The sequence below is a fragment of the Equus przewalskii genome, chromosome 29, assembly GCF_037783145.1.
Source record: "Equus przewalskii isolate Varuska chromosome 29, EquPr2, whole genome shotgun sequence".
Classification (NCBI taxonomy): Eukaryota; Metazoa; Chordata; class Mammalia; order Perissodactyla; family Equidae; genus Equus; species Equus przewalskii.
The window spans coordinates 18,770,411-18,882,005 of record NC_091859.1 but is presented as its reverse complement, the minus strand read 5'-3'; the positions used below and the strand labels follow the sequence as shown (position 1 = coordinate 18,882,005).

The following is a 111,595-nucleotide window of genomic DNA, read 5'->3' as shown; positions in this document are numbered from 1 at the left end:
ACTTTATGCCAATTGATTACAACTCCTCATTTCCCCCTCTCCCCAGCCCCTGGCAACCACCATTCCACTCTTTGATTGTATGAATTTGACTATTTTAGATAGCTCATATAAGTGCAATGATGCAATATTAGTCTTTCTGTGACTGGCATATTTCCCTTAGCATAATGTCCTCAAGGTTCATCCATGTTGTTGCATATTGCAGAATTTCCTTCTTTTTTTTAAGGCTGAATAGTATTCTGTTGTATGTAGATATCACATTTTCTTTATCCAGTCATCTGTTGGTGGACATTAAGATTTTTCCCACGTCTTGGCTATTGTGAATAGTGCTGCAGTGACTATAGGAGTGCTAATATTTCTTTGTATTTAGAATATTCTTATACTGTTTCACATCCTTGATGTTAATTTAGTCAATATTTCTCTCCTGTTAATGAGGTTTAAGGGAGACACTAGTTTTTTATACATATAAATATATGATTACTTTATACTTATAAATATGGCTACCGGACTCATGAGACTAAAGGTACCTTGAGAGATTGCTAGTCCTAGTCCACTGCCCTCCTCTTAGGTCAGTTTATATCTAAAAATCCCTGCAGAATGATTATTTTTTTTTTTTCCTCAAAAAATATATTTTTTGGCCAGAAATTTCTTCCTAAATCTTCTGTTGCATAAATCGGTGTTGTCTTCTCCTGGACATAATTGCTTTCATTCCCCTCCAGATCCCATCTCTAGGAATGAACTTGAAGTCTATTCTCCCCTTCTTTGCCTTTTTTCTTTTTCTCATTTATTCTTAGACATTAACAATAGTTAGTGCTCTCCAGATTTTCCTTTTATTTTCACTCACTCTTAAAAATGTCTGACATTATTATACAGAGACTTGACCCTCCATTCTAAAAGTGCCTGGCCCTTGCACAAGAGCGTATATGCTGCACTTGTCTGTCCTGCCTGGCTTGTATGGTGAAATCTGCATTTTCCTCAAAGAATTAACTGTGCACATGACCTCTGCAAGCATCGTCCTCTCTATCCCGTTCTCCAACTTAAGGAAATCAGTTAAGGTATTCTTGTCTTACAGCCCAAGTTGATAAATTTACTACTTCCATTTTGGATATTGCAAGAGGTACTGTGCCTGAAATTAAAATTTGTGGATTTCCATTTGGGAAAATATAATCTGACCATAAGAACTAGTTCCTTGAATGCAGTTACTAGTATATTCCACCGTGATAATATCATAATTCAAGCTGCCTGTCTTGAAAAATTCTAATGAAGTTTCAAGTCCTGCCAAATAAAATTAAGTGACTGTACTGCGCTAAAACACACACACACATCCCCCACTTAAAACCAGAAAGTAGTTTTATACAAACTCATTCTTCAAAAAATGAGACTTTAAGATATCTTGCTATTTCTATGAAAATCTCCCCGGTAAAAGTGTAGTTGGTGAAACTGGAACAGATATTTGCTTTTTCTTTCTTAAAATAATGGAATTTAGTCTTTGGGATTTTCTACTTCCAAGTTAGAGTATTATATAGTATACCTGAGGTAAGTAAACTGTTGGAGAATAGGAATTTAAAAACTGCTCTTAAACGGTAGACCTTATTTATTGCTTAATATATTAAAACTGCAATCAAACTTTGTATCGAAAGAATTATCACTGTGTGTGAGGTAGAACTATAAAGCAGTAAGAATGACTTATAAGCCATGTAGGAAAATTGGTTTCATTATACATATACACAAAGTAAGATGTTAGAATTCACATTGGACCCAAAGCGGGACATTGTTTTACTCCTGACATTCCATTTATATGATCATTGACCCTTTACAAATTATAATAGCACCATACTTCACCCTTCACTCACACCTCTTGCAAGCCCAAATGAAGCATTCTAAGTCTGGATATCAGTATATGCTTGCCAAGAAATTCCTCAGAGTTCAAATTTATTGTAGTCATTATTCCTCTATACTGAGGATTTTCCTAGCTCAAATTCTCAAATTCTGGAACTCCTTTAAAATGAACATTTCCTTCTAGCTCATCACTAGATAAGTGTTACAAAAGTTTGAATGAAAGAATACCTTAATTCCTAATGTCTAAAAAGGTGTGCCACTTATTTTAGGTCCCTAAATTTCAGAGGATTCTGCAGGCAATGTGAATGAAGATATTTTCTTGGTTTCCTGACTCTTGGTGAAGCAAGAGATTGCTGCTGTTATTTGTGCCATCCATATTTTCTGTTAAAAGAAAGATATATAGGGGGAGAGAGAGAGAGAGAATGTTAAACTGACAATTTCTCACATATTTGGGTTAATATTTCCCTTTGTATTTATTGACTGGCTGTTTAAAACTGAAAACTAATGAAACATTTGCATGTTTCCCATTTTCTATCTTACATCTATTTCATAAGTATCTCTAATCATATACAAAAATGCAAATGAATTAAATGAGCATGGTATGCAAGTTGGATAAACAGCCACGAGTAATCAAAGCATCAAATAATCAATGATGACTAATTAAGAAAATGAGCACCGAGATTATATATAAATAGTTTGAAAGCTGAATTTCTTGAATTTCCATTTTGTGTGGAAGTAGAAGTTCTTAACCAGTGGCATAATTTGAAAAACAGACTGAGGAAGGTGACCCAGCAAATTGAGTCCTTAGGAATAATGCAATATTGCATTTATTGTCTGGACACCTTGTAGCCATGATGAAAGCCTACCAGAGGAAAGACAAAAATGGAAACTTCTGAGATAGAGAAACCAGAGTCAGACAAGCAGCTGCTCTTCAACTCCATAGCTGCAAAAACAGCTATGTATTTTCAAAACTTGAAGAGCAGACTTGACATGGTTCATTATTGCACTATTAACTCAGTTAAGCTGGCGTCACATTATTTGTATACTGGGACTTTGGGGTTAATTGGAGCATCTGAAAAGTCAATCACGCAATGCAAAGCAGTTCTTCCCCATTTCCTGCAGAAACTGCAGAACTCAGAGGCAGCTCTAGAACTCCTGCCACGGGAGAAGGGGAGGTTGTGTCAACCCTGCGAGTGTGAGGAAACTGTCTCCTCCGAGCTTTCTGAGCATGATGTGGACTCGCTCTGCATATCCCTCCCCTCCTCCCAGCTTCTGCCCGTCCCAGAGCCCTGGGGGAAATACGGAACTTCCCATTCACTGTTACTTAAGAGGCTTGGGATGAGGTTTGTCCTCGTGTCAAGACTGAAGAAGCAAAACCTACAAAATTGAAATACATACTTTGATGTTTTCCGTTTGGGCTTGTAATAAGAATGCTGCTATACACTGTCGATATCTGTTTTCATGTTGTATAAGGAAAGCATTTCTCAGCCCAAAGACTAGAAAAAGATTACAAAGACAAAAAGCCAAATCATTTAATGTGGCATCCAACAGTTCCGCACTACAAGAACCTGGAGTTTTTGTTTGTTTTTTAACAAAGGTGGGAGTTTTATGTAGATTACAAAAAAATAATAATAATAAAAATCTGATTCCAAGACCAAGACTTCACTACTATGTCCAAATGGAGCCTACTTAAGTATGAAAACCCTTTATTCCTTAGCTATGACTTCTGGAGCTTGAGGAAATGTAATAACAGCTTAAGTAATGGAAAATGTGCTTCTCGGTTAGTAGACATTTGGTCCTGTCCGAAACGTCCATAAGATGTATTTGGTCCATGCCAAAATGTTCATCAGACATTTTGTCCATGCCAAAAGGTCCTTGATATCTGTCACCTTTGGTCATGTCCAAAACATCCATGGAGATATTTGGTCTATGCCAAAAGGTCCTTGACATTTGGTTCTGTCTAGAACATTCATCAGACATTTGGTCCAAGCCAAGAGATCTTTGATATTTGGTCCTGTCCAAAACATCCATGGACACATTGGGTCCATGCAAAGAGGTCCTTGATATTTGGTCCTGTCCAAAGCCATTTGGCCTGGAACAAATATGCTCATGGACATTTTGGACAGGACCAAATGTCAAGGACCTTTTGGCATAGACCAAATATCTAATGGACCAAATGTCTTACAGACGTCTTGGACAGAACCAAATGTCCTGTGAGGGGTCTCCTCCGTAAGGAATAAACTTAGCATATTAGGTGGATTTGGTATATGTAAAATATAGATAATAAAAATACGGAAAGAATGTAATTCTTACTTTTTTGACCCTCACCACTCCTTTTCAAAATATTTATTTTTGTATTTAAAGGGAAGTCACATCAAAACAAGAGTTATAAACAAATTAAGATGAGGCAAAAATACAAAACCACCTGAATGCTTCACAACAGGTCAAGAAAAGCCAAAAAATTGACTCAAGTAAAATCCTACATCCACCAAATTATGTGAAACATAAAACAAAAAGAAACGTTGGCATGGTTTGTGTGTTTGCAAAACAAACAATCTGTTCTGTCATTTCCTAGCTGGTCTCTGAAATCACAGGAGATACTGGGAGAGCAGATTCCTCTTTATATAGCAGGAGCTCTTAAAATGAAAGCTGCTTCCTTGAGTTATTAATACAACTCAGGGAATAAAATTCAGCAGCCCATATATTCTTTCCACAGTCGATTTATGTTTAGGAACAAATAAAAAAACCAAATCAGGGTTGTCTCCTGGTCACATCAGGTACTTCAGAGAGAAGGAGGAGAGCGCTGTCTTTTCTTGGCTGATCATTAAGCTGATGCTTGTCCACTGTTGTGATTTCTATTTGCTGAAGTTTGTGGGTTTAATTCAGACTCATCGAGGCAGGTTGGGCCTCATTTCAGAATCAAAGCGAACGCGAGACATTTATTTTCTTGACTGCAAGAACTGTTCCAGTATCACACATTAGAACAGTCTAAACCTCATATTTCCTAAATTCTATCACAACAAAGTCTAGTGAGGTCATGAAATTCTGTCCAGCTTCCCTAGGGTGAAAGAACTTAAACCTGTTAAAATGACTTTCTGGAAAAAAGATTTGGCTGTGTTTGTTTTACTCCTCGATTTTTCTCCTTCTAAATTCCCTGTAGCAAGTGAGGCTTTAAATAAAGACCAGGTGGTTGTTCTTTGGCTGGATTTTGGAATCCACTCTCCTCAAAAATTGTGAATGTAGTTCTCAGTATTTAAGGTATCCTTCATCTGTTTGGTTTGTAATGTGGGTACAAGGGGCTTTATAAGCAGAAGGACCTGGTATGGCTAGGCTTGTAAAATAAAATAAGGAAATAATAAATGGGCAGGAATAGCTATTTTTTCCACCTAATATAATAATTAAGCATAATTACTGTGTGCTGCGCACTGTGCTATGTTTTTTTCCTTTGTGTGTCATTTAAATCACACAGCAACTGTATAAGATAGGTCAGCTAATTCCTACTTACAAATGCAGAAACAGATTAAATTTTCCAAGGTCACACAGCTTGTAAATGATAGACCCAGGATTTGAAACTAGGTCTCTGTCACTGCAAAGGGCAATCTCTTTTTTCTTTGCCCCTTACACTCTCCCACTCTGCAGCTATTCTGTCTCATGCACTGTATCTGAATAGTCAAAATAACAGGCAAGAGGAATGAGAAAAATAGAAAAATAAAACAGAAACAAGAGATGGTAGTGACAAATCAGAAAATAAAAAATGGTGAAGTATAGTTTTTAAAAAGGTATTGTTTTTATTTAAAAAAAATAAAAGAAATAGAGAAGAAACAACACGCATCTCCCAAAGTAATCCAGTGATCTCAGATTGCCCTGAAGTCCAGTTCTTAAAGCTGGCAGCGCTGGGAGAGACAGCCCTCAGCCGAAGCTGCTTCCAGTCTTCCCCATGGGGCTCTGACAGCTTCCTCCCCTCAAGTCCGTTTATCGTGCCAGAATCTTCTAACTATGGCCACTGTAGTGAGAGAATACATTCCTGGCCTAGGATTCCCTCTGCTGTGACATTTTTCCCCATGAAAAAGTAAGCTAAACAAACAGACGAAAGGAAGTGATTTCTGTGTCTCACATGCTGAGTCTCTGCCTGTCTACACTGCTTTGCCATCCTGAGCAGAGAGGAGGCTCACACCCGGTGGTGTTGGGGGTGGGGGGTGCACTCACAGGCAAAGGTTTTGCTCCCCTGAGATGCCCCTTTTTAGGGTTGCTCTGGAAACGCTCTCTGGTTTATGCAGTCTTTGGCCTATATAGACCATGATTGGTCCCAGCTGAATCAGATGTAAGAGTCTTACCGCCTGCCCGGGTCACATTGCAGCGAGCCTTAGTGGAAGTAGAAAGAATAGACAAACGAGGCAGAGGCTCTGGCTCTGGAGCCTTCTGCTCTTGGGGAGAGCGTTTGCTTCCATTCACAAGTTAACATGTGTAAAACATTTAAACATACAACTTGGTTATTTAACATAACTGTGTCAGGGTTTGCTATGATCATTCGTTTGTGTATTCATTCACTCATTCACTGCTCTCTACAAGTTGGTCCTGTGCTAGTCATGGATGTTCTGGGCATGGCGGCTGGGGTGGGAATTGAGGGGAATGGATAGTGCTCCTCGCTTAGGACAGGAAGGCAGTCCCCTCCCGCCTGGCTTCAGCCGGTCTCCTCCGATCCTATACCCAAGGCAGAATGAGTGTCTGCTTCCTCCTGGACACTGCCGCCATCTACCCGGCACTCGAGACAGAAATGTCCTTCAGGTCCCTGGAGTCCCAGGGCTGTCATGACAGAGGATTTAGTGATCTTTCATTGTTCTGAGAGCTCCCCGAGAACAAAGGCTGTTTCTTGTTCATCTTTGGAACATCAGGACACCCACAGAGTGCCTAGTTCTCAAGAAACTCAGGAGATGCTTGAAAAATGAAAAAAATAATATATATTTCTGACCTATACGCATGATGTATATGTACATATATATTTATGTTTTTATTTATGGCATAATTCTTTCTATAGAGCTCTAGTAATAAAACATCTTAGGCTTGCATGGCACGTCGTGGTGTACCAGTGCTTTAACAATAGTGACAGTATTAACAATAATTATATAATAGCAATATTAATAATAGCTACATTTATTGAGTGCTTTGCGGGCATTATTTCATTTACTTCTCATGACAACCTACTGAGGTAGGTATTATTATCCCTGTTTTATCAAAAGGAATCTATGGCTTGGAAACCTTAAGTGCCTTCCTGTGGTCACCTAGCTAGCAAGCGGCAGAGCTGGGTCATCTATGCATTGGAAACTAAGTCCAACACTTTCCAGAACTAGTTCATAGAGTGAGTGATGCGTAGCCACATAGGAACTCAAATTGTCTTTTATGAAGACAAATTGGAGTCATTTCCTCTTACCAAAAATGCCAATATAAAACTCTGTGATAGCAGACAGATATGCTGAGTGAAGAAAATAGACACATACCTGACACGTGGAGTGGATCGATACTTTTGACTACCAGTCTATCTAGTGGAATGGGCTGGTCGAGCACCGTGCACGAACCACCCTCTTTTATTACTGTTTGCAGCTCAGGAGTAAGTGAAGGACACATTAGACCAGCGTCTGAGCCTCCGAGTTTCTGAAATTAAAGAGAAAAATAATGTAATAAACAGGAAACAAGTATTGGTGCACATACCTAAAGTGCATCCTTAAGCAAATTGATTTTTGGAAACAGTTGCTTGAAATCCAGCTTACTACTCTTTCTGGATCTTGAAAAGCATTTCCCTAAAGTACATAGTGATTCAAAGCATAGTGTTTCTGATCCCCAAGTTTAATTACCTGAATCAACAATGGGTGCCATCTATACTTGGGAGACATTTTAATCACCGTCATGTCAATGAGAAGCTCTTCATTTCCAGTACCTCTTTAATGAGGGATCTCTATAGTACTGAGTGAGATGAATGAGAAAGGGGAGCCTCATTTTGACTGTCTCTGTCCATCATATCCAATACTAAACTCTAAATAGTTTCCGTGCTCTATAATTTGTAAATAATTGAAATTGTTTTGAATATATGATAAATTTTTTTAAAAGGGTGTAAAAGACTGATTTGCATGAGATATATTGTGCATTAAATAGGAAAGAGGAATTTAAAACAGATTCCTTGTTTTGGAATCAAGTTGTGAAGCATGAAACCAGAATATTACCTTATAATACAGTCACTGTGGGCTGCCATTAATTCATGTGCTCAGATTTGTGCCATTTAAAGTGAAGGTAGGCTGTGCTTAGCGGCAAGGTTTTTAAAGGGGATAGAGATGTTTCAAAGCTTGACACATTCAGACATGCTAGTTTGGGTAGCTTAAAATAGGAGACCATCCTAGTTTCAAAACTGCACTCTTAATATTCTCCAACACCCATTCCCTCCCCAGCCACCCATCAACTGTTCATAGATTGATTAATGGATGTCTATTTCATTGCTTAAAGATCCTTAAATTATTTAGCCAACATGTCATCTAGAAGCTTAGGTTATTGAAAGATAGATCTACTCTCATGATCTTACATCTGCCTAAGTCTAGTCATTTGGTAAAGAAGTGAGCGGAATGAAGCAACATTAGATATCTCTGATGGCTTAAGACATATATGCAGTTCCTCCTCTCACTGCCAAGGACACGTTTCTGAGAGCCTTAGAATAGGCCCCCTTCCTGATAACTGCTGGCATAGCTGATTCAGGGAACAGACCGTGAAATGGGAGATTAGATAGAAAGCCTTTAGTGAAACTTGAGACCCATGGCTTAATGGCTAGACACAACAACAATAATTAATAACATTATAACAATAACAATAACCATAAACAATATGGGGGAAAATCCCTGTTCTTGGAAGAGATTTTGTGGCTCTAGCTCCCAGGTGACTTATTTTGTCTGCCATGCCAGCAATACGTTAGAATGAGTGGTGGTTATCACCTCGGCACATGGCAGCAGACAGTTTAGAGAGGCCCCCTGCCCCCGACAGCTGTTGTGGCGGTGGACAATTTGGACGAGGAAAGGGCTGATATGGACAAAAGTATTTTGGTCTCATTTTCTTAGGCAGGTCGGGCATAAAGTCCTCTGGCTTCTGGGACTTACCTCAAAAGTATACAGACTAAGTCATTCTAAAAATGCACACTTCCTTTGACATCCTTAAGAAATGTAACGTGCTTTTGTTACTATTTTTTAGTTCAAAGCTATACAACTAAAAAAAGCCAATATTTTGTAATGCCTCCCATTTTTAGAGGGTAGAATCCAATTTGACATATAAGAATCATTTATATTTTTAAAAACACAAGTTATTTAGAACTATTTCTCAGCTTATTAGGCAGATTTCTTTAGAAATAGCCACACTTTACCTTTTTGTTGCGCTTAGTTTTTGTAACTAAGAGGAAATCATCGAAGAGAAACAGATAAACATCTAGGAATCTTGTGCTTTCTGAGGAGAGAAAGAAGGTGAAATTGGGGCGGAAAATTGTAAACAAAGTTTTTGTTCGTTTGTTTAATCTAAGAAGCCCGTAGAAAACAAAACAGAGCAGGTAATCAGAGCACAGCCGGCTTGCAGCTCAGGACGCCCAGTCACGTGGCTCAGAAAACCGCATTCCTGTTGAACTGATTTCTCCCTAAAGCAGAAATCTGATGGGTGCCCACGCTTCCAACTTTAGAGACATTGTATTTGTGATGCATTTCATGTGTCTCTAAGATAACCCGGATGATATCTGTTATGGTTTCAACCTAACCTGGGACATGTCTATCAACAGCATTTGTGCCTCTTGTCTCATCTGGGTGGTCGTTGGCAGAGGTGTACCTTACCAGGAAAAACACATTCTGTCGTCGTTGTGGACTGAATTGTGCTCCCCGACCCCCCTGGCCCATTCATACATTGAAGCCCTAACCTGCCCGGCACCCACAGTGTGGCTGGATTCGGAATAAGGAAGTAAGTAAGATTAAATGAAGGCATAAGGGTGGAGGCCTGATCCCATAGGATTAGTGTCACCCTAAGGGGTTACACCAGAGAGCTCTTTCTCTCTCTGTCACGTGTGGACACTGAGAAGGAGGCCATCTGCCAGCCAAAAGAGAGCTCTCACCGGAAACCGAATAGGCCAGCAACTTGATCTGGGACCTCCAGCCTCCAGAACTGGGAGAAATGTCTGCTGTTTAAGCCACTCAGTAAATATTTTTTATTATTCTGTGTATTTTTATTTATATTATTCTAGAAGTTCTTTCTCATATACTTTAATCTCTGGAAATGAGATAACTAAGGTTAATATAATAGATAAAATATTTAGGATTCATTTCTATTCTCTCCCCTTTAAGTTTAGAGGAAAGATTCTATATTTACATAGAAGAGAAATTAGATATTTTATTCAATCTTGAATCATCCTTGAATATTTTTTAAGAATTGTATTCCATCACTACTAGAAACTTTCCTTTTTGCAAATCAGGCTGCAGCAAAGACTGCAGGTTGTCTCTCAAAAACCATTTACCCTTTCTTTTGTGGTAATGGAATTTCCAGGTGGTAGTGGGTACATATCCACTGTGAATAAATACTACATCTCCCAGCTTCCCTTGTAGCTAAATATGACCAGGTGACCACATTCTGACCAATGGAACATGAGCAGAAGCGTGCAAGTTCTGAGTCATATCCTTAGACAACAGGACAATGCTCTCCTGTCCCCCTGGCCCTTCCCACTGGCTGGAATATAGACACACTGGTGACTCATCTTGGGCCACACAAAAGAAAGCAGTACCCCAGGGATGGCAGAGCACAAGAACAGAAGGAACCTGGATCCCTAATCATTTTGTGGAGTAGAGCTGTCATATAGTTCAGGGTTTTACACGAGAGAGAAAGAAACTTCTGTCTTTCTAAGCAATTGTTATCTGTCTCTGTCTCCAATGGCTGAATCAATAACCTAACTAATACAGAGGACTAGGAATGGGACACTGGGGCAGCCCTAGACCTTCAAGAACTGTTAAACATTGTTTTCTTCACCCTCTGCCACTCACACGTGAATTAGGTTGATGATCATTGTCAAAATGAAATAGTTTTGTTTTCTCCCTCTAATTTCAAGCCTTAACAAACAGGTAGTGAGCATTTTCTGTGCCTAGACTTTATTCTAGGAGATGGTGATTATTTTAGCTACCGTTTATGGAGGCCCTTGTGTTCCTCCAAGCAGTCACCAAACACTGAGCGCCTGCTGTACATCGGTGATTAAGACAGAAGCTCTCCCCTCAGGGAGCTTTGATTCTAGTGAGAGCAGACACATATTAAGCACGTAAACAAGAGTTAAAATAAGATAAATTCAGGAATTGACAGTGTTTAAAAGCAGATGCAGTAATACGAAAGAGGATGACTAAGGAGGAGATTATAAGCATAAAGTCAGAGTGTTCATATTCATTATCCCAGGATTTTTAAGCTATTGCAGCCCAGTGAAAAAACTAACCAAATGATTTCATTAGACTTAACTAATGAACACCGTGAGTCTGAAATTCTGCGTAGCTAAGTGCTACACAATCAGAACTGAGACTTAGAAATGTTTGCAGTTCAGTCTCGACTGGTTGTTTGTTTTTCTCATGGAGTCTGGACTGTGGGGTTTTCGTTGCACTGTTAGAGAACGGAGCAGCATCACTGACTTATTTCAGTTCTGCAGCAGCTTGAACAATGTGTTCTTTAGGTGTTAGCTGTTGGACCAGCATATCTGTCTGCACCTTACTCGTTTTTCTATTTAGAAACACCAATGTGTGGGGAGCAATACATTTGTGAAGGGTGTGCTGGCATGAATTCCAAAGGGAAGTTGGTTATGCTCCAAAAGTTATGAAAACTTGTACCTTCTGGGAATAAGAAAATACACTTATTTGGTTACAATAGTACTGTTTTTAAAGCGGGAAGAAATTTTGGGACAATATTTTAGGTATCATCAGTCATTGTTATCATCATCATCATCATTATCACCATCAACAATATTTACAGAAGAGACTAAGGAAATTTACACAACTTTCCCAAAGCCCACAATTGGTGCTACATCCCTTGATTCTTGGTGCACTGCTTTTTCCATTCAAAATGGTGTCCTGTTTCTTCTAACGCTATTCCCAACCCCCACCACATCTCTGCCAACTCTGAGTCAAAGTCCCAGTGACTTTAAACTTGATTTGCTACTACTGTATGGTGCCTCCTCTCTGATAGAATTTGACTAATGGCATATGCCATCAAACTAGTGCCTGGTATTAGTGACATTTACATAGGTCATTCCCATTCTACCACATTTGACTCTACAAGAAACTTTTTCTGAAGAGTTGTGTCAATCTGCAGAGTCCTTCTTAGGCCAGTCTCTCTCCTATGCTTCCGTGACCAGCACCCCAATCCACGTGAAATGTGAATGTACAACTGATGTGGCTTTTCACTGAGAGTGGTTATGGTCATATTTATCCAGCTTCCATGTGGCTTCCACATGCCCACACCTGAACCCTAAAATTGGCTCCCTGAGCCCCTTCCTCCTCCACCCTCAGTGTTATCAACCAAGATTTCAGGCACATAGATGAACACTGGAAGGCATCGTCGACTCATTTCCTCTTCATCCATTTTATCAATCATAAAGTCCTCCTGTTTTTGCCTTTGAAATATCTCTCACGTTTATCCTTTTCTATTCATGTCCATTTCTGAGATTTTAGAATAGGCCAGTGCATCTCACAGTGTTGGGAAGTTGGTAGATAGAGGGAAGAGATAAATCAAAATCTCTAATAAATCTAGGTGGAGGCCAATTTGGGGGGAAAGGTGTATGTTTGAACACAGAGCTGTGTTTTGCTTTGTTACTTTCATTTGGTTTTGTCACAATAGGTAATGATTTTTGAAATTGTAAACAACATCAAAGAAAATTTAAAATTGTTGTCTTCAAATGGAATTGGGAGGTGGTTGGTCTACAGGTTAAGAATGGTTGAGAAACTCAGGCCCAAGCTCTTCTCACCTCACTCTGCTTCTCCACGAAGCTTCCAGGCTGGTCTCCCGGCTTTGGTCTCCTCCTCTACACCATTTTGTGCATTGCTTCTGATAACCTTTCAGCACCCTTTTAAGCCTATCAAGTCCCTGCCCAAGAACTCAAAGACTTCTTGTTGCCAGCAATTTTCTGGTTGGGTCCCTCTGTTTGGCTTCCAAGGCACTTGCTGTGATTCTGGAAGCCTACTAGGCTGAGGCAGCCTGGCTTGAGTCTGGACCCTGCTTGTTTACCTGCCAGGTGACCTTGAGCATGATACAGAACCTCCTTGAGGCTCACATTCCTCACCTGTAAGATGGGATTAAATGTAACTTCTCTGCATAACTCGCTGGAAGGAGAAAATGCATAAAAAAGCCCTTTGATGTAAAACGCTGGGCATGTCTATCTTCTCTAGATGGCAGTTGCCAGGTGGGGGTTATATCCCAACCTGACATCTAATACTCTACCTAAAATACAGCAGATTCTCCACAGATGTGTATTGAATAAAGAATCATTGCCCGGCACTCCCCACCGGATCTCACACTACCATAAATAGGCCACCTCACAGCCCATCAGGGCTTCGTACACAGCAGGTGTCCAATCAGGGTGTTGTGCAGAAATGAATAAATGAATGAATGCAAATCTTGTATCAGTCAGGCAGCTCTTTCTGATCATCATCATATTTATGGAGCACAGACTCTGCGCCAACCATTCTTTCAAGCGCTTGCACATCCATTACCTCATTTAATCTTCACAACAAAGGGGGGAAACTGCAGCATGGGGAGATTGCTGTGACTGGCCCAAGGTTACACAGGCAGAGGAGGCTGAGTCAGGAAGTGAGCCTGGCAGTCAGCCTACGGGGCTTGCCCTCCTAACCATGCTGTTAGAGGCTATTCTGTCAGGTGGCTTCTGCTTCGAGCCTTTTCTCCTGCTGTGCTCCTTATCTGGGATGCCCTGCCTCCTGTCCTTCCACTGACCTCCATCCTTTCTCTCCCCGCAAGCCCACCTCCCGGGCACTCCAGTTTCACAGATCCTCTTTTCTGAACTTATCCTGCAGGTCTGCTCATTTTGGCGGAGCTTCTCCATCAGAGGGAAAGGATTAAACAAAATAATTGTTTTATATCCTCCAACAGTACCTACCTACCACAATGTGTGTTACATAATAGGTTCTCAATAACACTGATAGGATAATTGCCCAGCTCACTGGAGGAGTAAAATGATGATAACAGCTGACATTGAGTGTTTACCATATTCCAGACCTTGAGCCAAGCTCTTCCTATGTGTTATTTCATTTTAACAACAATCTTTTTTTCATAGTTTTTTTTTTTTTTCTCCCCGAAGCCCCAGTACATAGTTGTGTATCCTAGTTGTAAGTCCTTCTAGTTCTTCTGTGAGGAATGCTGCCACAGCATGGCTTGACAGGTGATGTGCAGGTCTGCACCCAGGATCCGAACCTGCGAACCCCAGGCCACCAAAGCAGAGTGCACAAACTTAACCCCTACGCCACCACGCTGGCCCCATTGACAATAATCTTATGAGATAGATACACTTAGCCCATTTTATAGAGAGAAAACGGAGGGCACATAGCTAGCTACGTTGCGAAGTCGTTGATCAAGCTGGAGTCTGTGTGACTCCGCAGGATGCTCTCTCATTCACATTTTGCATCGCCTTGGCCACAGGCAAATACCGTTCCTCCCACCCTTCAATTAGCAACAGTTGGACAAGTTATCAGGTAGCAAAGATCTTAGGGTTTTGAAGGAAACAGTTATTTACCTGCAAGAGTTAATTTTCCTTCATAGAGAAGGTGTCTGTTGGTTGGTGACAAGATGTTTTCTGCCATGTGTTCTTTAAAAATGTGTCTCAGGCACTTGCAAAACAAAAGAGAAGATCAAAGAGATATTGTTAGTGATTGGAAGAGAACATGTTCAAGAAACTGGGGCAGTGAACGGGGTCTAGAAAGTTCATGACATTTGGAAATGCCAGTAGATGGACATGGGGATGGGAAAGAATGGCAAAACCTCTCAGAAGAGCCACCCCAAGAATTGCATGATGACATCAGCCTCCCACATACAATGCCACGTGGATAAAGGCTTCACTTCTTGCTCATAAAACTAGATTTAGTACTCAAATGGGCAGCTGGAGACTTTGTAAAGCTAGTGTATTTCCACCTGAATGCCAGACTTCTGGAAAGGGACATAAGTCCTAACTGATCCTTTTTTTTTTTTTTTTACCTCTGGAATGAAAAACCTTTTATCTCTATCCCAAAGTGGAGGCCACACTATAATCTCCTGGAGATGTCTACATTTTTGGAAATTGTCAAGCCACTTCACTTTTCCTTCAAGATCCCCTGGAAGACAAGACAGATCCAATGTATTTTTTAAATGCATGTGACATTACAGCATAGATTTTAACCAAGATCCACAGAAATAATGTAGAGACACTGACAGCCCCGGAGCTAAACTCTATCTTAGGTTTATTTAACATATTGCTTGCTGTTTAAATGTCTTAGAAAAACTCACTAATTTGCAGTCAGCCTCTTGAGAGAAAAATGAAGCTTAACTAATTTAATTCAGTAAGTTGGAAATGTGTTGTGTGTTTTTATTTCAATACTACTAATAAAACTCTTGGTAGCTTTCTCTTATGCTCTACACCACACAGCCTATAACTAGAGAAAGAAAAAAAATCATACAGACAAAGACAAACAAGTCTTTTTGTCCTAATCACAAAACATACATTCACTCATGATAAGGATGATTATTTCCTTTTGGTAAGAACTCATTTTCTCTTCTGAAGGTTTGTATTAATTTTCCAACATTTTCTAATTACCTTACTATGGAGGTTTTGAAATGATTTTTGGAAGCACGGAGGGCAAGTCATAGACCCAGAGAATCACAGGGTGGGTGGAATCCTTGAGAATCCATCATCTTTAAGCTCATAGACTTAGAGGAAGGCCACAGGGATCTCGTCTCTCAACAATACGGATCCATATTCTTGGGAGATTTCTCCAGAAGAGATGATATCTTCCTCACAAACTTATCAAAATGAGTATTAACCTTCAAAATTACTTTAAAAGTTTTTAAAAGTTTGTCTTTAATTGAATTTGTTCTTATTCACTTGATAAGCTGAATTCTAATTCCTTGAGTCATTTTAGAATTTGAATGAAAAAATGTAGAAAGAGAAAAATTTGAGTTATTCCCTTTTGATGCTTCCCAGGAAATCTTGGTTTATTGGCATATACCTGGACTTTTTATTTGAATTTAATTATACAGAGTTCCACAAATAAATTTAAGTCATCACAAGGCTTGCTTAGTTCCTATTCTCAAATTTCAGTTCTAAAGATTGGCCCTGGATTTCAGTGACTAATAAAATGATGAATGGTAATTGATCCTCCAGAAAGACTTCCCATGGTGTTGCCTCCCATTTGCTTTGTGTGTGAGTTCAGTACGGGTGTTAAAAACAAAATGCCTTCAATCATCTGGGAAGTGGAAATTTTCCTGCCTGAACTCACTTCTGAAAGCCTTCGAGACAGAGCATGTCCTGCGTAAACTTGGCCAGGGAGGGTTGGCCAGGATGTGACTGGAGCCCATTGTTTGGTGTGTGTTTGGTTTACAATGCAGTCAAACTCAAATCCGTGTTTCCGAAAGCCATGACCTCAAGTCAATGGAATTACCTTCTAGGATGGAAGCCTGCATGGTTCCCAGGAGCCGCAGGGCCCCCAACTCTTTGATTAAACTTACAGTGGAGCTCTGGGTCACTCATCTCAGGGACTTACGGATTGACTTTTCCACCTTTTCCTTGATGGAGTAGATCATGATTTTCTCAGTAGAGTCGGTAGTCCTTTTCCAGATATTCTTCAGCAACAGGGGGTATCGAGTCAGCCTGTGTAGTGGAGCCACTAGTAGCTCAGGCAGGTGAAGCCGTCTGCACTGTTCATTTTGCTCACACCACTGGGGAAGGCAAAAGCAGACATATCAGACTATCACTTCTATCCAGGCATTAAGAAGCCTGGACACGAGGAACTTTTAGAGATTTTACTTAGTAATGACATGATGCACCTGTGAGCTTCCTAGGGAAATTAAAAGCCATGAACTAGACTTTGATTTTGAAAAATTCTGTATTAAACTGTCTTTAGCAAGCATCTATCTACCAGTGCCAAATTCAGGGTCTGAAATTGGCTTCTTAGATGTGGTTAAGAAGTATTATTGAATATTACTGACTACATTGTTACTTTGCAATTAAAGAAATGAAAGAGTCCTTCTTCAGATGTCTTGCCTTGTCAATAAAGGTGATGAAGGCGGCAGTCATCAGCATTACCTACAACACCACCACTCAACCCTCCTGAATGGGGAAATTTATCAGGATTTGGATGTACAGGAAAAGTTCGAAATTTGTTAAACTTCTTCAAGAATGCATGTTCCATCAGTGGCAGTGATAAGATGTATTAGTATACGTGTTCCAGCCTTGTCTGTCCTTCTCACATAAGAGCTTGGTTTTGCCCACTGGCTTCTCCCTTCTCCCTGGTCCTCAGGGGAGATTCCTGGTTTCACCAGCTCTATTAATATCCTTGTTGTGATGCACAGTTAGGAGAATTGAGAATCCAAACTCGGGGGATAGAAGGGAAAAGGAAAGGTTTTTGCTTGCTGGGTCAGTTCCTTGACCCTCCTTTGTTGAAAGGAATCAGGGTAAGGAGGAGAAAATGAAAATAGAAGTTGAAGAGCTAAAGTGATCTACATGACATAGAGCAGAGAGGAAAGAGGACAGAGACAAAGACACAGGCAATTTTCAATAGGGACAGTTTGGAGAAAGAAGCAGTCACAGGGTATGCAAGTACTGGGGAAGACAGGGAGAGGAATTTTAGCAAGTGTTGCCCAAGGGTGATACATTAGATTTCCATAAATGGTATTTGAGAAACACAAGTAAACATGAGAACAGCGTCTACGTTTGTTTCGTCTGCTGGACTGTTTCTTGAATGCAACACCGTCTTGAACCTGAGAGGCCCCGCTTTTGTGCAGGTGACACATGATGCCTGGAGCCAGGTCTCTGGCTACTATGCACATAGGTACGTCAAGTAGTCTTATTAGGGAGTGTGTTCTCTTCCTCTTCTCTTCTGCTACCTACTAGCCCCACATTGGTCCTGCGTTCAGCTGTAATGGGCCCGGCCTTACACTAAATATTCTTCTCCCTGTAGGCTATCGCCTCTTTTTCCTCTTCCATGTGCAGTCCAAGCCCAGGTTAACTCCTTTGCCTCATGACCCAGACTCCTCAGGGCCAGCCTCAGGAAGGCCAAGGTACACTTCAGAAGGCTCCCTTTGCTTCCCCAAAGATAATGTCATACGTCTTTTATGCTCAGGTGTCAGCCCTTGCATTTCCGAGAGCTAGGTATGACTGGCTCAAATTCCACCAAGTTAGATATTTACAAACTCACGGAATCTCATTGAGATTTCAATGGTTTCCTCTGGCCCCTGGGCTTGCACACACACTGTTTCTTCCCTGAACAACATGGGCCAAATGCCAAACTTAGCCCTCTGGTTGGTTTCCGATGTTGGTTTCCACCGTAAACTCACTCATGCTAAATGTTTTATGAGTGCATGTATTTATTTTACTGAAGATTTTGGGTTGTGGGGAGGGGTCAAATATACAGCCCCTCCCCCATTTTGCTGGCTCCATTCTTTTCTTTGGAAAAAGAGAGTTCTTTCTCCGGCTTTTCCCTCCCTCCAACTTTCCCCTCTTTCTCTCCCTGCCTCATGCTTAGCAATTTGTGCTTATCTTTCATAGCTTGACCTCATCCCTGACAGTCTCACTCTCCCACACTAGGAACTTTGTTAAAGTACTTCTTTTAAAAACATCCAGGGCTCTTCCTCACGTGAATTCTGCTAGATACTGTCTTTTCCATTTCCCCACATACAGATGGGAGGTCATCAGAGTGAACACAGGAGTGCATGGTGGATGAAGCTTTAAGAGCCAGGCTTCAAGGCTTGCTGAGGAACCACCTTCGCTTCTCTGTACCTCAGATTCCTCTCCTGTAAAATGGTGTAAGGTACTAGATCACCTCTGAGTTCCCATCCAGCTCAAAATGTCTGTGATTCTCACTGGGGTTGGAAGGGACAGAGAAGGAAGTAGAGACTGGAGATGTGGAAACGCTGAGAGTGGTAGAGTGGAAAGAAGAGGAGTGGAAAGGCCTTAGACTGTGGCCTTACGGGCTGATTTCCACGTTGACTCATTGGCAACAGCATTCCATTTGGGTTGGCTGAGAGGTCCAGTAACTGATTTCTTAGCAGCAGCTGGGGATTTCCTCAAAACACACAGGCCTGGGCCCCTGCCCCAAATTTCCATGCCGTAGGAACAGCTCTGGCTGCCAGCATCCAGTGGTATTCAGGGCAAATGTGAAAACACTCAATCTGGCCCAGATCTCAGTCAGGCAAGAAGCATCAGTGGTAAATAGTTTAGACAAAGATCCAGGCAGGAGTATTGGAAACTTTTAGTGTTTTGGGAAGCCTCAAAAGAGAGAAAAAAAGTATTTGACGATTCTAAAAGTAGCTATAAGTTTTTCTTTCATCTCTATATTGGCTTTATTTTTCAGATCCGTTAGGGAAGAAAAGAACATCTCTGGCAAGAGAGATTGGACATAAAAGGCCTTTTCATGGATGAGTCTAGATCAATGGAGGCTGCTTTGGTTTTATAACAAATATCCAATGTGATTAGGGGAACAGTGAACGGAATTAAGGGGCCCAAATAAAAATGTTCTCCTCTTAAATCTGTCTTGGTGGGATGCAACATTGGGCTGGGGCAACCGGCATTCTTGGAATCTTGGAAAATTTATGTAAGCTCTCTAAACCTCATCTTTGAAATGCAAATAACAGGAGTAGCCACCTCATCAGGTTGGTGAGAGGTTTTAATGAGATAATCCACACAAAGTGCATAGAACAGTGCCTGGCAGGTCTCGAACTCTCAGTCCATGGTAGGTCAAGTTCCTAGCGATTGTTAATTGAACCACACTAAAATCGTTGGTACTAAGTTTGCAGTCTCTTTCTCTGCATCATTTTAACTGTCTCTGAAAGAGTGGGGAGAATTCTCCTGCTGTCAGTGTGCACCAAGATGATGTAGAGACACTCATAACGCCCAGCTCCCCATGGCGTGGAGGTCTATGAGTGCCAGCGCATTCATAGCCCAGTTCCAGGCAGCCCATAAAATCACACAGATTTAAGTTCCCCAAGAACACTGTTTATATCAGAGCATAGTAGGAGAATGAATGTCAGCTGCAGACAGGTCTGAATTCAAACCCTGCCTCCGCCCCAGAGCAACTGTATCTTTTGGCAAGTTGCCTAATTTGTTGAAGCTCCTGAAAAATGGAGATACTATAAAATCCTACAGGGTTATTGTGAAGACAAAGAGATCATAGATGACCAGCATGCAGCACAGTGCCTGGCCGTAGCAAGGCTCAAGAACCAGTCACCTTATTATTATTACTATATTATTACTTATTATATAAGTATTGTATGTTATAATAATAATCTGTGATGATGCTCTTATTCTCTCCGATGACGCTGTGGAAGGCAGATTCACCTCTCCCTGATCCTTCACCTTTGTTTCATCATGTCAACATTTCCCTGGTAAAGGAAAATAGCCCTGACGAGTTAGAAATAGTTCTGGTGTAAAGGGCATTGAATTTTTTTGCCTGAAGATCTTCATCCAGGTCCTTTTTTGCCACTTATTGGCCATGTGACCTTGCAAAAGTCACATAACCTCTCTGAGCCTCAGGGACACCTGGGGACAATGTAATCAACTTCACAGGTTTGTGGTAAAGATTAAAAGAGATGTTTGAAAGTGACTGGTAAAGCAGTATGTATTATAAAAGTATCACGTGTTATCGTTAAGACATGGCATCCTCTACTTCTTTTCCCTAAATATCTTTAGATCCTATATATATTTTATGTAGAAATGTAAACCACTCTCCTATGTCACAGTGGATACGGGATTTTCCAGCATTCTTTTAAAATGGTGGCTGAGCCTTGTTAAATTCATCTCTGTCATAGGTTGGAAGGGAGAGAAATGGACCCGGATTCTCCTCACTTTGGGGTCTTGCCTAGGAGTCTAATCCATCAGTTTCTAGGAAAAACTTTCGCAACAGGATTATTTATACATTTGAAAATCTAAGGAGCTTTCAGGTTTCAGTTCGGATTGCAAAGAAAACACTGAAACACTGAAGCTACAAAAATAAGGTCAAGTCTCTTCCCCAAGACCGTTCCTCCTTTCTCAGCCACGCCACACCCGGGCTTCCTGGCGCATCCGGGCCACAGCAAGGGTGCACTGATTCACAGCCCAGGCCTTGGGAACCGCCGCAGACTTTCCTCCCACGCCCCTGAGGGGATGCTCTGGCAGAGGCTTCTTGCAGCTTCGGGAAGAGCCGATTTTCTGGAAGGGCTTGGACTATTTTTTCTGGATCATGGAAAAGGGCTCCGGCATAATACTGAAAAGGCACAGTTCAGACTAAGGCAATGTCAAAGGAGGGGTCAAATAGAGAAAATTGTTTCCCGGTTTGCTTCTTAGCAAAGGCTAAAGGTCTCTAGCAGAAACTCCTTGTTGTAATGCTTTGGGACCACAGCGCCATGTTGTACAGCTGCAGGGGTAAGATTTCCATTGTGCTCTCCGATGTACTCTAGGGGGCGCCATTCTTAAAGAATAGGATGCAACTAGTGCTCCAAGCTTTTGTGCAAAAGGATCTTGGGGCACCAAATCCTACAAGAGCCAAACTTCCAGTCACAAAGGCTCGGTTTTTCTGCTAGTCTTTCCCTTACAATGTTCCAGTTTCTTTCACAAACAAACCAATGAACAAATTAAAAAAAATTTAAGCCCTAGCCAAAACTTCAGAAGGGATATTAGATGATATAATGTTTCCAGGTGTGCGCCATTTAAAATTTCTCAGTGTGCAGTGGACGAAGTATTTATGAGGAAAGCAAATTTCTAGTTAAAATGTTTGGTTGATAATTTTTCTTCTTTCCCATTTCATTTGGGTATAATAATTCCCATTACCTGTTACACCCAGAGTCTCAGGAAAATAGAAAAGAAAAGAAAATGGTACTTTACTTTTAAATAAATTCCGAAGTCATCTCTCTGCCTCAGGCTCTCAAGATAAAAGACAGCGGCTGAGTAATTCAGGCAGTAGGTCTGGTGGCTCTGACAGACGCTCCCTCGGAAATACTGCAAGAGGAGAGGAGCCGAAGAATTAACGGAAGCAAGGAGACGGCTGACCGCTGACAGACTTTCTCTTTCTCTTCCCATTTACGCTTAACTAGGATGCGAAAAAGCGGAGGAGCCGCTGTTATCAGCAGGAGCTGTGACCGCGTGGATGGAAACAGGCTTCCCAATGAACATTCTTTTAAGAAAATATGATACTCCCATAATGAACAGTTAACTCCTCAATAAATGGTCTCCCCTACACCCCCATACTTAAAATTCTATTTAGGATGTCTTGATTTAATTCACCCTTCACTTCCGTTAATGCTTTGTTGAAGCCCACACACCCTGCATGGTACTTAATAACAAATATTGGCTTTGATTTCAATGCCCATGTTGGTTGATGTTAAACTTGTGTTGGTAGTAAGTGATTAAAGTAACAACATTTAACTTTTCATCAAATATTCCTCAAAAATATCCATAAATTTAATTCTCCTGCTGGCTTCTAAAAATGTAGTCAACTTTGGGGCACCTTCACTGAGTATGCTATGTTTAGTAGTATGCATTTTGTATGGTAGTCTTACCCAACCTAACACTTATCTTCCCTGTTCCTCATTATTCTTATTTAGTGTCTTAAACTTGCTATCATGGCTACACATTTATAAGCCATCTCAAATTTATTTTAGCAGAAGAGAAATGGACAATTTGTATGTCTGTGTTCATATACCTAATGGTCAAGCTGAGCACACCACACAATGTGCCACCATCTCAGATAAGTGTCTCTCTTTGGAATGACAATTATTCTTTTCTCTTCACCAATGCTTCTGGCTCGTTATTGGCAGACACTCTTTCCCGAATTTCATAGTGCCTACCATGTTGCTAAGCCTATGTGCTCCTTGAATGGGTCCCTTAAGGAATTTTGAATAGTGTCATCCTGTGGTGGAAGGAGAGGAGAAAGACAGACTTGATGGCGACATGATCACTACAGCGAGCAGGGAAAGCAGGCCCAACCTAAAAAGCCACTGAAGGAAGTGATAGCAGTAAAGGCAGAGGTAATGAAAACCTAGAAAAATATTTTGTTATAGAACCTCAGAGGAGAAAATGCCATGGGGGAAATGTCAAGTTTTGGCTCCAGCAAGGGGGAATTTGAAAGACAATGATGTGAGTTTATTTTTGAGGCAGGAGGGTGTCTGGGTAGCAAAGAGGACTTAGAGCTAAGAGAAGTTCTTCTCACAGCACACTGAGATGCTCGAGAAACGCCGTTACTCGGAGACAATTGTTAAGACCATAAATGGTCAGCCTTAGAAATCCAGTTCCACAACCCATTAGCTCTGTGAACTTGGTCGAATTAGCTAACCTCTTCAAGCCTCAGTTTCCTTCTCAGTGACTTGCTCAGATGGCTTACGTGTGAATAACAAACGTCCCAGTCTTCCACTGGTGAGCTTCCTATGAGACACCGTGGTGGGCTATATTACCATACACGTCTAGTTCCCCTTCATGGGGAGGATCACGTGTCCCCACTCCACTGAGGGTAAGCTTGGCCGTGTGATTTTCCTTGGCCAATGAAATGTGAGCAGACTTGCCCTGTGTTGCGTCAGGCAGAAACTTGAAGCATCAGTGAGTGCTCTGCCCCAGTCTCTTATGTCTTTGCCATGGTGACTGGTACTGCTCCAGGTGGTGGCTGCTCCCTCAGCATGGGTCCCAGAGTGAGGACAATGACCAAGTGGAAGCAGAGCATCAGTGAGACATGAACCAAGCCACTGAGATTGGGGATTGTTACTGTGGTACAACTGAGTCTAACCTGACTGCTATAGGAGCTTTTAACTTTAGGAAAAGCTTTTATAACCCGTCTTTGCTGTTCTGTAACATAATATGAAGCATTCCTATGTGGGTATATTATAGACTTTTAGTAAAGTCCATTGAGATCCCTTGCTTCAGTAGACTATAAGTGCACTTAGGCTGTAAGTCTGAATCTCTGTGTCCCGCCTCAAATTCGTAGGTTGAATGCTCACCCACCATGTGATGGTCTTAGGAGTGGGCCCTTCTGGAGATGATCAGGTCCTGAAGCTGGAGCCCTCATGAATAAGATTAATGTCTTTGTCAGAGAGGCTCCAGAGGCCTTTCTAGCCCCTTCCACCACGTGAAGGATAAAATGAGAAGTGCAGTCCAGAAGGGGGCCCTCCCCTGACCACACTGGCACCCGGCTCTCGGACTTCCACTGTCCAGAACTGGGAGAAATAGATTTCTGTTGTTTATAAGCCACCCCGCCTGTGGTATTTTGTTACAGCAGCCTGAGCAGACTAAGACAACTTATGTGTTTTGATGAGGAGTTGATACTTCTCCAGACTGTTTACTCAAAGCTAAACCTAAAATTAAATGACTCAAAAGGAATTGAGAGATCCTGAGGTTTTAGCTAATCCCTCACACTGACATTCTTTCTCTTGTTTTTCTTATCGAAATCTGTCTTCAGAGTTCACAAAGGATCTTCCTACTTTCTACCAAATTTCCTGCTTGTTTTGCCTTGTGAAATATTCCTCCTCCTTCATATCTCCCCTCAGGCATCATTGCCCCAGGAAGAATTTCCTATCTGTAACTGCCTACCTCATCGTCTGCCCCCCAAGAAGCTTTCCTTCATCAATCATATCAATGTTCCTTTTTCCCCTAGTAGTTATCTTAATTTGATTATATAATCCTTAGTGTCATTTTTGGATTAATTTCTCCCTCACTAGACGGAAAAGTCACCAAAAGCAGGGAGTGTGCAACTTTGCACATTATTATGTACAGGCTGTCAGCCCCACACATAAGCGCTTAGTAAGTGCTCAATAAATCTCAATCTATATTTTTTAAATGGATCGTGAGAATTCACATCTTGCTAAATGAAAATAGATAAGGGACTGGATTAAAAAGCTCAAAGTTAAAAAAGGGGCTGGAGGTCCAAATATTTACGCCAGAAATAAATAGCATTTATCAAACCAGGGCTACAGATTTTCCTTTTTTCTCCTCCTTCATAGGCAGAAGTCTCATTAAGGGTGTTGGTGGATTTGAAGGGTTTTTTTGTTCCTTTCTGAGAGACTGGCACTGTTGTTAGAAGAACAACTGAACCATGTAATTAGCCTCCGCAAACTATTGCCATGAATATTGCTTTAAATTGAAGTCATTTAAAAAACAGACTTGGAAATGGCTTTTCCATGCATGCAGATTTTTGTGTTACTAAAACCCACACAGGAGATGTGACAATGGGAAAGCAGAATCTGCAAGTTATTTTTGAAAACATTGGTTGGTGGAGACAGGGATGGTTCCTTTGTAAGAAGGTGCTGGTGGAACTTTCCCAGGAACGACAACAGAAATTAAGCAGGGATAAACAGCTACCCCGGAAGGTGGGAGAATTTCGTGCATGAAGCTGAGATCTCCCAGAAGAATTTTACCTTCGTGAGCACAGAAATGAAATCCATCGATGGTGGAGTCTCAGAAGCGTCAACATAGTCCTTGAAGATGCGGAAAAGACTATTCACAAAACTAAAGCTTGTCTAGGGGTAGAGAGAAAGAAAACAAAAGTGGGCACACAGCCATGAGTAAGGAATAAATATTTGATGAACTTCAAGCATCGTTCTTACAGATGTCTTCCTTTTTAAACTTATCTCCTCACAAAACTCAAAGATTTATTTTCCTCCAATCTCCAATATATATTTTCTTATAAATAATTCTTTTTGATATCTCTCCTCTCTTCCTTTTTAGAAGAAAGATATTATTTATTTATAATGTATGTGAGAAAAGGACATTCATTTGAGAATAAACGTTTAGGAAGATGATGGAGATGTTAGGAATGTGTTTACTTTCTTAAAAAGTGAAAAATGTTACTGAAGGCTGATAGCTGCAATCTCTTGGAAAGATGTCGATGGATGTTTTGATTTCCTTCTTATCAACCTAAACTCCTGACCATAAGATAATATGGGGATGGAATATGAAATAAACCATGTTCCATATTCCAATATGCAATACAAGCCACAGGAACAGACGAAGCGTGACTTTTCATGACCCTCTAGTGAATTTTAAAACATGGCTACTGGCGTCTTCCTACTTTGGCTCACCTGGCTTAACTCCTCCAGGTTAGCAAAAAGTCTCCATAAATCCACATCCGGGAGATAGTCATGAGTTTGTAGATATCTTAGTGTATTCATGAAGATCTTCAAAAAAAATAAATGCACATTACTTTCCATTATTTCGTTTTAAAACTTGTCCTTTGCAAGAACACTAAACATAAATCTCCTGAGTATAACATTACAAAACAATTTAGAAATCAGTATTTTGAAGGTTTAAGAATTTTCCTGAGTACAAATGATGGCATTTGAGCTCCATAGACCATATGGGAAATGTGCTCTTCTGTAGGAAGTCGTTGTTGCTTGTGCGAGTCCTAACAACATTCCTGTTGAACATAATCTGCTCAAATGGGCTTTCTCTGCCTCCCAGTGCCAAAGAAATCGCAAAGGTTCTCTTCTTGCCAACAGTACTAACTTGAGACCAAAACAGCATTCATGCTGAGTTCTCATTTATTGCTTCCTCTGCAAAAGACACAAATAACCTTTACTGTCAGGGCATTAAAAATAGAGAGCTAATGAGTGAATATCTGAAAACTGGTAAGATGTTTAGATTTGGATAAGTGCATTAAATATTAGTGAAATTATTAAGAGAGTCCTTAGGTTATTATTACTTGATCTGATGCTTTCAGCTAATGGGAAAACTATTCTACAGCAAGCCAAGAAAGAGCTACAATCTTCACAGATAACTTGCCTCTCATTCTATAGACTAAAGCGAGATTAACTTCTTGAAATAGGAATGCTTTGTATAAATATAGCAAAGCCAATTATTTCAAGAATTTTAGGTGTGAAAAGACTTGTACTTTAGACTGCCAACTTTCTGAAATTCCCATTTTCGTATTACTTAATTCATGCAATGAATGGTTCTTGAAATGCATCAGAATTGCCTAGTGGCCTTGTTAAACCAGAGATTCCTGCTCCATCCCCCCCCCCCCCCCCCGCCCCCAGTTTCTGATTCAGTAGGTCTCTGATGGGGTGTGAGAACACGCATTTCTAACAAGTTTCCAAGTGATCTTGATACTGTTGGTCTAGGGACCACTGTTCGAGAACCACTGACTTAGAGCTTCCCGAAATCCATATAGTGTTGATTGTCTGGAAATCTGTCAATATCCAAGCATTTACAACATATAATTGTAAAACACAGAATAAAAGTGGGGAAATTTAGAAGAAAATTAGAAGAAAAACTTAGGCTTTTTGCTATAATAGTCTTTGCTTTACAAAACCTTTTGTCATTTTCAAAAAATATTGGATCCTCCAGTATATTTATTTTACTTTGAGTTACAAAATCCCAATTTACAAGCAACTTTGGGAAACACGTTGGTTGTGTAAAGGGAGAAACATGTGTACTGTAAATACACTAAGACACTGGAAAATAAATAAACTCAAAGTGGCCTTTTTTAAAGCAGACAATGCTAATTTGAAAAGCTTGTGCAGCTTACAGTGGGACAGAAAGTTCTGTGCTATTTGTTAGGGCAAAAGAGGTAATATAGCTCAGGGGTTAGTGCTCTGCAATGAACATCTATTGGTTGCCACCCAGCTTCAATGCTCCCCTTCCCCAACATCATTCTGGTTTTCACCTCAGTATCAACTCTTCCCCATGTGCCATGTGGCAAACTGACCTTACTCCCAGGGACGCACCTTGGTTGCCTTAAGGCAATTAGCACACTCCTTCCTTATCTGAGTAGTTGGTTCAGGAGTGGGCATGAGACTTGAGCCAGTCCAATCAGAAAGAAAATCAAGACTTCTGCTATGAATGCTGAGAAGAGAACCTGTCTCTCTCTCCTTCTCTCTCTCTCTTTCTTTTCTTTCTTTCCATCTATGGGCTCAGAGACAGCAGCCATTCTGTGACTACAATAGAAGCCAGCCACAGGATGAGGCTGATGCCGTGGAAGGCAGGGATGAGAGATGGAAAAAAATTTTGTCCTTGGTTTTGAGCCCCTTGATCAAACCAACCTGGATCTCTCACACCTCTGGATTTTACAGTCACATGGGCCAATGAAACCCTGTATTATTTAAGCTCATTCTCTGAATCCTAACTGATAAACTCTCTAAGCATCAATTTTCTCAGAGTGTCTTTGCCATTTAAATTTTGCTGGTACAGTACTTAGTGCTGTGACCAACACTTAATCAACGTTACTTACAGAAAATAATAACAGACATTTGTATGTCACTTGACTGATTTCAAAGAAAACTAATCTGATCATCACAATGATCAGATGTTATAAGATAGCCAGAGATGGTATTGTCATCCCTCTTTCGTAGCTTAGGACAGGAATTGTCAAACTACAGCCTGTGGTATAAATCAGGCCTGCTACCTATTTTCCTAAATCATGTTTTATTGTCACACAGCCATGCACATTCCTTTACAAATTATGTATGGCTTCTTTTGGACTGCAATGGAAGAGCTGAGTATTGCAATAAAGACCACATGGCCTGCAAAGCCTACAATATTTACTACCTGGACCTTTACAGAAAATGTTTGCCAACCTCTGGTTTAGGAAATGGAGGACTAGACTTTCCTAAGTCACGTGGTAAGTCAAAGGCAGATCCAGAACTTGAACACGGGTCTCCTAACACTGCTTTTTCTTGTGTAAGAGAGTAGCCAGGATTCAAAAATGCTTGTGGGCAGAGGCAACCTTGGAAGCAACGTGGCTCATCCTTCACTATGATCTTAGAAGGCAGTTGCTCCCTTCCTATCCCTTGCCCTCTGGTTCTTCTGCAAGGAAGTCTCTGCTCAGAAACACACCAGATCAGGGCTGCAGCACTGCACAACATCAGGGGCACCATTTACGTGGCAGACATCATGAATACCCCGTGTAATCCAACCCCATTGTATTCCATGTACTGGCTGCCCCAGAAATCTGTGACTATGGTCCTGCAGCTGATAGAAAGTATTTGCCTGGCACTGTTCATGAGGGAGCAAGAGTTCCGAAGGAGGGAGCTGACCAAAGATGGAATGGGCCACCTTGAGCTCCTCGGCTCAAGGGATGTATAGACACGGGGTGAGAATAAGGCAGAAGAGAGTCAGATCTCAGACGGTGAGCTGGACTAGTTTACTTAGAAAATATCATCCAATCCTGAGGGGCTATGTTTAAGAAAAGAAGGAAGAGGGGCCAGCCTGTGGCCAAGTGGTTAAGTTCATGCGCTCTGCTTCAGCAGCCCCGGGTTTTGCCAGTTCGGATGCCGGGTGCAGACATGGCACCGCTAATCAAGCCACGCTGAGGCAGCATCCCACATAGCACAACCAGAAGGACCTACAGCTAAAATATACAACTGTGTGCTGGGGGCTTTGGAGAGAAGAAGAAGAGGAAAAAAGAAGATTGGCAACTGTTGTTAGCTCAGGTGGCAATCAAAAAAAAAAAAAGAAAGAAAAAGAAAAGAAAATGAGGAAGAGACCACGAAATAGTAGATAAACAATAGATAAAAGTTTCTTGGGACCAGCCCCATGACCAAGTGGTTAAGTTCCTGTGCTCCGCTTCGGCGGCCCAGGGTTTCGCCAGTTTGGATCCTGGGCGCAGACATGGCATGACTCATCAGGCCATGCTGAGGCGGCGTCCCACACAGCACAACCAGAGGGACCTACAACTAGAATATAGAACTATGTACTGGGGGCTTTGGGGAGAAGAAGAAGAAGAACAAGAAGAGAAGAAGGCAAAAAAAAAACATCGGCAACAGATGTTAGATCAGGTGCCAATCTTTAAAAAAAAAAAGTTTCTTAAGATCCTCGAAAGAGGGGAACTCCCCACCCCCCAAACTTTCTTCTTTCAGCATGGAAGAGGAAAACAAATCCCCAAAGAATCAAATTAATATTTTCCATCTACAACAAAAATTAAGCCCAGCATTACCATCTTAAGAACTAATAAATGGTCCAAGAAATAAGTGCATTCACTTGTGAAAAGTTCCCACATGGCCTCTTGCTGCTTTCTCAAGTCTAAATGATCAGTAGGAAGTTTTTGATATGTTTCCATGACTTCATTCCAGGTCTTATCCTGTACATGGGAGAAAAGAGAGAACAAAAATTTCCATCTCGATGGGTTGACCTGTTCACTATTTGCTCTGACTTTGCAGGAACAGGCGTACTCGAAATCATGGTTTCCTGCCGCAGGGCCCCGCATCCCTCTTGGTAGTGATGCTTCAAGCTACCCAAACCACAGATTTCTTTATGGTTTTGGGATGCCACTTCCTCCCAATGCAAAGCATGGAATGTGTGACATATGTTATTTTTAATTTAAAATGAAAAGGCACTCAAATTGATGTTCTTTTGAATTATGCTTGAGAATTTCATGAGTCTTTTTCAGTTTATTGCAAAAAACACCCTTCAAAGAACCCCAAACCCAGAACTGGGAAGTCTAATCCAGGTTCCCCTGGAAACGCTTGTTGAAATTAACTACTGAAGAATCAGGAAATAAGAGTTTTAAAGTTTAAAGAGGCCTTTGGAAGTTGACTTATCAAAACCATCTTATTTTTCAAATGAGGAAATTGAGGTCCAGAGAGGTGAATAATCATAGCAACTATTAACATTTGTACAAGACCTCATGGTCTACAAAGTGCTCTCATATCCATCACTTCAGTTTAAATAAAATGACTTTCCTGGGGGTTCAGTGTGCGTTAGAGAGAGCAGACCTGGTTCCTCTCCTGAACCTTGTTGTTTTTATGAACAAGGTGATAATCTGACAACTTAAGATAATGACTAAAACAAAAAAAGAAGCCATGCCACACAACAAACAGTTTATGAGATACCTTAAGGCTGTGGAACTCATAGTGCCTGAAGTCTGTAATCTTCACAGAGGAGAGGCAGTTTTCCAGATCAGACACATGCTTGTGTTTGTCTTTGCCCTGCTTAAAGATTGTTAGAAACGGGATTTTCAAACACGACAAGATTTTGGTAGCTTCAGCATCTTTTATTCATTCATTTTCTAACATGCATGAGAACAGACTGTACATTTTCTCTATAAGCTATTTCTGAGCCATAGTCTGACTCACAGGACCACAGAATGTCAAACCTGGAGGAGAGAGGCTGGTGAGGATGTCTAGTCAACACATGTCATTTTACTAATGAAAAAAAAAAAGGACCCATCTTAGGATGGTCATATAGCACATAGACGGAGTTCAGTCTAGCATCTACCCCGTAGGGTGATATATAAAGTTCTAACTTGGCAAACACTGGGTCATAGGACTTTAGCATCAAAAGGTGCCTTGGATGTCTTAGTTCAACCTCTCATTTAGCAGATGATTCAATAAAGCCCAGAGTGTTAATGGAATTGCCCAACACAGTAATTCTCTACTAACGAATACCAGAATATGCCAGAAACTCTAGTTTCCTTGGAATGGAACTGTCCATTTATTTTTGTTAGAATTTTAGTTAAAAAAATCTGATTACAAGGCAATGTATGGTTACTGTAGAAAATTTGGGAAACAAAAACACAAAGAAAATCAAAGTCACTCATAATCTCTACCCCAGATAACCACTGAAAACCTTTTTCTGATCATATTTATAACTAACTTTTAATTGTGCCCTATTTATACATTCTTTTATTACTTGGTTTTTAAACTTAACATATTGTGACCTTTTTTTTTTTTGGATTCATTCAGTATTCTGTTGCAATATGATGAATTATCCGCTTAAAGAGTTCATTTTACCAACAAAACCGGGAAGAAGCTATCAAATAACAATGTGTAAGGCTTTCTAAAGTCGACTTGGCTGCATCTCAAGTGAATGTTTTTCACAAGTAATTTTTTAATTTGTTCTGTTGCTTCAGCGTGCATGATGCTGGCATGGATCTAAGCAGTTTGGTGGAAGTTACTCAACTTTGTGTTAATGAGCAAGGGAAGGCATGAGTTATCTGCTGCTGTGGGTGGGTGGCTCCCTGTGTATCTGAAAGGAGACTCTGCAATAGTTTCAGAATGTGCTAAAGGGCCGTGGCTGGTTTCTCTGGTAGGGTTATGGCACTGAAAGGGGAGCCTATGAGACTCATTAGCTTCCACAGCAGAAAAGGAATCTTGGAGCTGGTTGGGGACCTCCTACCACAGTTGGGACATATGCCTTTTGTTGAGGTCTGAAACCATAGTGACTGCATGTTGTGGAAATCAAAATAGCAGCAGCCAGTTGGAAAATAAAGAAGCGGAGACAATGAAAGCAGCATTGGGACTGTGGGAAAGTGGGCACCAGCCCTCTGTCTTGAAGGACACTCACTGTCACTCTCCATGGGTCTGACCAACCTCCTGACCAAAGAAGTGCTTGATGGTTATACCAGTGAGAAAGGAGGGGACAGTCTGCTCAGAGGCCACATTAACTCTTTAGAGTGACAGACCCGTTGTTGGAAGCCTTGTTGCTTCCACTATAGTGGCATTGGCTAGGTGAGACAATGAGAAGCATTTGAAGGGTATTTGAGAGGATATGGAAGATGATGAGAAGTAAGAGGCCAAGGCTACCTCTAGGGTCTCAAACCTAATAACTAAGAGGTGGATGGAATGGAAATTTGCAGTAGGCGCTGGTGACATGGAACTGGAGTGAAATGGATATATGTGAACATATCCATATTGGAGTGGTTGACAAGGAGATGGCATTGAATTGGTGAGAACAGACGAGACCTTTGAGAGCTCTGCTGAGATAAAGGAGGGAGGAGCGTCTAGCACTGGTTATGGGGCCCCACAGTTGGAGGAATAATTTAATGTTGGGGCTAAAACAGGCTCAGAGCTAGACCGCCTGGGACTGTTGGGGACAAATCCCCATTCTGCTGTTTATGAGCTGTGTGACCTCAGGTGAGTTATTCAATCTCTCTGAACCTCAGTTTCCCCCTTTGAAAAATGAGGATAATAATGTTACCTACCTTGTTGGGTTGTTGTGATAATTAATGAGTTAATATATGTCAACTACGGCGTACACAAACAGGAACACACGCAAACAGAAACAGTGTCTGATAATGTGGTAAGCATTACATATGTGTTTGCTTTTATTACTAATATTGTTATTGAGGGGTGGGAAGAAAGGAAGAAGAGAGGGAAAGAAGGTGAGAAAAGGAAAAATCTTCAATAGATTGGGAAAATACATTACAATGTAGTAGCGTGTTTGTTATATTGATGCAGATTATCACTTACATAGATATGAATTATTTGACAAATAATGCTAAAAGGATGAGGGAGTAAGTAGACATGTTGATTTTAAGGGGACCAGATATTGTGTCCTGGTGAAAGTAAACGTTCAAGAAATGAAATTTCCTTTTATTAGTGAGAACATTTGCTGAAACATTATGTCATCCCACTAATTATTCTGTCTTTGTATACCTCCACCACTGCCTACCCACCTCCGACACTGGGCAAGCCATTTAGCACATTTTGTTTTCCAATTTACATGTCAGTCTGACCTTCTCAATTGTGAGCTGCTAATGGGCATCTTGACGTCTTAGTACACTCGTCCAACGTACGTGGAACAAATTGCTTCTTCATAGGGAAAAAAATAGACTGATCACGACAACTTGTAGGAATATCCTTCCTTAGGTTAGTCTTCCCTCTTGAAAGCACATTCTGTCTCCCAGGTGGCCCTTAGAGCTTCCCTGGTCTGGAGGAGAGCTGGTGAAAGATGCCCCTTCTCCTGAGACCCCAGAAGTGGCTGGTAACAGGCCCTGCCTCCATTTAAATGAGGAAGGAGCCCAGGAAAGGCTGTACGTCTCACGTTCTGCCAGGAAAAGAGTCAAATCTTGTCCCTAAACAAGGACAAAGCGAAATGCTGAGCAACAGCCATGGTGACAACGGTGTCATCATTTTGCTAATAGTGTACAACTTGACGCTTGTAATGTTTAGACTGTGTCACTATGGATGGAATGTTTCTGTCCACCACAAATTCATCTAAAGCCCTAACCCCCCCAGTGTGATGGTATTTGGAGATAGGACCTTTGGGAAATAATTAGGTTTAGATGAGGGCTTGAGGGGGCCCCCATGATGGAATTAGTGTCCCTATAAGAAAGGGAAGAGACACCGGAGCTCTCCACTGTGTGAGGACACAGCGAGAAGGTGGCCATCTATAAGCCAGGAAGAAGGCTCTCACCAGAACCCGACATCCTGGCACCCTGATCTTGAACTTCCCAGCCCCAGAACTGTAAGAAATAAATATTGGGTGTTTAAGCTACCTAGTCTGCAGTATTTTGTTATAGCAGCCTGAGCTAAGACATTCATACAAACTGTTGACATTTGGAAAAATAATGTGAAAGTCACTGATATACTCAATTATGAGAATACTTTTTCCAAACCCTAATTACAAATAATACTACCAATAATATGGCCAATATCAGTTGTTTAAGATGTGTCCAGCTCTGGGGCCAGCTCCACATGCGTTATTTGACTTCCTTGTCACAACCACTCTATGGGGCTGGCACTATTACCATCCACCTTTTATAGGGAAGGACCTGAAGCTGAGGGAGGTTAATTCATTTGGCCAAGGTCACAGAACGGTAAGTGGAGCAGCTGGGAGTGGAACCTCAGAGGGCTTTTAATTTAGTTGTGGTACTTAAAAAATACCAGTGTGTGTGTGTCCGCAGAACGTCCAAGGTGGGTGTCAACAACTAATAACAAATTAATCAGAGAGGCCACCTGGCCAGATTTTTAACAGAATGAGGCACAGTGTAGGTATCGCAACTAGCTTTGTTGGAAGGAGAAACAGTCCGTCCTTCCCCCCTCCTCCAAAAAACAGGAGTGAGGAGTCGGGTTGTGGTCAGGAACACTTCTTCCCTCCACCCCCAGCAGGCCTGAAGGAAAGGCCGGACAGTGGTTAACCCTTGTCCTAGACAGTAAAGAATCATGGGCCACTGATTTCGATTTATAACTCTTCAATAATTGATGGAACCAAGAATGAATTTTTAAAAACCACGAGGACTCCAACCGGCTTTCCCAGAAATAGAAGTGTATTTGTGGAATCTCTTTCTGTAATATTTCATTAATTTTTCAGTGTTCCCAATATGCACACCACTGACGGCAAACTGGGGCATATGCTTGTGCAAGTTCACTTCATCAAGTAAGCAGTTTCCTAAGCTGTATCAAGTCATAAATGTGGAGTTGTAAAGCATCACAATATTAGGATTGCTTTGTGTTTTGCAGAGCTCATTAACCACTGGCAATTAACACTGTTTTGCTGCACAAAATGGCATCATTTGGCATGTTCTGTAGCCATTACTATGGATGTGATGATATAATTTAAATTTCGTGTGCTGTCTGCCATTATGCACAGAAAAAGTGAGATGAAGAGGCTCTTCAGTCCTTTCTTACTTTCTTAGCTACAGGAGGCTTAATTAAAACCCAACTGACAACACACAACACTTACCACTCCTCTCTTGGAGAAAGGCCATCTTGGCTTTTTGGATTCTGGTGGGTGAAATTAAAGAAGATAGATTAGTACTTTGAGTAACTAGTGACAGATCATTGCAGAGCTTTACAAAATCTGCTTTTTCAAATGAGCCAAGCAGAATTCATCCTGCTTTAATTCTCCTTCTCTTGAGCATGCACACAGAATAAATATTTATATGTATGCAGATGAGTGAATGAAGCAATGTTGCAACCTGAAGGTTGGTGTTAATTGCTACCTTAAGGTCATATTGTCCTGTTTCCTTACTAGAGTTCTGTTCAGCCTCCTTTTTCCCATCACTCAGGGAGAAACTTAGAAGATGTAATAAAGAGTTGAGTGATTCCTTTAAGACAGAGAGTCATAGAACTTTGGGGCTAAAAGGACTTCACTTTTACGTTGTTCTATCAAAACCATCAAAAACAATCCCAGCATATGCAATGTCAATAGCCTGACCAAACTTGAGTCTTGGAGATTGCATCAACCCAATAATCCCCATGTGTCGTTAAAGGCTGACACCTGAAATAGGGGGACATCAACACATCACCAATATTTATGTTGGGGGCTTTTTGTCGCTATTGGCCACCATCCGAGTAGTCCTTAAGAGTTGCTTTGAGCTGAGAAGGAAGTAATCACTCAATAATGCACACTTTTGATGATCAGGGAGTAAAATGATTAGATTCTGGATTCTTGATTTTTATGTCATTTGCATCAATTTGTAATGCTACCCAGAAAAGGCTGGAACTATTTCTTAGGTTTAGGCAAGATATTCTGGTGACTCAATATACAAAATAGATGCCTTATAGGCCTATCTTTCTTTCTATTCAATTCATCAGGAGATGCTGCATAATACTTGAATCAGATGGAAGCAATTACCCGGGCAGCATTTACTACAAAGTATGTGCTGAGGGGCTTTTCCTGCTGGAACCCTGGAAGGCACCTGTCCAACTGATTATCTTGCTCATTCTGACCACCTTATCGATCTTTTGAAAGGGAAGATTAGATGGAACCTCCCTCAAGGACAAAGCAGCTTCACCACTCTTAGCCCTCAATGTCTGGTGGTAAATTATTATGTCCAATTTGAACTGCAATAATCTGTTCTTAGCAAATTTTTCTCCTTGGTTTTTCTAGCTTTGAGGATAATTTTAGGGCCTGGGGAAAGCTTCACAAGTATTCAGAAGAAAATTTAAATGAGTCTTTATTGATGCCACAATCTTTTATTGTCTCTAGCATATATTAAGTTTTGCTGAATCAGAATCTCTATTTCAACAATATCTCTAGGTGACTCATGTGCACATCGAAGCTGGAGAAGCACCACGAATCTGGGATGTGAGAACTCTATTCTAAACTCCTTGAGGAGGGGGCACAGAGGCGTATGATGGAGGACGTTGCAGAGCTTTTACTATGTGGCATCTACTGTGATGCTACGTACACAACAAAGATCAACCAGTAGATTTAGAAGCATCACACAGCAATTATGACCTTGTTCTTTAGCATGGTGGTTCTGAACCTTTAGCTGGCTCCAGAATCACCTGGAGGCCTCGCTAAAAAACAAATTGGTGCTCCCCGCCACCTCAGAGCTTCTAATTCAGAAGGCCTGGGGTTGGACCCCACACTCTAAATTTTTCACAATTTCCCAGGTAATATGGAAGCTGCTGGTCTGGGACCAACCTTTGGGAAAGACTACTCTTGGTATTAACCAGTTTAGAGCATTCATCAAGCATCATGAGATACGTACTAACCTCTGTTAAGGTTACGCAGTGTTTAGAACTAGCTCTAATTTCTAGGGGCCTGTCCTTGAGTAGATGGCTTAATCCCTCTTGGTTTGTTCACTTGGGTGATTGTATCAGATGAGACAGCAGATGTTCATTTGCATTATTGTGTCATATGAGACAGTAGATGTGAAAGGGATCTATAAAGAGTGGAGAGCTATACAATGTTAGTTATGGTTTATTTCCTGGTGACTTCTGGGTTCCACAGAGAAGACTACAGTTGCCCATACAATGGATGTTGATACAGGCTGGTGGAGAGGGCACAGGACTAGCAGTCAGGAGCCTAGATTCCGTTCTTCTGACACAAACCAGCTGACACCACAGCTAGGTCACTTCTCCTTTCTGGGTCGCACTGTGCACATATGTGAGTGAAGAATGAACTTGGTGGCTTTCTAACTATGTGCCGAGTGTCCTGGACTGCTGGGGATGCGTTGGAGGTGAGTCTTTGGGATCCACCCCATTTTCAGGCATTGCAACTCCACCTGGATCTGTTTTATACATTGGATTTCCAAGTGAGGGTTCTTTTGTAAAAAGGACTCTGCTAAGAACAAAACCAGTTTGAACGCTACCAGGATGGATCATCTTTAAGTTTCCTTTTAGCTCTCAAAGGCTACCCTCAGAATCAAGGAGAATGTGCCCTCAACACCGCAATTGCTCTTTCTTTCACAACTGAGTTCAAAATGCAGAAGAAGATTTGTCCCTAAGGCTGCCTACCTCTAATCTGCTCTAACAGGAATCTGCTGTCCCTGGGACCTCTGCCTCCACAAGGTACCACCTGGTTGGAAGGTACCACCTGGTTGGAAGATACCAGTGTGAGGCAGAAGGCCAGCAGCAGGCCAGGGGTGGCATTACAGCAATGATACAGAAGCTGCCCCCCAGCCCAGAGAGAGCCTTTTGCTCTAGAATGGTGACTGTCCCTGGTGTATCTTTTCCAGGTCCCAGACCTGGGGTAAATTCTTTGACAAGAGGACCTTTTGAGGGAAAGCTCATACCTATCCATGTCTGTAAGTGGAACACCCAATACCAAGGGTGGTATTCAGCTGGTTCCAGTAATTCATGGCCGATGCCAGTCCTAATTGGTGAGACATCTGTTTTAACTTGTTGGTGCACATGTTTCACCAGTCATTAAATATTCTGAAAATCACCCCTGCTTATTACAATATCTGTCCGTATCTGCCTTGTAACATAAGTATGCTGAATGAGCAGGACCTGGATTCAGCAGCAGAAGTGGGTGGCACAGATAATCGGCAGCTCCATCTGACACCAGAAGGTCCCCGGGGAACACCTCAAGTCCAGGTAAGTTGAGCACCACAGAACTCCGCCTGTGCTCAGGGAACCTGTGCTCAAGAGAAGGAAGGAGAGAGCTTAGAGCTGGCATGCAGGCAGGGCCGTCGCTCAGGACACCCTGGGGCTTTCAGAAATCCCTGCTAGCTGCCTGATTAATGCCTGCTTTTTTAGGAAGGTCGTGGAGGCCACGCCAGGCTCCAGGCCCGGGAGGGCTGTGATCACAACCCCCCACAACATGTTTACTCAACACCTTTTTGAGCCTTATTGACCATTTATGATTTCGACTAATCCAAAGCAGGAGATCTGGCCTGGAAATATCAAAACAAACATACTTGACATGTTCTGGCTCAGAAGGATACTAGGAGAAAGCCCTCAAACACGAGAGCAGTTGTAAATTATGCCCATGGCCTCAGCGGGAGTGAGGTGCATGGGTATGGCCACCAGCACCCCTAGTGATCTGAGGCTGGTTGTATAAAGTCAGTACTTTTATTTTTCCCAGAGAAAAATGAGAAGTATCGTTAGAAAACCCTAGCAAACAGGCCTATCTACCTTCTTCTTTCCTCTACCCCCTTTCGCAAAACTTCCTGTCTGTTGGATGTTCACAAAATAAATAGTTGACATACCAGACACAGTGGGGAGCAGCTCCAAAGCCACTGGGCATTTGCTCAGTGATGTCTAAGGGGCAAAAGGGCTGAGGAATCTGCCACCCTGGGAACCAGCCTGAGAGCATTGAATTACAGTCATGTGTCACTTAACGATGGTGATACATCCTGAGAAATGCATCATTAGGCAATTTCTTCATTGTGTGAACATCATAGAGTGTACTTACACAAACGTAGATGATATAGCCTACTACACGCCTAGGCTACATGGTACTAATCTTATGGGAGCACCGTTGCATTTTCAGTCTTTCATTGAACAAAACATCGTTATGTGGTGCGTGACTGTACAGGGATTTTCGTGGCTTCCTCATCAGAGCTGCTCAGATATTCCTTTGGTCTATTCTGAGGGATGAGAGATGTGCTTCTTTCTACTTCTTGACCAATGGAATCTCCAAATTCTTTTCACCAACAAATAGCTTAGCATATGGGTTACTTTATATACAAAGGCATTTTGACTCAATTTATCAACCAAAGCATAGCCACAGAATTGCCTTGAAAGTTGAGAGTCTGAGTCTGTCATACCCCTCTGGGTATTATGATTTGGTCCATTGCCATGCAGCTCCCTCTCCTGACAGAGAGGCTGTGCCCTGAGCCCCGTTAGTCTCCCCAGCCAGTCTTTCCTCTGTTCCTTCCAGTTCCCCACCTGCTTACTGCTTCAGTCCTCCCCGCTTCATAGCCACGTTCCATGCTTCTGACCTTCTGCACGAGTGATGGCCTTTCTACCGGCGCTTTCATCTCTCTCCTCATGATGGAACATTCTGGGATCTCATGCCCTATTTCTGGTTAATACGCCTGTCAGGGTCCTGGTCATGCCCTGCCAGGCCTATTATGCTGTTGACCAAGGCCTGGTGTATATTAGAATATCCTGTGGAATTTATTATAATAACATCCTCAAGTTCCACCCTTGGGATTCTGATCCAGTAGGTCTGAAGGTGGGCCTCTGCATCTGTAGTTTTACCCAGCTCCTTTGATAGTCGCCAGAGCTGGAGAAACTGATTTTGGGGATACAAGTACTTTGGTATAGGCCCTTCCTACATTTAGATCTTAAAGATTATTTCAAGTTCTCAGCCTTTTGCTGAAAACACTTCCAGACCATTTTACTTATGAATAGTAGGGCAAGTTGCTTAGGAGCTCTAATTAGAATAACCTACTTCCCATAAATTCCTACTAAATGTTTGAAGTAGGGCTGCCTCAGACCCTGCAGATAGATGCTGTAGGCATAAAAGAAGGTTAATTTTCAGCCATAAAAGGCTGCTTCCTCCAAGAGGGCTTCTCTGATGCTCACAGAAGTAGTTCCTCATGTTTGTGCACTGCTCTGCAGGCTGGCTAGATCGGGCCCTGAGCATCTTCTATCTGTGTTAACACAGTTACCTCTTATTTCTTCACCTTTAGCTTTATTTTCTTGATTCCATCCTACTCCCAGTCACTAAAAGTGAATTATCTAAAATGTGAGCCCGACCTACCCCCTCCTGGCTTCAGATACCTCAGTGGCTCTGCATCTTGTACTGGATAAACACATTTTTAAACCATATATACAAGCCATCCATGATCTGGCCCATTTATTTTCCTAATATCCCTTACTTTGCAATTTATTCTCTGGAAACAGTGAGTAGATTGTCATTTCCCACACAAAATGTTTCACTCTTCAGTGCCTTGGCTGGGCGTGCTTTGCCCTTTCTCTGCCCTCTCCAAACCTGTCTAACTCCTCCCATGAGATTTAGGGCCATAGGTTATCTACGTAACTTACAAGGGAAATACTTAGATAAAATTTGGCTCAGATTTGTCTAATTAGCTGTTTTCCCTGAGGTTTTAAAATCTGCTTTGACTGCCCCTTTTCTGCTCTTCTCGCTTGTTTTATTGGAAAATTTTAGGGTAATGTTGCAGACACTGCTAGCTGCCAACCCAAAGTGTATGCCCTCCATTTTTCTTGCTATCTAAACCCTGATTTTTCTGGAGTGGCATGTGCTGAGTTCATACACAGCCCTGCTCTGACTCCCTTGCAGCTAGTGGAGCCATGTGACCCAAATCTGGCCAATGAGATTGACACAGGAGTTGAAGGCTGTGGCTTCTAGGAAAACTTCTTCAAAGGGGACAGAGTTGGCTAGCTTCTTCCTTTTATCTCTTGCTCTTTGCCCTTCTTGTTGCCTGAAATATGGCTTGATGCCTGAAAGTATACCAGTAATCTTGCAAAGATAGCAGCAGAACAGGAAAACAGAAGGATCCTGGAAGGCTGCTGACATCTGCCCTGGCCTGGGCTCTGCTTATGTTGCAAGAGAAACACCCCGTATTTGCTCAGGTCGTTCTAGTCAGGTTCTGTTACACGCAGACAGATGCTATGCTGACTGATCCAGATTTCCCCATCCTGGATTTCCTTCTCCAAGAATGAGATCAACTTTCAGCATTCTGCACTCCTGTGGCTTTTTTACCACCTATTTATGTTGAAGTTTCATAATAAGATCATTACAGTTGCAACTTTTGACAACTCTCCCCTTTTTGGTATTTGCCAACCTAATGGCCATGGTGGTTATGAGGATAGAGGGGACTAAATTAGGTGGGAGTTGGAAAAGTTACAATAATTTGAATGAAAAATGTAATTATAATTTCATCATTTTGGATATAGGACATTGAGGCTGATACATAATGAATTGCTAGTATACAAATCCAGCTAGGAATTTTCACAGTGCTATTCAAAAGGTATTAGGTAACATAACATGCTAGGAACCCACAAGAAGACCCCTGAAGGGAAATATTAGAAGCTTCCCCATCAAATTTATACTTCTCTTCATAAAGACCCTAGAAGCATACAATAAGATTTTGTGCTTATGGGGATACAGGGGATTGGAAAAATTACCATAATTTGAATGAGAAATGTAACCTAGTTGAATGTTGGGGGGAAAGTTTACGCTTTTGAGCTTCAAATCTAGATGTTACACAATCTGGTAAGTATCATGAGTTTGGTAGTTTCCAAAGACTCTATAAGCTATCTCTATATTCCCTGGGGACCTCAGGGAGGACATAACTGCTGGTGGAGTGGAAGGATTCATCTTCCTGGCCCCCTCTACACTGGCTTATGTGTTTCTCTTCTGTGCTACTACAGTTCTCTGCAGTGAGGGTTGAGAATGTGGAGTCAAATTGCCTGGATTTTAATCTTAGCTATGATTGAGCCAACTAATAACCTCTCTGGCTCTGACTTTGCCATTTGTGAAATGTAGACAACAATCATACCTACTGATTGTGTGAGAATGGACAAGGTTGATCAATATAAACCACTTAGATCAGGTCTGGAACTTAGTAAGCTGTCAATAATTGCTACTATGTTGATTATTGAACATATTATAATGTTCTGTTTATGTGTCTGTTTACTCCACTGGACTGTCAGCTCCTTCAGTGTGAGAAACATGCCTGATCATCATCCGCGTTGGTGGGTGCTCATTTACTGCTCAATCCATTGTCATTGATGAACACAAATGAATGAAATACTTCTCTGATGCCGTCCTCCCTTGTGGAAAGTATCTTACTTTATAAGGCAGTTTTGCAGGTTCGTGTCTCACCTCTTCCGTTACCCTAAGCTCCTAGCTCCTGGTCCTAATCCCTGAATTTAGTACGAGCTCAATAAACATTTGGTGAGTAAATGGAACAGTAACCAAATCCTCACACACCCAGAGTCATCACTGTCATTTCCCGACACGCACTCCTGCACAGTGTGAACTTTGGTAATAGCCAGCTGCTCACTATTCTTTAAACTAGCCTGCACCTCACACTTCCATGCCTTGGCTCAGGTAGTTCCCATCTGCCTGCCTATCTCCACTTTGTCTGCTTAGCAAACTCATATTCATCTCTAAATTTCAGCTTAGACGCTCTTCCTCCAGAAGTCTTTTCTGATCTGCTCAGGGAGCGCCATCTCTCTCTCTCCCTCCCCTACCCCAACCTTATCTCGGCTCTATAATAATTCATTGAAGGCTCATGCTAAGTCTTATATATCATAGATTCCAAGCACCTGGCATAGAACTTGACATGGAGCAGGTGTCAATAAGCTTGTTGAATGAATAGGCATGTTGACTGATAGAATGACATACACACAGTTCTCAAATAAATCTGCTTTTCCATTCTGGATGATAAATGAATAATTATATGCATATACAATAGCAGAATTCAATTTGAGTCCCCACTCCATTAAAGGTGGTTAAATTACTCCCATTCATTTCTCCCTCGTCTGGGGTATCTTCTGACATGAGGCATCCATTTGGGGGCACATAAGCCAGGTTTGGGAGTTCAGTTTGCACATATGGAAGAGGGAAGACAACTGGCTCTCACAGGGTTTGTGCTGTGACCTTGGCTTTGTTGCCTTGGTGTTCAAAACCCAGCAATGCTCATTCTGGAAACACGAGCATGCCCCTGGAATGGTGTAACAGAATCTCTGTGGACATGACATTTTTATGTTCATCAGAAGAGGGCATTGGTTGATAAAAATAGCAAGAGTCACAGTTGTGACCATATGGAGAGCTAGGAAAACAGTAAGAAAGAACACCTGCATGCAGTAACCTGGAGACACATGAATTGTGCAGACCACTGGCCCCGGCATTACTCACGCATGACAGTGGACTAGAGTTCTGGGCGCTCTGAAAAGGACCCCATGTCTGTATCAGCCAGGGTTGCTCAGCTCGTTGGATTAATGATATTAATACAAATAGTTGCAATGAATTCAGAATGACTTTGAATTTAGGTCTCATGGGGAAGGGGTGTTGGTGGTTGCAAATTGGTGTCTTGTTTTTGCTATTCCAAATGTTAGAATTGCTTCTTATAGAATGGCATGAATGCAGGATCATTATGTACAGTTCTGGATAGATTATCCACTGGAAGCAATCATTGTAATAAATTCAGAATTTTTATCACCCTCCCCCAAACAAAAGGGTGTCTGCGTGGGGTTGTGGCATCCTGGGTGAAAAGAGTAGGGAGGAGAATTTCTAGATACCTGATTTTCTCAGAGGGAGATTAAGCTAGGAAATGAACTAATAAATGCAAGATGTTTGGGGTGTGGCTGGCAAACCACTGTTGTTGTGTAAGTTCTGTATAACTTTACACTGCCCTTTATTTATTTGGAAAAGCACAACTATAGCAACATCCTTCAGAAATGCTTTTCTTTTTTTCTTTTTTGGTTCAACGCTTGACTATTCTGGTTCTTTGCTTCGGGACAAATTTCTGGACCAGGAGGTTGTATAACTGGGTGCCTGACCGAGACTTTGCAGCCCTCCCAGGCTCACGGGTGCCCTCCCCTCCTCCCCGCCTTCAGAAACCCAATCACAACCACACTTTGACTAACCCGGAGTGGCGCTGCCCCAGTCTGGTCAGATCCGAAGGGACTGGTCCCATGGTTGCTGGAATAATCTTGTCTCCTTTCTGATACCAGAACGTCTCCTTATTCTGTCCTCTGCTGAACATCTGAAGGTCCATGGTGTGGGCTGGGACAGCAACAATTCAGAGAATCCAGAGAATTCTCCCCCACTGCTGAGCAGGCCACACACCCGGGCGTCAACACTCAACAATGAGCCTGCTCTGGCATGTTGGTGCCAGAAAGGTTTCTGGCTGGAGGAAATGTGTCACCCAGTGGACCTCAAATGCATACAGTTTGTAAGGAATAGGTTGGTCTCGATGGATATTATTCTAATTTGACATCAGCTGGCACTCACTGAGCACCGGCTCTTACCAGACACTCCGTTAAGTGCTTTACACGCGTTATCATACTGATTTTCGCAAGCACCCTATGAGGTGGAAGTTACTGTTGTCATTACAGTGTGGAAGAAACTGAGGCTTAGAAGGATGGATAAGGAATTCATCTAAGGTTGTGTTTTGTGAATGACAGACCGGAATTCAAAATTCAAGTACACAAGTCTGACTCCAAAAAACTTGGAAATAAGAAGAAGAGAAAAAGATACTATAAACCATTTTAAAGCACAAAGTGCTTTTTAAAATTGATGTAATGATGGTTACTACTTTAGGCAAAACAAGGGGTGTAGTGGGTTGAGTGGAGGCCCCCAAAAGATTTATCCATGTCCTAACGCCTGGTATATGGGGATGCGATCTTATTTGTAAAAAGGGTCTTTGCCGATGTAAATAAATGAAAGCTCTCAAGATGAGATTATTCTGGATTATCTGGGTGGGCCCTAAACCCAATGATATGTGTACTTGTGAGAGACACCTAGAGAAGAGATGCAGAGGAAAGAAGACCCCATGAAGATGGAGGCAGAGATTAAAGTGATGCGGCCACAAGCCAAAGAACCTGGATGAAGAAGCAAGAAAAGGTCCTCCCTGAACCTTCAGAGGGATTACCGCTCTGCCAACACTTTGATTTTGGACTTCCGGCTTCTAGAACTGTGAGAGCATACATTTCTGTCGTTCTAAGCCACTTGGTTAGTGGTAATTTATTAGAGAAGCCACAGGAAACTGACACTGGGGCCGTCTCACCTTATGAACCCTGATTCCCAACTCTGACCTTCATTACCCGTGACCTTGGCTTGTCACTTCCCTGGGTCTCACTTTCCTTATGTGGAAAACAACTGTAAGTGAGACCCTTCAAATCCTTCATGATCTGTGAATCGAGGATCTAGGAGCTTTGCTCTCATTTTCCCCGCCAGTGGCCATTGGGTGGGAGCGGTAATTATGTGGTGACCTTTATCTCAGCAGAAATGTTTGAAGACGAATAATTAAAGCTCCTTCTTTAGAAATATGACTAATACATCATCTGTATTTTTAAGAGATTCCTTCTGTACTGAGCTTAAACCAAGGACCCCTGACCTTTAATTCCCAGGCACAAATTTTAAGGGAAAATAATGAAAAATGCTAGAGAATATGGGGGTAGCAACTGCGCTATAGTGCTAAGAGTGTCCTAATGGAATAAAAATCTTACTGAATGAGCTACAATTTGGAGAGGGCTCAGTCTTCTCCTTTCCCTGCTATGACTGTTGTCCCATGTTGTTGTCGTTGTTTTTATCAGGCAGCCTTATCAGGCCTCATTCCTCAGCCGCGACAGTCCTTGTCTGATAGTAAAAGTTCAGCAATTGTGGGTCTAGAAAATGTAGGTGTTCTATTTTAAGAATCACATTGCAAGAAATATAGTGCAATTTGGAATGCCTACTTATAACTATGGGCTGATTACACAGGAAGAAGAAATTAAGAATCAGTAACAATCTTTAAAAAAAAATCCCTTTTTAAAATAATCAACAGAAAAATGACAACTTGACTGCAAATTATGGAACTGCAGTCTCTTGGTTAACTCTGGGGTATGTTTTTCCATTATGAGTCTCATAAGATTGTCGGGAACTTTCCTTTTCATGTTTGACTATAGCTTCCGGTTCAACTTTCGACCAAAATGTTCCATTTGCTGGAAATCCAACTGAGAAGGATGGGGAGCCTCTAGAAGGATGGGGAACCTCTGCCTCACTGCCCAGGGCCTGGTACCTAGTGGCCACTTCATCCATGTGGAGCGAACAAATGGAAGACTCAGCCCTGGCCTATTGTTTTTTTCTGGCTATCATATCACCTCAAAAGCCTTATTAGATGGGAGGACACATCAGTTTGAACGCAGAACAGAGACAGTCTTTGGAGTCTCATCAGTGTGGAAAATACCCCATGCTGTGACTCCTTACTCAATCAGTAACAGTTATCAAACACACACGTGTTTAGAGCACCAGGGTGGCTGCTGGTAACCGCCTAGAACTCTCACTGTCTTTCTAGGCTGCTGCCTTTTCTAGACAGCAGTCTAGAACTTAACCGCTCCACCACTGGGCCAGCCCCGGTGTCAGAATATTTTAGAAAGAATAAGTCTAGGACTTGCATATAAGAAGGACGTAATGAATAAATAAATGAATAAATGGTTTTTTCAAAAAAATAATAATAGCTAATACTTACTTATACTATTTAATCATATCAAAAGCCTTATTAGATGGGTACTATTTGTACCTCCACTTCACGGATGAAGACTTTGAGGTTTTGAATTGCTAAAGAACTTGCCCAAGGTCACACTGCCAGAGAGAAGTAGAGATGGAACTCAGACCAGGGAGTTTGAGTTCAATGGCTCTCAACACCACGTTATGCTGCCTAAGATGGCTTTGGGGGACGTTTTCCTGGCATTCACTGTTTTTGTCTGGTTTCTTCCTGGAGATAGAATTTCAAACACCTTGTCTTTTGGTTTTCTTATTAATGTTGCCCCACTTGCTAATTTGGATATATTTATCTTTTTTCTTATTTTTTTTTGAGCACTGGAAGGTTAGTCTTTATTCTCATGGATGTAGTATTTACGTTTCCCTTCTCCGCTTTAGGGCTGACCAGAAAATTAGGTGAGACAGACAATGCTCTGTGAATATAGATTTTAAAGGGTGCCAGGCAGGTCTCCCTACCTACAAATCTCTCCCACTTGCTTCCTGAGGTTTAAAATCCCACCAACACAGCTTCATTGCTTGGCTTTAAGTCATGTCCTCTGTCAAAATGCAAATACGTTGGGGAGAGATAAGTAACACTGTGCGCCAGCCTGCCTGCCTGCCTGCTTTCGTCCTTCCATCCTTTCCTTCAATAGACATTTGTGGAGATAGATAGACTCTAGCTGGGTACTGGGTGCCAGAGGTGTAAAGATAAACAAGTGGTCTCTGCCCTCGGGAAGGTCTTGATTCTGGAAGCAGATAAATGTAAAACAATGCAATATACGGTGTTCTAGATGCTGTGATGGAGGCAGCTGTAAGGTGTAGGGAAACCCAAAAGGGAGGAATACACTGCTGTACTTGGAAAGATAATATTCCTTAAGCTTATAGTCCCTCACACTTTAGCAAGAATGAATCGTGAAGATTCTTTTCCAGAAGGTATGTTTTGGTGATAGGAGAAGAAGTTTTGGAGTGAGCGTGAGTTCACTGAAATATTATAGAGGGAATGACAGTGGGAAAAAAAAGTTCACAAAGAAAAACTTGGAATCAGTCATAACACTGAGCTGATTTCAGAACTGAGAGTAGATTGGGCCCTTCTCATTTACATGAGTCTGCCCACTTGTCATGCCATGTGTTAAAATACTATGATAAAGGAAGAATCAGTATTTTCGAAAAAAGGTTTTAGAGCTATTCCACAAGGCAAAAAGATTGTTGCTATTGACTGACAGCCATGGAAGCAAGCATTTCTTAATTGAACATACCAGTGTTCAGGAAACTTTTCCTATAAAGGACCAGATAAACATTTTAGGATTTGTGGACCATGTGGTCTCTGTAGTGACGACTCAGCTTTGCCGTTGCAGTGTCAAAGCAGTAGTGTACACTATTGAAATGAATGAGTGTGACCGTGTTCCAATAAAACTTTATTTACAAAAAGAGGTGGTGGGCCGACTCTGGGCCAGAGGCCATAGTTTGCCAGCTTCTGGTTTATATCATTTCACAGGCATATTAAAGGCCTAAGTTAAATAAGTTTAAGTAAGTTTTAAATAAGTAAAGTTTAAATAAGTTTTTGAGGTGAGGCCCCCTAGCTCCTGAATGGACAGCAGGGTCACTTGTAAAGCCCTTTTCCTGACAGCATGTGACTCCACAGCCTGGAAGTAGCCACCTGAAAGAAGCAGCCCTTTGAACCAGGGCTGCTGTGGACAAGACTGCAGGGACCTGAAGAAGGGAGGGAGGGGGCAAAAGAAGGCAGACAGAAGGGCTTTGTGCTGTAGACGGTTAGGTTAGCTGTTCACCAAAGATTCATGCTGAAGGTGAACTTTTCGTATAAAGAAGTGTAGATTGAGTGGTCCACAGCTGATAAAAAAATTCCTTCCTTTTTTTTTTTTAATTGAGGTAACATTGGTTTATAACATGATATAAATTTCAGGTGTAGATCATTAAATTTCAATTTCTGGGGAGATTACATCATGTCCGCCACCCAAAGACTAATTAAAATCCATCACCACACACATGTGCCGAATCACCCCTTTTGCCCTCCTGCCTCCCCTCTTCCCCTCTGGTAACCACCAATCCAATCTCTGTCTCTATGTTTGTTTGTCATTGTTTTTATCTTCTACTTATGAGTGAGATCATATGGTATTTGACTTTCTCCCTCTGACTTATTTCTCTTAGCATAATGCCCTCAAGGTCCATCCATGTTGTCACAAAGAACAAAGCTGGAGGTATCACACTCTCTGATTTAAAAATATACTACAAAGCCATAGTAACCAAAACAGCATGGTACTGGCACAAAAATAGACACATTTTTCTCAGGATTCCTTTGTCTATTTGGGGTCTTTTGTTGTTCCACATAACTTTTAGGATTCTTTGTTCTATTCCTTTGAAAGTTGTCCTTGGAACTTTGATAGGGGTTGCATTGAATCTATAGATTGCTTAAGGAGGTATGCACATTTTAACTATGTTAATTCTTCCAATCCAAGAGCACAGAATATCTTTCTATTTCTTTGTATCTTCAGCTTCTTTCAACATTTTATAGTTTTCAGTGTAGAGATCTTTCACCTCTTTGGGTAAGTTTATTCCTAGGTATTTTATTCTTTTTGTTGCAATTGTAAATGGGATTGTATTCTTAATTTCTCTTTCTGCTACTTCATTTTAGTGTATAGAAACACAACTGATTTTTGTATGTAGATTTTGAATCCTGCAACTTGACCATATTCATTTGTTATTTCTGAAAGGTTTTTAGTGGATTCTTTAGGGTTTTCTGTAAATAAAATCATGTCATCTACAAATAGTGACAGTTTCACTTCTTCTTTTGCAATTTGGATCCATTTTATTTCTTTTCCTTGCCTGATTGCTCTGGCTAGGACTTCCAATACTATGTTAAATAAGAGTGATGACAGTGGGCATCCTTGTCTGGTTCCTGTTCTTAGAGGGATAGCTTTCAATTTTTCTCCAGTGAGAATGATATTAGCTGTGGGTTTGTCATATATGGTCTTTATTATGTTGAGGTGCTTTCCTTCTATATCCGTTTTATTCAGAGTTTTCATCATAATGAAATATCAAATGCTTTCTCTGCATCTATTGAGATGATCATGTGATTTTTATTCTTCATTTTGTTAATGTGGTGTTTTGCGTTGATGGATTTGTGGATGTTGAACCATCCTTGTGTCCCTGGAATAAATCCCAGTTGATCATGGTGTATGATCTTTTTAATATATTGTTGTATTCAATTAGCTAGTATTTTTTTGAGGATTTTTGCATTGATGCTCATTAGTAATACTGGCCTGTAGTTTTCTTTTTCTGTGTTGTCCTTGTCTGGTTTTGGTATCAGGGTAATGTAGGCCTCATAGGATGAGTTGGGAATCTTCCCCTCCTCTTCAATTTTTTGGAAGAGTGTGAGAAAGATAGGTATTAAGACTTCTTTGAATGTTTGGTAGAATTCACCAGGGAAGCCCACAGAGCTTTTTAAGGCCTCAAGTCCTTTGACAAAGTTGTTCCTTTGAATTTACCAAGACTATTTCTGTTATCGCCTCACAAAGATTCTGCATGTCAATAAAAACTACCTGCATGTCATCTTTTGCAAATTTCTTGATGTGTCCCGTCACTTGGCCTTTATGTCTGCTAACTGGATCTTACAATCAAGGCGGACACAGACTTCACCTGCTCTGGGAGCATTCCTTGATTAAAGACTTACGGATCTCCGTCTCCATCTCTGATGTCTTCTCTAATCAAGTATCCAATCAAAGTCTCCACTCAGATGTTCCATAGGTCTTCAAACTCAACATATCCAAACTTGAAGTCAAGATCTACACCCTATCCACCTGTATGCCCCCTCTCCCCCTAAGGTTACTTCAGCTCAGTGAATGGGACCATTAGTCACCCAGTGGTGCAAACCAGAAGCTGGGAGGTCATTCTCGACAACTTCCTTTCCATCACCCCTTAGGGTCTACCATTCACAAAGTCTAAGGGATTGTTTCTCCTAATATCTTTTGAACTGAGATGCTTCTTTCTAACTCCATTGGCTTCATCAGAGCCTAACCTACCAAGTTCTCCTACCAGAACATTCTAATTGTTCTGCTGGAGTCCATCCTCATCTAAATCTCATGTCTACCTTTTATCCATCTGATCATATCAGTCCATTCAATGGTTTCACACTGCTCATAGGGTAAGGAACAAAATCCTTACACATCCTATTAAACTCTGCATGGCTAATCAACATCATCATCTTTCTCTGACACTACTCTCTTTTTCACTGTCTCTGACAACATTTGAACTAGGTATCATTGTAGAGCTTTATTCTGCTTTGCGACTGTGGAGGATTTGCATTAGTAGCCTCATATTTCACCAACCCTTGTATGCCCACCCTTTGCCATATATCTTCAGTGTTCTCTCACTGTTGGTGACATATAATTTCCTGCCCCTGAGTTTAGCCATGTGACTTGCTTTGGCCAATAGAATCAGGCAAGATACAGAGACCAGGCTGCAATAGGCCTGCGTGCTTCCACCTGTCCTCTGGAACCTCTCCCTCCACCATAAGAAGAACATGACTTTGGTCCCATGAAAAGGATGAGGGGTATGTGGGGTGGAGCTGAGCCTGGCCTAGATCAACTGCCCCTCAGTGGACACGTAGATTTATAAGAAACAATAATGAGTTGTTGCTTTAAGCCACTGAGGTATAGGGTGGTTTGTCACGTAGCAATAGCTAACTGATACACTAACAAAATAGTTTCCATTTTCCTGTGATTTTGTAAATATCCTCTATCTTTGTTCATACATTTAAGACAACTAGGGTTAAAGTCAACAAAGACTGTGTAGATGGATCTCATCCCTTCCTGCTATGAACAGTAAACTCTTGCTTGGGGATTGAGGTCCAGTAATAAAATGATGGCTAATTCCCTGAGGATTCCTCTGTGACTTTCCAAATGAAACGAAGGTTTTCCCACCAATCCCATAAATTGGGTGGGTGAAATTGGGCATGGATCTTTCCCTTGCTGCCACAGAAGCTCTTCATCCCTGAGAGGGGTGGCAGATCCATTGCCACAACCTGGGGACCATGCTGAAAGTTCAGAGCTGGTTTCTGAAGCGACACAATCCACCTGTATTCTAGATAAAGGCACAGTCTGTCACAATAGGCATTTTAAAGGTCATCCCAGACCTAAACGCACATCTTATTCCTTTCGTTCTTGTCCTCTGCATTTCTCTTTGAAAAGCTGTTGCATGTTTCTGGCCTTTCCATTTTCTCTACCTGACAAAACCTGTTGCTAAGTGGATGTTAATTAAGCCACAGGCCAAATCACTGACAATTCAAAATGAAAACCATGACCACACGTGGCCGTCCTACCCTGCCCCCAAAAGCCACAGCAACATGCTGTGCTCTTAAGGAGACTCTTGAAATTAAGATTATTTCACCCACAAATGTCAAGAGTGTCTTCGGGGCTGTAAAACAAAGTGCCTGACTAACACACCATCAGCTTGGCTATGTCAGGACAGAAATAAAGATGTAAGAGTAAACAGTCAACAGACTTCATAGCCCTGGAGAAAATAAAGACATACACACCTGGATCGAGGCAGTTCTTCTCCCTGAAATAAATGAAAAAAATATATCTTTTAGTTTTGCTCAAACCCACCCAAAATTCCAAATTCCTCTCTTGAAAGGAGAGGCGATTAACTTTCCTGGCTAAAATGTTTTGGGTTTTTCTTTTGGAGGGGGAAGGGGAGAAGACTAGAAATTTGAATAATTCTCTCTTTCTCCTCTTTTAAACCACCCATGCCAGGTTGTCTTCTAATCGTGTGTATTTGCAAAACGGCCACCACCATTACCATCTGATGTCTGATGGACCATCTGCAGCCTGACATTGGTGGGTCCCCCCTTAAAATGCCTTCAAGGATATCGAAGATGAAAGTGAGCCTCCATTCTCTTTCTTCCCCAAACTGGTGTACCCCCTTTACTTGAGAGCTAATGTGTCCTAAAGAGTGTGTGTCCCCTCAGCAGTGACTTCCTGTGCTGTCTCCCATCACAGCACTCCCAGGCCTTTGGGGTAATGTGGTGACCCAGAGATCTGTTTTGCTTTTTGGTCCACTGAGTGAGAGGCAGGAAGCTTAGAGCTGTGTTACCTGAGGACTAGGAGCCTGTGGGGCAGGGCTGGGTGGTGAGTGGCCTCCTCTCCTTGGAAGAGAGGCCTGAGGAAGCGACCCCTCCTCGATGAGTGGAAGCACAGGAAGGGCATCCTCATCAGTGGGCTGCATTTGGGGGTCGAATGGGTCAGCTGCACTGAGGGCCCTTTCAGGGTCTGTGGGTGACCCTGAGTGGAGTCTCAGGGGCGATAGAGAGTGTGAAGAATCCTTCGGGCTTCCAGGTAGACTCTTGGAAAGGTAACACGGGGAGCCTGCAAGCTCCTTCCAACTTCCCCAGGTGGGTACTTCCACGGTCTCTTGCTGAGGCAGCAAACGTGAAGTCCCATAGCCACTGCCCCTTAATCTCCTCAAAGTGGGAGAGGTAGAAATGCGGCCTGGGGCTTGCCGGTCAAAGTGGAGAAGATTCCCCTGGTTCTCACAGTGCTTCTTTGACAGGCTCTTCAGCAGGGGCTGAGCAGAGGCCCCAAAGCCCCTGGGCTGCAGCTGTCGGCAGGATGACTCTGTCTTCCCCATGCAGCTAAGAGGTGCTGTTGCTAGAAGCTTCCAGGGGACACTGTCGGACTTGCTGTTCTCTGGACCACACTGGGGTTGTTCAGTTTCTGCATTCAAGTGTGACTCTTCCTCTGGCATGTTTTCGTCCTTTTCCAGAGGATAATCGGAAGCAGTTCGTTGCATCTTCAGTGAGGAAGAGCAGAGTGTGGAATCTGTTGCAAATGAAGGAGACTGAAGTGAGAAGAAAAGGTGTCTGAAAACTTCTGATTTGTCTGAGGAGGTGGCTCCCAGTTAACGTTAACATCCTTTACATTCTGAAGGTAATTAACACGAGTGATTCCAGCCATTCCATCTATGTGATTTGTATGGTGAAATTTGTTTACTGTTTACTTAATATTCCTTCTAGGTTCACAAAAAAAAAGCTTACAAAAATCTTGGTGACCTCAGAGACTTCTTGGAAGCCACAAAGCTCATCACCTTTTGATTATTCCGTTTTAAGAGAATCAATACACATGAAATTTGCCTTACATCTGCATTTATTTATTTTAGTACTTTAGTGTATGTATTCCAGTAATGTGATTACATAAGAACAAGGTAAACAAGACCCCTGGCCCCAAGGTTTAAATTATAGAATGTCACATGGTTTCAAAGATATTGGTGTAAAGTATTTAGCAGAAGACATTGTAGATTTTATCCATCCCCATGTCTTGGAAAAGTAACTTGCAAGTTTGAAAAGAAAAACCTAGATGCCACCCAGATGCCCTACTTCTCATGACTAGAGGTATTTTCTAGAATTCACTAACACAGAATTATCTCCTAGGTAAGCTCTTCTAGCTCAAGCCAAGCTGATTCTACCATTTGACAGCTTGATCCATGGTGACATGGAAATGACTTATTGCAGTCCATTATTTTGTAGTTTCCCACGTGAGGAAATTAGTTGTATATGGGAAAGCGTCGATCCTTATCCGTCCTGTCAACTGTAGTCAACTCTGGATTATTTACAGACCTGATATGGGACCGGGCAGAGGGTAACATAACCACCTCCTCTTGCCATGGGCAATGTGGGAAGGTGGTTTCAGATGGTGCATGGCTTGTTTGTGGATGGAACACCAGTAGTTGACCATATATTCTGAGATCTCCAAGAATAATTCTAGCAAGTCAATAAGTCTAAAGCAAAACTCAGCAATCTAGAACCCTTAGGGAATGAATGCATTTGGGTAGACAAATTTTAAGGACGTCTAATAATTTCCTTTTTTAGTGCTATGCAAGGTTAATTCCACTGAAAGCACTTTTTAGTAGAACTTTTCCTACAGTGTATTATTTACTTCCTCAACTTTATAACAGAGAACTCTGAACTCCAATAAATCTTTTCCTGATGACCTGGCCTCCTTATGTTGAGTATCAATCATAGTACTAGCTGAAATACAATGACTATTACTGTGTTTACTGCCATTCTCTGGAGAATACATTAATTGTTACAGGTTTTTATAGCATATGGTTACCCCACACTAAGTGGCCCACACTGATGTACTCCCTAATTTTATTCACTCCTTCTCATTACAGTTTGTGTACTTGCCTACGCAGACACTCTCTCCCCTTTGATTTATTTATCCTAATCTGTTCCAGGCACAGAGTCCAACAACCCTGGGGCAAGAGAATTAATAGGCTCTTAGATCTATTCTTATCAGTCAAAGGGAGGAACCCAATGTTGTGACATTGTCATGACAATGCTGTGACATTGATTTTGGGGGCTCCATGTTCTCCTATGTTTACTCTTCGGCTCTCCTCCGGTTTAAGGCCAAATGAAACCAACAGGTAATGGATTTTAGACTGGAGAGTCGTAGGAGAGCTACTCAGATACCAACTGAAGTCAATTCAACTCTTATCTACAAAAGAAACCTGCAGTTCTTAATGCTGGGTTTGCCTTCGTACCTCGAGCTGAGGACTCAAGTGTTACAGAGCTTCATGTAGAACAAAAACGCGTGCTGAGGCGGGGGCAATACCAGCCAAGAAACTTACATTTCAGTTAAGGTGGGGGGGAACTGGTTTTGTTTTTAGGTTGGTAATTTCTGGCTGCTGCTTCAAAGGCTATACCAGCGTGGCTGGAGGAGACTGAAAAGGCCCGTCCTGACCATGCATGATGTATTAGGTCTCTTTCCACGTCCCGAATGGGAGGGGCCAGTTCCTCATTCTCCCGACAAACAAGTGCCGAGCTGAGAACTGGAGTTACAGGTGCTTTCACACACGTACACACCCAGGGGGTTCTATTATTTTCTCTTTATAGCGTTGTCCGAGATCTACACAGGCACAGCCGTTACAGGAATTCAGTGTGTTTACACAGGCACTCACATAATAGTTCTATCAGAATTCTCAGTCCTTGGGCTTCCTCTCTGTCCTTGTGCCTTCCTTCTCCTCCTTGGAGCGTTAGGACTGGATTTCCTTTCCTGTCATCCTGACACAGGGGTGTGGTGGCCGGTAAGAGGTTATGACATCCCATAGGACTTAAGGGCCCGTAAGTATTATTTATTGGCCGGTGTCTTAACTATTGGAACGAAGAGAATAGGAACTGCTGAGGTGACTCACCGCAGAAATGGAGAGACTTTCAATACTGCCCGGCTGTGGGAGGCGCTTTGCAGAGAGGGCTCCGGAGTAAATGACCTGGTTTCTCTCGCCACCTCACCTGCGACCTAGGACAGGCCATACCTCCCCTGTCAGCCTCCAGGCTGCATTTATGAAAGTGTCTCCCTTACTGGCTCATAGCAGGGATTAAATGAGATGGTGGCTGAGGCTCCTGGGGGGCCTCCCTAAAGGATTACCCGCGTAGATCCGGTAAAGAGTCAAAAGTTAACAGAAGAGTTCAGGCTAACTCTTTTCCTTTACGTTCTCTAAAAGACTAAATCAATAAATGATCATTATAAAGAAAATTCATCATGCTTTGGCTTGACCTCCCAAGCTTTAAGAATCCAGCAAACATCCCCGCCACCCCTCCCCCGCCATGTTGGGGAAGCAATCTCAGTGTACTAGAAATTAAACCACATAGATTAATAATTTACCCATTCTACTTAGATCTGGAGAAACCAGCAAGCCAGGACCAGAAGAAGCTGGTCGCAACAGGATCTGAACAAACAGAATACAAGAGGGAAACCCAGAGAGCAGCTGAATGTCGCCTCTAGTACCTGTGGGGTGGTCTGCCTCTGAAGGTGACATTGTCCAGGTGGGTCCTGACAAGGGAGTCAGCAGCACCACAGAGCAGACTGCCAGGCGAGGGCTCCGAGGAGCAGGTTCCACATCTGTAACAATGGACCCTCCCTGGCCGAGTGCAGGCAAACCTGATGCAAGCTGAAAGAGGAACTGGCCTCTCCCTCCTTAGAGACTTTTCTAGTTATTTGTTTATGAAAAAGCCTAAAGGGAAGCCAGCTCAGAATCTAAGACCGCCTAAAAACATGTCAGGTGATTTGTTTCTACTGAACAACGGCTGAGCCAACACAAAAATGATGCAAATGTGGCTTTCTCTTTCCCCTTCAGGTGTTCCGTCCTCCTCCTCGATATCTCAGCAAGGCAGTTCTAAGTTTCTGTTCTGTTTATTTTCTCTAAAGGGAGAATCATTCCTTCCGACCTTATTTGGTTCACATCTTAAACCAGTTTGTGTAGATCTATTTAATGAGTAGAACGTTTTGATAAGCATTGAATAAGAAAGGGATGATCATTGTACTTGGGAACAAACTTGTGAGCATTCATTTTCAAATAATTAAAAGGCAAATGGAAAGGCACTTGTATCTGCCGGCGTGCTCATGACAGCAGGGCCCTAAAGAAACTTTATTTGGTGTCTAGGTGCAGACATTGCATACATTCCCAAGAATGGACGGAGAGGTAAAAAAATATTTCCATAGACTCTTTAGAAAAACAAATTCAAGTGAATTCTAATGAAGTCTGATTTACTGACGTTTTCATTGCTTAGAGTCATTACAGATACTTGTTGTAAAGGTTTCTTTCGGTCAGTGGTTCTGAAGGTGGGGGCCTTGGACCAGCAGCATCAGCGTCACTTGGGAACGTGTTTGAAAGGCAAATTCTTGCACCCTTTCCACCTCCTGGGTCAGAAACTCTAGGGCTGGGGCTGGAAGTCTGTGTTTTAACAAGCTCTCCAAAGAGATTCTTACACTTGCTAAAATTTGGGGACTGCTGCCTTAGGAAAAGAAAGGTCTGCTTTATAGATCTCGGCCTGTGATCATTTTTGTGTTAGTCTTTAATTCTCTCTGACGGGTCTTATTAGAATATCATTTACTTAGAACTTTGAAAAATGACTTGACCTCCCCCTTTACCACTGTCACCACTGTCACTGCCATCAAGCCAAAAACACATTATCTAGGGCATTTCTCTAGTTTGCCAGGAAGCAACCAGCATAAAATAGTCTGAGGTCCTGCCAAGGCTGTTTAGAAAGGAATTGTTTCACTTGAGGAAGAAAGGAAAGTGGATAAAGTATTTTCTCTTTTGGTTTGTGGAATGAAGGTCTTGCTTTCTCTATTTGTCCCCTCACACATGCATGATTGTACAACTCTCTCTCCTGGGGGAATATGATAATGGGATATTTGATCCCAGTGCAAAAATTTCCAACCTCTGCTTCTAACTTAAATAAGAAAATTTAAGAGTCTACAAAAAAGTCACAAAGGATTATCAGGAAAAGCGTAGTGTACCCTCCACCTGATTTGTCAAGGAGAAGGGGGACAGGGAGGCATTTTGGTTGGGAAGGGACACCCCGGAGGGAAGACAATCCCCGGGGTCAGCTTCTCCTTCAAGACCCTGGGTCAACCATGTGGAAGGCCAAGGTGGCCCTTTACCTCTCAGTGTGGCCCACGAGGTTGTCCCCAGTGCCACAGAGAGGCAGCTCTCCTCATCTTTTTTGCCTCCTGCCTGGGTTACTCAATCAGGGTAAGTTTTGTTTGGGGAGAAAGTGACGTGAGATGTGAGCCACGCAAAGTCTAAAGCCTCACAAGTGGTTCTGTAGCGTGAATATCCAGATCTGAGGCTTCAAGCCTGGAGTTCTGATTGACCCTAAAGTTTTTTCAAAAAATATTAATCCAACATTAAAAATTAGGGGATTTTATGGAAAAATTTGGATTGCAAGCTTTTGTTTTTTGAGGAAGATCAGCCCTGAGCTAACTACTGCCAATCCTTCTCTTTTTGCTGAGGAAGACTGGCCCTGAGCTAACATCCATGCCCATCTTCCTCTACATTATATGTGGGACGCCTACCACAGCATGGCTTTTGCCAAACGGTGCCATGTCTGCATCTGGGATCCGAACCGGCGGACCCAGGGCCGAGAAGCGGAATGTGCAAATTTAACTGCTGCACTACTGGGCTGGCCCAGCGTTTTTTTTAATTGGCCAAAATGGCAACACTATGTTCGTATTCCCACACTCCCATATATGTATGAAAGGAGTGGGTCTGAGGACAGGCTCCCTGCTTCAGGTAGGACAAGCCGTGTCCAGTTCACCACAGTCTCTGCCACTCCCTACAGTCTCCCCGAATCAGGCCAATGTTGGTTCCTATTTATTGTTGTGCTTGGAGAGTTTTATTTCTTTTAACCGCACTACCACAATGGCCCCAACCTGGAAAGGGCCCTGATGCCCATTTCAATAGGATGTCCATCATCAACAGACAAATACATTGATATATTCAACAATGAAAACGAAGGAAGACTTGCTCTAGTCCTGATCATAACGTTCACTGAAAGTAGCCAGATCGTATGATTCCATTTACATGAACAAGAATGGGCAGAGCTGCTCTGCTATGTTAGAGGTTAGGATGGTGGTTTTCATCTCTGGAGAGGCAGTGATGACTAACCAAGGGTGTGGCTTCTGGGATGCTCGTATGTTTAGTTTCCTGATCTGAGTGTCGGGCCCTGGCTGTGTTGTCCTCGTGGAGATTCATTCTCTGGTACACTTACACTATGTACACTTTTCTGCTCACGAAAGTGTACTGAAAAAAGTGTGTCTGTCATGACAGATAATATCCTGGTTTGCTTACTTGTTTACATGACTTGATGGCCAGTATAGGTCTTTGAATTGGCAAATTCCTAAAAAAATTTTTTTTCCTAGTTTTTGAAAAGAGGTATGATTTTATTTGAGCTTCTCTTTGGGCTTTAGGTTACAAAAATCCAGTGGAACCATGTTTAAATTGATTAATCTCAATGCTTCTAGATACAGCTCAACATCTCTGAGTTATTTATACAGGAAACTTTTCTAGGCAGTACATATTCTGAGCAATTTCATCTCTGAAATGTCTTTATTTTGCTATCACACATGAAAACTAGATATGTAATTCTTGCACTGCACTATTTTCTTCTAAAGGTCTGTAGATGTTTTTTACATGATTTTCAGTCAGTAATTGTTGAAATAGTGGCCAATTGGAATATTTGCTTTTTGGTGGGTCTCTACTTATTCTTTTAAACTTCTTTGTGATGGTGCATAATATTTTTGAACTGTTCAATTCATTTCTATATTCTTTCTTTTAAAAAAGTTGATCCTTTATATTTGAAGCTAGAAATGTTTAACCAGCATATGTCAAAGCGGGTTCAGTTTTGCCTGAGGTCTGATGTGAAGTCTCAATTATTTAAAATACTTTTCCCAAATAAGGAATATTTTCTGTATTATTTGACAATTCTCTCTCTTTCTTTGCTTCTCTTTCTTTAGGGGAGATCTGCTATTATCTCTTGCTTCTGATATTTCATCTTCTCTCCGTATTATTTTCATTACTCTTACCTTCTCCCCTGCAGTCAGGAATAATTTCTTGACATCACATACAATTTCGCTTGTTCCATTTTCTGCAGAGACCAAATTGCTTTTAACTGCTTCTATAATGACTTTAACATCAATTTTATTTTTTAGATAAATAGGACTATTCCAGTGTAATTTTTTTTTTACAGAATGATTCCTTTTTCATGGTAACAGACTCTGTGCTCTTAAATCTTGGAGACATGTGAAGTACTTAGTGTGTTATGAACTGAGGCATATGATAAACTCAAGTGTATACTTGTGGCTTGAAAATTAAAGTCAAAGAATCATGAGTCAGATAATTTCCAATTTTTCTACTTCTTGCAATAACTCTATTTCAAATAAGGTAGCTCTTCTGAGCCATCTTAGACTTTTTTTACTCTATTCTTTTGACCTGTAGAGTAGTTTACTGTGCTATCTGCTATTCCTATAGAGGGATATATTGACTTGCTTGGGATCGATTTATAGCCAAGACAGAGTTGGACTGGTTTCTGATAGTGTGTGGGTTTATGATAAAACATCTCAAAATAAAACTTGTTTTGAAGGAAGAAATGAGAAAAATACAATTAAATCATCAGATTGCTTACTCAGTGATTTGGAAGACTAAGAGGCCTGGAGAAGGATCTAGAGCCACAACTGCAGTCACCACCAGCACTTGAGCTTTGTGCCATTGCACAAATGCAGGACAGAACGGCTCCCTGTCATGTGCAATCCTCTGCTTGCTGAGACTTCTTTCAAGGAGCAAAGTCTAAGGCCTTCCCACATGGCTGCAGCTGGAGCCTTACGTGCTATTTATTGGCTGAGGTGAGAATGTTCTAAGACTGGGGTTCCTGATGGGTTCCCAATGCCCTCCCGCTCTCTGAGTCTCAGGATGGTGTCAACCCCACCTCTTTGAGTTGGGGTTTTGGTAGACATTTGTTAGTAGCCTCCTTGTATCCATGACCCACTCCCTTTCCCAAAGAGTTGTGATTTCCATTTAGGTTTTGTGTGTTTCCATCATGCTAGTCCATGCCCAGCTTGGTGGGTGGAACATATGACTTCGGTTGAACCAAATATGCATTTCAATTCCCTGACTGCAAGGATTGGTCTAGAAGATGGGCTTGTGTACTAAGCCAGTCCAATCAATGTGACTTTCAGAAATTTGCTGAGGATACTGGTATTCTCTTTCCTGGTGGAAGTGAAAGAGGAGGCATGCAGTACTGGGAACTGTTGGTAGTCATCTTGAGACCATAGGGGTGGAGAAGCCAGTCTTAGGATATATCTGACACCATCGCAGGGAGAGTGGAGTTAGGAAAAAAAAAAACAACACTGGGCTTTAGTGACATCATTGAGTAGCTGAGTTAGTCCTCACCGGACTCCAGAGAGACATTCCTCTGCATTTACATTTTCTCGAGTCATTACATTTCCTTTATGGTAAACCACTTGAAGCTGTGCCCTCTTTGTTTGCATCCCAATGAATCCTCACTGATCTGGAGGTGTCAGCGGGGTCCTATCAGTTCTTCTTCCTACCTTCCAGAATCATGCTTTCAGGAAGAGGGCAGCTTTTGCCATCTTCCTGTGATCCAGGACCGCTTAGACTGTATCTGGAGAATAAACTCCTGTAGATTTCTGGTCTGTAGGTGGCTCCAATCCTTGATTTCCAGTGGTCATGCAGATGTTTTCCCATGTGAATATTTTGTCGGTCACTCTATTAGTTTTCTATTACTGCATAACAAATTACCATACATTGAGCAGCTCAAAACAACATTTATTATCTCACAGTTGCTGTGGGTTGGGAGTCTGGGCACAGCTTATCTGAGTCTTCTGCTCACTGTCTCACAAGGCTACAATCTAGCTGTTGGCAGGCAGGGCTGCGCTCCTTTCTGGAGTTCCGAGTCTTCTAATCTCACATAGTTGTTGGAAGAATTCAGTTCCTGTGGTTGTAGGTGTGAGGCTCTCAGGTCCTAGAGACCACCTGCAGTTCCCGGCCACATGCTCCTCTCCATGGGGAGCTCACACCGCGGCTTGCTTCTTCAAGGCCAGTGGGTCAGACTTTCCCTCCAGTCTGGTAAGATGGAGTCTGGTAGATATATCGTAGTCACAGGGGTGATAGTCCATCACTTTTCCATGTTCTACAGGTTAGAAGCAAATCACAGGTCCCGCCTGCAATCAAAGAGAGGGGGTTACACAAGAGTGTGATTTGTGGGTCGCATTAGGCTGTGTCCACCACAGTATTTCAATAGTGATTCCGTTTTTTTAGAATTGGTACGTGACTAAGACTAAGATACATCCCCAACCTCACGCACCATGTCTTTCTTTTACTCTTTCACATCATACCGGCCTGAAGAAAAGTTTTAGTGTTTCTAAGGGCTAGAAGCCAGTGTGGAAAAATGGAAGTAAACCAAGCAATCTCACATCACAGAAACCCACGAAACAGGCACAGCTGAGATTTCACAATTCCCGAGGCTGCCCCTGGCTCGGCACCAGCCCGTCTGTGTTTGCCAACACCCAGCAGAGACATTGTGAGGGTTGTTTCTTCTGTTTAATTTGAGCGTGGGCTGCTTTGAATTTTATTTTGACATTCCACAGAGCTCACAGTAACGCGTGGACCCTCGTGAATGAATTCGTTCTGATGTTGACTGAACCAGCAGCAAATCGCCTGCCTTGCAAAGTGTGGAGATGAGATTTAGGTGTGAAATTCATTTCTGAACTGTGCCGAGGTCCGAAACTGCTGCTGATTAACCCAGCAGATTTCATCCAGCTCAACTCAACCAATTTTTAGTGCTGACATTTTTAAAGTGACCGAACTTGCCTCCCTTGTCAGAATTCTAGCTGTGAAGAAGTTAATGACTGCAATAACAACCTTGGAAATGAGTTTTAAAAGCCCAACAGGGGGGAAAACAGCCTGTGAATTTTATTTTTAAATGTAGTAAAGCTAGAACAGATAATTTGGCTGAAAATGATCCTGTTTCTGGTTCTTCTTTGTGATTTAGGACCTTTTGTAGGATTTCATCCACTTCCCTGTGATCTCTGTCCTCAGGTCATAATTCTAGCATGACTGTGTTGAAATTATCTCCTTGGTAGCCAATTGTGGGGTTACAAACAGAGAATTAAGACTTCGGGTGGTGAATCAGCAGAAACAGTAGGAGCGCTAGTAACAAAAACGCATAAACCTTCTGCTCCTCTGAAAACATTCCTGAGGACACGAAAGAGGTGGGGGGAAGGGAGAGCACGAGGTTTGTCACATAAGCAGAACCATTTCTAAATGGAAGGAAGATGGATCAATTTTCTCAAGTGACACTGATGAGTCTTTTTCAAGCAAAGGGACGCTGTGAGAAGGGTTACGTTACTGTCCCATTATATATGGCTGTAAGATTTTTTCAAAAGGCAATATATACTATTTCCTATACAACCTACAGTCATAATGTAAAGATAGAGTGATCTTTAAACTTTATGACCAAAAAGCACTTGACCTGGTTTTATTTTTAAAGTAAAAAATGCAGGAATATTTCTCAGATTATCATCTAAAGGATTATAATAATCAGGAACAGATTTGTGCATGGAATAGCCTGGTGAGCGCATTTCTTGGGGAATAACCAGTGTGCAAGGCTGATTATACTGCATTAGAAAGGTAAATAATCACTGCCAATTAATTGGTTTTATTTATTTCAGCAGAGGTAGCTGTACTTGGTGGCTATATATTTTGTTTAATCCTGGGACTGCCCTTTGCACGTGGTTAAAGACTCAACATCTCACAGAGTCAATCAAATTAACTCAGGCAAGAGTCTATGGATCCCCATGGCATTGTCTTAAAAACCAATGCTTTATATTCTTTTTTTTTTTTTGAGGAAGATCAGCGCTGAGCTAACATCTATTGCCAATCCTCCTCTTTTTTTTTTTTTTGAGGAAGATTAGCCCTGAGCTAACTGCTGCCAATCCTCTTCCTTTTGCTGAGGAAGAGTGGCCGTGAGCTAACGTCCGTGCCCATCTTCCTCTGCTTTGTATGTGGGATGCCTACCACAGCATGGCTTGCCAAGCGGTGCCACATCTGCACCCGGGATCCGAACTGGTGAACCCCGGGCTGCCGAATTGGAACGTGCACACTTAACCACTGCGCCACCAGCCTGGCCCCTATGCTTTATATTCTTAATTTCTGCTTTTCATAGATAAGGGGAATAATTTTAACACTGAATCCAACAAAGATTCTCCTGTTATCTTTCTGGGCAAGACGGGAAAGTGTGGGCTAAGTTGGAGCTCAGGTAGGTTAGTGGGGATCAACCGTATCCTGAAAGGGCCCATGATGGTAAACGTGGAGGACAGGCTGGAGAGAAGGACCACAAGGTTCTGCCTTTGTTGTTGATCCACATTTTTATCAGTGTTTGTATGATGGAATAGAAGTTGTGTTTGTCAGGTTTATGGATGCCACAATGACAGAGGATGTGGCCAATGAAATAGACAAATGAATTAAAACTACACAAGACAACACCCATTGGGGATTGGAATAAGGAGAGAAAGCCACGAAGATGGCATGTGACTGAGATACACATTGAAAGGTATTGAAGTTTTTCTTTATTTTAGTTTAATTTTGAATGTTAAAAACATTTAAAAATCGGGGCCAGCCCCATGGCCAAGTGGTTAAGTTTGCGCACTCCGTTGCGGCGGCCCAGGGTTTTGCTGGTTCGGATCCTTGGCACGGACATGGCCCTGCTCGTCAGGCCAGGGTGAGGCGGCGTCCTACGTGCCACAGCTAGAGGGACCCACAACTAAAATATACAACTATGTATTGGGGGGATTTGGGGAGAAAAAAGCAGGGGAAAAAAAAAGGAAGATTGGCAACAATTGTTAGCTCAGGTACCAATCTTTAAAAAAAAAAATATTAAAAATCAAACAAAAAAGAAGAGTTCCTCATATAATCACTTTCTATGTGCTAACATTTTGGCATTTTTAAAATAGATTTTTAAAAAAGAGTGTGTGTGTACGTGTATGTGCTTATACATATAGTTACATATTTTGGATATATATAAGTAACATAGAAATATGTTGCCTTGTAAAAAAGAATATTACAAGTAAAGTCCTGCTGTGATCTGAATGTGTCCCCCCCAGATTCCTGTTGAATCCTCACCTCCGAAGGTGATGGTATTAGGAGACGAGGCCTTTGGGAGGTGATCAGGTCATGACCCTCATGGATGGGATTAGGGTTCTTGTGAACGAGGCTTCAGAGAGATCCCCTGTCCCTTCCACCATGTGAGGACTCAGTGAGAAGGTGCCAGCTATAAACCAGGAAGCGGGTCCTCGCCAGACCCCTGCTCTGCCGGCGTCTTGATCTCGGACTTCTCAGCCTGCAGAACTGTGAGAAATAAATCCCTGTTGTTTCTAAGCCACTCAGTCTGCGGTATTCCGTTATTGCAGCTTGAACAGACTGAGACAAGTCCCTCTTGACTGCCCTCCCGATTCTTTCCTTGCCACCCAATTCCCAGAGTTTACTTTGTACTTCCAGACCTTTTAAAACAATGTGTGGTATTGTTTCCTATGTTTTAAAATGTATAAGAATGACGTTATGCTGTACAATCATTATTTTGCAACTTGCGCTTTTCACTCAACAGTGTTTTTGAGGTATAAGCTTGTGGATACATTCATTTTTACTGAGAGTAAAAGCTACAGTCCTGACATAGCCTATGGGTTCCTCTCCTACTTCTAGGTCCTCATCTCCTAGTACATTGCCCTACTTGTCGCACTGACCTTCTTGCTGCTCCTTGAACACATTAGATGTGCTTCTACCTCAGGGCCTTTGCACTTGCTATTTCCTCTATTTTGACTGCTCTTCCTTTAATATACACACGGCTAACTTCCTCACACTTTTCAAGCCTTTGCTCCAGTACCACTTCTTGATGAGGCCTCCACAACACTGACGATATCCTTTAACATTGCACACCTTCCTCCACTCTACTTTTTTCCTCCGTAGCAGCTATAATTTTCTAACATACTAAATGATATTAATTATACTTATTGTTTTTATTTTTGTCTAAATTCATTAGAATACAGGCTTTACAAGGACAGGAATCTGCGTGCTTTTCTCATAAGCCCCTAGAACAGAGCTTGGCCTATAGTAATTACCTAATAATTATTTGTTGAAGAAATGAACGAATGAATAAACAAATGAACTGCTAGGCAGGATTCCATCTTGTTTATGGCTATCATTTTATTTATTCATTTTCCTACTGATAGTCTTTTAGGCAGGGTCTAATATTTTACTATTATAAAAAGCAATGAAATGGAAACACTCGTAGCCCATTGCTCTGTGCATGTGTGTGTTTCCAGTGAATTGCTGGGACACTGCATATGGGCATTTCCAATTTTAATAGATGTTGCTAAATCTCCCTCTAAAGTAGCTGTTCCAATTTATACTCCCTTCAGCAGAGTAGCTGTTCCCTCATGTCCTTATGTCATTTTATATTATCAGATCAAGAAATATTTACATGAAAAAAACTCAATGTTTAAGTAAGCATGAAAAACACTTCCCTTGATAGTTAAAGAAAAGACCAGGAGATTGTGAAAAATCTGCAATATATTGTTAAAAGAGAAAAGCTAACAAGTCAATACATCTAGCATGAGCACATTTTTGTAAATAAAAGGATAATTATATGCATTGAAAAGATTTGGATGAATGATCACCAAAATATTAACTGGTTGTCACTGAATGGTGGGAATGGATAATTTTAACATTTTTCTTTATGATGAATTCTTTTTACTTACAATAAACATATATTTCTTATGGAATAAATTTTACGAAAAAGAGATAATCAAATTTTTATTAACTTATTGAACTTTATTTTCTTTAATTATAAAATTATCAGATATTCTTTGTGAAAAAATGTACAAATAAACACAATAGAGTGAAAAGTGAAAATCTACATCAATCCACTACTTAGAAGTAGTCATTCTTAAAGGTTTGGTGTGCATCCTTCCAGACTTCTTGGTGTACGCTTAAACTATTTGTGTGCAAATAAAATGTCTATTTATTATTAAAAATCGTAAAATAGTTTTGTGTTGAGAAAAGTCTTCATTTTTCCTCTCTCTACTATGACTGCTACTCATACCAGCCCTTCTGTAACCAGATGTGTGGGCTTTTTTACACCCTGGCCAATTCACCAGCATCAGCTATGTGTCCTGCAATTCAATTTACTTCTGACACTCCCTATCTGGAATTAGCATCAGATCCCACAAGTTAAGGGCTCAGGCCCACAAAACTACCCCCACTTCAGAGTCAATCACAAGGCCCAGGTTGAAACCTGTACGCCTGGTGGACCTACTATGCACTGGAGTTCCTATGACCCCCTCCTTCGGCTTAATTTGCTAGAACACCCCATAGAACTCAGGGAAACACTTACTTACATTTACCAGTTTATTATATAATAAAGGACACAGCAGAGGCTACAAAGGAAAAGCCAGAGCAAGAGATACAGAGGATGAGGTCCAGAAGGGCCCCAAGCACCGGAGCTTCTGTCCCCGTGGAGTTGGGGTGTGCCGCCCTACCAGCACGTGGATGTGTTCACCAGCCCAAGAGCTCTCCGAATCCCATGTCTTAGGGATCTTTATGGAGGCTTCATCACAAAGGCATGATCGATTACAAACTCAACCTCCAGCCCAGAAGGTAGGAAGTGGGGCTGAACATCTCAAGCTTCTAATTAAGCTACATCCTTCTGGTGATCAGCCCTCATCCAGGAGCCAGCCAAGAGTCACCTCATTAGAACAAAGGGTGCTCCTGTCACCCAGGAAATTCCAAGGGATTTAGGAGTTCTGTATCAGGAACCGGGGTCAAAGACCAACCATTGGAACAAAAAATATCCAAGCACCCCTATTGCTTAGGAAATTCCTGGGGTTTTGGGAGCTCTGTGTCAGAAACCGGGGGCAGAGACTAATATATACATTTCTTGTTATTTCACAAGTTGACATACCATTGTGCAACTTTTTAAAAGTGTAATCATGCATCTATTGACATCTCTGTCACCTAACTTGTAGCAGGACATTGCTAGACTTGAGTGATTTTCTTCCACCCTTTCTCCTGGTGGTTGGATCCTTTTTCCTTTGGTTTGAGTAGGGCTGATTTTCCTTCCCTTTTCCCCTTAACACAGAACCAGGCCTGGTCAATCAGAACACTTTATCACCCTGGTTACGTGGGATTGGTTAGGAGTAGACAGGCAATCAACGTCAGTCAAGACTTTTGCCAGCGTTCAAAGAAGCAGGTGCTCCCTGCTCTTTAATCATATGCTTTGAAGATGATGTCAACTGGGATTTGCTCATGGCCGCATATGTTCCCATGTGGGAGCACCTGCCCAAAGTGAAGTCAACTCAAGGAACACAAAGCACCCAGATACCTGAAGCCACTTCTAATCCCTGACATTTCCCAGCTATGTAATAAATTCTGCCTTTTAATGCCAACATTAGCTAGGTTTCTAACATAGGTAACCGGAAGAGTCCCAATTCATACAGAAGTAAGTAGTAGTACATGCTATCAGTCAACAGAAGTGGAGATGTTTAGCTTGTGTAAGAGACAACGGGGGCATATGAGAACTCTCTTCCTGCACTTACACAATTGTTGTGTGATAACAGCCTTGTTCTGAATAACTCTATCCCAGAATTACGTTGTAATTCATTGATAGGCAGATTTTGGCCCTAATAAATAAATGAAAGCTTCTAACATTCAGGGCCATCCAAAAATGATCTGCTTTGTAGGTATTCAGAAGGCCGTGTCCTAGAGCAGTAACATGACAGCAAGAAACTTCTGCTCTGTACAAAGGATACTTTGCGAGTGTGGCCCAGCTCCAGACCTCAGGTCATTAGGAGTGGCAATTATGGGATGGGGAGGTCCCCGTTGGAAGATGGGGTCCCCAGTTTGGGGCACAGCCAAGAGATTGCAACCACAGTGTGTTGACCCCAGTAAGACAGGCAAGAGCTATAAGAGGAGGGGTCTGGGCTGGGGTGACTTGGGGACCTGCTGATTACCGCAGCGGGGCTTATTCTAAGAATATAAGGTCGTTTTAACATTAAAAATTACTGCATTTCATGTAATTAACAACATTAACAACAAAGAAGAATCACAGGATCCTCTGCAATTGTTTGTTGCCAGTATTGCTGCTGTCTCATTCTCTCTACTCCTTCTCAGACTCCAATTATGTATGTTTGACCATGCCCCACGTCTGTTATATTCTGTTCTGTAATTTCTATCTTTGCTCCTTCCCCCCTTTTTTTTTAAATTTCAGGGCTTCAGTTTGGAAATTTTTCATTGACCTATCTTCAATTTCACTAATTCTGTCTTCAACTTCTGATCTACTGTCAAACCCAACCACAAGTTTTTAATTTCAGATATTTTATTTGCTGAGTTCTAAAATATCCGTTTTCATTTTTTTATAGATGTAATTCTGTGTCATCTTTCCTTTTCTTTTCCCCATCTTTCTCCTATTTTCACAAACACATTTGTTATATTTATTATAGTTATTTTGAAGTTTTTGTATGCTAACTCCAATATCTGGATGATATGCAGGCCTGATCCTAGTGTCTTTTTTTCCTCTTGATTACCAGCCACTTCTCTGATGCTTGTTCACGTGCCTTATAATTTTTGATTGAGTCTCACACACCATTGTATATAAAAGAAACAATATTATTTTTGCCAGGGAGTTCTTGCCCTTTCCTTTGTTTGACAGCTAAACTGAGGTGTTAATCACCTCTCTGTAATCAGATTTTTATCTGTGTTAGGGCTGGGTAGCAGCTTTGGTTAAACTCTGTCCATTTCTGTCATCAGATGTCTCAAGGATGAGCTCTAGGGTATGCTTGTTACACAGCACTCCCTCTAGCGGAATTTTGTTGTCCAAGAATTGTGAGACTGAGGGAGATTTCATCCCATCCTTTCAGCCCCCCTGGCCTCTTGCTGCCCAGCACTTAGCAAATGCCATGTGGGAAAAATGGTTATGCATCTGGGGCTCCTCTGGATTTCATCTGTCATGCCAACTCATGTAATTATCAAAAGCTGTGCTGGCTTCTCTCACTGCTTGTGGTGTCCCTCTCCCTATGTCAAATCAGTCCTCAGCTCCTACCAGATTTAGCATATGTCCCCAGGGAAGAAAATAGCTAACAATCTCAGTTCACATAGGAAAGTCTTTTCATTTTTTTCTAGTAGTACAGCTCAAATGATGGCTTGCTGCTACTACTCTCTCTCACCTAGATCAAAGGGATGTCTTAGCTCCAGAAATTCATAGCAGCTTCCATCCACCACCTCTGAATTCACACAGGGCCCACATGTTTAAACCCTTCTAAGTCACTCGGAACTCAGAAACAAATGGATATGCAAACAAAATTTTGGCACTTATTTTTTTAACCTCCCAGGACGATGCACATGTAGCTTATAAAAACAGCAAGAAGATGAAAACAATTTATTCCACTTAAATCTTAGGTGTTGTTCTAAGCCCTTTCTCAAAAACTTCAGGAGAGCATTATTATATCCTTGTTTTACAGAAATAGAAATGGAAATTCTAAGAGGTAAAGTGCATTGTCCAAAGTCACTCAACTCTCAGCTAATAAAAGGCAGAGGTTTCATTCAAACCAGATCTATTTGACTTCTGTTACTCTTCATCATTATACTGTAAACATTTGTCAAAAGAAGGATGCTGGAAGTTTTAAGTCAGAAGGCACAATAACGGTGATTTTATCACAATCATGAACTTTTTCACACTGAAAAGCTGACATACTACAATGCCATTCACTACCACATACAACTCTCATTTAAAATCCTGCTCTGAAGAACATATAAATTACGTCTTGACATTTATCGGGACAGATCCTTCATATTATTTATTTCCAACATGATTTCAAATGAACTCTTGCTTTTCCCCCAAATGATTAGATTTCAAAATGTTTAAGGGCCAATATTTTTTAAGCACCAATTTGATTTTCATCACACTTTCTCATCAGCAGAACAATGCATTTTTGAGTTTGTAGGAAAGATTTAAAAGCAATTTTAATTCACGGTATCCATAGCATCAGGCCAGCTTTGCTAAGCTTTGCCATTGGTATTTTTTCCTGATATTAGCATTTACCCAGAGGTTAGGGAAATGGAAGCATCCTCCACTCATTGTTCCTACATGTTTTCCTTGGTTCTAAATGTGGTTTTGCTTATTGTTTTCCAGACACAATTGTCTCATTAGAAGGTCCGTGGCGGTGTTGTCCTGGCCTCATTATATATGTATTTTTCTCACATTTGTATTTTTTAGCTTCTAGATGCCCTTGGTCAAAATTCCCACAAGTGCTTCCTTCCTTTCCCATGGTTTCTGCTGGCAGCAAAATCAGTCTCAGAAATTTCCAATTAGCAGAGAACAAAGAGAAAGTCACAGCAAATATGGATGGTGGAAATGTCTGTTCCTCCTGGCCCAAGCTTCTCAGGGGAACTAACTTCTAAGGCTCCTTAGATAGCAGAGAATCAAGAACTGGGAGGAAGGCAGAGAGTCACCAGTCCAAACCTCTTCATTTCTCAGTCACAGAAATAAAGCCCAGAGAGATTAAACGACCTGCCCAAGATGATTTAGCTTCTAGAGTGATGCTGGCGTTAAAATCCAGGAATCCTGACTTCTGGTTTAGTGCTCTTTCCAAAGCCCATCACTGGCCATGCCCTTGTGATAAAGCCACTCAAAGAAATGCTGAGGAGGATGACACCACCATTCAAGTTTTGTGACTTGTTCCTTTCTAGATTAACATTTCAGATGTCCTCATTTTCGCCTGTCATGGGTCAAGGCAAGATGTCCAGGCACCTTATTACCATTATCTGTGATATCAAAGAACTTAATGGCGAAATTTGTTCTGGCAGCTTTGTCATTGACCCTTTTTTAAGAATTGTATATTATGTGGAGGTCTGAGCAATAAAGAGAGGTCATTCTAATCAGAACTAGAGAACTGTCAAGTATCCAGTCATATGTAACTCCACAGTACCTGTGGAGTTAAAGAAATACTGAGAAACAGTGGCTTTTGGTGTGCGAGGAGCAATATGAAGGTGTAGTCATAATACCTCTATTTTATGGACTTATTAAATATTTATTATTAATATTTATCATTTATTTATTTATGGACTTATTTGATCACACTTAATTTGATCTTGCTCCTCCATTTCTTCCATTATCTCTGAGATTTGGCTCCAGTAAGCTTACTGCAGTTTGTTCAGATTCTAATATTTGGCTCATTAGCCACAATACTCAATCAAATCATGTCCCTATGATACCAGCAAAAAGCTATGGAAAACCATTTAGTTCACCCTGCTGATCTGTCTTACCCCTTTCATTATGCTCCAGTGTTATAGAGGAGTTCCATATTGGAGGAAAAGTTGTACTGAAGTTAACTCACTAATTTACTAGTTCAGTTTAACAAGCATTTAAATAACGAAAACAATAACAGCAGCAATAGTAACAGCAACAATCATAGCGTTCTTGCTTTGTGTCAGGATTTAGAGGCAGAAAGATGAATAAGACACAGTCATTGCTAATTTGCAGGCCCCTTACAGGGCAGGCCTGGGTCCCGTTTATCTTACTCTTCTTCCCAGCATCTGGCCAAGGTCCTGTTTGCAGCAGAATTGGGGTTTGGTTAAGCAGAGAGGAGGTGGAAAGGCTTTCTGATAAAACTTGGAGTTGAATATGAACAGGGTGTGTAGTAGAGGGCAGGAGGTGGGCATGAGATGGGCATGAGGTAGTGACTGGGCAGAAGAGTTATGATGCCAGGGAAAGTTTAACAGAGGTGGGGTCAGTCATCTCTCTTCAATGACAAGGCCAGGGTGAGGCAGCACCTGAAGGTGATTTTTGTGGGGTCCTGATGCCCAGGAGGGTACAATAGGAGAGACTGGGACATCACATTTCAGCACAATTCTCCAACTTTTTGGAGGAAGAAGAATAAGACGATGATGATAGCTATTATTTATTGCGCATTTAATATGTGCCAGACACTTTCTATCCATTACCTCTCTGAATCTGACAGAGGCTCACACACTTAATGTGGGCTGCAATTGTGTTTTGTTTGGCCCTCACAAGGAGATTAATTGACTTTCTCAAGGTCATATGGCTGGTAAATAGCAGAACCAGGTTTAAACCTAAATCAGTCCAACTCTAAAGTCAATGAATGTACAGACAGTCTGTGTACAAATAGCCAGACTACCTTCCCTTCATATGTATTCTCCCCTATGACACTCCACAGTTGGCTGCTCCTGGTCAAACTCTATTCACAGTTAGGAGGAGTGTCACGGGATGAGATCCACTTTTCTGTTCCAATTGGAGGAAAACTATCAATAGCAAAATCTTAATTAACAGATAATCAGAATTGTTGACAGACAGCAGCAGCTATGAGAGAGTGCTCCTCCCTGCCACTTTCCACCTTCTGGTCATGTCACAGTTAAGGAGCTTCCTCAAGAGCCACAGAAATGATCCGGAGAAATCTTGAACCTGAACTCCATGGTCTTCCTTTGTTCTCCATACACATTTCTTTGCTATTGTGGAGGGATATTTCTGTGCTGATAAATGATCTATATTTCTCATCTCTACACTGAGATTGTAAAATAATTTCCTGCTCAAAAATAGCTTCCTGCTTCCTACAGAATGAAATCGAGATCTCTCCAAACCCTTCCACACTGGCTCCAGAATGCATTGCCAGACTCTTTTTTCCCATTTTTACCCCTTTAATCCAGGGTCCTGGAACAAGCATCTTTCCCGGACACACCTGTACCTCTTTGTTCATGCTGTCCCTTTGCCCGGAATGCCCTTCGTAAATCCAACATTCTGGCTTAAGATTTTATCAATATCTTTAACTGGAAGGCATCCTTTTCTTTCTATTTAAAATCTTTATCTTCTTGGGCTTATCAGATCGACCCTGTACTAATACAGTCCTAGCAAGGTATTTAGCGGATTGTTTTAACAGCTGGCACTGGAAGAACTCTTCGGGAGGCAAGCACATTGATACACTGACAAAACACTTGTAGGAAAAGATGGCTGTGCTTTAGCAGAACCCAAGAGAATGAAGGTGATGGTTATACTCCTCTGAAGCAGACAACGAGATGAATGTCTTTGTGCTTTGAGAAGAAAAATGGAGGGAGAGAGAGAACAGAGAAGTGAGAGGGGTGTATCTGTGCAGGTAGAAAGAAGCCAGCCTCTTTGTGCTGTGGTTGGCTTTACTTAGGGGTGAAGTGGCTAGTCAAAGTTCCTGGATGCCTGGTTGGCTAAAAGGTATCTTAAGAACAGAGACATCTAATTTCTAACCTGAACGACAGTTTATTTGAAGTGGAACGCACCACAGGATGTTAACCTCTCCTTTGTAAACCTTCGGTAAAGTCTGCTGTAACCAGAAATCTTTTTGGTGTGTGGTCATTTGCCATTTAGGTGTGTATATGTGTGCAAATACTAGAAGGGGCTGAGTTTCATGTCTCTGTTGCAGTGGTTGCTCAACTGAGCCAGCAGAGGCAGCAAAGCAAGAGCCTGGAGCCAGGCATGACCATGCCACTGATCCACTGGAACTGGCAGGAATCTTGGGTCTGGCGTTGAACCTGGGAAGGTGGCTCAAGCCAAGCTCCTTTAGGCTGCCGGAGAGAGTTATTAGTGTACTTATTTACTAAATGGCATGCTACTGGAAGGCAGAGGTCATACGTATTCTGTTCATCTAAAGATCTTATGATGTAATATTAGTGATAACAAAAATAATGAAAACCTTGATACCATTGCATCATTGTAGATACAGTGGATTCGACCTACTGAGCACTTGGCAAATGACAGAAAGAGGCATGAACTCAAAAGTGAAAAGATCTACATTTGAGTTCCAGATCTGCTATTTTCTAGTTATGCTACTTTAGGCATTTTTTTCTATGAATCTCTGATTTCTCATCTGCAAAATGGAAAGATACTAGCTTTAACTCATAGCTTGTTGTGAAAATCAAATTTACTTGTTCCCTCAACAGCTATTTGAGTACCTTCTATGTGCAGAGGTCTCCTTCCTCAGTCTTTCCTGGTCTCCTCCATGGTGGCCACTCTGCTATCTTTTCCTAACCTTGGGGTCATGCTGTCACCCCTTTTGACATTACCCTGGATGACTTGGTTGCCCTAGCTTGATCCCCACTGCTCTCTACTCCAGTGGTTGTCCAATGATGGTGGAGGGTAAGGACCTTCATTGAAAAAGTATTGAAATGTTTTTTTCTTAAGCCTCCAAACCCGGTCAGCACCCTCTTACTTTCTTGTTGTGCTCTTAAAGTTATGATCCCTGTTTTTTGTCAACTGTTAATACTTGATACAAAGTGCGGCTAAGCTGCCTGGAGAGAACAATTCAGCGACACTGTGGTGTTGACTTCAAAGCTGCAACCGCCATCCCGTGTCCCTGGAACTACTCTGGTGCTTCTTTGTCACAGGGCGAATGCCTTCCCTACCTGGTGCACTGCTCCAGAGTTCGCAGATTGGGGTCTTTGTCCTTTCCTTGTTTGAGAGTCAGTCTTGGAGGCCAATTGTTGACTACAACTTGCCATTGCTTTTCTTACATCTAGGACAGTCCTTGACATGCCTAATCCTCAAGTGGACCCCGAGAATAGGCTTCTTTATGGGAACCTTGTTACACCTGGGTATTTATTGTTCCTTCAACCAAAGTAATCTCTCTTGGCAGGAAGCAGAGAAAATTTCCAGGGGGGGTCTGCGTTTTCCTTAGCAAACATTTGTTGAGCACTTATTTCGTCCTGGCCACTTTGCTAGCATTGCTCAAGGATTATCTCAGTTAATTCTATATAAACCCCATGAAATAAATACTCTTGTTGCCCCCATTTTACTGGGAGTGACTGAGGCCTAGAGAAGTCGTTACTTGCCCAAGGTCACACAGCAAAGAGTAGATTGGGGATTTGAACCTAGGTACTCCGACTCCAGAGCCCTTTAATCATTTTGCTATTCAGCATGTGGCCCCCCCCAGCTCTGGGACTTTAACCACAACTTTCTGGGGCTGGCCATGGACTGACAGGACTCAGGTGCATCACTGTGATGATAGTCTTATTCTAGACTCATCTGGGAATTCCATTCTGTTCCAAAGAGTATTGCAGAGGAGCAGAACAAAATCAGGAACTTCTGTGGGGACATTGTGACAATCCAGGCAGGCCCTCATAACACACAGAATTGCCTGGTGTGGACCTTTTACAACAGCCTCTGATCTCTTGGGCTTGTTTGCTCCCAGTTCACGTGCCTTGAATGTTGGAGCTGGGTCCAAGGTTTTGGCAAGTGCTTTGAGCCCACAGCAAAGTGGACAAGGCCAGGCTAATAGTGAGGGGTTCTAGTTGTGTGGGGTTACAAAGTCCTCTTGGAGATGGCCAGGCTTCACAACTTTGTTGTCCTTGTGTGCAGCAGAGGAGTTGCAGAGCTGACAAAACCTTGCAGATAGCCAGGTCCCAGCCCTCTCATTTCGCAGCTGTGCATAAGCAAGCATGACGTGCATCTGCACTGTATCGCATCAGCATGTTGCTAATGGTAACCTGGCTGTCTGTTTTCCCATCTCATTTGCATAGGTGGCTCTAATGAGAATGAAATTGCACCAAGTGGAAGCATCGTGAGGAAAGGGTCAATCTCGTGACAGTTTCACACAAAATGCTCGTTTCTGGAATGTGCAAATGTGATCCCTAAAGCATGAAAGTCAGTGCCTCATTTGCCTTATGCATCTGGGTATTATACCTACTTTCTCCTCGGGGAATGTGAATGTTGTGCTGCTTCTGGCTTTACTGTGTGTCCAGCTTTGGAAAATCATTTGTATGTCAGGAGGTCTTACGCATCACCATAGTAATCAACTATGCCCTGAGATCCAAATCCTTATCGGTGATCAAATACTAATTGGGAAAAATATAGCTACTTTGGGGGCAGGGATGGAGCATGGGGGTGTGAACAGGAATATCCTATTCTTTATTCATAGGGTGGTCATCTCTCTGACCCACCACGGAAGACTGGTTCATTGCCTTTTTATAGTAAGGCTAATTTACAGAGGGTCCTTCATCTCTTTTCCAGTGCCAAATGTGGTCATGAGCTTTTCAGAGTTTGAGAGTCGAGTTTCAACACAGGGGAGAGAGAGAGTATTCATCAGCAAAGAATAGTTCTTTATATGAAAAAATAAAATTCACGGAGAGGCAATTATGATGGGGAAGTGACAGATGTTGAAAAGAACTCTTAATGATTAACTCATCAGTAATGAAATAACTCCTGATGATTTCTGTTTTCCTGTTCCGTTCGGAGATAAATTGTTATATGTGCTGCGAATCTGCTCCATTGATATTTAGTAAAGCAAAGCCAGTCTTCATTCCTTTTCTGCTGTGGCACTTACCACTTAAGGACTCTGAAGTCTCTGCAAAAAAGGCACATCTTTATGAGGTATACAGTGCACTTTAATGCAATTCTGTTCATTCATTCATATCACTGAGCTGACAGTTTGTGTCAATATATAAGGAAAATATACCACATATATATTTAGGTGTAGATATACAGATTTAAAGAAGAACAGAAACACACAAGAAGTTTCCTTCATAATTTAGTAGAGGTCCTCAGATATGAAGATGATGATGTAAGACCCTGATTTGCTCTTCTAGAAGACGCAGGTGCTGGACTGGACAGAAGTCTTTTAAGGACAGTGAAAGCAGATCTCCTTACACTTAAAGTCTCAAGTGCTCAGCTCAGAAAGACCTGCTCTCCATCATGTCGGGGACCCACAAAAGTTCCACTATTCCTCCACTATTCCTCTGCAGATAATCTATACAGAGAAGAGCATTAAAGGTGAATCTGCTAGAAGAATTTGAGGTCACCATTTGGGGTCCAACCAATTAGTTTTCCGCTGCTGCAGAAGAAATTATCCCACAACTTAGTGACTTAAAACAACAAATATTTATTATCTCTCAGTTTCCATGGGGACAGCTGAGTGGGGAGCCTCTGACGCAGGCCTTTCATGAGGCTGCACTCAAGGTGTTTGCCGGGGCTGCAAACGGCTCCACTGGAGGTAGATCTGTTCCCACGCTCACTCACGTGGCTGTTGTGGCCTCAACTCCTTACTGGCTGTTGGCTAGAGACATCAGTTCCTGGTTAAGTGGGCCTTTCCCTGGGGCAGCTCACAGCACAGCAGCTGGCTTCAATTACAGGTAACGAACCAGGAGAGGGTGAGCATCCAAGAGAGAAGTCAGTCTTTTTCGTGACCTAATCTTGGTTGTGGCATCCATCACTTCTGCTGTATCTAACCTTAGAAGTGAGTTACTAGGTCCAGCTCACACTCAAGAGGAGGGATCACACTAGACGTGAATCCTAGGAGGTGGGGATCATTGGGGATCATGTCAGAGGCTGCCTACTACACCCACGGATGCGCCTCTTGCTTAACGTGATGAAGTGGGGTGTTGGTTCCCAAAGTCGGGCAGCAGCAGAACTCAAGGAGGGAATGGGGCCCAGAACCATCATCAGCTCCTGCTTGTGGGCTCCTCCTGTTATTGTCCCCTGAGACATTCCAAATGAAGCAAAGGGGGTTTATATCAAGCTACTGCAACTAATGTCTCCAGACGTCAGCTCTTATTCTAACTCTGAGTGTCATATCCCTGGTGGTTGGGGGCAGCTGGCACAGCAGGGCGTCGGGCAATGGAACATTCCACTCTCAACAGTAGCAGCCAGAAACCGGCCACACAGCTTTGAAACGTCTCCTAACACAGATGCAAGTCACTGAAAGGTTTTCCTGGCCCCTGGGAATCAAAAGTATTAACTTGTAGATAACTTTATCTTTAGCCTATAATTGCAGACAAAAAGTATTTATTTCAAAACTAATTCTTGTGGAGGTCAGACCTGTGGATTTACTTATGGTGCCATTTTAAGGCAGTGTAGCAAAGTGGTTGAGAATGGTCTTCAGGGTCAGAGTTGAATTTGAGTTGAATTTGAGAGCTCGCTTAATAACCAGGTAAATGTAAACATGTCAATTAACCTCACAAAGTCCCACTTTCTCCTAGGGGTGACATTAGCATTGCCCTCCCAGGGTTGATGAGACCTTGGGGGTCATGTGTGATAATCCGCGTAAAGAGTTAGTCCTTATTGCTGTGGTTATAATGATGATGATGACGTCTTTGGGAAATGTATTTTCCACTCCTCATGGTTTGGTAGAAGGACTGGGATTTTCACTCCAATCCCAGAAATAAAAAGACCCGGAGGAAGACATCCACCTTCTCTCTGCCTCTCCTCTTCCTCCCTCCTAGAAGAGGAACGGCTTCTCTGCCTAGATGGGGAGATGAGGAGAAGAAACTGCGCATGCCCAGCTCCCTTGCCTCTCTGCAGAGGGAGTATTTTTTAATTTACTCTTTATTATGCTGAAAGCTTGTCCAGGTAGATTCTGCCCTGTCGGGCGTTGGGGGAAGCCGTACACTTTTGGGGGTAAGTTTTTCTTTATGGAAGGGGATATTCAGGAAGCCTAATGGGCTCACATTCTCCCATCCAGCCCTTATCAGCTATAAAACTACGAGTTTGACCTTTATCTATCTGTATTTTTTCAATTAATTTCACACAGAAAGCAGTGGTGTCACTTCTCATCTCCCTAAAACCCCCAAATTATCATTATTATTGTTCAGTCAGATGTGCAAACTGGCCTAGATGTTTGTGAAGGTAAAAATGAAGATGAAAACATCCGTTAATTTGGAACAAGCTCCACCTTTCTCTGCTTCTCAAGAGGCCTCTTGCAACTTTGCAGGGCGATTCAGGCCAGACTTTGGGATTAAATTATCCATGAGAGGCTTTTCTCTGGTTCGTCGGGAGTGTATGGAGCAGGTCTGACTCCTGAAGGCAGATGGTGTTACTGCAAGCCCGGGGGACTTTCTGCACATCCCTTCCTCCCAGGGCTGTGGGTTGCCTGGCTCTGCTTCCTCAGGGGTCTCTGCTGGGCACGTGGCCAAGACGGATTTTAGGACTTTATTGTTAAATCTTCCAGCTCCTCGTTCTCAGCTAAGGGTCCTTTGCATATTGCATCATCTTATCAATGTGAGCAAACTGTCATTTTTCTCCTGCTTTGTGGAGAAAACTTTTTTTAAAATTAGCCATTTAAGTTTGTCATAATTATAATCACAGCGTTACCAAAAAGCCACGCCTCACAGGGGCAGAGATTGCTCCGTAGTTTTTGCTGATGATTTTAAAATATACCCCCCCTTTTTTTAAAGTAAAACAGGAAAGGAAAATAAAAGCTGTGAAGTTAATTACTAAGAATTTAAGGTTAATGTTGGATGGTTTCATTAATGCCTTTGCAAAAACCACTTGAAAATTTATTTTCACCTGTTAAAGATCCACTAAATTCAGAAGGACTTTGAGGAAAATATGAGATAAAATATGTGAAGTACTTAGTGTGAAGCACCCATAGCAAGTTCTCAATAAATAGTAACTAATATAATAATAACAATAATAATCCTGTCAATAGGATGATCATCTACAAACGCTCCGAGAAAGGCGGGCCCTAAGGGCTGTAGGAAAACTCAGTGAACAAGCCCGTCCTGAGGGAGCCTGTGTTCTCTCAGGCATGTAGTTCGCATCCATAAACACCTGAGTAGCATGGATCCTAGTTTAAGCCTAATTAGCGTTTCCCCGACTGGTGTTCCGGGGAACAGTATTTTAGGAGGTGAGAATAGATGGCTTGAAGGAAAAAAATCAAAGAGTTCTACAGCCAAATGAATTTGTGAAAATCTGTATCCTAACTGCTCGCTCTCCCTAGAGATTCACAATGTGGGCTCGGTTTTAATGCCTTCCAGAGTCCTACGAGGGAGAAAGCTGATTCCCTTTGTTTAACTCCATTTCCCAAACCAGCAGAGACCCTCCCTTCGCCACATGGTTACCAGAGGGATTGTTTCAAAAGACGAATATGTTACCCCCTCCCTGCTCAGAGCCTTCAGTGACCCCCCCACTGCTCTCAGGATAAAGGGAAATCTCTTCACCGTGGCCCTCAGGGCATGGCCTCCAGTTTCCTAGCTTCCACCTCCCTCCGCATTGGCCTTTGCTCTGGGCGCTATTAGCCGCTGGCCACCTTTCACGTCTTGGCCATGCCATGGTCCTTCCTGCCACAGGGCTTTTAGACACCTCTTACCTGGGTGTGGAGAATTTCCCTGTCCCCTTTCTACATTCGGCTACTCCCCGTCCTCACCGTCATTCTGCTCTGGTGTCACCTTCTTAGGCTGCCGGTCTCAATCGTGCTGGTCCCTCACAGCACTCATGGTGTGTGTGTTCACTGAGGGATTATTTCCTTACTGTCCCTACCCCCCAGTACTGTAAGATCCATGAGGGGACCCCAAATTCTAACTACTATTTGGGAGTAATATGGCCTGCCTAGAGGGCCTACATCTCAGGTGGGGTGGACCAGTGAAGTACCATTTCTGTTGGTTTTGTTTTGTTTACTGTTATTAAGAGTCTTATGATTTTAAGGTATTTCATCATGGGAAACATTGGAGTACAGAGTGGAGTGTCATAAGTGTCCTATGAGTGCTGCATAAAAAAGCAGGGCTCTGGCTGCAGAAAGGAAAGAGAGATATCTTAAGGTATTCACGATAACCCACATTTATCAGGTACTCTCTGTGGGCCAGGCCCTGTTCTGAACACTTCTCAGTATTTCCTCAGTTAATCCTCAGAGCAGCTCTATGAGCTTTTTCAAAGGAGGAAACCAAGACAGAGGTAAGACGTCCAATAGCACGCTTCTTATAAATGGAAGAGCTGCGATCTGAACCCAGGCAGCTTGATTCCAGAGCCCGCCATGGGGACAGTAGGAGTGGCTTCCCAGAAGAGGTGGCCTTTAAGCTGCACCTTGAAAATGAGATAGGATTTGGATATTGGGAGACTGGTGGTAGTTGGGAGAGGAGACTATTAAAGGTGAAGACAAAGGCCAAACATTGGGGAGAGATAAGGCCTAGGTTCCTGAGTTTGGCTGGCGTGGTGGGGAAGGAAGAGGAGTAGAGAAAAATGGTGTCTGGATGGCGGGCAGGGGCCAGAGCCTTGAATGCTGTGTTCTTGAATGCTGCGTTAAGAAGCGCCAAGTCTGTTTGATAAGCAGCGATGAGTTAGCAAAGCTTTCCATTCAGGGCTGCACAAAATCCGAGTTCAGCTTTAGGAAGGTCAGTCTGTCAGAAGGGTACAGGATCAGTGTGACCATATATCCAGGATAGACCTGGATTATATCTGTTGTCCTGATGTAATTATGAATAGTGCCCCCTTTCACTCTTAAAAGTGTCCAGGTTTGGATGATAAATTAAATGGTTACCCCATACGGGCAGGGTTGGTGATGGGAGAAGACTAAGGTTGGGAAGGGAGGTTGTTGCAATATCCCGGGGAGAGTTGGGAGTTCTTGGACAAAGGGAAGCCTTGTAGAAGGAGAGAGAGGAGATGGATTCAAGAGCTACGGCAGTGATGGGGTGACACTATTTCACAGATATGTGGATATTTAGGGGCAAGAGAGACTGAGGAATCACAGGTGGTTTGGAGTTTCTGTGGGACTGACCAGGTGGACAGTAATGACCACATTCTAAGTCAGGAGCATGGGGACAGGACTGGATTTGGGATGGATGGGTGGAGAACGGCTCTGGGCTCTGCATGTCATTTGCTCACCCGGAAACTGGGTGGAGATGTTGACCAAAGCGCCGAGCTAGTGAAGCTGGGCTGTGGGATGGAAGTCTCAGGACTGAACGCGTGGGGTCAGGTGTCCTTTTCATAGGGATGTTAAAACCAGGAGGGTGGTTGACACACAGGCCAACCTTGTTTATTTGCTTGTGTGTGTGTTTGTTTACTCCTACTGCTTAGAAAAATGGGCTAGGGTGGCTTAAAACAATAAACAGCAAAACCTAAACCATTCAAACTAGAGAGAAGAGATAAATAATAAAGGGAACGGGAAAAAAAGAGGGTTTGCTGAGGTTGCTGAAAGTGTGGTAGAAAAAAATAGGGCCGAGAACAGAACATGGGGAAGCTCTTAAAGCGGAGGTCTGGGTGGGGCGTAGGGTGGGGAAGAAGCTAAACTTCTCGCACGCTCCTGTTTCCTCCTGTCTCACTGCCTTTTCTTCTCCCTGGCTCTGGAACTGTCCCCGTTTCTCTCTTACATTCCCCAAACTCTCTCTGGAACCCCCGCTCCCAGGTTAGCTTGCTGAAGGCCCACTTGCCTCCTTAGCATTTGGACGTTCCTCTCTGATCCTTGATTGACCTCAGTGCAAAAGGAGAGCCCTTGAGAGTGGGGACAATGACTCTCTGATGGGAAACAGGGCTCGAGACACCTGGAGCAGCACTTGAAGGACATTGTTTTCATCTTTGAACTCTTATTTTGTGTCTGGCTTACAGCACTGGTCTCTTCTTTAATGACTGGCAGTCACATCTGATACTTCATCAAGAAGCCATGTCACTAAACTGCAGGACGATTTTCTTAGAGTTGCCAGTGGGAGACTGTGAATTTGAAGACTTTTCTTGCTCTTCTCTCGCCTTTCTCCTCCCTGTTTCCTGCCCCCCCCCCCTCCCCGTATGTAATCCTGTGGAGGAAACATGCTTTGAGGAATTAGACCTTACCCATCTGCACACTTTCGCTTCCTCCAGTTTTCAGAGTCTCCCCAAAGAAGACATTTGTAGCCTCCTGAGAAGGTCATAATCATCATGATCATATGGTTAAGGTTTTCAGACTGAATATCTTCAGACTCTGATCCTCGCTGGTGCTTCCAGCACCACAGTGACCTTTGCAAGACTGATGTTGCAAGTTCTTCTCGAGTCTCCCTGGGGTTTTTGGCTTTGCAAAGGCAGTTAGATCCAGCCAAGAATTGCCAACACAGATGGGAATGGAGCGCCAGCCCAAGCACCAAGAGTTGGAGACTAGAGTTCTGGATTTCTAGCCAAAGACCCCGGGGCTCAGAATCACCCAAGAGTGGTACAGATTCCATTGAAAAGAGCCCTCAGGGGGAATATGCCACTCAAGCCAAAGGTCAAAGCTAGTTTTGATGCAAAACGCCACTCTTCCAGGAATTGTTTGTCTTCTTGACTTTATTAAAATCCCTGTGTATTAAAGGTTATTTTTTTCCTGCCCTGTATATTCCCTTCCCAAATTTTTATTTCGTTAGTAGGAAAACAATGTTTCTAACCTAGCTTCAAACCATGTTGACAAAACCAGAAGACAGCAGAGCCTTCTGAAGCTCCAACTGGTTGTAAAATCTCTTCCAAGGTCAAAAGATCGCTGTTCATTTAACAAGGGAGTCCACGGGTCAGTATCCTCCAGCTCAACGGTCAAGAAAAGACAAAGGGAAGACCTGAACTTTCTTCTACCACCAGAGTTCAAATGATAGTGGGGCAAACACAGATGCTAGTCTGAGCCAAGTTAAGTTGATTTGGGAGATTCAGGAGGCAGGAACTCGTGATTTCCACATCTTTCCCGAACTCGCTCTCATCCATCAGCTGCTGTCAACCACAGGCTGGCTGGGAGTTAATTTCAGCCTTGCTGTTACTTTCTAAAAGCTATCAATTCTTCTGACACTTAATAATTGCATGACTGTGTGACATCCAGGGTCAAGGCTCATCAATATCCTAAAATATACCACTAGGGGGTCATTAATAATAATGAAAATAATAATGGAAAAGTGCTAAAATATTCACTTGCCTTTAGTCTGGTTTCTTTTAGACTCTTTTAATACCTTTCATAATTTAAGAGTCATTAATTTATGTTAATCCCAACATAAATTGGGAGCCAATTTACTGCATTTGCAAGAGACCTCAAGTTGAAGTCCAGGGATTGGCTTCTAATGTTGGTGAGACCTTAGATAAATTAATTCGCCTCCATGTACCTCAGTTTCCTCATCAATATAAGGACACATATTTCCTCCCATACCTATCGCACAAGGTATTGAAGATAAAAAGGACTTTGGCAAGCATAAAGTCCACGTGTAAGTGCATTGGATTATTGTTGTCGTTGCTTGTCTTATTTGGAGAATTTTTTTTAATATTAAAAATGCATTCCAGTATCCAACACAAGCAGAGTCAGGTTCTCATGGCAGGCGAGGGAGCACACAGAAAATACAGGTCTCTCAGCCTTGAGGGTGGGGCCCAAAGGGGGAGATGATAGGTGTGTGGGAGGGGCCTCTGCTGATGGCAGATGATTGACAGAAAAGCACCTGCAGAGGCCCCCTTTTAGATGGAAGGTTAACTGCCATCTATCTAAGGCTCTCCTTTGACATTTCTTTCTGTGATGCTATTTAATACATGTTAACAATCATGTCAACATAGTTGGGTAAAATTTTTTGAAAAGGCATCAGTTTGGAGAATGGGCTCAAATCGAGCAGGCTTTTTGCTCCAAACCAACCGTTCCCTCCAGTTTTGTCACTGCAGTCACATCCCTGCCCCTGGATCATATGTAAACAGAAGCTCTGCCTGAGAGGGAACGGCTGTGATCAGACAGTGTCCTTCCCCCAACTAGGAGGGCCCATGACACAAAGTCACATGTAACCATGGATGGCAAAATTTACCAATCTAGGAGTGTCTGGCAAACAGATGGTTACGAGGTTCGAGTCTGCTTTGCGGGGAGAGAAAATAGAGAACCAGGGATGGAAGGTGGATAGTAGAGGACTGGAGATAGAGCTTTAATAGGAAAAATGAGGTGGAAAGAAATAAACACATGGCTTAGATGTGCACTTGGGGTCACCCTCTGTGAGAAGGAGGGACTAGAAAGCAGGGAGAGAGGGAGGCAATGATCTGAGAGGTTCACGGGCAGGGTGGGATGGAAAATTGTGCTTTTAAAGAATTGTTATTATCCCTCGGTTGATATTTTTGGCCAGCTTTGATGGGTAGTTGTAGAGCAGTGGAGTCTTCAGAATTGCACATTTGATCATTGAAATCACAAGCAAACAGCAGCATTCAAGGCGGGCGCCTGCGGCAGTCAGTTAGCATCTTTGCAAGTGCCTGATTCAACAGAAACTAAAGAGGTTTTGAACATGCCTATATTGTTCCAACAATTTATTTATCTCCTAGCGAGAGTTGAGACAGAGCTTGTCGTTTGTTATAACAATTGGATGTGAAGCCTTTTCCCATATGCCCTTCTCATGTTCTTTAATGAAAAACAAATGAACAAGCATTTGTTTTTTGCAACTGTAAAGGTCACAACTTTAAAAAATTATTAAAATCTCTTAATTTATGTAAGGACATAATGAATGCAAATTTAGATGGAAGGGGAGGGAATCAAATGCTACGTTATATGGCTATTATGCTTCTATTAGTAAAAATATAGTGATTACCGGTGTTCTGTGAGTTATCAAATATATTTATCTCCTAGATCGTTCTCAAGAAAGTTCATGAGTTTTTTTCTTGATTTTTCACTTCTCACAAAGCTAGATGATCAAAAGCATGATGTGCTCATTTCCGGGTCTCCATGAGATATGTTTGTTTACTTACTTCGTTCTCATGTGTGCTATGAATAAAATGTATATAAAGTATAAAACTTGGTCAACATAACAAGAAAACCCTTATGAATTTTCCGCATTGGAAGAGAACACTGACATTATGAGCCAAACTAGAATTCTTTGCAGATCCTTAAGCAATGTGGCTGCTACTGGGAGATGCGAGGAGTATGTATTACTATTTAAAGAGCACGTTGCTGTTGGCCAAGACCTCCACTAGCCACATTTTACACTTGCCTTGAGTACTCACAACAAAGCAAGGTGAGTATTACTCCCCTCTGCCCCTCATTTTACAGATGGGGAAACTGAGCGCCAGAGAGAGTCTAAAGTCATTGTCACAAGGGCACACAGTTAGCAAGTGGCCAATGTGAATTTAAACCAGGTCTGAATCCAAACCCCTTGCTCTATTCTCCACATGCCTTTGCCTCTCAGTAGAGGGGATGATGGGAATACTGGTTCTCTTAACAATTGCCTTAATTCGATAGGTTATAGCCACAGGCCCGTATGTTTTGTGTGATAGAGTTCTTGAGCCAGTTATTATCGAAAGAAAAGAAACCAATTTTTGGAAGAAAAATATGAAATCCTAAAATAATCTTGGAGATATTTGTCTTGCAAGTTGAATAAGTGTACCACATTGTGAGGTCTAACCTGTGTAATTCCCAGGCTTGCAGAAGATTCAGGTGGTAGACATGATTCTCTCAACTTCTCTCCAAGCTTTGTAATGTTATAAGTATCATTAGAACAACAACATCAACACAGGAATCCATTCTGCTTTTATATCGTACTTCCTGTTTTACAAAACGCTTTTCCATCAATCGTCTCACTTCAGCCTCGCAGAAGCACACGGAACCAAAGATCTAATAAAGACGAGCTTTAGTGACTCTCTATTTTCCAGGTGCAGAGGGTTTCCGTGACTTGCTCCAACAGGAGGTGGTGGAGGCCGGACCGTCCATCTCTGTCTTGGGAGGGCAGATCCAGTGCCTTCTCAGCACTACCCTGCCTCCCACCACAGCCCTGCAGCTTCCCAGGGCAACGATGCCCTTGGGTTTGGCCATAGTGTAAGATGATTTTTCAAAGCTGGCAGGAGAAGCATCTACTTCTCCCCATCATCATCTTCTGGGAAGGATGCACGGTGCTGGCCACAGGAGAATGGCTTGCTCCCAGGATGGGAATTTTGCTCCTATGTTTTGAACAGTTAACTTTGGAGTTGGTAACTAAGAGAAATCAATTAATGGTGTAAGTATCCTGTTCTTATTACAGGTATATAAAATGTTATCTATTCAGAACAAATGAGAACATTACTTTTTCCAAATAATCTTAAAGAAGTCATTTAATTTCTTTCCAACTCTCTTGTCTTGGCTCACTTCTGCCACATTAAGTCGGCTCTGGGGGAACATCAAACATTTTATACCCTTTTTCAAAAAGACTTTAAGGATGAAGGTGTCTTTGGACACTTTCCTCAATTCTAGTCCCCAATATTTGTGGTAGATATTCTGCCCTTATTTTTCTAAAACCTTTGCTATGAGTCTTTTAACTTTTTTTTTTTTTGAGGGATATTAGCCTTGAGCTAACGTCCCCTGCCAATCCTCCTCTTTTTGCTGAGGAAGACTGGCCCTGAGCTAACATCTGTGCCCATCTTCCTCTACTTTATATGTGGGATGCTGCCACAGCATGGCTTGATAAGCAATATGTAGGTCTGTGCCCAGGATCTGAACCAGTGAACCCTGGGCCACTGAAGCAGAGCGCGCAAACTTAACCACTATGCCACCATGCTGGCCCTGATATGAGTCTTTTAAAATGTCACTGGCCAGTTCTTATGCATTGTTTCAAGTAATGTCATTTAGAAATTCTCTGTTGAAACATTTAGTCTTGTGGCTTGTTCCCTGTTAAACATTTGCAAACTACAACTACCGCAGGTGGTAGAAAGCATAATTTTCTGGACTTGTCTAAAGTATATCTGGATTTTAAATGCAAAAAGGAAATGAACATTTTCAAAAAAAGTACAACTGTGTGTGTGTGTGTGTGTATGTTCAGCTCTCTAAACTGAGAAGATTTAGCAAGATCAAAGTTGTTGACTTTGCTCTCTCACCTTTCATTTGGTTTTCGTTTGGAAACACCATGTATACTATTTAGCAATCAAAATTTATATGGTTTAACTTCTGCTATTTTAATTCTTGTGTTCCATAATTGCTTCGAAGACCTCTGATCCTCAGATCTCTTCCCTGTGAACTTTTCTTTGGTGATTTTCTTCCTACAACTTAAACATGTGGCAATATCGTTCAAACGAATTATATTTCTTTTTCAAGCAACAAATCAATGGGGTCGTCCGCCCCCATCCCCATCTGAAGACCTCAGATGCTTTTCCCGCTCCTCTGCATCTCTCGCTGCCCTCAGCCAGTCAGTAATCAAATCTTGCACAGTCTAATTCCCAATTCCTCTCCTTTCCTTCCTCACTGCCAACATCCTAGCTCAGGCCTCACCTCCTCTCGCCTGTACTATTTCCATCAGTTTCCGTCAGCTTCCTCTCTGAACTGCAGACGTCTGGTATCATCTCATTTTCAATCATCTGCTACACTCCATCAGATTACTTACCCTTAGACATAAAACAACAACAGCCGAAACAGACAACCCACCCCACGTTTGGTTATCATCTGACTCAAATGCCTCCATTACCTATATAGACTGTCAAAGATAAGCTGGATGCTGGTTAAAGTGGGAAGGACAGATTTTAATCAGTATTACAGTCATGCGCTGCATAACGATGTGCCAGTCAACCACAGACTGCGTATATGACTGTGGTTCCGTAAGATTAGTACCATGTAGCCTAGGTGTGTAGTAGGCTCTACCATCTAGGTTTGTGTAAGTACACTCTATGATGTTCGCACAACGACGAAACTGCCTAACGACGCATTTCTTAGAACATATCCCCGTTGCTAAGTGATGCACGACTGTATGCTGTTGCAGTAGGGAAAAGAGTCCAGTGCAAACGGAACTCAGTTTTGATTTGTACAGATGGGATCGGGCATTTTAAAGGGAGAATGAGGGAAGAGTAGGGGGACGAGCAGGGCCTCAGGAGAGTCAGGGAAGTGAAAAATTACAGAAAGTGGGAAGGGGGGGTGGTTGAAATGAAGCTCATCTGGTTTTGCTAACTGGCACTTATGAAAGTTAGGTTCGCCTCCTCCCACAGAGGCTGGGAGACAGGGCCCCTATTTCCAGGTGTTGGCTGGAACAAATGACAAATTATTTTGGATTTCCTTAGCCTGGCACTTTAAGGGGGACAAGAGTCATCCTAGGCATGTGGCCTTGAGCTATTAGAAATTATGTTAGTGTTTGTTCAAGTCTTCAAAGGCCGAAGTTAAGACCTAGTCAAGAAGAAGAGCCTGGTTAGAGTTTGGTCAAGGAGAGACTCTTCGTGAAAACAAATTCAATATCTTGACCATGGTAGATAAGACCTTGTGTATTTAGACTTCCTTATATCTTGGTGTTGCCCACTTACTGCAGAGCCTTCATGCTCCAACCACATTGATTTTCCCCTTGAAATGCGTGCATTTTCTCAGATCTATACTTTTACATGTACTGATTCCTTTTCCTGAATATTCCTCCTTCTGTAGAGGAAAGTAAAACCACCCCGCTGTGAAGTTCTTCCAACTCTGGGGCCAGTCGTCCACTCTCCTCTGGGTTCTCAGAGCACTTTGCTCATAATTCTAGCATAGCACACTCTACCTTGTCCTGTTTTCTCTGTGTTTACTTGTATGTCTTTCCTGCCCATAAAACTGAGCATGAAGAGGAAGGGACCATGTTAATCCAGCTTTTCCTAAATGTTGGAATTTAGAATACCACCTTTGCAATTTCTGCCATATACAACTCCACTGGAAACCACAATGTTTCAATGAATGGCTGAAACTGAATATTGTGATTTGCAGGAAAAGGCGGTATCTACACCATGCATGCTGGCTACATTTCCAAATGGTATGATGCCTGAGCATCCTGCAATAGACAAAAAAGAAGCCAGCAGATGGAATAAGGAAGAGCTGAGATGCAACATAGAGCAGACAAAAAAGGAAGACAGAGTGGGAGAGAGAACTCACATCATGGCGGAACCCTGGACCCAGTTGTGCCTGATAAACGACCTCTGAAGTCCAGATGTGCAGAAATTGCAATGTGTTCACCAAAACACATTTCTTCTTCCTCTGGTGCACACAGCAAGACTACAGTTCCCAGCCTCCTTTGTATTTGGGTGTGGCCTTGAGTTCTCACCAAATGTGGCTGGAGCACGTATAATGTATTTCCAGGCTTAGCCCATAAACACATCCCACGAGCGATCTTTCATTTCCTTTTCCTATCCCTTGGGTGGGAGGCTGAAGGCTTGGAGAAGGATCCTGCGGCCACCTGACTGCGATAATGCCACTGAACCGTGCCATGAGCAAAAAGTAAAGATTTGTTGTGTTAAGATACTGAGATTTGGGGGTTTAACTTTTTAAGCAACTAGTGATTAATACCTTAACTAGTCCATTTAGATGTTAACCTTTCATTGCTTAAACTAATTCAGGCTGCATTTCTGTTGCTTGCAGCCAGAGAGCCCTGCTTACAACATTTGGCCATTTGAATGTAATTAAAGTGAGGGAGTGGTGGTGTTGCAGTGGAAAAATACCGGGCTTAAAATCAGAATATCTAATTTTCCTGTCCTTGCCCGATTAATTTTATAATTCTCATTAAGTGCATTTTGGGTTTACATTTGTAAACTGATTTACTTTCTTGGGTTTGACTTTTACCATGGCTTTTTAGCTAATCTAAGCTTCACTTCCATTGCTTGATTCCTCCAGCCTCCACAGCAGCATGGGGACACTTATTGGTTATTTGAGCAATCAGGCCAGTGATTGTATGACACGGTCTTTCTATTTAGTGATTGCTTTCTTGCCAGGTACTTGGAAAAGTCCCAGAAATCATCTTTCGAACCTCTTCCCAGGCTAACTATTTTTAAAAATTGTTTTGGAAATTTTCACACGTGCACGAAAGTCAGGAGAATACCATACAAACTGCCATGTAGCCATTACCAACCTTCAAACCTTATCACCATAACATTTGCCTATTTTATCTCTTCTGTTCTCTGCCCTCCCCTTTTTTCATTGCTGGGGTATGTTAAAGCAAATTCCACGCATAATGTTATTTTGCCTGTAAATATTTCTGTGTGTGTGTGTATATATGTATGTATGTGTGTTATATATATGTTTATCTATGTAAATACATGTGTGTGATACACACACACACACACATATATATATTTATGTCCTAACAGATAAGGACTTTTTTTTACCCTAAGCACAATGCTGTTATCACATCTCACAAAATTGGCAATAATTCCTCAATAACATCTAATGCTCATTCCATTTAAAATTTCCCCAGTTATGTTAGTAATGTCGTTTTACAATTGGTTTGGTTTCAATCAGCATCCGAAAAGAAAAAATAGACACATTGCATTTGGTTGGTGTGTCTTTTGAGTTTTCTCTAATCTATAAGTGACTGTTAGCTGTAGCTGTTAAACCACTGCAAAACTTCGGGGCTCCAATAAACAATCTTTTATTTAGTGCAAGATTCTGTGGTTTGGCAATTTGGGCTGGGCTCAGGTGTGGTGAGGTACTGGGTCAGGGGAAGTCTGGCTGGGGAAGGAGGAGGAGCTCACTGATGGTTCATCTTTGCTCTGTGCCGTCTCTCCTCCCCCAGGACGCTAGCTTGGGTTTGCTCACATAGAGCCTGGTTTCCCTAAGCAGCAAGTGGGAACTCCTGCAAGGCCCCTGGAAGTCTAGGCTTGCACTGCATATGCTACTTTGTCACAGTCCATTGGCCAAAGAAGTCACATGGTCAGCTCACATTCAAGGGGTGGAGAACTGAACCTTACTTTTTGATGGGAGAAGTTGCAAAGTCACGTTGCAAAGAACATGGCTACACAAGGAGGGGAATAATTGGTGGTCATTTTACAATCTACTTATGGTCACCTTCAATTTCGTCCCAGCAAATATATTTGAACTACCATAACCCTTAAAACCTGTCAAAGAGTACGTATTTCTTAAAGTTTGTATTTTAAGTGCAAACTAACTATTCTTAAGCTGGTAGAAACTGATCACTTACAAAGTTTAAAGAAACACTGGATCAGGGGCCCTGAGATCTTTTTGTTCCTGTATAAAATTTTATCCCAAGTTTCTGTCAAATAGTAAGTTCAATTCATGAATCCATTTACTTCAAATAAGCCTTTACAATGTCTGAAAAAATTCCTTAAGATATATAGCTAGAGTCCAAGAAAAGGTTTTGAATAATTTCAATTTCAGCAAATGAATAGCAGATTTTTTTTCTCTTTCCAGAGGATTACCAAACGCATGGGAACCATCAGGAAGGGAATTCTATTTCTCTAGTCCAAGATAATAATTCAATAGCAGACAAAGAAAGCTATTTATCAAAGCTATCTGTAGACCAAAAGCCTAATTTATGTGGTGGGAACATTTCTGCCAAATACTTTGTAATAAAGAAAAATGATCAACTGTTAAATACCTTACTGGGTCAGCTTAATTTGGTAGTAAAGGGAGGTGATAGGAAGGTTGATAAAACAGCTGTAAATCTTTACTGAATACACAGCTTTAATTGTCTGGCTCTAGACTTAACAGGCTTTACTTGTGATGTGTGGAGCCAATTCATGCCAGCTTGTGAGAGCCAGTTGTACTAGGCTCTTTCTAATTCCATGTTCAGTAAAGTCACGTTGGTTGCTTGAAATTGGCCAGAGTGGGAGTATTTACACCATGGCAATAGGCATATGCTATAAATCAGAGCTTTTTTTTTTGGATAGTCAATTATTAAACATCTATAGCATACCACTGACCTTTACTCACATAAAAAAGACAGGCACCACTTTCTAGAAGTATTTAAAAAAGGTTTCTTTTGTACTGGAGGACAGCCATAGTAGAGGAGAGGAGGGCTTCTTTTGGCATCCTTTTTATTTTTATTTTTTTGCTGAGGAAGCAGTTAACATCTGTGCCAGTCTTCCTCTATTTTTTAGTATGTGGGCTGCCAGCACAGCATGGCCGCTAATAGAGCAGTGTAGGTCTGTACCTGGGAACCGCATCTGGGCCGCCAAAGTGGAATGTGCTGAACTTAACCACTATGCTCCCAGGGGTGGCCTTTGGCATCTTTTCCATCAAGCTGTGTTTCCAGATTGCTGGTGGCCTAGTTGGATATGAGCAAAGAAAGAGCACCTTTGAGAAATGAAGAGAAGCAGAAGAGAAAAGAGCAGGAAGTGTGCTTGGTCCCTTGCTTACCCTATTGACTCGGACTTTCATCAGACTCAAGCTAGACCCGCTCTTAGCTTGTTTCTAAGTGTTTACACATCATCTGAGTCTGTCAGCAAGAAAGGCAGAAATTGAAGCAACTTTTTCTGTATTAGAGAATTCTGCCGTTCAGCCCTGCGAGAGCCCCTTACCTGCTGCGTCTCCCATCTCCAAGACAGAGACGGAACACCTGTTCTTCCCCACTGCGCGAGTAGTTGTGGTTGATGCCATGTTGTCTCTCCCTGTAGGGCAAGAAAGGGAATAGAATGAGATTACTGAAGAGTCATGGCTCTCTGTGGAGAAGGAAAAGGGTTGGAAGTCATCAGGTATGATCTTGCTGTTGAAAGTGTAATTCGTGGGCCAGCAGCATCAGCTTCGCCTGGGAGCTTGTCAGAAACGCAAGAATCTCAGGCCCCAGCCAGACCTACCACATTGGGCTCTGCATTTTAACAAGATCCCAGGTGAGTTTTACGCATTATAAATTTGAGAGTGATCTAAGTGACGGTTTTTCATGGGAGCAAGAAATACCCATATGTTTTCTTGTCGAGTGTGCATTTTAATCTTATTTCTAGCTTCTTTTTATTTCTTAGCCTTTTTTTCCCACTTTTAGGTTCCCATTTAAACCTCATACTTAGCAAACTGCTTGGCCTTTCCAGGAAAAACATTTACATAATTATCATAGTAGAAAAATGTATAGTGATTTACCTAAAATAGTAGCATACTTACCTTGGGAGGGTGAGGACGGTGAGCATTAACTCCTCCTCCCTAATAGCAGCAATAGATCAGGGAAAAAATGTAAAAATCAAGAAATAGCAGTATCAGCATATTATTAGGAAATGTGAAAGCAACGACCAGGATTAAAAAGAAATGCCTAAATGAGTTAAAGTTGTTGGCTCTGAGAAGAAGGACTATTTTTTAAAAATTACGTTTGGACTATATATATATATTTTTAATGTGTATATATTACTTTGATGTCATGAAATCCTGTATTTTATGCATTCCTGTAAACCATCTTAGATCTTTTCTGAGAACAAGGTGGAATATAAACCAGCAAACAAAACCAAAAACCTGCCCCAAGGGGAACAAGCAACCTATAGCGGTGGCTAAAATAGGAGATGCAGTGGTTTATGCAAGGAAAAGATGTCAAGTGTAGTAACTTAGAGAGGAAATGAGCTCTTCATACCAGTGATGACCTAAATTGGTGACCTTATGTTTGAAGGATGAGATGAGGAAATCTGGGGAGAAGAGGAGAGATAGAGAAGCCATATGAGGTTGTGGTAGGGTAATATTCACAAGAGAAGTCCACATTACCAGGAGAGGAACTTCTCTCAGAGAGCTCTCTCCAGTCATTTATCTGCCAGAGAGGAAAGACTGAAGTATGCTCTAACAGGCAGAAACTATGAAATATGGAAATGCAAACCACGAAACAGGAATAGACTTTAGAATCATTTAGGGCAGTGATTTTCAAACTTTATTTTATCTGTTCAAGTCTTTTTTTTTCTTTTCCCCAAATGAAATCTTACTCTGAACTCTGATGCATTAAAACAGAAGCACCAGAGCTGCTGGAGTGGAAATAGATGGCCAGCTGTGGCCAGCCTGGCCCCACGAACCTCCATCTTGCCTTCAAGATGCTCTGCGCTCTGAGGAACACAAGCAGAAAGTAAACCATGGGGTAGCTCACAAACATCCCTCATTTTACTAAGGCTCGGGGAGACTCACGTAGTCTGCTCACGGTCATGTATGAGGTCAAAGGCAAAGCCAAGTTTTGACCTCAGTTTTCTTGACTTGGACTCCAGTGCTCCTTCCAGTTTACGTCACTGCTGCATGACATGTTTGGAGCGGCAGTCAGCGCCAAAAGAGTGTAAACTCTTCACAGGCTGGGGCCGGGTTTAACTTCTTCACTGCTGTAGATTTCTTGACGTGCAGCAGGCCCTCAAGAAATGCTTGTTGAATAAATGAAATATACAATGTCATAAGTTGGCTTAACTCCTTGATGCTTTTAGGGAGTGAAATGGAGTTGAAAGATGTGAGGAGTAGAGTTAATTCATCTTGTAAGATTCTCTTCTCCAGGAAGAGGGGTTAGTCCCTTGAAGATAAATGATCGACTATTTTTATCTCCTAAGCCTTACATGATCCTTTCACTATCCCGCTCCGGTCTGCTACTCCTCAGCCAGAGAGTTTTCACTTGTTTGGGATTAAGATCTTTTTTGTCTTCTTGTCTTTGAAAGGCCTAGAATGCAGCCATTCTTTAGACCAGCTCCTTTATAAGCTTTTTCTATGGAGATTGACTTTGGCTACGGACATACATGAGCTGGATCTCTTCTCACAGACCCGTGAGTTGGGTTGAAGGCATCCCAGCAGTGGCATCTCTCAGAAAAATCTTTATTCAGTTTAAATCAAGCCCTCTTCAGCTTTCGCTTTGCTGCAAACAGATAGCAGAGGCCGCGCCTGACATAACAGCTCAGCTGTGCTCACTCACTATAATCGCTTTTTAATGGCTTGTCTTGAGAAGGGGGCTTGCGAACAAAATCTGTGCATCGGTGTCAGAGTTTCCATTTAGCTCAGGTAAAGATGGCAGCTCAAGGCCATCTGTTTGATGACTTCCACCTGTGTCTTAATATGTGCCTCTCCCTCTTAGTTGTCCTGGGCACTTGACAATGAGAATGAACCTCAGGAGATGAGGGTTGAGAGGAGGAAAGAAAGAGCAAGCCATCAGCTCTTCAGATAAGAGAGTTACAGGCAGTAGCTTGGCTAGGCTGCCAGCCCATTCTCCAGGGCTGTGAGGTGTCCAAGTTCACTTTGTTTTTCTTTGGAAGAGTTAGCAAAAGGTATTGGTTGGCTGACCGACCAGCTGCACCCTGTGGCTGAAACGGCCTGTTTAGGCCAGAGTGAAATGGTTAGTTATTCCTGCATCCTTATTAATTATTCCGCTGCACTGAAGTTACCTTTCCAAAGAAGCAGCTACAAAGATCATTTTATCTTCACTGCCAAGGGGTTTGGACCAGAGGAGGCGCTGCCAAGACTTGGAGAGGCTGAGGATGACAGGCTAGTTTTTATGCAGGCAAATTGACCAGAGGGACTTTTAAAAAGTTGGCATCAAGACTTTTTCTCCCTTTTTTTTCTTTCTTCTCACAATAATGAATGAAGCATGTTAGGCTTGTTTTCAATTATGCAACAAGTCCCCATTCATTAGAAACCAAGGCATCGATCCCAGCTGTATTTCAGTGACTTTGAGAGTGCAGCTCCCCATTTGGCTCAAGGTTGAGCAATTTCAGTGTTCAGCATCTGTGCTGCCAGCTCAGGTATCCCGGGAGTCATTAAATATTTGCATATTCAGGAAAGAGCGGAATCTTTCCTACTTGAGTTTAGAGGTCTCAGGGCTTGTCATTTGTTTCTGGGATATGGGGAAACGGGAAATACAAGAGTTCCATTCTGTGTTGCAAAGGAAGGGAATTGTCCTATAACCAGGTGGGTCAGATCCTCGGATGGCCCAACTCACTGTCTCCTCACGGTGATGCTCCACACGCTAAGAGCATTGTGGTTTTGGGAGTTCATGTTCTTATGGCTAGGAAATTCAGGATGTCACCATAAATCTAGCCTTTTGCATATTGAGGTGGATGAAAGCAGAATCCATTTATATTCCTTAGACCTAAATTGTCATCAAGTATAAGATATATCCTGATTTAAACATCATTTTTTGGAGGAGATTGGGGACTGGAGAGAAGAAACAGAAACATAGAAGTACATATGGATTCTAAGATACACTTCAATATCAGAGACATCAAAATGTGAAAAATTGCATTTTAGCTTTGAGAAAATAAATATATTATGAAATCATCGGAAAATAATGTCTTATTGGAACTGCATAATTAGATACCAGAAGGACTGGTTCTTTCTCTTCCGATCACTCAACGGGTCTTTGATGGCCAAGGTGAGCTTAAACGTTTTGTTGCTTCTTGAAGGACAAGAGAAGGATTGGTGTCTTGGAATGAACAAGTGTAATAAAGACAATAAAGAAAATTGCCAGGTAGAATAATGACTGTGTGCAAGACACCAAGCCAGATGCTTTGAATATCTTATTTCCATTCTTTCTATAGTTTAAAGACATGAGTATTATTAACCTTATTTTACAGATGAGGAAACTAAGGCAAGGGAAATTTACGTAACTGGCAAAAGATCACAAAACTAGAGGATTAAGAAGAGACTTGAAGTGTGTTCCGTTTGACTCTCCAAAGCCACGCTTCAAAGGAAGGGGAAGATGAAACGTTGAAGCTTTGAATCAAAGAGGAACAGGGTGGAAAAGGAGAGACCTAGGAAGTGACAAGGAAGGGAGGGCCTCTTTGGGGCTTTGGAGAGGATGCGGTTCTTGTCTCAGCTTCATAATTACAGCAAAGCTCATTATGTGGCAGGCTCCAGGCCAAGCACCCTGTGTGCATTGTCTTGTTTAATTCTCACAACAGTCCTGAGAAGTTCTTACTATTCCCATTTTACAGACAAGGGAACTGAGGCCCAAAGATGCAGTTATTTAGTTGGTAAGTTTAAACTGTAGTCTGACTCCAAGTCCTGTGCTCATGACTGGTAAATTATTTTGTGGCAGATGTGACATGTTTTCCCTGACAAGTTAGGACATCTCTTCCATATTGTCTCCCCAAACCTCCATTTCTCCTTCAGTGCCTGCCCCAGACCCCCTGTGGTTTGTGTGACCCGTTTTATTAAGACCCAGCTTTCTTTCTGAGCTCACACTGAAGGAACCAGAAGGTGGCAGCATAACATTACACAGTGCAAACATGGGGGAAAAGGCACGTGTCTTCCCAACTGCATTAGCCAGGTCAGACTCAAATCTCAGAAGACAAATCACTGACAGGAAGACTGGCCTTAACAGTGCACCCTGTCACACGTGCAAACACATGGAATTCATTACTCACCAGCTAATCTGAGGGGAGAGGATCCCAGAGACCTCAGCTGAATGACAATGGTGGTCCCAGTGCCACAGGGTAGTGAGGATAGGGGGTCACCAAGACCTCGAGGAACCAGGAAAGGCTATTTTATTTTTATTTTAGGAATATTTTGCATCCTGACCCTCTAGTCCCACATTCCTATTTAGGTTTATCGAATAAGTGTTTGAAAAGTACAGAAGTGGTGGAAAGAGCAAGGAAAATGGGAGAAAGGAAGAAAGGAAGCCTTTGTTGTCAACGGACACGGACTCAGAGAGTTCCTCTGCTCTTTTCTGGTTGTGGGATATTAAACACGACACCCAATACCCCTGGACTCATTTCTTCATGCACGAAATGAGAGGACAGTGTCTGCCTTGCAGATTGTTGGCAATATTAAATAAGGAAAAGTCATGAAGTATTTTTAGGTGCTTAATCATGGGAACTATGTGTTTTCTTCAGATGTTTGTTTCCTTAGCTTAGAGAGGTATGGTAACTCCAAGAAAGACCAGGATTCCTACCAAAGAAGGGAATACGGCAGCACAGCTGGGGTAGAAATCAATACACAGTCTCCGGACTAGGAGAATCCCTGTTGGTCTAATAAAATAAAACATATTTCTCAGGCTGATAGGACACAGGGAAGTCTGTTTGCATTTCTCTGCATCATTTTGTAGTTTATTACAGCATAGTGGCAACAAGAAATAATCATGTTTTTTAAGAGGAGTGGGAAGATATACATATAGAAATTCTTTCATTTCTAAAGGTTCTTAGGTATCAGCAAAGTTTTATAAATGCGTAAGTCACAGATCATTCTTCACGCGTGCTGGTGTTGTCTGAATATAGACCAGGATGAGGAATGTGTGAGCTCTTGTTTCCAACCCAGCTCTGTTATTTACTGGCTTTATGATTTAGGACCAGCTGCTTAACATCAGTTTCCTCATTTGAAAAATGGGGAAAATTATAGTAGCTCCTACTTTCCCGATTGATATAAGGATTATAGAGCATAATTCGTATAAAGTGCCCAGGACATAGTAAGCCTTAGAAAAGTGCTGGTCATTATTGATAACTTTGCCCAGTTACAATAACAATGGTGCTTTTCATGGGCCAGGAATTCAGTCACAGCTGGGAATCCGGTAATACCTGAAATTGCTCAACGAACAATAAAGAGACAGAACAAAAAGCTGGGCTCCTCTTGGCAGCTGTTTGCTGAAAGGCGTCCTCACATCCCTTCATGTCCTTTCAGGGCACTTGCAGCAGCGCCCAGGATTGTGGTATCCACGTCAGGCCAAACGGACTCCCCTTTGCACTGAAATTGCATTCTTGGGACAAGTTGGGAGCCCACCAATGCTCTGAACTAGAGACTCCAGCGAGCCAGTAGAGGCAGAGGAATCTCTGGTTTCCACTGCTTCATAGAACAGATGTCTCCACAGATAACAGGCCTTCTTGACCACAATTCAATCCTCTCACTTCCCATTCCTCACCTTCTACAGAGATGCTTCCATTTGAAATCAAACACTGTGATGGTCAGTAACCAAAAATCTCCCAACCAATCAAAGCCCAGGACCATGTGACTTCACAGGTGAATTCTACCAAACATTTAAAGACAATTAATTCCAATCCTTTTCAAACACTTCCTAAAGATTGGAGAGGAAAGAACACTTCCAAATTCATTTTACAGGGCCAGCATTAACATGATCACCAAAGCCAGACAAGGACACTATAAGAAAAGGAAATTACAGGCCAAGATCCCTGATGACCATAGATGCAAAAATCCTCAACGAAATACTAGCAAACTGAATTCAAGCTTAATTAAGCCACACTTAAAGGATCATTAACCATGATCAAATGGGATTCATCCCTGGGATGCAAGGATGGTTCGACATAAACAAATCAATAAATCTGACATACCACATTAACGGAATGAAGAAGAAAAATCATATGATCATTTCAATTGATGCAGAAAAAGCATTTTACAAAATTTAATATCCTTTTATGATTAAAACTCTAGACAAATTAAGTATATAGGGGATGTTCTTCAACATAATAAAGGTCATATATGACAAGGTTATAACTAACATCCTACTCAATGGTGAAAGTTAAAAACCTTTCCTCTAAGATCAGGAACAAGATGAGAACGCCCACTCTTACCATTTCTATTCAACATGGTACCAGAAGTCCTAGCCATAGCAATTAATAAGAAAAAGAACTAAAAGATATCCAAATCAGAAAGAAGTAAAATTCTCTGTTTGCAGATAACATAATCTTATATATAGAAAATCCTAAAGACTCCACCAAAAGACTGTTTGAATTAATAAATGAATTCAGTAAAGTTGCAGGATAAAAATCAACATACAGAAATCAGTTGTATTTGTATATACCAAAAATGAGCTATCTGAAAGAGAAATTAAGAAAGCAATCTCATCTATAATAGCATCAAAAAGAATAAACTACTTAGGAATAAATTTAATAAATTTATTTTAAAAATAAATTTACCAAGGAGGTAAAAGGCCTGTACACTGAAAACTATAAGACACTGATGAAAGAGACCGAAGAAGTCACAAATAAAATAAATGGAAAGATATCTAGTGTTCTTGGATTTGAAGTATTAATAGTGTGAAAATGTCCATACTATCCAAAATGAATTATAGATTCAATGCAATCCCTATCAAAACATCAATGCATTTTTCACAGAAATAGAAAAAACTATCCTAAAGTTTGTACAGAGTCGCAAAAGATCCCAGATAGCCAAAGCAATCTTGACAAAGAAGAACAAAGCTGGAGGCATCACACTTCCTGATTTCAAGCTATAGTACAAAGCCACAGTAATCAAAACTCTGAGGTACTGGCATAAAAACAGGCACATAGACCATTGGGAGAGAATAGAGAGCCTAGACATAAACCTATGCATATTTGGTCAACTAATTTTTGACAGTGGTGCCAAGAACACACAATGGGGAAAAGATAGTCTCTTCAATAAATGGCCCCGGGAAAACTGGATATCTACATGCAAAAGAATGAAACCCTGGGGGCTGGCCTGATGGAGCAGTGGTTAAGTTTGCAAGCTCTGCTTTGGCAGCCTGGGGTTTGCTGATTCCAATCCTGGGCGCGGACCTACACGCCACTCATTAAGCCATGCTACGGCAGCATCCCATATAGAAGAACCAGAGGACATACAACTAGGATATACAACTGTGTATTGGGGCTTTGGGGAGGGGGAAAAAAAAAGAGGAAGATTGGCAACAGATGTTAGCTCAGGGCCAATCCTCCTCACCAAAAAAAGAAAGAAAGAAAGAAAGAAAGAAAAAAACAAATGAAACTGGATCCCTATCTTATACCACTCACAAAAATTAACTCTAAATGGATCAAAGACTTAAAATGTAAGACCTGAAACTATAAAACTCCTAGAAAAAACCATAGAGAAAAGCATCCTTGACATTAGTCTTGGCAATGATTTCTTAGATAAGACACGAAAAGCACAGGCAACAAAAGCTAAGATAAACAAGTGGTACCACATCAAAGTAAAGAGCTTCTGCACAGGAAACAACACAGTAAATAAATTGAAAATATAGTCTACAGAATGGGAAAAAATATTTGCAAACCATATATGTGATAAGGGATTACTGTCCAAAATATATAAAAACTTATATAACTATAACTCAATAGCAAAAAAGCAAATAATCCAATTAAGAAATGCACAAAGGACCCGAACAGACATTTTTCCAAAGCAGCTATACAAATGGTCAATATGTATATGAAAGGGTGTCCAACATCACTGACCATCAGGGAAATACAAATCAAAACCACAATGAGATATCACCTCACACCTGTTAGGATGGCTATTATCAAAAAGACAAGAGATAACAAATGTTGGCAAGATGTGAAGAAAATGGAGCCTTTATACACTGTTGGAAGGAATGTAAATTAGTGCAGTCATTATGGAAAACAGTCCAGCATTTCCTCAAAAAGTGCAGAAGTGAACTACCATATGATCCAGCAATCCCACTCCTGGGTATATATCTAAAACAATTGAAATCAGCATCTCAAAGAGCTATCTGTACACCCATGTTCATTTTAACATACACAATAGCCAAGATATGGAAGCAAACTAAATGTCCTTCTATGGATGAATGGATAAAGAAAATGTGAGGGGCCGGCCCGGTGGTGCAGTGGCTAAGTGCGCAGGTTCCACTTTGGCAGCCCTGGGTTTGCAGGTTCGGATCCTGGGTGCAGACATGGCACCACTTGGCAAGTCATGCTGTGGCAGGCATCCCATATGATGGGCATGGATGTTAACTCAGGGCCGGTCTTCCTCAGCAAAAAAAGAGGAGGATTGGCAGCAGATAGCTCAGGACTAATCTTCCTCAAAAAAAAAAAAGAAAAGAAAATGTGATACACATGTTACATATTTATTATGTTAATATATATTCTCTACATAATATATAATGTAATATTATCCAGACACAAAAAAGAATGTAATTCTGCCATTTGCCACAACATGAAACTGGAGAGCATTATGCTAAGTGAAATATGCCAGAGAGAGTAAGACAAATACTGCAGGATCTCACTTATATGTGAAATGTGGAAAAGCCACATTCATAAAAACAGGAAGTAGAGTGGTGGTTGCCAGGGGTAAGGGGAAGGGGGAAATGGGGTGACATCGGTGAAGGGGTGCAAATTTTCAGTTATAAGAAGAATCAGTTCTGAGGCCCCCATGTACAGCAATGTGCCTCTAGTTAATGATAGGGTATCATGTACTCACAAGTTGAGAGTAGGTCTTAAGCATTCTCACCACACTCACACACATACACACAAACACACACACAAGAGTTTGCATGAGGTGTTGGATGTGTTAATCATCTTGATCTTGGTAATCCTTCCACAGTGTATATGCATTTCAAATCATCACGTTGTACACTTTAAATATACACAATTATATACGTCAATTAGTCCTCAGTAAAGGTAAAAGCAAAACAAAATGCTGTGTTCTCCTGTTCCCCTTCTAAGCATCCTTGTGGAGTTGGGCATTACTACAGAAATACCTCTATTATGTAGGTAATATACATAATATGTATAGGAAACTCACATGCTTCAGCTCCACCCCAACCTAATAATTCAGGAGCTCTGAGGTGGTGGGGCCCAGCAATTTGTATTTTAACAAGCCCTCTGTGTGACCCTTGATGCTTGCTCAAGTTTGAGAATCCCTTCCTCTAGCCTCAAAAATAGGTCACCTCTGGACCATGGAGATGCTTTGGTCTTAGTTTCCAAGCACCCAGCTGTTGAGATCAGATTCATAATGTTGTTCTTGATGGTCTTAGCTATATTTTGTCATATTATCTCTGCATTTTGTCTGTATAAAGACCAACAGGATTTGGAACGCTTACAACCAAATCCGGCGGTCTTACTCTGCCTGCATGTGCGTTAACACGTTTGACTTATTTCCCTTGATTACTCATTATTGCAAACTGTGAGGTTGAAAACCTTAACTGAATTTGCCCTTTTAAACAGTTAGCAGTAACATGTGCCATTTCATTCCCTAATGAGTCTTTTCTTTTGTGTTTTTTTTTCTTCAGGAAAGAAAACACAGTATATCTTTATCATCCTTAATCCTGAGGTTGAAAATTGAGACTGGTTGTGGATTTTGCATGGGGATAGGACAGCAATTATGATTGCTTCAAGTATCACAGTACTAGTAACAACAATGACAAAACCAATGTATTAAATACGACTAAATAGCCATGTAATTTACAAATCGCTGTCTCATATATTTTCTTATTTAATTCCTACTTTTGCTGTGTAAATTATTCTTATTTTAAAAATGGGGAAACTAAGCTTCAGAGGAGTTACACTTTCATCATTGAGCACCATATGATTTTTTTTTAGGGGGGGAAGCAGCGTATGATTTTAAATAGAATTTTTTCTTGGAATAACAATAACACTTAAAACATATTGGGTCCTTTCTATGTGCCAGGTACCAAGATAGATGTGTTCTGTTTTGCTTGACCCATGAAACAGCCCAACGAGGTAATAAATATTCCTATTCCCACGGCACAACTGGGAAGATAGTCTTACAAAAGTTAAATAACTTATATGTCATATGCCATCTTAAGGAGCGGTGAGCCAGGATCGAGATCCAGGTTGGTTTTAATTTGAAAGCACATGTTTTTAGCCTGTTTACAGGTTCTCTGGAGATGCTGCATCTGAGTGGCATCTTAACCTTCCAGGGATGGTTAATTCTATGAAGGGAATCTCACCTTCTGCTATGTTCTGTACCAGGCAAGAAACACAGCAAGAAAGAGCAAAAGGGACTCCAATAAAGACTTGACTCCTTCAAACCAAGGGGCTTTGCTATTACGGGATAGAACAAGGAGTTACACCAAACTTATCACATCAGTTGCTATTGATGGTTTATTTTGTCGTTGTCCACCTCTATCCAGCAAGGGTTTTAGAAAGCTATAAAGGTCCATAAGAGATCTTATGTATTTCCATAAGTAGCTTTATCTACAGATAGGAAGGGCAGGCATTTCCTAAGAAGCCAGCCTCCAGGTGGGTTATTTTAAGTTTATTAGGACATTCTGTTATGCTCATCAAACAAGGGGCCCAGATACAGTCTCAGCTTGAGACATCTACCTACCTGTCCAGCACAAAAGTATGTTGGGTAAGAGCAAAACGATGATTACAAATTACTTTGCCCATATTCAAATGGTACAGAAATACAGAAAGCAAAAATGAAATCAAAGCTTTTCTATGATCAGATTTTTACATCTGAATGCTTCAGGAGATCAAGCATTGAACAAGGTTGATGGGGAGAAGATAATAAAAAATGTTCCCCCCTCAAACATGGATCCTTTTGAAATAGAAACAAAGTCTGCTTTCCTCTTAGCCTTGTCAAGTCCCTGGTCTTCCAAAGGCTGAGCAGGCCCCATGGGACTCACCCTCTGGGCGAGCAGACCACCACCGCCCTCTGACTGGGGTTTCTTGATCTCCAACTTCGGTCAAGGGCTGATCTAGGCTTTAGTAACCAACGGTGCAGCACTTCACCATTTCTTTGGTCCCAGCAGGATTCTTCCTTGTTCCTAAGGAGTCACTTGTGCCTGTAATAAAGTTGCATGCCATGATCCTATTAAGAACCTCAAAGTTCTGAGCTTAGATTCCATTTGTAAGTTTTTGTTTTCCTGGGAATGGCTTTATTGAGATATAATTCACATGACATATAATTTACATACCACACATCTATTTAAAGTGTACAATTCCAAGGTTTTTGGTATAGTCATAGAGTTTGCAATTATCCCCATAATCAATTTTAGAACATATTTATCACCCCCAAAAGAAATTTGATACCCTTAAGGCATCACTCCCCAATCTTCCCCTTCCGTCGCCCACCCCCAGCCCCAGGCAATCACTAACCTAGATTCTGCCTACAGATTTGTCTATTCTAGACATTGCATGTAAAGAGAATTTCCCAATATGGGGACTTGGCTAACTCAGTGAGCAGGAGGATGTTGTGGTGGCTGCAAGCAAGGGACACATTGGCCTCTACTCCTGGCCCCCCTGCCTGCCACCTGCGTAACCATGGGCAGAACCCAAGCTAATATACAGTTTATTTGCTTGCCAAATGAGAAGTTTGAAAATTTCCTTTCTTTAAAACTTGTAAATTTTGCAATCATTTCAAACTTACAGAAAAGTTGCAAGAACACAATAAAGAATCCATGGGACTTCCCCTGGATATCCCATTGTTAATGATGTTCTACCACATTTACTTTCTTTTTCTTCTCTCTCTCTCTTCACATGGGCGTGTGTGTGTGTATGCGTAATTTTTCCAGAACCATTTGAAAGTAAATTGCAGATGCTTTTTTATCCCTAAATACTTCAGTGTGTATTTCCTCAAAACACATTTTTGTATTTAAAACTTATCAAAATCAGGAAATTAACATTGATGCTATATTATATCTAATCTACAAACCTTACTCAAATTTTGCCTATTGTCCCAATGATCTCTAGTTGTCTTAGACTTCTTTAATCTATGACAATTCCTCAGGCGTTCTTTGCTTTCATGACTTTGACATTTTGAAGAGAACAGGCCGCTTACTTCGTAGAATGCCCTTCAATTTGTATTTCTCTGATATGCCCTTTTTATTAGATTAGGTTATTCAGTTTTGCACTGAGTTCTTCTTCAATACATGTTGATTTCTCACATTACTGGTAATAATCTAGCTCGCTTGATCAAGGTGATATCTGCCAGGTGTCTCTATTATAATTTTAATTTAATTTAATTTTTTTTTTTTGAGGAAGATTAGCCTTGAGCTAACTACTGCCAATCCTCCTCTTTTTTCTGAGGAAGGCTGGCCCTGAGCTAACATTCGTGCCCATCTTCCTCTACTTTATACGTGGGACGTCTACCACAACATGGCGTGCCATGCGGTGCCATGTCCGCACCAGGGATCCGAACCGGTGAACCCCGGGCCACCGGGAAGCAGAACGTGCGAACTTAACCGCTGTGCCACCAGGCCGGCCCCATGGTGTCTCATAAAGTTACCATTTTCCCCTCTGTAATTAGTAAGTGTCTTATGGGGAGATACTTCGAGACTATGTAAACATCCTGTTTCTCCTCGAGCTTTCACTACTAGTTTTAGCACCCATCGATGATTTGTGATTGAATCAATTACTTCTATGATGGTTGCCACACAATGATTTTCCAATTTCCATCATCCCTACTAGAGTTACTTGCATTCTACAATAAGGTAGAACTTTTCTATTACAATCCCTTATTATTATTATTATTTATTTTTGCTCAAATTATTCCAGATTTAGCCAGTGGGATCTTCAGTCCGTTCCTGTGTCCTTTTGACTTGTTCCTATCATTCTTGAAGCACTTCCTTACTTTCTGGTGCACAAAGATGCTCTAGACTCATTTTGAACGTGCACTGCTCTAGTACAGGAGCATTTCTCCAAAGAATTCTGATTTCTTTTAGTGGAGGAAGAATTTAGAAGCCAATGTCTGAGCACTAGTAGTGTTGAGTGTTACTGAGATGTCCTTACTTCTAGGCCGTCTGAGTGCATAGAGCTGGGAAACATATGTATGTAAATACATACATACATGAGTGTGAGTTTATACACACAAATACCTGTATATCGTTTTTTATCTTTTTACTTACCAATATGAAAGATCATGATACCTCCAATTCCAGGCCAACGCCATAAGGTCCACTCTAGTCATCCCTTTTTCATACGGGGACCTCCATTCTCCTACAGTGAGAAACCTGGCTCCACCATCAGCAATATATTCACTTGCTCACTCATTGTTTCCATTCTTCTCCCCCAGGGGTCTTTTGAGGACTGTCCCCTAGAATTGTGCATACTTTTGTGTCCCTCCCTCTAGTTGGTGCTCTGATCCATCACATCTCTTGCAGTATTTATGCCTTAGAGTAAATTTTCTCTCTCTGGAGTTGAGTTTAGGTCAGTCTTAAGCTCTCCGCCAGCTCCTGTCTTCCGTCTCCTGCAGTTTTTCTAGTCAGCTTTTGCTCCCTGTTATGTCTTAGTGTTGGAGTCTGAGAGATAATTCCCTGAGATTTGGTGTTTGTTTTTCTACTTATAGGTAATTTGACATTTGGGCATTCTCTGTCTTCTATTTCTGCTGAGGGTGTGGGTTTTAGATAGTTTTATTTGTTTTTCTTGTTCCTGGTTGCTTTTGGAGGAAATGTAGGAAGATTTGGATTTAAGGGGCTGCCTTTATCCTCAGCTACCTGGAAATTGATTCCAATAAGAATTTTTACTTTGTGAAGATTAAGTGATATAACCTATGTCGAGTGCTGAGTTTGCAGGTATGTGTTAAAGAGAGAGAAGAGAAAGAGAGAAAAATGAAAGGATTACATAACATAACAGCAGAAATTTATTCCCTCACAGTTCTGGAGGCCAGAAGTCTGAAATCTAGGTGTTGGTAGGATTGGTTCCTTTTGCATGTTCCGAGGAGCATCTGTTCCACGCCTCTCTCCTCACTTCTGCTGGTGGCTGGGATTCCTTGGTGTTCCCTGGCTGTGGACACCTCACTCCCATCTCTGCCTCTGTCTTCACGTGGCCTTCTCCCCTGTGTGTCTGTGGCTCTTCTCTTTTTCTTATAAGGACACCAGTGATATTGGCTTCAGGACCCACCCTACTCCAATTTGACTTCATTTTAACTTGATTACATCTGCAAAGACTCTATCTCCAAATAAGGTCACATTCTGAGATTCTGGGTAGACATGAGTTTTAGGAGGACACTATTCAACCCAGTACACCAAAGACATAAAATGGAATGGGAACTGAGGACAAGAACAAATACGCGCATCTCAGCATAAGCCCAGTTGCCTCCCTCCCTGATCCCTAACAGGGACGCATCGCTGCCAGGTAGCTGACCTGCCACGAACAGTCTTGCCAGAAATATAATGTTCCATTCTTACAGCAGCATTGCTCTTTTAAACTTAGGCTTACATCACTTTTTGGAAGAACTTAGACTAATTCTTTTGGCTATCTCTTCTGAGAGAATGTTATGAACATCTGAGTCTCCTTGTCCTTGAACCGAACAAGCTGGTCTCCTTATCTGTAACTGGTTCAGCACCTAGCGTGCCTGAACTGCCTAGGCAGCGCTTAGTGCTCTGCTTCCAGGTTTCCATAGTCCAAATGGGACTTCAGAGATGACATGGCCAAGGTAAAGAAGTAGCAGAGCTGGGGCTCCAAGACTGGCCTGTTGGTTAAGGTGACGGCGTGTCCCAGTCTACCTGGGACTGTCCAGTTTACACCAGTTATTCTGGCATAGTTACTAATAGGTCCCCCTTCACTCTCCAGAATTTTCTGGTCTGCATAGCAGGTTGTATATTCATGCTACCTCTGACTCCTCATCTTATACTCTTTTTACCACGACACACAACTTGTCAAGACCAAAGAAAATCAGCGTCTTTGAATGCTTGTCTTTGGTTGAAAAGCCCTAAGATATAAGATTGGTTTCTGAGGCAGAGTTTGCCTGCTCTCTACCAGTTTTCTGCAGAGTAATTGGAACACTGAGGTTTGTAGTCATGATAATTGGCAAATGAAAAGAAGAAAACTCCATCAGAAGAGTAAAGAACACTTTATGGATAAATGACTTTCTTAAAACTGCAGAGGTCTGCAGCCGCTTTGTTTTGGGTTGATCACTTCTGGAAACTTTCCATAATATGCAGAAGACAAGAAGCATATACCATCTATGCTTGAAGAAACCAAATCTGAACTGCAGCCTATGGTATTTTTTTAATTAATAGGCTTAATTTTTTTAGAACAGTTTTAGATTTATAGAAAAATTGAACAGAAAGTACCAAGAGTTCCCATCTATCCACCTTTCTCCTCCAATTTTCCCTGTTATTAACATCTTATCTTAGTGTGGTGCATTTGTTACAACTGGTAAACCAATATTGATACATTGTTATTAACTAAATTTCTATAGTTTACCTTAGGGTTGACTCACTGTGTTGAATAGTTCTACGGGTTTTGATGAACGTGTATTGCCGTGTATCCATCAATACAGTATCATACATAATAATTTCAGTGCCTTAAAAATCCACTGTGCTTCACTTATTTACTCTCCCCTGCCTACCTCCCAATCCCCTGGCAGACACTCATCTTTTTACTGTCTGTATAGTTTTGCCTTTTCCAAACTGTCCTATAGTTGGATATTGCAGGTTGAATTGTGTCCTCCAAAAAGAGCTGTTGAAGTTCTAACCTCTGGTACCTCAGAATGAGACCTTATTTGGAGATGGGGTCATTGCAGATATAATTAGTTAAGATGAGGTCATCCTGGAGTATGGTGGGCCCTTAATCCAATATGACTGGTTTCCTTATGAGAAGAGGGAAATCTGGACACAGACATTGGGAGAACACCATGTGATGATGGAGGCAGAGACTGGAGTGATGCAGTTGCAAGCCAAGTAACACCAAGATGGCGAGCAACACCAGAAGCCAAGAGAAGGGTGTGGAACAGATTCTCCTCTTGAGCTCTTGAGAGAGAATGGCCCTGGTGACACCTTAATTTTGGACTTCTAGCCTCCAGAACTGTGAGACAACAAATTTCTGTTGTTCTAAAGCACCCAATTTGTGGTAATTTGTTACTGCAACCCTAGGAGACTAATCCTTTGGAATCACACATTGTGTAGCCTTTCCAGGCTGTGTTTCACTCAGCAATGTATATTTAAAGCTCTCCCACAGCTTTTGTTGGTTTGCCAGTCCATTTCGTTTTATCACTGAATAATATTCCATTGTGAGGATGTGCCACAGTTTGTTTATTCATTTTCCTACTAAAGAACCAAGTGGTTGTTTCCAGGTTTTGGCGATTATAAATAAAGCTACAATAAAGATTTGTGTATAGATTTTTGTGTGGACAGAAGTTTTAGCCTGTTATATTTCTCTCAGCTTTTGTCCATCGATCGGCATTTAAGGAAGAAGACATTTGTTTATTTCTCTGTAGTATGTGAATTGCCCTTCGA

The 111,595-nt window shown here is 41.8% G+C and overlaps 1 protein-coding gene across 3 annotated transcripts; it reads right to left on the bottom strand.

The window, feature by feature from the left end:
• Window positions 1–804: 804 nt before the first annotated feature.
• PLEKHG7 (pleckstrin homology and RhoGEF domain containing G7) lies at window positions 805–57,055 on the bottom strand. 3 transcript variants are annotated; one of them, XM_008537529.2, is made up of 17 exons: window positions 56,872–57,055; window positions 53,183–53,907; window positions 52,626–52,648; window positions 38,419–38,546; window positions 35,420–35,460; window positions 30,847–30,945; window positions 29,952–30,095; window positions 26,101–26,196; window positions 25,438–25,539; window positions 21,923–22,036; window positions 16,611–16,785; window positions 15,070–15,185; window positions 14,612–14,705; window positions 9,230–9,309; window positions 7,332–7,485; window positions 3,235–3,332; window positions 805–2,217 (listed from the first exon to the last, which is right to left on the bottom strand). In XM_008537529.2, the coding sequence occupies exons 1-17, from the start codon at window positions 56,900–56,902 to the stop codon at window positions 2,110–2,112; spliced, it is 2,328 nt and encodes a 775-aa protein (XP_008535751.2). In that variant the 5' UTR covers window positions 56,903–57,055; the 3' UTR covers window positions 805–2,109. The 3 variants fall into 3 exon arrangements, with proteins under 3 accessions (XP_008535751.2, XP_070455583.1, XP_070455584.1); XM_070599482.1 differs by having other exon boundaries at window positions 30,847–30,942; XM_070599483.1 differs by lacking the exon at window positions 3,235–3,332 and having other exon boundaries at window positions 1,913–2,217.
• Window positions 57,056–111,595: the final 54,540 nt, after the last annotated feature.

What these genes read in the sequence shown, in the direction of transcription:
- PLEKHG7 (XM_008537529.2), bottom strand. Translation starts at nt 56,902, where the DNA reads ATGTCACCTTCAGAGGCAGACCACCCCACAG. An exon ending in CTTTCTCCAAGAGAGGAGTG is followed by an intron (nt 30,946 to 35,419) that starts GTAAGTGTTGTG and finishes ACAATCTTTAAG; the next exon opens with CAGGGCAAAGACAAACACAA. An exon ending in ACCTGGAGGAGTTAAGCCAG is followed by an intron (nt 25,540 to 26,100) that starts GTGAGCCAAAGT and finishes CTCTACCCCTAG; the next exon opens with ACAAGCTTTAGTTTTGTGAA.